At 42.5% G+C, this 144179-nt stretch overlaps 3 protein-coding genes across 7 annotated transcripts; all 3 read right to left on the bottom strand.

The window, feature by feature from the left end:
• Nucleotides 1-25333: 25333 nt before the first annotated feature.
• UTP25 (UTP25 small subunit processome component) lies at nucleotides 25334-40948 on the bottom strand. 4 transcript variants are annotated; one of them, XM_086629057.1, is made up of 13 exons: nucleotides 40848-40948; nucleotides 39394-39433; nucleotides 37949-38198; nucleotides 37227-37241; nucleotides 36970-37170; nucleotides 34732-34820; nucleotides 32967-33377; nucleotides 31680-31899; nucleotides 29409-29611; nucleotides 27979-28161; nucleotides 27230-27342; nucleotides 26581-26826; nucleotides 25334-25776 (listed from the first exon to the last, which is right to left on the bottom strand). In XM_086629057.1, exons 1-13 carry the CDS (start codon nucleotides 40946-40948, stop codon nucleotides 25530-25532), a joined length of 2319 nt encoding a protein of 772 aa, XP_086485183.1. In that variant the 3' UTR covers nucleotides 25334-25529. The 4 variants fall into 4 exon arrangements, with proteins under 4 accessions (XP_086485183.1, XP_086485173.1, XP_086485155.1 ...); XM_086629047.1 differs by lacking the exon at nucleotides 37227-37241 and having other exon boundaries at nucleotides 37946-38198; XM_086629029.1 differs by lacking the exon at nucleotides 37227-37241 and having other exon boundaries at nucleotides 36970-37176.
• An 11134-nt stretch (nucleotides 40949-52082) lies between these two features.
• On the bottom strand, nucleotides 52083-61760 carry MRPS10 (mitochondrial ribosomal protein S10). Of its 2 annotated transcripts, none has more exons than XM_086629018.1 (7): nucleotides 61574-61760; nucleotides 58465-58523; nucleotides 58289-58361; nucleotides 54234-54373; nucleotides 53674-53782; nucleotides 52452-52541; nucleotides 52083-52235 (listed from the first exon to the last, which is right to left on the bottom strand). In XM_086629018.1, the coding sequence occupies exons 1-7, from the start codon at nucleotides 61607-61609 to the stop codon at nucleotides 52149-52151; spliced, it is 594 nt and encodes a 197-aa protein (XP_086485144.1). In that variant the 5' UTR covers nucleotides 61610-61760; the 3' UTR covers nucleotides 52083-52148. The 2 variants fall into 2 exon arrangements, with proteins under 2 accessions (XP_086485144.1, XP_086485135.1); XM_086629009.1 differs by having other exon boundaries at nucleotides 61641-61679.
• A 3660-nt stretch (nucleotides 61761-65420) lies between these two features.
• Nucleotides 65421-138601, bottom strand: TRERF1 (transcriptional regulating factor 1). Its single transcript, XM_086629000.1, is given in 17 exon segments — nucleotides 65421-65885; nucleotides 66537-66745; nucleotides 67226-67414; nucleotides 68213-68326; nucleotides 69151-69239; nucleotides 74072-74147; nucleotides 75347-75450; nucleotides 76182-76321; nucleotides 78003-78063; nucleotides 78664-79033; nucleotides 81974-82222; nucleotides 83170-83320; nucleotides 85373-85419; nucleotides 86037-87346; nucleotides 87349-87682; nucleotides 95951-96048; nucleotides 138583-138601. Coding segments are annotated over 15 exon segments (3498 nt in total). The 5' UTR covers nucleotides 87416-87682; nucleotides 95951-96048; nucleotides 138583-138601; the 3' UTR covers nucleotides 65421-65563.
• Between the last annotated feature and the right edge of the window lie 5578 nt (nucleotides 138602-144179).

Below are 144179 nucleotides of genomic sequence, written 5' to 3'. Positions count from 1 at the left end.
TTCCTCAGCACAGGGTACAATTCTCTCAGTTAAGACAAATCTGCCTAAGTCTAGGCAGCCAGCATTGAATGGGAAGCTTCTTGCTTCCATGATAGCACAGCAAACAGAGATTAGAACTTACGTTCTGACAATGTTTTGGGTTATACACCACAAAATATTCTTGCTTGATGAAAAAAATAGGGCATAGCTAGGCTACCTGATGATTATGAAGCATAGGCAGTGGGGTTTTTTTGTCTTCCTATCCTTCCTCAGTTATAAAACATGCCCATTAGGATTATTTCTTCTCGTTGGTGATCAGCTTTATAAAACTACCCTGCTTTGTTTTATCAGCATACTAAAACTACAGCTCACTGATGTCAATGTTGTTGCACCAAATGAGAATTAGGAAACTAATTGCCTATTGAAATAGTGACACAATAGAGGACAACCGGTCACAAAAAAATCACGACGTACCCTCCTGCCACTCATAATTAACTTTTCCTTGGAATGAGAGGAACATGCTGTCCTCTTGCAAAAATAACAGTGTGCTTGGTTGTGAGCCAGAGTCAGTGATAAATACATTTCTTGTTACAGCCAGCAACTTAATTTACAAGCATCTGATTAAAAAAAAAAAAAAAAACAAACCAACCCTTCAGAAAATACAGTGATAAAAACAAGACAATGATGATCTAATGCACTGAGCACGAGACTGGAGTCATAAGACTTGGTATTCCCACTGCTGCCACTAACCTGCTGTATGACCATGAGCAAGTCGTTGGATGTCTCTCCCTCAGTTACTCAGCGTTGGTAATTAGCAGCCTTTGGACACAGACTAGAGAGCTAGGCTTCAGCTGTGATCTATGGATAAAGTGTTCTGTTTATATAGAAAAAGGTTCCATTATTTCAAGGAGAGATTTACAATTTCAACCACTGAAACTCTTGAACTGAACTATACTTTGTCTGCAGGTATTCATATGTGGGAATTTTAGCAGAATTATGTGCCCACTTGATATGATTAAGGCCAAAGGAGTAAAGATAATCCAACTCTATGCAAAATAAGATTCATGCTGTACAAGTCTCACTCACAGGTTTTGCCACAAAATATACTGGTCTTCTAAAATTCTGCATTTGCTTCGAGCCAGCATGTTACAACTGTATCAGACCAGTCAGATCAGCAAAATGAATATAATTTATCTTCTAAGTTAATGATCAGACATTTATTTTTAAAGATAATATACTGCTCCGTGTCCTAAATGGGCCAGCTATAAGTGATTGAACAGAAAGTATGCAATTACATGCTGATGTTCAGTAGGCAGAGAACAGTCCTGAATTACTCCAGTAACAAATGTATCGTTGTATAAAAAAAATGCACAGAGCCATAACATCAAAGTTGAATGCCAACTCCCCAAAACTTTCTGCTCCTGGAAAGGAAATAAGCAAACCTTCGCTGTCACTGCTTGTGAATGACCATAGAGCCTTTTTAGTAATGACTGTAATGGGGCGAGCCTTTTAGCACTCCATTATTTCAGTTGTCCAACTTTGCCTATGAGATCTTGTTTTCAAGTGCTTATAGAGTTGGCAAATTTAAAAACATTCGCCCAACGTTTTCAGTCATTAGTCTCAGCTTTAAGAGTAACATTTTGGAAAGTTTAGACAAACTTTTAGCTGTTTGTGAGAGTGTGCTTAGGAGAAAAGATTATTTCAATAACGTTGACCTATTAATGCTTACCTTTCCCCTTGACTATTGGCTTTACCACTTCCCTGGTTCAGTACAGGGATTTGTAACAAGTCGAAGCCTAAATCCAGGATATCTTTTGTGGTCCCCTGTGGAAGCCATGGTAAACTACCATTTCTACAGATGCAGCAGAATCTGGAAGTTTGCTCTGAAAATGTCAGTGCATTTCATTAAATGTGCCCACATTGTTCTGAAGCAACCGAAGGCACCAAAACACATGGGGAATGAATCTTAGCTTTCCTGGTGCGTGCTTGTTTCCATTGGAGCCTTCTCTGATTCAGAGCACAGACTGAACAGAGCTCTTAAATCAGAATCACTCTCATTTTGTTACGGAAAGTCTTCCCCGTAAAACTGGTATTCTTTATTTTAGAAACTCTAAGATGTGCACCGTAATAGATGAGAAGCCGTAGGGAGAGAAAGAATAGTATTCTCAATAAAGAATTGGGCAGGCATTGGAGAGCTGTGTTTTATTGCCAGCTCTACCACACGCTGCTCGTGCTATGCTAGACAAATCAACATTTTTTAGACAGATATTCCTTATACAGCTGATAAGGGAAGGAAAAAATAAAGCTCATGGTTTGCTTTAAAATTGTTTGTTGGAACAGTTTTTCATGGGTTATCTTTCCAAATTTTCTTGATTTCAAAAGCAATTTTTGAAACATTATTGGAAGAGATTGATTTTTTGGATGCTTAGGATAGGAAAGAGACAAGGAGAGAAAGAAAAAGGCCATGTTTCACTTTCATATGTGCATAAATTAAGACCATAAAGCAAAAAAAATCAAAGGATCTGACTTTCAATCTTTCAAATGCATTATCCCATCTGGCTTACATTTTGCCCAGAGAAATAGATTCTGCTGTCTGGGGACAGGGAGAGAACAGCACTTAGGAAGCGTGTTCAGCAGAGTCTAACCAGGCTTTGACCTGTGAAGCTGCGCTCCTACACTGATCCATGGTGACAGTACAAAAGAGTGCGTAGGAAGCGAGAGGAGGCGTATGGTTGATGAATCCATGCCAGTGTCATTCCACTGGCAAAATCCCCTCTCGGGGAAGGGAAGCTGTTGCAGAAGCTCCAGCACGCTGAAGGCTGCAGCTGTATGCATGGAGTACTTATGCTAATTTTGCCCAACCTGGGAAAGTACTGGGGGCGGCTTTATCACCAACACAGCATACCTCTGCTAAACACTCTCATTTTTGCTCAGGGCAGTGAAGAGAATTAAGTTCTGAGAACAGAATCTATTAATATGAATGGAGGGAAATAATCAGTTTATTTGCTACCACACAACATGGAGATATCAGAGTTTTTCCACTGCGTTTTAAGGCCCTGTTGCCATAGTAGGCATAGAGGTTCAGAACAGTGAACTGCTGTTACAGAAGGGACTGGCTCTGAGGAGTTACAGAAGAGCAGTTCAAAAAAGGACACAAAGGCAATTACAGAAGCTGCAGAGAAATGAAATAATTTTTCTTTTATCACAATGCCTTCAGTTTCTGTTTTGACACTGGCAGCACAAGAATAAATGCCAAGAAAAGGAATCTAATCTACATTCAAAGAAATGCGATTTTAAAAAGACAGATCAAACCATATTCTCGATACATGGTGACAGTGTTCTCGAAATCAAGGACCGCTTCATGTAAAAATAGACCTACCTTCTGAATTTTATCCTAGAATCAATACTTTACAGAACTACTAAAACTGATGTGTCTTTATTTTAAAAAGAAGAAAAGTTTCTGTTTACCTAATACTCAGTTCTTGTTGGTGCTAATTAATGCACATAACAAGACACTATGTCTTTAGATACTTATTTCTTTTGAATCATCTGTTACATAGCTTTATAGAGTTAATTTCAATGCATGGCAAGCCAAGAGAAATTGCTATTATGGGACCCTTTTACAGCTTGGAAAGATGAAGTTAACAAACTTAAAATTTCCCAGTACTTACACAGGGAGTCTATTTGCAAAAGAATTACATAATGCTACATTTGACTGCAGTTATTCGTAATAACATGTATTTTTTAGACAGTGGTGCACTTCTAGAGCCCAGGCCGAAAGATCTTGTTCATCCAATGCTCATTAAAATGTTGAATCTTTAATTGAAGCAGGATGGTATCATTACTATAAAACTATCTAAAAACATAAAGAGCTTTGATTCTGGTTATATTCCATTTTGCATCACTGAAGGTAAATCCATTTTGTAAATGTAGAATGAATATGTCTTTATACTTCTGCCAACACCCACCTTAGTTTACTGCTAACAGAGAGGCTATCGCAAATGCTGTGGTTTGTAAGAACAAAAACCTCCTGGGTCTCTGGGGTGGGGAACTACAGTAACAATTATCAGCTTCCAATCTGTGTTCTCATGAATTTATGTGGTGACGCATATTTGCATTTCTCTGGTAGCAAATGATAGGGCATGCTAATAACTATTTAATAGTTGAACAATTGTTTAAATTCAGGTTAACCCTAACTACTTTTTCTATTATATCCAAGGAGTGATTTCCCCTCCTCCAAAGGAAAGAATCATGTGATGAGGTTTACATGCAAAGAAGGGTCTCTGAGGCTTTTCTCATACCAGTTCCTTGGGGAGAAGATCTGGGGAAGCTGTGGCTTTTGAGTTCTTGCCTCTTTCCCCAGTCTTAGAAAGCTGAAGGATCAGAAAGCATCAGGATAGGAACTGTCCTAAAGCAACAATATTTAGCTTTGCTGATCCTCTTTGGCCTGATAGCCCACTGGATATATCCACTTGACCCAACAAATAAATATAACCCAGGGACCAAACTCAGCTGTAAAAGCTGGGTGCAGGGCAATTAGCAAGGCTGCAGGAGAGGGCACACCACTATCTTTCTTTGTGGACACTCATATGACTCTTCAGTGGTGGGCTGTCCAGGCAACACCACATCCCTGGGTGCAGAAGACATTTCTAGAAGTGTTATCTTCTAAATGGCATGAGGAAGCCAACAGACCCAGAGGACCTCTTTTGCTGAGCACAGGTGAGGGGGATTTGCTTTTCAGACTCCCTTGCTTATTTTTGGTCAGCTAAGAAGAAACAAAAGCATGTAAGTAGGAACAATTTCCCTCTGTGTCTCCAAGAGAGATTAAATGATTTCCTCACATCTTCTGGAATGTTAGCCCTGGTTCTTCTTTACCCTCCAATTAGTTTATTACTAATGGGTAGTTACTGAAACCCACACGTGGTCCATCTCTATTATGTAAGTGAAGGTTTTATTTTGGAAACCTTGAGACAGTGTAATCAGAAATGCGGCCATTGTTCCTTCTCACTGTTGACTAATTTCGTTCAGCCTTAAACATGTGATTAATTTTAATACTATGGGAAATTAATTATGTTTGTGTTCTAATCATAGAATCATAGAATGGTTTGGGTTGGAAGGGACCTCAAAGATCATCTAGTTCTAACCCCCCTGCCATGGGCAGGGAAACCCTCCACTACACCAGGTTGCTCAAAGCCCCATCCAACCTGGCCTTGAACACTGCCAGGGATGGGGCATCTACAACTTCTCTGGGCAACCTGTTCCAGTACCTCACCACCCTCTGAGTGAAAAATTTCTTCCTTATATCTAACCTAAATCTGCCCTCTTTCGTTTTAAAGCCATTGCCCCTTGTCCTATCACTACATGCCCTTGTAAAAAGTCCCTCTCCAGCTTTCCTGTAGGCCCCCTTTAGGTATTGGAAGGCTGCTATAAGATCACCCCGGAGCCTTCTCTTCTCTAGGCTGAACAGCCCCAACTCTCTCAGCCTGTCTTCATAGCAGAGGTGCTCCAGCCCTCAGATCATCTTCGTGGCCCTCCTCTGGACCCGCTCCAGCAGTTCCATGTCCTTCTTATGTTGGGGACTCCAGAGCTAATGATCAGTATTAACCTAATTAGCGACCAGGAAAATTCCCAAGCAAAGTACTTAATTATATTAGAATTAAGATTATAAATACTGAAAACTTTCAGTAAAACACTAATGCGCTCAAAGGCTACAACTACAAGAAAACACGCAGCATTTGTAAAACGACTTCCATAACGAGCTTCTCATTGCTAATTCTGCTACACAAAGTAACACTGTTTATAATATGATGTTAGAAACATAACCATACATCACAAGCTATGCAATACTTAAATCAATGCTTTTAAGTTTCAGTCCACCAGATACAGCTGTAACCCTTTTGGAGAATCTCTAATTCCCAGACAGAGCGGTACTCAGTCCCTACCCCCAAGGCCACTTAAAACTGTTTTTGGGACAGGAACAAGCCCTTATCTCAACATACTTGTCCTTCATGTGCAATCATTTTCTTGCTGATAACTCCTGTGTGCCTACTTCCAGCCCCTCTCCCGTTCACTTCTCTGGTTTCCACTCTTCATGTTTTCTGTAGCATTTTTGTGCATGGCGAGTAACTCAGAAAGGTGCTGCTGCACCCTGGAAAACACAGGCCAGAGATTATATTAGGTGGGTAGAATAAAGAATGTCACTGCCAAATCACATGACAGTTGTTCTTGCAAATAAAAGGACAATTTCAAAAAAAGCAGCATTGTCGTTTGTCTTTGGGAGACATATGGCCTTCCTAACATAAGCACGAGTCTATATGAAAGAATTTGAATATATGGTGCCCACGGAAAACGTCTTAAGTCCACTTTTTTGATAAAAATGTTATACTCTGCTATGTTATTCTACACAGTCCTTCTTGTAATTAAATGACACCAAATAACTGAAAGAATCATTACAGTTCCCATGGGATAATACAGTTATTCATACCTGAATCTGACCCTCCTTTCAGTTACTTTGTTATAAAAAGCTTGCTTTTACATTACTTGTTGCAAGCACTGTCCCAGATTTAAGCCACTTTGTATTACAGGGAACATATTGCTCAATATGATCCCTACAAGCTACCTGCCATTCACAGGTAATGGGATGATTGCAATTAAAATATTTATTTAAGAGAAAAGCTCAGTATTGAATTAGAAATCCATCTTCCCCTTGATCAGATAGTATTGTGTGTATTCACATACAGGTCTCTTGAATGCTCTTGCATCTGCCTGCTGCCCAGAGTGAGTGAGTGAACCCTCCCCAGACATGCAGAAATAATACTTGGAAATACAATTCCCAGCTTTTGTGGGCTCAGGGTGAATGAGGCAGGCACTAATTCTCTTGTCATCTCCCAGCTCTTGGTTAAACCATTTACCTCAGTTACCAACGATATGCAACGAGTGCCAGAAATGTAGCAAGTCAGTATTACAGCTTATCAATTATGTATTGTCTCCAAACACAATACAGTTCATCAAGTCTAAAACACAACCAGAAAAACAGAGAATGTGTTCTTCCAGAGCTCCATCATATCGTTTATGCACAAGATAAAGATTTTTACTCTGTGGTGATTTCCGCTCTTTTCTTGTGACTTTTCCCCCTTTTTATCTTATCCTATAGTTTCTAATCTAAGTTACATATTAAAAACATAGAGACAAGTAATTCATTAAAGAATTAGTGAAGATAACATCCCGAGGAGATGCTGGTGCCGGTAAACTGGTTTACCCTATGAAAGCATTTGTGAGAAAGATTTTTGGTTTCCTATTTCTGTACATCTACATTAGCTCTATTACACATGCATTTGTGCCTGAGCTCCCCTCTCCTGGGTAGTAAACACACCTGCATCTCCCAGTGTTATTGATGGTGTTTATACATGTGGATTCATTAATGGGTGGCCGTGTTCCACCATATGCCACGGGCTGTTTACTGTTTTGTCTTTTGCTCTACTAGCTTCAGTACCTTGTGACATCATATCATTGATGATAACCTTAACGATAGAGCTGCTGCAAGCTGAAAAGATCTCTAGTCAATGTTTTATGGAAAGCAAGAAATAAACAAGCCTTAAAACAATATTCCAGTGTTGATTTGGGGGCACTGATGTCTTAAAAATCCCCATCAGTTTTCCATACCCTAAACTGTCCTGCAAAATACATCTATTTCCAGAGACTTGTATCACACTAATCTCTACATACACCTTTAGGTGCTAATGGTTGAAATCCATGCTTTGGAAATCAATTTACCCTGACATGGAATGCCTAGGTTAGTTTTCTTCAAACATGCAGAGCACAAAAAGCTGCAGGTATTGTGTAGGCAATTAATTCATGCAATAAATGTGTTTGCTATCCTAGCTTTTTGAAAATCAACAAGTTAGGTCATTAATCATTTTTAAAACTCATTATCATGATGAGAAATAAAGCAAAGTCAACTTTTTTGATTGATGGAGAGTTATTAATGGAAAGCTTTTATTGCTATATACTTAGTTTTGGAGCTACTGACATGAAATGTTATAAGCATAACATATGACTGAATTAAAATTTCATTTTAGATAATGCCAATCCCTAAAACCTCAGTCTCTCTCCTTCAATCTCACTCTATAAGTTCAAACATCAGTCTGGCACCAGCACAGCGTTTATATCAAGCTCACATGCACAGGTGAAAAAAAAATCCTCTAAACTCATGTAAGAAAATGTTTTCATTTTTGCAGACACTAAACTTACACGGTGGATTAAGAATGCATTGAAGATACTAGTAATACACTCATAATTACACCTTTGGAAAGTAACTATAGTGTATCAGTTTTGATACTATTTATCATTATGAAACACCTCTCCCTTCATTTTCCACAACCACAAAAACCGTAATGTCTACGCTTTGACATTTTTAATTTAACTTATACGTCCAAAAATGTTTGAATACCACATGACTAATTATAAACACAAACAGAAACGGGAGGGCTAAAGGCATTATAGAGCAATGCAAACACAGATCAAGTACAACTATGATGTGGGGCCTGACCTACCATCTTTGTCCAAGCAAATTTTCCAGAGGGAAACAGAGTTAATACAATACAGGCAGTACAGCCTCAAAGGAGTGTATCCGTCCTCTGGACATCAATGTATCTACTCTGATACACTAAAACAAACCTCTGCTTGTTACTGAACATAAAATTGAGCACAAAAATGCAAAGGAAGCCTTGTGTTACCCGCTTCCTGGTAGCAGAGAGCAAATGAAGGGAGACACGTTCAGGGACACAGCTACGATATTTTTGAGCCCCATCAGACCAACTGCTTGTTTTCCTTTTGAAGGCCATTTGCAATGAGAGTAACTTAAAACATCTCTAAATTATTCAGGGACACTAGACCTGCACACAGCTGACAAACAACTAGGGAGCATCAAGTTTATTTTTGGAGGCTTTCCATAGCTATCCGGTGGGGTCTCTAGCAGGACTGGATCACTGAGACCATCGAGCTGCTCCTCTTTTCATGAAGTCCACAGGCAAATTCAGAGAGGAAGCCGAATACTTTCCTGCATAACAAGAGTTTCGAAAATAGTTTTGCACTGTGCAAATTAAAGCACTGGGAAGTTTTATATTTCTAACTAAAAAAAAAAACCCTAGTATTTGCCAATGGCAAAGAAAGGCAACAAGCTGAAGGTATTTTAAATGTTTTTGTTCTTTCATCCAGATAGAAAGAGCAGCTTTTTAAATTCATTCCACCATTATTTGGAACAAATCCAAACAAATATAATGGTATATATAAATTCACCTTTGAGTCAGCATCTCGTGTTTCAGCACTTCTAGTCACAGCATCTTTCAGAACAGTACATCATCCATATGCTTCATACACATCTTTTACCTTCTCAGTAAATCAGAAGATGGATGCTAAAATCCAGGATGAAACCTTAAAAATTCCCTTTGTTTTTTAGAAGTTTTTTTTTAATGCTGCTGGTAGAGCATATTTTGTAGTGGGAGATGGCAACCCCTCCTTTATAATTCAGACAATTAATTGGAAATAAGAAAGAAGTTATTAAGCAAGGAACATTTGCAGCAGCTAAACAGGAATATTCTAAACTAATAGTGAAAAACAAAATATATGCAGATTCAATAAAGAAGAACAAACTCCTTTTCATTATAATTTGTGTGAAATACAAGAGAGAGGCATAAAAGCACCATATGGATCCCAGTCCCACAGGAACCTCAAAATGATGCTTTTGTTTTAAGGAAAATTGGTAGGGTTGGATAGGGGATTTCTTCATGTTGGTTTGGTGGTGGGTTTTTTTTTTTTTTCTGTTTGTTGGGTTTTTTTTGTCAGGATTTTTGTCACTGGGAAATAATCTCAAGATCAGGTTTCCAATAAAACAGATTTACTTGATCAGTAGCTTGCAGTAAGTGGAGACCAGCCAGGAATCATAATAGATGTACATGATAACTGGTATCTTTGTGGGCTTTTTAATCAATCTCATCCTTTGAACTTTTCTTCAGATTAAAGGAGCATAACTGACAAAGTTTACTAAATGTCATATGGTGCCTGATCAAGACCCTTTACTTCTGTGATGCTCATATAGCAAACATTTATGTTTTTAAGGCCTGTTGGTGCCCTTTTATCTATGTGCAACTGACTATGACTGCGTTATTGCATGTCTCAGGGGTCCCTCAAACCAAATGATGCCATTCAGTCCAAAACCACCCTCATGCCCCACTAATATGATACCCCCCACCCCCTTATAACTTTGTTAAAAGAACATAGTTTAACTGATAAAGCAAAATTAAGAGAATGAGACCACAGAGTCATTTACATCTGGAGCTTGGTAAGAACATTGTGCTAGGTAATTCTGTATGTTTGTTTGGGATTTTGTTACAAAATTGAGATGAACATCACCAGCTGAGTTGGAGTGTACTAATCATGCCACCACTCCCACTGACTTTCAACTGAATCTGAGTATCCACAGTACTCCCAGGCCTTCAGAATCACAGCTTAATGCCATAAACATACTTTTCCAACTATATTCTTACTCAAAAATCATCTGCTTTGCACTCACTGAGCTTGTCCTCTTCACTGTCTGCATCTAAGCACAGTGGTATAAACCTAACCATTTCTGTTAATGTTTTGGGGATAGTGAATATTTTATACTTGGCATTTTCAAGCCTTCCAGAGGTCAAGAAGGAAGGAAGATTTGCTGTATTTCCAAACAATTCCTCTGATGACAGTTGTAAATGTTAATAACTAGATGAAAAGTTATACCTGTTCTTGCTGAGGATTCTGAATGTAATTTGATTTCCTCCTTCCATTAGGTTAGGGAGAAAATTAATCCTATAACTCATCTGGTGAATATGAACTTTAGGAGTCCTGTCAATTTGCAGCTTGTGACTGAGCTAAAGGAATGCCAATTTTGAAATGTTTGTTCTCATCCAGTCCAGTCCTCTTTATTTGACTTTGAGATTTTACATTAAGCAAACATATTTTTCAAGATGCATTTTATAAATTACACAAGTAAATGAATCTGAGGCATGTGATCTAAGTCAATTTATCTTACATTTTGAAATGTAGTTGTGGGTCTTGATACTCAAGTAAGACAGTTTCTTCATCATGTCATTCCTTCAGTTCATGAGCAGGGAGGGCATAAATTGGCAATGATTCTAACCTCCTGGCCTGGTTGTAGTAATAAGATAGATACTTTAAAAAAAAATAATAGTAGTAATTACCCAAAGACCCTAAAATTATGCACTTATTAAGTTATGTAATATTTTGTAAAAGATAAACAGGAGTATATTGGAATAGATTCTCCCAGCAGTGGAATTTAATCAGGAAAACAAAGCAACTGCTTAGCACAAGAAGCAAGTGCTTTACTAACAGTTTAGGACAGAAATCAAAGAAGGTAAATCAAACAAAGGTTCACCCAGAAATCTGGGAGGCAGAAGGTGTCTTCAGGAGTAGCACCTGGTCTTTACACCATATACCTGAGCAGCAAAAGGTTCTGCAGACTTTAGGAGGAGGCAAGTCAGTCTTTAGCTGAGCTGTAAGTTGCACAGTGGAAGGCTCCATCAATCCACTTGCATTAAAAGCAGTGTTTTCCTCCTTCCCAATACATATTTGTAAGAGCGTGATTTCTGTTTGTATCACTTTTTGTTGACACTCTATTTCCGCACAATACAAATATTTTGCGTTTGTTCATGGAAATAAAAATGGTTAACTATAGAATTTGTGATAAAATATCTTTCAGAGAACTTAATATAAATCCACTAGATTCTTTTAATATCACTTTTGAATATTTGTTCTCTAAAGTAGCAAAAGAACATCAAAAAAATTGGTTTCCAAGTGTAATCTCTGAGGGGACCCATTGACATAGCATTTGTTGTATAGTTTAGTTTTGCAGCACTTTGATGGAGAAATATTAAACTTTTGTTTTCAGGTAGATGCAGTAGTGAGAATGTACATCCTCTCAAGCAGCTCCAGGAGCAGTATTCCTTTCTTCCGTCACAATGTCAGATCACCTTAGCAGAGGTCATGAGCTGCCTCCTCTGGTCAATTTTACCATGATTGTTCTCAAACATGAAATTTTAGTCCTTGCCTTCAGAACTGACAGCAATGAGGAAAACATTAATTTCATAGCGAAACAAGAAACTGAGATCTACCAGCTTTGTGGGACTCTTCCTGAACATTACAAGACAACTAGAGCTGCAGCACTGGGGGCATCCAGAAGACTTCTCTGGAGACAGCACAGGGTAGCAGATAACTATTTTCATTTCTTTTGGTTTTATTCCTAGTGGAGGTACAACACCATGCAAAGACACCTGAACCTGCGAGGTACTACGGCAACTTCTCCCCTACACCCTGGCCAGTGATTACACAGCAGCCAAAGATACTGCTTTCTTTTTAGTCAGCACTAACGTTTTACGGGATAGTGATTTCTTAGTGGGACAACTTCTTTCGTTTTTATTCACAGAAATTCTCCAAAACCCCAGAATAGATGACAGGAATTAGAGAAGAGGATGAGTAATTCGGTGGGTTGTATTTAGTTAGTGAATAATGATATCCTTGCTGAGAGAAGCGTATTTTCTATGTTTACTCCTCAGTTGACAAAGAACTGCCTGTAGTTGTTGTTACTGTACAGTTACAGAGCAGGGGGACTGGAAAGCGTAGAGTTGATAAGATTAAATAATTAGACTTCTGGTGGACATGCAAACAAACCATGAGGGCAAAGAGCTATTCAGATGAACATGGTGACTAAAAACCAGCCTTCAGGCCTCCCAATAGTCCTCGTTGCCCTGGCTTCCCTGTGCCGCATATTAAGCCGTTTGTTCACAATACGCTCGAGTAGATCCCACACTGGGTATGACGGGTTGCCTGGCAACTTAAATTCATTTAGCAAAATTTAATTTCCTTTATATTATTATTTTTATTCCATAGCATGCAGGGCTGAGTAACAAATTCTTACATTTTGCTACCAAGAAAGGGTTTAATTTATATGTTAAAACTTGCCTTTGGAGTGAACATAAAAGCAAGCAGAAGAAAGAAAGAAAGGAGGGAGGGAGAAGGGAGGTGCAATATAGACCAACGTTTTGACCTAGCTTTAAGTTACTGCGAAGCAATAGAATGTCACAGTATGCTAATTATTTAATCAACCCACATCTCCTCTGCTGTTCATGTATTATTCTGACTATCAATTGAACACCATCTGCCCTCCCAGAAAAATGTTCCTGCAACATACAGAATATTTAGCTGGCAAGGAACTATCACCATGTTCGCACTAGAAAGTCATGAACCTGAGAAAGCTTGAGGAGCTTTGGGACATTCAAAACAGCTCCAGCTCTCTCTTGGCCTTCTTCCTCCTCTGGAGGAGGAGGGGGATAAATAAATCAAATAAATTATTTCAATTTAAATTCCAAATAATGGAATAGTCTCATTAATGGCTGTGAATGCAAATAGGAAGCTGAGCTTTGGAATGCGGCGTTCCTTTTAATGAAAAATTTCTGACACTTGGAGAAGCGTGGGAAGCAGCAGCGAGGAGAGGGAAAGGAGGGAGAAGAAGAGGGAGAAGGAGGGGAGAGAGAGAGAGAGAGAGGAAGAGGAGGCGGCTCTGCCTCCTCTTGTCCGCTGCGCTGGAGCGGCTCTTCCCCCCCGGGGGCTGCCGCACGTCGGGCCGGGCTCCGGCTGCCACCTAGTGCTCTCCTCCCCGGCCCCGGGCAGGGACCCTGAGGGGACCTGCCTCGTATATACCCTGGGAGAAGGAGCCTCTCGCCGTGTTAATGCTCCTCCCTCACCTGGACAGCGCGTCCTGGCAGGGTATGCATTTTATAAGGTAAAGAGGTAATAATCCCCGTCTCAAACAAGAGAACGATTGGCTTTGTCAGTGAGATACTTGGTAAAATACTCTAGGGAAAGGATTTTGGAAAGGTTGTTTAGTAAGCATAGATTATAAGGAGATGTTTACCCCAAATAGGCAAAATGAAGTATAGAACCTTGCAAAGTGCAATGAATAACATAAAACCTATGCCAAAGGAGGATAACATTCATTACTTATTACATTTTGCTTTAAACTACTAAAATAGATAGACAATTGTGAAATTTCATCTTAAATTGCTCAAGTTGGAAGTGCAGCACAGTTGGCCTCTTCATCATTTTCCAGTCAAGCACCACCTGTTATGGAATCCCGACCAGCTCTCCAAATAAAAGGTACAAGGATTGCATGTGCTATAAGAAATACCAAGTGCAAAGAAAGCCAAAATGTCTTTGGGTGCTGTTTAGAAACAGTTTTTGGAAAAAAGCCACTGTCTTTAGTTAATAGATCAGTTAGTAGGCTGGTTAGTAGATGTTGAGACTGTCTCCATGCCTGGCATGAAGCCCGCATGTCCACACCTTACCTGCTAGAACAGCCAACAGCTTTCCAGCAATGTCCCCTACACCGGTGGAGAGCTGTTGATAAGGCAGGGATGGATCCACCTACCAGAATAAAAACACTGGGACCTGACATCTCTGTTGTCCTTATCCTGGATTCCTTGGAGCAGGACCAGGGATTTCCAGTGGGACTGGAATTTGGCCCAGTGTGCCACAATCCCATAAAACACAACTGTCTATTGGTTAAACAATGCCAAGTGTGGCTCAGCCAGATGCCTGTTTACTGACTACTGAGAGAGAAAAAAAGCTCTCAGATGCTACTGCTTGGGTTTGCAGGATGTAGGACATATTAATTATGAACAAATGAAACAACCACAAGACAGAGATGAGCCACATAACTTGGTTTGGCTGCAATTCTTGGTATAAGAGAAAAACGACAGCACAGGGCTGGATGAACATAAATTCTTCATTAAAAATACATTATTTTGTTATCTAATATCTATTCTTTTAAGAAGGTAGTTCATTTTCTTCTGCTATATGGGATAATGGACCATAAAATTGGTTCAATTATTGTCCATTTAGCACAGTAAAGGAAGAATCCTGGTTCACTTGGTCAACAAAAAGCTGTTGTGCTAAAAATGTCTGTTCTTTCCTAGAAACAGAGAATTCCAACAATGTGAGGTGGTGTTCACTTGGGAAATATTGCTGAGGCAATTGCGGCAGGACAGCGGGTAGGTGAGCACTTGAAAAAATGGTCTTCCCTGGGACTTCATCCATTTGACTCAATTCAAAGACCAAAGCCAAGTTCTTCAGGTGCCTCTTGACGAACCACAGAGCAAACCCAGCTCCACACCAGGGCATCCTGAGACCTTGGGCACCTGGGTCTGTCTCTCTGGTCGGTCCCTGCCTCCCCTGGGGCCCTTTCAGCCCTGGGGCACCTGTGGAGGAGAGCAGCAGGATGGGGAGCTTAACCCTGGGGTGGGGCAGAGGCAGTAGAGCCTCCCAGTGCCCTGAAGGCCCTGAGCACTCTCCTATTTCAAAACACACACACCCCTCTTCCAATTTCTTCGACATCCTGGCACAGATGTGCAGTGTTTCTCCCTGGGGCAATGTGCACAGCAGCAGTTTTGCTTCCATGTATGCCAAGAAGGCAGAAATGTTCACACAAACACCACTTCCCTGAGCAATCCGTTCCCTGTGCTTTCGCACCATCTCCATTGAAATGTTTCTCCTAATTTTGAACTTTAATTTTCCTTGTTTATCCTATCCACCATAAAGAACAGATGTTCCTACTCTCTGCAATAGGACTTTATGTGTTTGAGAACCTAAGAGTTCCACCTTTCAGGCACTTCTTTTGTTTTCTAGTCTTCCCTGGACTAATTGGCCCATACTTGCTCTGAATGCAATTTCCCAAATTAGATGGATACTTCAAGCCAGACAAGGTTTGATGTTTTTGAATAGACAGGATGGATGACTTCAAAAGCCCTAAAAATTATACTCCTATAGAGGTAAAGAACTCTGAATTATATTTATTTTTCATCAGTATCATCATATTGTGGACTCCTGTTTAATCTGTGGTCCACCATACCACTTTGTTGTGTTTCTGCAGATCTTTTTGTTAGGCAGCACATTTTGTTACCTTGTATTGTGCATTTGATTATTCCAGCTTAAGACCATGATTAAGAGCTTGATTTTGTCCTGGTTGAATTTCTTTTTTTTTTTTTTTCGTTTCTCTTTCTTTCCCAGGCCATTTCTCCTATGTGTTGATAACATCTTGAATTCAACTCCTGCCCTTTAAAGACCTTGAAGCTTCTTATCATTCGAAAATGTAATAAACATAGGCCTTTGTCAGGCCACAGCTATTAACAAATCCATTAAAAGACTTGCTCTAGAACAGACTATAATGGAAAGCTTGTGACGTAATGTCTGTTGCCACAGCTGCCCTCCGGGAATGCTACCGGATCTTGCCATCAAACCCCTCTCTCAGGCCTTTCAGTGTTTTCCTGGCTTTTCTAATGGCAATGTTGTGCCACACTGCCATAGGCCTGCAAGTTACGATAGAGAGCATCTCTATGGCTTCTTCTCTGGCTACTCTTCCCTAGAAGGAAATGAGCTTGGTGTGATGTAGTTTGGTTTTGGTGGGGTTTTTTTAATTAGTCAATTTCTCTTGTAGGTGTTTTTAAACAGTTTTGGAAAATTTTCCTTAAAGTTTTGAGCTGATGCAAACTTCTTTATCATTCCCTAACTTTGCTCTACCCTTGCCCCCAGATATATCTCTTAAAGTCAGGCACTGTCTTAGCTTTTCCCAATCTGCTGGCATCTTGCCTGTCCACAACAAGTTTTCAGAAACCCTGCATCACATCTCCGTGTAATCAGGGATGCAGTCCACCAGGCCCCACTAATCTTAAAGCATTCTGCATAAGTCTTCTCTTAAGTCTTCCCTGGTTTAGGCTCACTTCATCCCTTTGCCTCTAGCATTAGCTGCACTAGCTGCCTGTTCCCTGTAACTCCCTTTCAGTGAGCACAAATGCAGAACAGGCATCAAACACTCAACTCCTCTGTGTCATCTGTAGATAGTGCCACTTCTCCATTGAGAAATAGCCTGAAGTTTTTCCTGGTATTCTTACTACTAATGAGATAATGACTTTCTTGTAGCAGGTATTTTTTAGTAATTGCAGGGGATGAAATATGACCTCCAAAAGACCTTTTGAAAAGCCTCTTGAGAGCCAGTTTCAAGGGAGACTATTTCTTGAAGCTCTCAGCTCAAGAAAGCAGCCTACAGAGATGGACAGAGCAAGGGAAGAGCAAAACTATCGTGTAAAACGCAGACTCTGTTGAGCATCAACCTCTCTCACCAAAAACATGCAAGAGGAGAGAGAAGGTGGTGCTCAGCATAACCACTTCCCTGCTTTCAGGATCCCAACTAGAAGCCAGAAAAGTCTCCAGGGCACATAGCCTGAGCCACAAGTAACTATGAAAGAATGAGTTTGTTTTAGAGATAGTAGAAGGGGAAGAAAAAAGAAAAACCCACAGCCCCCCTTTCTTGAACTTTCCTTAATGACAGGGAGATGTTTCTTTCCCGGCAAAAGCTAACTGCTACTCTTGACACGCCTGGTGTCAGCTGGAGGAACAGATGGCTCAATGGTTCATTTCAAACTGTTCGCTCAGCCAAACAGCACAAATTGCATTAATTGCCTCACAGTGCGAGCAGAGAACAGAGCACTTCCCGCGTCCTAGCCGTGAACCACTGAGAATTCTCATCATTATTTGCATTTGACAGGTCAGTCGGGAACTTATCCACCTGCTGGGAGGGGCGGGGGTAGAGTGAGCATAACACCGGAAAATACCTGAGCTGAGCAATCTGCAGGTAACAGAAGATCCCCAAGAGCTGATTTGGCCTTCGACTTTTGCCTTGGCATTAAAATGGTTTCCTCAGCACAGTGCCACTTTCTGAAGTAGAATTTCTTAACAAGAGAACATATGCGATATCACACCTACTGACAGGCTCCAAGGAGCAGGAGGAATAAGATCCGATTACTGACTACCTTCTCCATGTCCACACTGAGACCAGGAACACCTTAAATGCACTGGAGGCACTTATTTAGTCTACCCCTTGCTTTGCCCCTTCCTGTGGCAAAGGTAGCTTCACAACATTTGAGGTCTTAGCAGGCCACCTAAAAGAAAGCAGGTGTACCAGACCTCCCAGACAGAGTATCTGGGGAGGGAGACCAAAACAAGAGACTCTCTGTGCCTGCCTTCAACAAGACCACGTATACAGAAACAGAAAAAAAATGATGGGGCCAAATAAGTTATCCCAAATATCTCTCTTTTTTTTTTTTGTTTCTATAAGCTAGGAGCCTTGTATTTGTTTAATTTACTGGTACAAATGTGCACAAGCATCTGAGAAGTTCATGCAGACGGTGAGTCCAGGCCAAGAGCTCTCCTTTAGGTTTGACTGCTTTAAACCTTGCCTAATAAAATGATTTATTAGATGCTCTGTATCCTGTTGAAAAGTCCTGACACCTTGTTCATCACTTGCAAATGGAAGGTGTTACCATTTTGCCCGCTGAAGACATTTGGTATTGATTATGTTTCTTCTGACCAAGGAAAAAGATTTGGCAAGTTACTATGGAAGGCCAAAACTTTAAGGATACAGCTTTCTAGCTAATACGAGCACCGATATTTCTCTCTTACTATTGAATACATTTTTTTTAGTTCAACAACTTCAGTGAGTTATAACACTATGAAAAGACTAACCTTAATCTCCCACAGGCTGTTGAGGCTCCTGCTGCAAAACCTACAGGCAAGTCCTGATGCTCTGTCCTGCCCTCTGCTTTAGAGGGAGCAGAATCATTGTGGTTTTACCAGCCAGGGCAAAATTTCTGTATCACGTCTCTGTGCACTGCCAAATTCTGCTTGAGCCCCTCCTGCAGGAAATGAAAATGAAAAGCAATACATACAGAAAACCAGAAGCCCTGGCTGTGCTGTAGCACTCCATAAATCACAAGTTGAGAGTAGATCTGATTATTGTAAACAGGTGACAGCTGAGGGGTGGTTCTCGTGCTCTACCTCTGCTCAGTGGTGGCTCTGTCTGCACCCTCCTTTATAGCTCCTTCTGGGCTAACCTCAGATGCCACACGTTCCTAGAGGAGAGAGGACCTGTTTTCCTCTCTTAAGCACAAGTCAACATAAGGGAAAGGATACCTAATTGCATCTGACTGAGGAAAAAAAGAAGTATTTCAGAACTCTGCTCATGTGCAAGTTAACTTTATACCATTAATCACTTTGCCTTTCACAAAGCTGGGGAAAAAAAACAAACAAACAACAGGATCTAAGTTTGTTCCACTCCCTGTCTATTCGGTACCTCTAAAAGAGGTGCAGCAAAATCCTAAAGCCCAGTCTTCTCACACTGGGAAGCTTTGCTCTTGGTGCTCTGTACCTTGCTGCTTCAGTCAAGCTGTCTTGTTCACTCTTTGCTAGCCTTGATGGCTGCTCCCGCACCACCAGAAACATCTCATCCCCTGGTGCTCACAGCACTACCATTACTATGGGACCTCCTCCAGTAAGTAACAGAGACTTTCCCTAGTCTCCCTTTTGCCACTCAAAAGTAGCTTGTGTGGTGCACTTAGGTGCTCAAATTTTAAGCACTATCTTTCAGACCCCCTTCTTTGGAAGCAGGACCTTAATGTGTGGCTGACATCTACCTCAGTTCTTCTGTTCCATGTGGACAAGGTGGCCTCTTTCATGCCTGCAGGCTCCTCGTCTCCAATGGACAACTTCCGCCAAAGGTACACGTGCCTGGATTTCAGGTGAGCTGTCCCACAAAGCTTGTAAGCACTCCGAGAGCTTCTGCACCACAACACAATCTGAATGATCTTTCCTTCCTTTGGACTCAAGCAAGCAGTCTCTGAAGTTACTGGAAAGCTTCCAGCTTGTAACAGGAATTAACCCAGACACTAATTTATTCCTCTGGGGCTTCTCCCTGGTTTAGCTGCATTTTACCAGCATATAACTGCATTCCACTCAAGTCAGCTCACAATACCAACACGGGAGAAGGGGAGCAAGAACTGAAGTACAAAGAAGCCTGAAAGATCTAGTAATGGCAGGAGACAGTGTTCAGTACCATGGGCTCTACCTCTTACTCTGGGAGAGGATAACAGCCAAAAGCAGCAGTAAGTCAAGCTATAGACCTGCAACCTCAACTGCTGTTTTTCTGGTTATTTAATCATGTCCTTTGATGTAACAGGGAAAGAGTGAGGCCGTGCTTAGAAGCAGATGATTTTAAGTCATCATGGTGTGTTCAGTGATGTCTAAGAAACATGAATTGTCATAAAATTTGGCTTATTCTCCAGCTACTCAACTTTTCTGTCAGCACTAGCTGTGCCAGAGGAATCCACAAGGTCTCTTAGAAAAGGCACACTCCGATTGATCATCCGTTGCCTGATGCTCCAATAGTCCTTTCTGGACAGGTCTGCCATGTTGATCCCAGCACCACACAGCTGCAAGGCCAGGTATGCTCCCCACTCCTCCCTTCAAATTCTTCCCCAGGTTAAAGGAGTGTTAATGATGCGATTAAGCTAATAAATAAGGTGAAGTGTCCAGACCCACACACAGAATAATGTTTAAGAGGGAAATTCAATAGTTTGTGCTATAACGGTCAGTAGAGGAGATGGCACTGAAGTAACTTAGAGCTTTTGCTGCAATGATCCTTCCAGCCTCACCAAACACTTTATTTGAAAGCCCCTGATGAAGGAACTTCTCAAAGACCTTGCAAAAGCCCAAATAAATTGTATTAACTGGTTCCCGTTTATCCATTTTATGCCTATGCTCATGACTCGATACAAAACTGATTCAGTATTTCCTGCTTTGATTTTAAAAAAAATCATTATTAAAGCTAAATATTCATTCTTTACTAACCTATTAATTTAACGACAACAAGTGGTTTTGAAGCCTGACAGCCGGGGCAAGTAAATAACACAGAGATTGCTGCTTCTTACCCAGTAATAACAAGGTACTACACCAGTTTTTCAGTTACGGCCCCTGAAACCAAATTCCCTTTTGCGTAAGACTGTAAAGAAAGGGCTAATAACAGAGCTTATAGCATCCTCATAAACCTCTGTTTTAGCAATTCTGGCAATGCCTCTTTAGATTTACGCCCGTATCAATGGTAAGAGTTTGACCTGGGAAACGTAACGTCACATGCAGCACGTTAAGACTTTAGTGTGATTTTGCTGTTTTGTCTGAAAGACTAAGGCTGAATTTCTGCTTTCAGTTGCAGTGACATAATTATGTTGTCAACTGCTCCAGGGTTACCGTCCTATTTTTGTCCTCTGTGGTGTTGTTTCGCTGTACCTTACCTTGATCTCTCTCATTTTCTTTGCTGAAGATTCCTGCATCTCTCCTACACAATTAAATATTTATTTCTTAAGTACCACTCAATGTTATGACCATTTCAACATCTCCACTCCAGGTTAATTAATTCACAGTACTAGCTCATGCCTGTTAGCTGTTTAGCTATCTAAGAGTTGGTGGTCTCAGCCCAACTCACAGTACACCTGGTAAAACAAGCAACTCCCAAGCACAGCTGAAGCTAATGGTTAATTAAAATGTAACCAGCCCTGTGCTAATTAACTATCCTTTACTGTCAAGCTCAGCACAGAGGATGAAAATTAGAGCCACAGGGACTGAACTAAGTCTTGGATCTAGCATGGGCAAAAGCATCCTGTTGACCCGGATGAGAGTTGGTGACAGTAATATACATACATCATCAAGCCCATTCAGTGCCTTTGAGGTACAGTATATAGCACATCTTGCAGTCAGGCTTCGTGCCCTTCTAGTCCCGGGCTGCTGCGTGGCACAACTGAGCCAGTGTCAGTGCCAGCCTGCATAGCAGCAGCACCTTCACCTTCTCCACGGCATGAAGGGTCACCTGGCACCTCTGGGCAGGGGAAAAAGATGAAGCATCACCTTCCCCAGGGCACCTGCTTCCTTCCTGGTGGACGACCTGTGGGAGCTCCCTGAACAGACTGATATGGTGAAGAGAGTAACCCTTGCCATGCAGGTTGTTTCCCGGGCAAGACAGCAGCAGGTCGGCTGGGCAGGCTCTTGGATTGGAGGGACTGCTGTCCTCCACTTGCTCTCATCCCTCTCCCTCTTCACACAGCCCTCTCGTACATCCACCGCACGTGCTTTTGTGGAGGGGCTTTCTGAAAATCCCCTTGCAAAGCAAACTGTTTCACCAGACACGCTTGGCTACCATGTCCAAAGCAACCCCAAGCCCTGGAGAGAAACTGCTGGGACTGAGACCACAGGAGCATGATTAACACGGAGCTGAGAAATCCTGGCAGCCTGTGACAGCACAACTGTAAAGTAATTGTTAATTCTGCTGTTGTTAACAAGAATGCTCCAGTTTCTCTCTCACGTGATTCGTCCCGTGTCTCCCGAAGACTGCTGCAAAACTAACAACCTGGCAGCTCCCCAGTGCTGGAGACAGACTGTCCTGAAGTCACCTTTCCCTTCCTCCTCCACATTAATACAGTCACCAGCAGAAGGCTGGCTCCTAGCCTACAAACTCATTTTCAGAAAAAAAAATATAATAAAAATATATTGCCTTTTTGTCAACTTTGAAAGGAGCAACAAAACATAACAAACCTATTATCCTGATTAGGTTTTACTACTGAAAAAAGGAGCTGTTACAACATGAGCTCATTAGCTGGAAGAACAATCTTCCTATAGCAACAGGTACATCTTCCTCTTGGTCATCAGTTACCAGGGTTTCCTGAGAGATGGGAGGTGCTGAAAAGAAATTCTTGTTTTACATATTAATCTCAGTTTATTTTTACCCTTGGGTTTGAATTCCTAAAAGCTGGCTGCTAATGCTTCAGCACTACTGCCCATTAGCAGCCAGTGTCTGTAAAGCCACCTGCCCAATGCCAGGCAGTCAGCTCTCATGCTGCATTATGACGCCTTTCACAAATAAAAAGAATACAGGATTAGTTTTCAGTACTCTTGAGATTCTCTTGAAACATTGACAAAAAAGGATTCAGTTTCAAATTTGTTTCCTCAGGACAAGTAGTTACTCATCATTGGTGCATTCTTGCGAAAAAGTTGTAAAAAAATTGCCATGCCAAGATGGCATGCTGTCAAATAAAAAAAAAAAGTAAAATATTGTATTTACTAACATCTTTTCTTACTCCATTTGTGTCTGAATTTGAACTTTTTAAAAAAAGTTGCAAAATTAAATAAAAAAAAGACAAACCCCAGATGTACATATTCCATTTCCAAAATTGACCAGGAGTGTCCGCAAGAATGTATCAGGTTCAGCCACCTCTCTGAAAGCCGCATTGTCATCAGGAAAATGCATGACAAGACGGGCTCTTAAGTAACTTGTTTGGAGCCAGCAGTTGCCCCAGGAAGCGAAGCGTTGATATCCATGAACGCGCATCCAGGATCGGCTGAACTCTGCCCTCAGCGCTTGTCATCTCCCAGTAACTAACTCAGTCTTTGGAGCCACTCTTGGACAAACCACTTCCTAGGGCTACGAACTGCACCAGGGAATTGCTTAAAAGAAAATAAAAAGGGGGCAAAGGAAAGTTTTAAACAAGACCAAATCCTCTCCCCAGTTCACCACAGGTCCGCTATCAAGTGGGCCAATGCCTGAGGCATGGGACCATCACAGCACAGAGGTATGAGGGAGCACCTGGGAACAGAACCTCCTTCGCACCAGTAGAGACAGGCTCCCGTACCACCAAACCTGTCCCACCCACTAGTGCGGCCTCCTAGGCAGGATTTCCAGCATTGGCTTATGAGGGTCCCTGCTAAAGCAGGTAAGATTTTGCCAGGGCAGAAAAATCTCATGCACAAGCTCTCTAAGAGCAATCACACCAACTTTGTGCCTGCATCCTGGAGCAAGAACTGAAGGCAGCGAAGAGGCATTTACACACTACTTCGGAAATCAGTCAGCTATAATTAGTAACCAACTGGTGTATACATTCCAAATTTCCAAGTATGCTTGCCTTAGGAACAAACCCAGCTAGTTGATATAAAAATGACGAGGGTCGCAGACTACAATTCGGCCCTACTGCCAGCAAGGCACTTCACTATTAACTTCAGCAAGGGCAGAAAAACCCTTGCGTAGTTAAGGCTCCGACACAAAACTCTTGCTGCTTCTTTAAACAGCAGCTGCACTGCATCCTGTTATCTCCCTAAGTAGCTCTCCCACTTGAGCTTCCACAGAGGTCAGCTATTCATCTCTGCTAAGTCCATCCGGTATAGAAAGAAAATTCCTTAATCCTATTTTGTGGGCTTGTTTTCATGTGCACAGCCACAATTCTCCCACATCGAGCCCAGGCCACACAAGAAAAATCCTTGTTTGCCACTACTGCTGCCTCTGCTGTAGAGCAGACGGATGTTCCCAAGGGAACTTTGCTGTGGCTGGCTCTTCATTCTTGTGTGCTACGGCAGAGGTATATAAAATTAACAGAAATCATTGCCTAAAATGCAAAGCAAGAAACTGAATGTCTGCTAAACGATTTCAGGACTTCAATTACTACCTGAGAAATACAGGAATAAAGAATATGATTAAAAAATTGGCTGAAATTATGTGTCTGTGCATTTACTCGAGTTTATTTCACTTTTGTGTATATATACTTAAGCCTCCCAGACAGGAATTTCCTCAAAGCTTATCACAGGATGATGTTTCCTTCTTGCATTTGGGCTCACCTGCCCCTCCGCAGGACAGTCTTCCCAGAGTCCTAGCGCATGCTTACAAAAACTGATCTCTCTACTTTTAGCTCCTTTTAAATCAGGCTTAGCTTCCTGGAGGGAGAAGAAAAGAAAGAAGAGGCAGCACCACGACGCTTCCATGCTGTCCATAAGAAACCATTTAGAGGAAAGAAAAACCAAACCAACCAAACCCCATCCATGGTGTGAGATATGAGACCACAAGTATTCACAACTGCACCACCTGGTTTTGTGCTCCACAATACCGCTTTGGTGATCAGGGGGGTAGGCAGGCCTAGGCTCGTCTGCCTGCCAAGTTCAAATCTGTTTTCCTTTGGAAAACCTTACCCCTGGTAAAACGGACTGGCCAGAGAGGCTGCTGTAAATAGAGATATTTAGGTCACTCAGGAAAAAATGCAAAACCATAAGTCCTACCCCAGCACACTGACAGACTCTCACAACTGTCAAGCTGAAGCAAGTTCAACTCTCATTCAACAATACACTTGTGCTGAAGAGGCTTCATCTGCACCTCCCTTACACGGGCTTACAGAATAGTGACCACATTAATACTTGGCCATATTTTTGCCCTAGATCAAAGGAAAAAGTTGCCTTTGACAAAAGAAGGTGAGTTTGCTACACCTGAGAATGAAGTGAAGCAATCCAATCAAAAGTTATTTATCGCAGCATCAGTCTTTACTGACCAGTTTTTCAGTGTACAAGAATAGTCCTGGATTGATTGTTTCTATACAGAAGAAATCCCCAGGCACTGCTTTCTTGAATGACATTCTTCATCTCTTGCTGGACAGCGTACTGAAATATACAATTTAACACTCTATGAACAATTTCAACGTAATAGTTAGTAAAAGGGAGTAAAAAGTTTAATAGCTTTTTAAAAAGCAACACCACAAAGTGCATTAGGAGTAAAGTCCAGGTCCATCCAGGCATCTAATCTGCAATATCACTTATTCATTTTCTCCTGTAACAAAGAGGTGCACGTTTTTCTTGGACTGTAGCATTTGAGCTGTGCGATCTATGCCAACCACTGCAGCCAACTTCTGAGCATCATACTTGGAGTAGAGCACAGTACAGGTCCAAGTAGCATCCACTCCACTGTCTGTGGCCTTCATCATATTACAAATCTCACTGTAGAAGTGGGAGTAGGTTGGTAACTCATAGAAAATGAGGTTCCTAATGCCTTTTATGGTATACCTGTAGTAGGAAAAAAACAAAAAAGTAACTTTGTTGCCAATTTTTACAAAATGTGTGTTCAAACATCAATCCTGTATCAGTTTTTTCAATTTCCATCAACTTCAATGCACACCAGTTGTAGCTCAACTCTACAAACTCCATGTCATGGAAGACTAAAGTCAACACCGATGTGGAGTCGAGGGCTGCGAGTGTCTAACACCACCAGGCACCATGACTTCCTCTGAAGTACAGACCACCACCAAATTCTGCAGTATTCAGCCTCTTTGGCTTGGATTTTAAGACAGTGAAACCTGACCAGACTGAGCCTCATGAAACTTTTGTATATTGCCAAAACATCTCCTGCTAATAGAAAAAACTGTTCCACTAGGAACTTCTAAACAGCTTCAATCAGGACACAGCAAATTTTCCAGGTGGCCTCAGCTTGTTGTACTGCATTATTGAACCAATTACACATCCTTTTCCAGAACTTTATATGATTACTGTGGCACAGATGAACACAAATAAAAGGCACAATGAATCCCATTTTGCAGGCTACATCATCCTGTCCTGACATCAGCGGAATTTGGCAGCACTTACCTTCCTGAATAAAGGCCTGTGCATACCAAAGCATTAGACTCTCTGCTAGGGACCGGTGATAACACGCAAAAATCTTAAAGCAAACTGAAAAGCTCTTAATTCAGTCAAAGAAGTCCTCAGAGAGATCCAACAGATGCAGAAAGCAATACAGCCCATCTATGATTAAGGTCAGACTACCTCCAAAACAGGACACATGCAACTCAAAGGACAACTCAGTCCACAATTCACCTTTTGTAAAAGTGGAAGCGCTCAGTGAACAACAAAAACTGCTTCTCTCCCTTGAGAAAGAACCGTCTTGCTCTGCAGACGCCAGCCTTTTTGGTATATTCACAAATGTGAGTGAAATTCAGGTCCTCTTTCTTGAAGTAATTTCGAAGACGCACGTAGTCAAAGTATGACGGAACGTAAATGAGCGTGTGTGACATGATGGCATCGCGGTACTCAGGCAAAACTTTGTCAATGAAAAACTGAAACCTGAGTTAAGAAAACAAACACGTAGAGTTAACACTTGACTTTGCAATGCGGATATGACCTCAAACAGGAATATCAGACACAACAGACTACAGAAGACAACTACATTTTTCCTTCACAGGACCCCTACACATGTAGAAGATAAAAGGCAAAGGTTTTACCAGTACTGCACAGTTATGGTAGAGACCAGTATTCCTCTCCCAGACTTTTTACTCTCCTGTGCCTTTGGCAAGGGGAAGTTCAGTATTCCTCTCCACCTGTGCAGAGCCTAGCCTGCATCCAAACACCTACGAAGGTGTAGTCCTGTGGTGAAATCACACTGTACTCTGCAGGAAGCAGTACGCTGAACTAAATCCGAAATTGCAGTCATTAGGGCACAGTAAAAAAAGTCTGGAACACAGAGTACCTTGTATCTATTACAGAAGTTATTTTTTCAGCTTCTAGCCTCCGAAAAACATGAGGAAGCTGGACCACAACGTGGCTAATGGAGCCACTGAGCGGTACATTGCGGACGGCCACCTGCAAAAAGAAAGGAGAAGGTTTAGGGAAGCAGCATTTCAAAGGCAGCCACACTTCAGCCAGCTTTCTGCTCGTAACTCACATCTGCCAGCACTGCACAGGGCCGGTTTTAAGAAAGCTCCAATACAGAACTACATTCATGTATGCACATACCAGATCTGTTAAATCTGACTGCTGCTTATGCCCTGATTGTCATATATTTGAGATGGACAACTGAGCTTTTTACTTTTCCCCGTTTCTTTCAAAGTAATAGCAATTTGTGCTTTTTATACAGTAGGAGGAAAAAAAAACCTAAAAAAAAAAACCCCAAACCCAAACCAAGATAACTTGTGTTGCAAATTAAGAGAAAACAAAATCTGATTTCTGACATGAAACAGCTACCCATGAAAGAAAAGGATCAAATAAGCATCACTGCAAGAAGAGTAGCTCTTCATGCCTTCGGCACAGCATTAGAAGTTGTCATGCAGCGTCATGGAGATTCAGACTGAAATACTTGGGTACTGGAAACGACTGGCACACAGGCAGTCTTTGTGCAACTGAGTCACGGAATTTTTCCACATGTTGGGTTTTCTGTTCCTCTCCCCCTCCCTTACGCCATCATTTAAAAGAAGGCTTTCAGCTTCTACGTGAACTCACCTGCCCCACATAATTGAAGCAGTGTTTGTTGAAGACAGAGTTAATTTGGGGATCCTGAAGAGCACTAAACAGCAGCGTCTGGCGGTAGAACTTCGACCAGTTATTGAGATTCAGCATTCGCACTCGGGAAAAGTCTACCCCATGGGAATCCAGAGGCAGCAGGTTAATGTGCTTCATCAGGTGCTGCACAGAGAGATGGAAACACGTCGCTACAGACTGACATCTCTGCACCCAGACTGCAAGAGCCTTAACTGCAGCGAGAAAGTGGGCAGGGACGAGCAAGACAGCACAGAATATAAAACAGTAGTGATCTCCAAAGACATGACTGTCTGGAATTTATTGACCACAGCAAGAGTAATTTACTTGATTTCCCGCCACAGAACTGAACGCTACTGTCTCTTTAGTCACCAGTAACAGTAACCTTTGCTTCCAATCTTCTCCCACAGAGCAAGCCTAATGGATTTGTTTGTTTGCATTAAAGTCAATGGGGCCAAGGTTTCTGAGCTAAAAGAAACCCAAGTGCAGTTTCCCATTGCATTCAGGGAGAGTCTGGGTGCAAGCGAAGAAATTCGTTTTGGCCTCGCTGATCAATGCCTAGGACTGGCATTCCTGCTGCCGCATGGCAGGCAGTCACACTCAAAGGTAAAAATAGGAAACAGGCTCCAGGACTCACTCCTTGGATACCATGTAGGTTGATGTGCCCTTCCTGGGACTTTCCAGGAAACAAGACATTCTGGGTTCATTTAAAATATACAGTAACGCCATGCTGTCAAAATGCATGGCCCAGGAACCTCAAAGGTGTTTCTATGCAAAAAAAAACCCCAACCTTTCAAATTTGAAAACTTTCATTAACCAAAAGCCAAAAAGCATGGGTACTACTACATACTAGCCACAATCCCAGAGCTGTGTTTTCAGGACACATACAGGAAAATCTCCATACTGTTTAACTTTGGACATGACTAATGCTTAGTATCTCTACAGTCAGTGGACACAAGCACCAGCTCCTATGGCTTTCTGGATGAACCTGAGTTAGGCCATATGTCTTCCTCACATGGCTGCAATCTGACTGAGACACTGGGCAGTCACACAGCTGGCATATTTTCTCCCAGATGTGATTAAAGGAATCATCATTATCTCATCCTGCAAGATAATTAAAACTGTCCAAAAAAATCTCTGATGAAATATGCCACTGAAGCACTGAATACTGAGATTTACAGAGAACAGGTGCTGAATACTACCCAAAATCTGTAGAAAGACTATTCTCAGTATAAGGAAAAATATCAGGCTAGAGAGTGGAAAAGGAACAAGTACATGTGTCTGGAATCAAGTCAGTAAAAAATAACAGCAATTCTTTTTACTGCCAAAACTAAGTTATATCAGACTGACAAGACATAGTACAACACAAAAGTGAATACATACGGAAAACGCACCAGAACATGTTCCCAATTCTGCATCAGGTAGATATCTGCTTGATCAATTATGAGAATTTCTATTGATGACAGAAAATCAAAGTCTCTCTTCTTCTCCCCCTCTGTGCCAATAATAGTCCTCATACCCAGGGGAGAGGCGATGATGATATCCGATGAGTAAAACGGTGCATATAGTCTCATACTCTTCTGAAGAATCGCAACCCCTGTATGACAACAATCAACAGCATTTTCTTAGTTAAGGTCAATTATCAATTAATAATTGACCTTAATTAATCATATTCTTCCAGCAGGCTCTGTAAGAGTACCTCCCTACAGCTCCTCCCCCTTAACACATACTAATGATTACGGCTGGACAAAACTCATCTGCCTGAAACTCTTCTTTCCCTGAAAAGTGCTTACCCACCCCAGCACCGTTTGACAAGCATTTGGCAGATTTTCATGAAGTTCAGCAAACTCTTTCAGTAGTACTTTTTTTCATAGATTTTTCCAGATTTTTCATAGCCCGGACAACGTTTTTTAACTGAAACACATTTCTTGTGATTTCCTGCTAAAAAGAGGGATGAGGGGGCTGAAGAACTTAAGAAAAAACAGAAATGATCAACTATTCCCTTCTCTCTAAATCCTAGAGTTTGGTCTCCGCCTTTAGGTACTATAGTAACTGTGACCTTAATCTGTCATGAAAGATTCAGTGTGGACCTCTTGACTATAAACTGCCTTTATTCACAGGGCCACAAGAGTTGCTACTAGAACACAAAGGAAAAGTCATCATCACATGAAGACCTAACAGCATAATGAGCCTCGCAGCTTCCCTGGCATTGCTTCGCACAACACGAGTCGAGGTGCACATGTCGAACCAGCTTATGCATCACCTCTCAGGTTAAAGAAAGAAAAAGGAAGGAATCAAAGGCGTTTGTTACCTATGTCATAACTGCATGGCAACATTGCTAAGACCTACAGTTTTCCAATCTTAAAAATCCAGGTAGTCCAGACCATATTCGAACCACCTGCTACAGTCTGCCCAACAAAGGTGTCTCTTCAATTTCTCTCCCTCTCAGTGTGAATCCAGCTATCACGGGCACAGCTGAAGGCACTTGCAGGAATTTCACACGGTTATCAATAGGGACCCCTCCTGTTATCTGTTTTAACCCAGTGATAAAAATGGAAAGAAAAGAAAGACACAATTGGCTGAATTTCCAGGAAGAAGACATCACTTGTCACAGCACATACACAATTTAACAACATCAAGTCTCTTTTCTGTTTAAAAATGTGAAAGGGTGGTTTTAGTAAGGCATAACAAATGTGCTTTAAATTACATCTTTGTGCAGAAGTAACAGGGTGTGAGGCACGGTAAGAAAGAATAATTATTCTACTTCTATGATTTGCTTCTTTAAGTAACAGCATTGAAAGTTTCTTCGAGTATTTCTTCACACTTTGTAAGTGGATCAAGCAGACTGTGGTACAGGAGAGGACTGAAAGGAAAATTATTATGCTCCTGAAAGTAAGATGTTCTCAGCCAGAGAGATATTCACTGGGGAAGGAAGAAAGACTGAGTGAGACCTGCTTGTATCTTCCACTGCATCATTAAATCTCTCAGGATGCCAATTCGTCTTTCAAGGGGCAATAATTTCAAAAACCTCTGATCTGTCAAGTTAAGTTAGAAAAATTGTCTACTCATCATGGCAGCTCCAGGAACTAAGCCACCAGCTAATTCTCTGCATACTGCGTTACTACACCAGCATGAGATGACAACATTATGAAACAGTCTCAAATCTGCTGCTTGTCCTACTTGTTGGCTACCCCTTTGTTTTCATGAAAACCATAGGCAGTACAGTAGAAACTACTTTGTTCATTACTGAGCTTTAATTTTCTTCCAACCATTACTGATTACAAGAGACATTGTGAATAGGCTAATTAAACACAAAAGATTTTTTTTTTTTTAAATAACATGAAAGACTTGCTGCATAATCAAGGCTATCCTCTTTAAAATTAGGTGTGGGCAGTCCTGCTACAATAAAGCAATCATTGCATTACGTGATTCTGAACTTGATCTAAAAATCATTACTTTTGTATTTTCTCTTCCTTTTTAAGTTCTGGCAAGGCAAGAAAGGTTTTCAGAAAAATCCAAGTTGCCAGGGCAAAACTAGCATGAATATTACAGAGCCAAGAGTCTCACTAGAACTTCCAGCCTTGATAGCTCCTAGACATTTAGGAAGAACTTGTTACTTCTCAGTTCTTTACAAGCTAAAAATCATCTGTTCAGTAGGTCATTACCAATTCTGAAGTGGTCATCAATGTTGCCAGCAAAGACAGCTTCATAATCTTCAGGTCTTTTCAGGTTGGGGGGCTTCTCTTCTGGGTCAGAGCCAAACTCCCCTTTGAAGCGCTTTTTATTACTTACATCTATTTTTCTTTTGTCATTCACTTCCAGAAGACTGATGAAAATGTGCACAATTCGCAAAGCACATTCCCTGAAGGGCACTATCATCAGTACCTGCATAGATCAACAGTTACAACAGAATAACCCATCAAATACAAACACTCATCATTAACCGTAGGTTAAGTAATCTTTATTACTTAGGTAATTACTTAGGCATCCCAACAACCAAAACAAAACCATTCTGACATGCAGCAAGGAGGGAGGATGCGCTGAGAAGCAGTGGGCTCATGCACAGGTACTGGCCGGCAGCTCAGTTTGGTTTCCCATCTCACACCCAGGGTACTATTACAGGGGAACTGAAAACTGAGCACGTTCTCCTGTTCTCCCTACCCCTCAAGCAAGAGCTCCCAAAACAGACAGACAGGGTCAACAGGCGGCTCCTGGGTGGGTGGCAACAGCCTCTGCACAGCACTCTGGAACACAAATATCTAACTGGGGAGTCAACACAGGAACAAAAGGCATTTGCCAGGGGCACAGCAAACACTGAAACCCAACTTTCAAACTGTTCAACGGGTAGTTGGTACCACCCAGTGACCCCCAAGCCCCAGCTGAATCCACCTGGTTATCAACTAGAGGATGCTGCAAATCCAGGGAGCCTTGGTTTGAGGCTGGCTCCACCGACTATTACAGGCGGCCTTGACAACGGGACTGGGATTCCTTGAGGTCTCCTAGGTACAGAAATATCCTTCCATGCACGCAAGTCCTTACAAGTGCCTAAGGACAAAAAAATTTCTGGGATATCCCACACTGGCTGACAGCCTACGCTACCCACATCAACACTGAAGATGGATGTGGGGGCACCCTTCTGTACCAGTAGATTTGCAAACAGAAGCGGACAAGGTGACACGTCAGTGTGTAGTGATAGGGAGACGAAGGAAAAGAGAAGTCAAACTCATGGCTCAGCACAGAAACAGGCTGACTGGCAACCCTGCGTCCACTGCTTCTCACAGGGCACTTGCGCTGGCCATGGCAGGACAAAGGGGTGTGGAAAGGCACAGGCCCAGGAACATGTCACCTAAGAGCAGTAACAGATAAACTGGATGAACTACCAAGATGTTTATACAACGTGAGCAGACACCCAGGGTGGGGATGGGGGAATCACCTTAGCAAAGCTCTCTCACCTTAGGTCTCGTGAGCCCCTGATCCCTGTAGTCATCGTTGTCAGTCCCTGGCTTTTGGTCTCTTCGTTTGGCGTTGTTGCTGAGCACCTGGGCGTTCGCCTTCAGAACATGGTTCAAGGCATGCAAGCAGTAAGCATACCGGATTTCTTCTCCGTTTGTTAAAGCATTTCTTTCTGGATAGAACAAGTCCCGGTATGTATTCATGATACAGAAGAGCTCTCTTTGTAACGGGGTAAAAGAGGGATCACTTGGTTTGTTCATCGAGGACAGGAACTGCTTATTCACTTTTGGCCAAGTGGATTCTAAAGGCTTGTGAAGATAAAGCTGTTTCACATCAACTTCTTTGTCTGCTTTCAAAGGTTTATGTTTCTCCAAAGCAGAAGAAAAAGTTAGTTGGCCCAGCCTTGGCCACTGAAAAACACACAGAGGAGTGACATGTACCACAGCCGGCAGTTTAATCTTAAAGCTCATGAAATCTGAGAAATCATCTTTTCATAATACAAATTGAAACCCTTTTTTCCAATATGCAATTTCTTTCTTAGAGTCACCAGGGTAAATAACAACAAACTTGAGCTCAGTAGATCTGGATGTATTTTGCAGTGATGTGTCTATAACTATCCTCATTTTACAGATGAGAAAACCAAGGAAGAGGAAGGATGCCATTTCTGCCTAATCCATCCAGCAAATTGGTGACACAAACCAGGGACAAGACGAGAACCGTGGAGTCCAACTATGCTTATAGATCAGCCGCACTGAGGTATGTACTTTTTTAAAGATGAGAACAAAACCTCGTTAGGGACCAAACTCAAAAGCTGTGAAACAGTTGCCACATGCAATCTTGTTGGAGTCCATCTGATTTTGAGGGCGAAAGCTATCAGTGTAGTAGGGGAAAACTCTAAACTGTAAGCCTTCTGCTATGCAAGTTTTCCCTGTCTATCTTCGTAAAGTAGCTACACCAAGTTAAGCAAAGATATATCAGGCACTGCTTCAGGTGGCACTGGTTTGTTTGGCCACCGTATTCCAAAAAAGAAAAAAATAAAATAAAATTGAAAAATCACAGCTTTCTCTCTGACTGACTAACCATTGGATATCTTCCAATGAATGTCACCCAGCATATGGCTGACCAGAATGCAAGGCAACCCTCCAAAACAAAATCAGATGTGAAAAAGTTAGGAAGCAAAGGTTTGTCTGAAAATGAGTGTTTTGAAAACCAGTATTGTCTCTCAAGCAATGAGGCGGTTTTCTGGTACTGTAGCTCACCTATTGTTTCCAGTATTAACAATGTAAGTATTAAATTCCCCTTTACTGGCTTGCAGATGCGTACGGAGATACAGCCATCTTGAAGCAAGAACATGACGGTGCATCACAAGCACTTTTCAGACTGTACGTGGTCGCCTCACAAGTTCAGTTTCATATCCCTGGCATTGCGCTGTTACCACTCAGAAACCAGTCCTGTTTCTACCAGCTGTTGAGACTACTACACCTGTGGTTTTGGGACTAGAGATCAAACTCTAAAGCTATGTTTTTCAGATGTGTCACCATATGCCTACTTAACAGCAGACTTTAGATTTCAACTCTCGCTCAGCACTAAGCGAAGAAGAAAACACTTCAGCAACAACACAGTGACAAAATCTCGACAATTCCAGAACCAACACCTAATAATAACAATTATGAATCTACTTCACTTGTATAAAAAAAAAGAAAAGAGTTATTTTAATCCCAGCATCTTTAGGAACTCTGAACGGCTACAGAACACAACAGTTACCTTGCTTTGACTTGAAGTTTTAGGAAGTGTAGACATTTTTGCCACCTCTTTTTCTTCAAGTTCTTTGTCCATGTGCTGTTTAAATGGATCTAATTAGAACAACGACAAAAAAATACCTTAAGAACCATTGTAGCTAATACTGGAATCAAGTTTCAGAATGGATTTGCAAATGAGATGAACAGTTTCCATGCTGGCCAACACCACAGCTAAAACTAGTTATTTCAAAGCACTTGGAGATGAGAGAAAGGATGTCACATTCTCTCTGCAAGAACAGAGAGAACAGATTTGACAGATTGCTTTAAAAAAAGAAAAAGAAGCACTTATGGAAGTACTAGAACTTTCAATCACAAAACAAATGTTGGACAGGAAAGCAATATGTAGTAGAAAACACAGTGGCAATTTTGTGCCTTAAGCTCTGACACATCCACCCCTTGCAGGTGAAATAGGCTGTCAGTAATAAAGACCCGAGTAAACTTACTGCCCTTCTTAATTTATAAAGAGTTCTGCCCAGGGCTTTGCACCTTTGGCCAGTGACATGAATACAGTTTGCAATAAAAGCAGAGAAAGATGGGTGGGTTTTGGGGAAGGGAGGCAAAAATTGCCTGAAGCGAGCAAAAGTCTGATTTATCTAATCAGCCTTTCTTTTTGGAAAGGAAGGAGAGGCAAGGAACTGTAAAATCATATTATATTCAAAGCCACGGGCACGTGCAAGTCCTATGCAAAGCTTATTTTGAAAACCAAGCCCTGTACACTGCTTGCAGCACATCAGCCCTCACTGCATAAAGCGCACTAATTAGAGAACACCAGTGCTTGCCAAAGGATATCTAGCCCACATTCAAGTTATCCAGGCAAAAATCAAGACGTTTGCTAATTATGACACCGTTGAGAATATCTTCCCAGCAACACAAGTGAACAGGATATCATTTAACTGTAATACAGGTTCTCTCCCCAGTTGAGTTTTACTGATTCCAGCATTTGTCAGATAAAGCAGGGAGAATAACGTGAAGCATTTTCAGGAATTCTAGTGACTCCAGGACTGGAGTGGAAATCCATCCCCTTTCTGCTATCTTAGGTGACTCATTTTCTGCAATAGATTTTAAAGCCACCTTCAAGCTACAGGAACCCACTGGAAAGTAGTGCATCATTTATAGGCTGAACAAAGCTGTTGGGATACTTAGCGTGCAGTTGGAGAGCTACGCTTCTCATTAAAATGCAACGCCAACAGCCAAAGTAATATTCTCACGGTAACGAGAACGAGCTGTTTTTTCTATCACATGGCCCTTTGATGCTTCCACACATTTCACATATCAACTAGGCTGCCTCCCAGATCTAATGTCAGCTGCTGCTCCAAGATGACAAGCCAGCATCACTAGGGATGCTACAAACATCTCTCTCTCTCTCTCTCTCTCAAACTATGCCATCTGATATTAAACCCACAGAGCATGAAAAACGAACAGAAGCTCTGCAAGTGCCAGTGTGTGGCATATCGCTGAACGATCACACACCCGTGCACACAGTTGTTTGTATTACACATGGTGGGACGACTCCCAGCTCTGAAGCTCAGATTGCACCCATCAGCGCACTGCGGTGTTGAGATTCTGGGCTACACCCTTGAAAGACACCACACAGAAGCTCCACAGGTGCCTCATGCCTTCCTGCTCTTGGTGCAGCCGGACTCCTCTGCATAACCTTTAGAATCCAGAGAGCTCCGAGCATTTGTCTAAATTACTGTGGCTGCTCCAAGCTTCTCAGAATCTCACCTCTAACTCCACTGAGTTGTGAAGGATGCCCTCACAGGTCAGCTTTGTGATTATCTCCTGTGCTGTCTGCGCCAAGAATATCTTGCACAGTCGAGTGCAGGCTTGCAGGGTCCTTCACATTAGTGAATCCTTCACATTTCCTTCACTAGCTCTCTAAACTACCATTAAAGCAACAGAACAAGACAACCCGCTCCACGTACGTTTCTAGTTCCTGCTCTTTCAAGCTTTATCATCGTAACAGAAACGACGAACGAATCCCAGTTCACAGGGGCTGCAGAAAACAAATGTTCAGCTACACGTCTGCAATAGCATTAAGCATCCCTTATGCAACCAGCTCACATGTGGGCAATACAATGAATAATGTAGCAGAAGAGCTCAGAAGCTATATAGCGTATCATTAGGGTGTTTGATAATTTACACATGTTTACAGATGCTCCTCTAGAGGCAGATCACAAAACACAAACGTACTGGGTTTTACCTTCTGAAAAGGCTTGTGAAGAACTGCCGTCTCTCTTATCTGCATTGCAATCTCCACTCTCCTCTTCCATGAAATTGGTTTCCAAGCTAAATTCAGATTCGTGTTTCACATCAGTAAACTCCTCAATTACTCCATGACTTGGAACACAAGAGGTATCTGTGCCGTCAGCCTGCTCCTGGCCGAGCATCTGCTCTGCTGTGTCTGTAGCTGTGACAGGTCAGAGAGAGAAACGGGTTATATTCTCCTGGAAAAGCTACTATCTGTAGCTACCTCTTGCTGTCTAGGTTGTCCCCTTCGAGCTACCGTTTTGTTTTCTCCAATACTCTAGGCAAAAAGATAAAAGAAGGCTTTGTATTCTACAGTAAAGATGATTTCTGCCTAGCATGTCAAATATTACGTAACATACAACGTGTGTTTCCCCAGAGAAAAATCAAAGAAATAACCTATTTGGGAAAAAAAGTTTTAGTTTACAAAGTTCCCAACAATAATAAAAAGTTGACTCCTCTCCCAGAATTTCTTTGCAGACTTCATGAATGAGGATGCCTCATCATAAAGGAGGAGATTTCCTTCCAATTTACATATTCTTCCCTCTGCTATGAGGCAAACCCTCCCCTCCTCTCGGTGGCAGCAGCCAAGCCAGATGCTGTGTGAGAGAACAGCTTGCGTCTCCCACGAGTGGGTGAGAACCCCTGGTATGTTGCTCCATGTGGACTTCCTCTGTGCTGCCACACAAACAACATCTGAGGAAGCAGCAGCAGGCCGTCTGCCGGAAAATGAGCACAGCTACCCTCTCCCCTGCTAAATCCTTCAGCAGCTGCTGCTCCCACCCACACAGAGGCAATGGAGCAACAGAGTCTCCAAGCCAGAAGAGCACTCAGCCAACAAGCCAGTCTACACAGGATCCTGGCTAAAAAACATACAGTATTTGAACTTTCTATCTGAAACAACATTTACCAAAGCATGGGAAAAGACAAACCACCTTCTTTCTGCTCTGGTACATCACTCTTTTCTTCTTCACCTCCATCTGTTTCTCCGGCCTCCTGGGACCCTTCGCTGTCCATTTCAGTCTCACTTTCCCCAGCTTCTTCTGATTCACTTTCATCTTCTTCTTCCTCACTCTCAGACTCAGGAGATGTCCTCAGGGTAGCCAGGAGCTTACGATACACAGAGACCTGTTCCACTTCAGTCTCCGAATCACTTTCTGCGCTCGATTTATCAGAATTCTCAGACTGGAAGGGAAAACACGAGTGTAACAGCAGCAACAGTAACGCTCTATCAGGCAGCAAGCAAACACTCCGACCTCTACTTCCCATATTATGTTTTCCCTCTCCCATCCTACCCTTATGCAGACACAATGAATTTTCCAAAAATCACCATTTTATGCCAATAGTTACACTGGACACCTCCATTTAGATTTTGAAAGTGTCTTGGCAGATTTAGGTCGAAGTGCCTCGTTCTGCATCGATTTGACTTCAAGCATCAGAAAATTGGGTTCTTTCAGCCTCAGCTGACTGAGGACATTTAATCTCCGCAGACAAGGCGGTTACTGAACTGGCACTAGATTTTCTTAAGACCACCACACAGAGCAAAAATTGTAGAAAGGCGCACATACAAGGGACAGAGCTTGCTGAAAATGCTTCTGACTTTCAAGAAGATACGTGAAATAGTCGTGAGTTGATAACAGTCGTCTGGGATGTCGGTCAGGTTTGGCTCAGCTGTAAAGCTCTAAGCTTCAAACACGCCAGACTTGAAGCCAGTTCTGTCCTGGGCTCGCACGAACCAACAACAGTGTGCCTGGTTATAGCCGAAATTATAGTGAAACCAGGACTATAAGCCCAGCACCATCACTCCTTTCTTAGCTCCTCTCAGGCCAAAAGGAAAAATCAGTAAATACAGTATTAATGCACAAAATTGCTAAAGGAAATAAATGAACCAGAATAATTATTTTTTCCACGCTAAACTTTAAAGTCTTTTATTAATCTGATGATAAAGGAGGTTAGCAAATCCTGACTGAAGGCAAAATATAAAGCACTGGCAATCTGAAGAAGAGCAATGATCATTAACGTATTTCTTCATTCAATAGAGAACAAAATATCTCCTAACTTGTGTAACACTATGTTTATTAACGTTATTAAAACAACTTCAAGCACAATTTACTTTTTACTGTGACTAAGTAATACGCAAAAAAAAAAAAACCAAGAAGAGCTACGTTCTTTCCTGCTGCTTCTGCCCTCTTATGGTATTACAGTTTTGAGTTAGACACTGTAGAGAACAGTTCAGAGCCATTCAAAAATCACACTCGTTTTTATCTCCTAAACACAGGTTTTCTGAAGGGAACAACTTAGTCTGAATAACTTGGTAATGCGAGATGCTAAGTGTTTCACTTCACTGAACTAAGTAAGGAAAGAAATAAAAATATATTACCAGTTCACAGATTTGAGCTGCTTCTGGTCTTCCAGAAACCCTGAAAAGAAAGCACTGATATATCTTACTCTGTCAATGATGTTACACCAAGGATGAAAGACACCAGGAGGAGAAAGAAATGATGAGTTACACAAGTCTTAGAGAATTTAGAAGAAAGCTTAAAACCAAAGCAACCCACAATTTTCCCTAAGAAAACAGATGTGGCACTTACTCTGAGAGGTGACCCTCTCAGGTGATGCTACACTCCCTGCACGAAGCCTAAGTGCTCAAGCATTATAACTGATCAAGAAGCAAAATGTTCTAAAGCAGAATCTGGCTTTAATAAGAAGATGAGATGTTAAATGGAACCTAAGGAATCTAACTACAAGGGTAGTTTGCACAAAGTTAACCAGAGCAAGAGCCTCCCTCTAGCACTAAATATTCATCCATAAAGTGGGGACGAGACACGTACTCCAGGAAAACCAGCGTTAATTAACCAGTGTGGGGACTGCAGTTCTGCAAACCAGACACTGTACAAGCTGGGCTTAAACTCGCCCCGACTCCTTCAAAAAGCCGTGGAGCCTCGAGTGGGGCAGAGCACCACTGCACAGGGCGAGACACAGGCCACTGCTCCCCAGCACGCCAGGGCTCTGCCTTCCATCCCGAGCGACACGCACCGGGAAGGTCCCAGGACACACACCAATAACAGACCTTAACACTATTTGCCTGCTCCTAAAGGCACGGAACGTTAAACTGAGCAAGTGACCCGACAGTGTCTTCTGAGAGTTTTTACCACCACCAAATCACGCAGCATTTGGACGAGGCAGCTCCTTCCTCACCAGCTTACATGGAGGGCCACAAGTTTTTTGCCAGGCGGGCACCCCGCTGCAGCGGCCATGGCTCTGGTCACAGCAGCTCTTCAGGGCTGTGCTTCCGCAGCCTTTGCGCAGCCAGAAAGGGGCGTGGAACGAACAGCGGGAAAGCCGGAGCCCTGACAAGCCAAGGGACCGACCCGGTGTCCAAAGAGGAGCCCAGCTCACGCTCCTCCACTTTCCCGCTTCTCGCGGCAGCCTCTGGGCTGGACAAGAAGACTTTACATTTGCTGAGAGCAAGTCTGATCCCAGATTTTCTACCGTCCTTTCGTCTTTCGAGATTTGGAGCTCGCGGGCGGCAGTGTAAATCGCACGTGCAACTCCACTCCCTCCCTCAGGAACGCAGGGAAAGCGCAGGGGGGAGCCCCGCTGCCCGAGCTGCCCCCGGGCCGAGCGGGGTTGTTCGGGCCCAGAGCCCCAGCGCAGCCAGCCCCGCGGCTCCCACGGCCGCCCGGCGCTCCCAACGCAGCCCCCGCGGGAAAGGCGCGGCGCAGCACGGGGAAGCCCCGGCTGGCCGCGGGGATCGGGGCTCCCGCACGCTGCGCTGCGCCCCGCGGCTCCCGGCCGCCCTAAGCCAGCCCGGCCGCCCGCCCCGCCGCTCACTTGTCATAGAAAGGGTGCTCCTCCCCGAACTCCCGCAGGTGCTTCTTCTGCTTCTTGCTCAGGCTGCGCAGCAGCTCCCGCCCGGCCCGCCGCTTCCCCATGCCGGTCCCGGGACACCCGCCCACGTGGGGCGCTCTACGGCGCTTTACGGCACGCTCGCAGCGCCGCTGTCGCGCTGCCGTAAGGCGGGGACGGGCGGGGCTGCCGCGGCGGGAGCCGCGGACCGGCACCTCCCGGTGATGCCGGGAGAGAGAGTTGCGCCTTCGGCGGGTGGTTTAAGCCGCGTCTGGGGAAGGCGGGGCCGCGGGTGGGGGCGAGCTCCCCGCGCACAGGCCGGGACTCGCCCCGCCGCCGGCCGGCGTTGGGCAGCGGGGGCGCAGGCGTTCCGTGACGGGAGCGGGGTGGCGACGCCTGCGTGCCTCTGCAGGGAAGACAAAATCCGACGGGGATTATTTGTCTCAAGTATTTTTCAAAATCAACAACGTCCCGAAAACGCACACTGTAACCCAGAAGTTGGCGTCGGCTGCGGGGCGTTTCCGCCGCCGTCGTGTGGCGTCGACTGCGTGACGGCTGGAAGCTGCAGGTCGGGATGTTCCCGGCGAACCGCACTCCTTGCGTGCGCGGCCGGGCCGCCCTCCCTCTTCCGCAGGCTGCCGCCACTCCGGTTCCCGTGCGAGGCCCAGGAGCCACCCCGCCCGCGGCTCACGCTCCGCTGTCCATAAATCCCCGCAGGACAAGGGAGCGGAGATCGCGGTCCCGCGTTGTGGGTGCCCAGGAAGCACAGAGTGGCATTAGGGCGGGCGGAAGAGATTCCGAAGACCCGCTGCTTTTCTCTTTGCACTGCAACTCGAAGCTATTGCGTATTATTAGCGTGTTATTTTTCCCATATACATTCGGGGATATGGTCAGGCGAGCACGAGGCACCGGCACAAGCCAGGACTCAGCCCAAGGGCTCCCATTTCTCTCTGGAAACAGTCATTAAGGGGAAGCTCTGAGCTTTATTCATATGAAGATTTTTTTTTTTTAAATTCTCACAGCATTATAGATTAATGCAAGGTTACATCTGATGTCTGTTTAGATAGAGAAGCAGTAAGAATCCAGACACCATCTACCCTACCTAAGAGATTGATCCTCTGCACACGAAGGGGAACTCTGCAAGTAGCATACTGACGTAGGCAGCGCTTCCTAGGGCGTCTTCCTGAACTGACCTCTGATCTGCAGCGCTTTGCTACAAGCTACACGTTTACTGGGAAAACCTCTACAATAAGGCTAGAGGAGGAGGAAGAGGGCCAACAGAAGTCCTGAGCCCTGAGCAACCTGATCTAGTTGGAGATATCCCTGTTCCTTGCAGGGGGGTTGGACTAGATGGCCTTTGAAGGTCCCTTCCAGCCCTAACCATTCTATGATTCTATGATTCTAAGTCCTTCGTGTTCAGACTGCTTTAATCTAAAAGGTAAAATCAAAAGCTCCAGGTGAAATCCCACTAAATTCTGGATCTTCTAACATCTTACTGTTGAATCTTACTGAACACTGCTGTGAGGGTGAAGTCTAATGCTTTACTGCGTACAAAGATACACGATTCCCCAGAAACCACCTTACACTACGTCAGATAAGAAACTAAATTCAAACTCAGTTCTTTGCTTTAAAGCTCTTTATATTCCTATGTCCCCGTGTTTCTGTATGACCTAGCAGGAACTCCACTGATCTTTAGTAAGGAGGGGTTGTAACACAGGACTCTGCAGTCTACTGCTGCTTTCCCTCCCATAAAGTCTGCACAAAAAAATTTCAGTTTGTCTCCTGGAGAAAAGTGTACCAGAACTAAGTGAAAGCAAGATAATTCCAGATAGGATGGAGGCATGGAATATTTTGGGGAAAAACGTTCTAGCACCTGGTGAGTGTAGCTTCTAGGTAGTCTGTCTTGAGAGCATCCACAGATTTGACTGAAGCAATTGAGCACCTTAACTGCAGTTCAGTTACACAGAAGCCTCTGGGGGTTCCTCCTGCCTGGTGTTAATACCAGTCTGCCTGCTCAGTAGAACCAGTGAAGTTATCTGACTTTACAGATTAAACCCTTCTGGTGCAGAGGAAGTTGTCTTAATCCAGATCATTCTACTGGCCTGGTTTAGCCAGTGGCCCCTCAGCAGGTACACGTGAGCAGCAGTCAGCTGTGGCCCAGCAGTAGAAACTTCCTGCGTAGGCTCTGCCAAAACGAAGATGTGTAACAACACTGACTAAAATAAACTATTTCCAACTAGGAGGTTTTTCTGTAAGAGGAAAAATGTTGCTAATCAGTCCTACCTCTGTCCCAAGTGTGAAAAAGGCAGCTTATTTCTATGTTGCAATAATTGTTGCTTATTGACTCCTACGATGTGGTGTTTGGGAGACAGCAGGAAGAGCAGCAGTCTTTGTTCAGAGCTGAACCCCGAGGGCTCAGGAGCTTTTTGGGGATGGAACTTGGGCACAGCTGCTCAGGGAGTGAACGACTGGAAGCCTGTGCATCCATGTGTGTGTTAGAAACAAAAAGAGGAAATCACAGGAACTTGGCGGTAACAGCGGTAAGGATATAGCTTCAAGTGTTGTTTTTAGGCTCGTTCTAAAATTCTGGCTGTGATACTATTTCACACTACTCAGTCGAGTTTCGTTCTGCTTTTTAATGTTGCCTTATGAATTAAAAATGCATTAATCTTGTTCTTTTGTGACGATCTAAATGTCAGCACTTGCTTCTGTGATCCTTTACACCTCTGACAATAATGGGGATAGTCTTCTACCTGTAACATAATACCTACCGTCACACCATTTTCCTTCATCCTGACTTCAATTTCACCTGCAAAACCGATTATACTCCTGGGATGACTGCTGCCTCCTTTCTGCTTGACTCCTTTCTCCCTCCTCCCCCACACCTTGTGTGAGAATCCTGCTTGGGAAGGATTTGTTTAGGATTAAACTGTTTGTGAACTACGTAAAACATTGTGCTGCCATTCACAAATGCATCTCAGAAGACGCGTTCCCCAGGAAATTAACATCTCAGCTTCTCTGTGGTGAGGCACAGGCAGCAAAGCAGCACTGACCTTGATATCCCATGAAACTAGAGAGCATGTAGGTGCCCGGTATGGTACGATAATCCTTTTCTTAAATTAGAACTCTCTTCCTCAAGGAACACATAGCAGCAACAAAAAAAACCACTTACAGGCCAGACGCAACACATTTTTCTCAAAGCAGTCAAGAGGAGGAGGATGTAAAGGAAGTCCTTTCTGTCTGGTATCAGGGACCATGCGAGTAACTGCTACAGGTCAATCTCTGTGATCTGTGTTGAAGCGTTTCTTCTACATTAGGCAGCTGCAGGCACGCCAACACAGAGGGGTTCCAGTGCCATCCGAGGGGCACCGGCAAAGCCGCCTCTGATTAGCAGGCCCGTGCTCATAGCCATGACCCAGGTCCCTCTTGTCAGCAGTGAGTGCCCTACACTGGGCTGGCTGCCACCCACCAGCGCCTTGGCTCAGCAGGTGGGCATGGACATCGTTCCCGGGTCGGTTCCCTTTCCTTGCAGCGTGGGCTAGGGGGTGGGTGCACACAGAGCCCGCCTGGCCCTCCTGAAGTCACCTCCCATGAAGTCAGCCCCACAGGGGGCGTCATCACCTGTGCAGGTGATGGCGGGGGGAGGCGCTTAGGGGGTCTGGGGCTTTAGGGCCTGAGCAAGCAGTGGGGAAAGGAAAAGGCAGGGGGAGTGCCTGAAACTGGTTCCTGGAGGCTCTCTCCACACCTTTTCCACAACTCTGTTCTTAACGAAATGCAACTGCTAATCACTCCCTTGACTTACAAACTTTAAACCGAGTTGCCAGCTGAACTTGCATTTCTAAAATGAAATCACATACACTGGAGCTTCTAGTTGCTCGCGTGGTAACGTATCGCCAGCAATGTTCATTCTACAGATTTCCTATGCCAGCATCTTCGATTCCGGCAATACTGGAAAGAAAACCAGGGCAAAAAAGCTCAAATTATTTGTAATCTGTTCTGCTGACCTAATTCTGTCAGCAGCCACGGTTAAACCCCATCAGCAGAAGTCTGCTGCTGCTACCTCTGTATCTTCAGCACTTTCATCTGCATGACATGTTCCAGAGACACATGGTTTATAAAAGCCGCTTCCTTTATTTTAGAGAACTCTGCTAATCTAAACACAACGGATTCCTCGTTGCTAGCTTACTGCCTTCATTCTTTTGTCTCACTTTTATGCTTTTTCTTCATCCCTGGTTTTCTACTTCTACTTTTGCCCTTTCCCTTGTGAGATGCCATTTTTTCATTTTAGTGTATGTTTTTAACTGGAATAAATGTATTGATCACACTCTTTTCCTATCCAAATGCACAAAGGGAGAGCTAAACTTGAACACACTTTGTCCCAAGTTACTTAGGCAGTGGAAGTTACACCGTGGACTGTAGCATATAGCTTATAAAGTTGAAAGCTGTTTTATTTGCTATATGATGTTTTGGAGCAATAACAAAAAGAAAGATGCGCAACTCAAGATATTGGCTTGAACCAATACAAAGGGTAAGACAGGAGTTCACTTCTTCCTTCATCTCAGTCTATCCTTGCTTAATCTTCCCTGTTGCCTGTTTCTCTACATCACTCCTTTCCTGGTAACAGCTGGCACCTATGCAAAAGGCAAGTGCCTTGAGGTGCTATTTGCATAAATGTAGAGAATAACAAGAAAGTAAGAGCAGTGAAAATCAAAAGGCAGAGCCATGACAAATACAGTGTTTGATAGCTGCTGACTTAAAGTAGAAAATGAAATTTTTATCACAAGAAACCCTCAAAATTGCTACTTACTCACAGGCTACTTAACAAAACTGAAAGTTCCCTGCACAAGAACACAAGTACCTCTGGAGATGGCCATTTCAGCAGGCCGGTTCAGCTGCAGGACTTTCAGGATGTGGCACGACCTTTTTGGTGAAAGGATGATGCTGTTGGCTTCTAAAGGGTAACACAATCACCCTTTGAAGCTAATTGGAGGTGGTGTGCTGACCTACTGAAAGAGCAGAGCGTGGCATAATTAAGGCGACAGGTTTTTCGAACTCATTTATCCCTCTTTCCCTAGCGTTAAGGATCAACAAGTTATTCAGGCAAATATTTTTTACTTACTTATGCAAGTTCCTTGTTTGTTTATTCTTAAGCAAAACTAATTTAGCTAAGAAAAGAACTGCTAGGTGCTTTTGTATTAAACATCTGTTCTCAAATAGCCATATTTTGCCTAATATTCTTATTTCACTGATGGAAACTCAGTTTAGAAACTGCTTTGCCACTGGTTTGGTTGTTTGGGTTTTTTTTTTGCCAGTGTGAGCTGTATTTCAGGTTATGGTGTTGAAAACCAAGCTGCAATTCTTTTGACAAGAAAATGGCCGATAGGTTTACTGACACTGGAATTCCTTACACTGTGGTTACTATAATATATTGTTAATGTAAAAACCACTACAAAGAACTTAGAGTATTCTTTGAAGAACTACCAAGTTTACACACTGAAAAAATACAGAATATGGAGAATAAGACAGCACCTTAAATGTACTGCTGTTTAAAATTCTAGTCTGTTTTAAGGGGGGGATCATTTTAGAAAGATCCAAGGTACACTAACCACATAAGCTGCCTGAATCCACGTGTTGTCTATAGCAACATTAGCTTAAAAAAAACCCAAACCCACAAACATTTATGTAGAAGGATATATAATTGAGTAGATAGCTTAACTGGCAGTTTGGTAGCCGTGTGCATTCCATTTCTGGCATACAAGCTGGAGAACTGAGCATGAAAGAAGGGGATGAGGACAGCCCTGAACCTTCTGTAGACATCCAGAAAAACGGATACGCCCTTTTCAGTGTTTCAAACTAGTTCTGCAGTACCTCCATGCCCACGTTCGTTGAAAATAGTTTGGAGAGAGTATATATAAGGCCAGGTTTTACCAATCCTGGATACTCTGCATTGGGACAGTTTATTAAATGTTTGAGAGTAACACAGAGGTATAGATTGAATGAGATGCTAAAGAAAAGAGGAAAGAAATCTGCATTATGGCTTTCTCTGCTTTTGAGTGGGTGCTGATGTTAGGGAAGAATTGGTCAGTTGAAAATTGATTCTGTTTAAAATACTAGAATTTTTCTGCCAAGTAGTTACTGAACCAATCTATGTATAGAATGCTGGTTTTATTTTTATATTCCCTCTTGGATAATACAGAATGATTGTTTTGGTCTGAAAGTTTCACCACTTATATATGGGGAAACAGTGGAACACCCATTCCCTGGTGCACTGACATGCTGTCATGCACTCAGATCCCCTGAGGGCCTTAGTGATTTATCACGGCTGGCTTATGAATGGCTGTCAGAAACGTAACTTCCACTTCTCACCACACAAATGGACAAGGGTGAATACTCTTATTTTGGGGAAAAAAAAACCCCAACTGAATTCAAGACGACCACAGCGAACTAGTCAGAGGGAAACCTGAGAATGAAGTGTTTAAAAAGGAGCAAGAAATCTCCCCAACTCTTATGATAGGAAAGGTATTTTTAAAAGCCAGTTGTGCCATTTTTGTGGCTGCAAAAGCACGGAAACTAGAGGAAGGGTGGCATTTCCTATTGGTGCTTGCTAGGACAAGCCATGATCAGCATGTGAGGTTCTATTCCCAAATTCTAAATTGAAGGGACAAATACTAGACTCTGCCTGTTTTACTGCAGTTTGGTCTAAGACAAGAGCAGACTTGAAGCAGTTTCAATCACAGCTTTATATTACACAAAGAGCAAAACCTTTCTTGTGTCACAACTTCCTGGGTAAACGACTTTCCCTTGGGCATGCTTTATTTCCAGTGCTCCCTGGAATAACAAATAGATAGTAATTCATTTCCTGGCACATGAAATGCAGAGACTGGCAGGAAAAGCTTCTCAAGCAAGAAGCTTACTCTACAGTTGTAGTAAAACTAACAATTAAGTTACGGTGCTGATATGATTAAGACTAACTATAGAAACCAAAATTGAAATAACATTCCAGCCTGATGAGCCCTGGCATGTGTAAGAAAGGGAAATACATGCTCTAGAGCACTTTGATGAAATGCTGAGAATAAATTCAGACTGCATCTTTACATACCGTACTAAATGATATAGAAATAACTGTTCACAAGTTTGGGGTTTATTTGTACTGAAAGATACAGTCATATGGCAAATGAGCTCTGGGTATCCTGGAAATGCAGGGTAATTTAGGCCGTTATAAAATATCTTTAATCCATAAGTAATAAGATTCTGCCACAACTACCTTTGAGCAGAGCCTTCCTGACAATTTTTGAGCAGTTAAATGGCTCAGAGAAAAGTAACCTAAGTGAATGCTCTGGATTTAGTTTTAGATTATTCTACAAGCCTGAAAATTTTATAAACAGCTGTTAATATATTATTTACATAATATATCGGTCTGTTTATTTTTTGACACCTTAAGTAGGCTGGCAGATAGTCACGAAGTATTTGTGGAAGTAAATCCACCTCCGGCTTACTGGCAGTCAGCAAGGACTTTAAAGATTGAATGGACTCGAAAACTTGTCTATCTTCAGAGCCAATATTTGGCACAGTTCATATTTAGATTGAGACAGTCTAACCACTGATGGAATGAGGTAGTTCACTGTCATATCTGGTGACTGTTTTCATAATACTATTCTTAGTATTTGCTACCACTCTGTAGGTTTCTGTAACAAAATGTTTTACATGACATCTATTTCCTATGACCCTTCGGAAAGTATATTCTCATACTGGCAGATAATGCTGGACATCTACCCCTAGAAGCTTGAGGACGGCCATTAAGCGGTCTCCTAACTGTGAGCAACTGTACTCAGAAAAGCACCATTTTCCTTCTGTTAATGCAAACAGTTTGGGTTGTCTGCCTTAGCCTTTAAATAAGGGAAAACTGTATCAAGTATTTGCTCATTGGTCTGTCTGTGTTCTTGAGTTCTAAAGTGCTCAGTGAGAGTGTACCAGTAGGTTAGAAGTGAATACAGCTACGTGCAAAGGGGGAGGAGGAACTTGATTGGATTTCGGACTAGAGGTGTCTATCCTTAAATGCCACACACAGATTACCAGGAAACCTGAACTGGGGGGAGGGAAAGCAAAGGCAATTAGGCTGAAGGTTTATTGTTGCCTAAGTTCATATGTAGTAAAACTCCACCTAGAAAGACAGAGCATTAGCTTAACCAAACTGAATGACTGACTTGGGTTAAACTTGTTTGCTAGATGAGACTAATGAAGTATCAGCCAGGGGTGAGAGAGCAGCAGGATTAAGAAATCTGTGTCCTGATTATAGGATTAGACTGCAGGCTACTGGGTATAGAAAGTCAAGCTTTCCTACTGAATGCTGTCAAATCTTTTCATCTCGTCTTTCCTTTATAAAAAAGGCAGTGATATTGAACTGATCCTAAGGATTTAGTTCAATTCCGTGTCTGAAAACCTCTCCCTCTCTCCTTAGGGGGGAAGCACTAGTTTAAACATATAGTGATACTGACAGCTGTTTGACTCTTTCAGAGTTCTAGGAAGGCAGGAATGCTTTGCCGTGATGCACAGAACATCCCATGTGGCATATGTTGCCTTTATTTCAGGGCATAAAACTGGTGATTCTAGTAATTTTGCTGCATGAATGCAGAAGTGGGCACTTCAGACAGATTACAAGTCTGTCTAGGTATCATTTAAGCTTTGGATAGCTTACTCATAAGAACACAATACAGCACGCTCAAATACTGGTGTTTATAAATAGTATGAAACATGGCATTCTTATTAACTTCCTCTAAAATTCAACTAAAAATTTTCTGATTGAAGATCAGATGAGATGGTCAGTAGGTAGAAAGATGACTTGAGACAAGAACTAAAGCAAGGATTGGAGTGTTGCTGTTGGCACTTGTTAAGAAACGTGGCAGAAAGCAAAACTGGAGAAACGAAGTAAAAGAATGGGAAAAGAAGTAAAGAATGGAAATAGTTTATCCAACAAAATAGTTTATCTCAAGTTTTGTAAGTGAGGATCAGGAACATGCTGTGAAAGTCATAAGCCACGTTAGTAGATGAAAAAAGATGATCAGAGTGTATTGCACAGCTACTGTATTATGCAAATGTGTAACTAGAGATAAAGATGTTGTAATGCCTTAGGAAACCCCTAAACATGAAGGGGAGGATAGAGAAAGCAGGAACAGATCACAATCTTAAAAGGGAGGAAGTTTCATACGAGTTAAAATAAGGATGAGAAGTGTGGCCTACTGAGGTTAGTAGATGGCAGTGCTAGTAAATTTTGGTCTGTTAACAGTCAGAGTCTGCATAGGTTATTCTGCTTTTTCAGAGTGGAGATGATCTGTGATGGCAGTTAGCTATGGCTCTGTCAACACGGTTAAGGTCTAGAGATTATATTAAATGTACTTTAACTTTCCCAAACATATGATGAGTCTGGAAGCAAGAAATTCTCTAACAATAACACCTTTCCCAAGATAAGTATCCCTTCTGCCAGGGGGTTGTTTACATGGGTTAATACTTTCTGCAGCTGTTTCCCAAGTCCATTCCTGTTTAGGTCTGATTACTAAAACTCTGAGCCAACTGAAAAGCCATGCTGACTGGCCATTTAGCCAAAAACTGCAGGCTGGGAGTAGAACACCAAAGACAATAAGAGACAACCCCTTAATCTTACCATGCATCAAAGGAAGATGTGGAAAGACTGAGTATTGAGCACAGTCGCACTTCCATACTACATACAGCTTGAACTTGGCAGGTGGCTTATGCAAAACTAAACTAAAGAATGGAAGCATGGCAAATTTGAAGAGAATATAATACAGACTTGAAAGAGGCTGTTCCTCTGAAGCATCAGCTTTACTTAACCTGGTCAGCTCACAGTTTCTTCCTTCGCGTTATATAGTGTCTGACATGACTTTAAGAAATGCTATTAGGACTGAATACTAGGAATGAGAGAAAGGAAGAATAGCTTGAAAGTGAGGAAAGCAAAACACCTTGAAGGGGGAACTAGGCAACGTATCTTTCCATTAAGACTTTGATTAGCTTCCTTTTTTTTTTTTTCAAGGCATATTGTAGAAGGTGCACAGGCAGCTTGCTTTCTATCACAAGTGATACCCTCTATATTGACTGTCTTGAAATATCCATCCTAAAACAGCTTTGGGCCTCTCTACAGCTAGAAAATGCACACAAGCTTCAAGCACGAGCTTGGTTTCTTGTTTCAGCTACGTCCCATTAAGATTGTCCATTTCTGTCTGATAACAACACTGTTATTATAGCAGTCAAATCAAAGCCACTTTTTTAATACTGAAGCAGATTCCTGCAGCTGTGTCCTTCCTGTTAACCTAGTAAAGGTAAAAGTGCTTAATGCAATCTGAAGGTAAAGTCAATGATGACTTTGCACCTAGTATTATCTCCTTTGATTCATGGTGAACTAACCTTCAAAGCAGTTGAGCACTCTTTTGCTACTTGTACTGGTTTTCCCCTCTAAGCATTAGTAGTGTCCATCTAGACTGGTTTTACACAGTAACCAGGCCAGTCAATTCAGAAAAAGGCTATGCTTTTCCCTGTAGCGAACTAAAACACCTAGTGCACTGTTGGTCCTATCCACAATGATACTTTCTAGTATCCGTTTGCTTTCCAACATGGTTCTACAAGCACTTCATTTAAGTTAGAGGTGTAAGCCTATGGAAGTCTCAGATTTGTACTCTGATCACTGTGTTCTTCTGTTAACAAGCAGTTACTAAGACTGGAAATGAGGCTATTGGGACTGCAGGAGCCTAAGAAAGTCTCAATACGCCCAGTGTCTTCTAAGAGTGTGGTTTTTGACTTACTACAAGTTAACATGCAAGCTGTATGTACACCTGGAATTCAGTTACTTCCAAGGAGCTATAGCAAAAAAATGTGGCGCAATCTGGCATCCATAACATTAAACATTATACAAACGTGAAGTAGATTTTGCAAGTATTTCAGAATTCAGAAGCCATTTAGTATCAAAAGGAGATAGAGAATTTTTATATATATATTTATATATATATACACACACACATTAATAAAAATAAATTTTACCTTTCTACAAACATATTATAGATGACCATAGTTCCTGATCACAGAGTACAGACAAACTTCTTCACTTTATAGCTGTTCAGTCTACAGGTACTGGAGTTATGATCAAGAATAACTCAATGAAACAAGAGTTTATGTAATTACTTTATAAGAGAACTTTTATTTAACAGTAGATTGTCTCACTAAATTAGGTTGATAGGAGCAACTAATTTCAGCAGTAATGGAGCCAAGTACCCGGTGAGCTCATGACTTGACTTCAGTTTCTTCTACTTGAGGTAATGTATCCCAAACTGGTTTCTGAATGTGTTCAGGTATTTTCTCTATCTTAGTCTAAAAGGAAAGCAAAGCAACCATTTATTATACCAACTAGCTAACATCTAACTTCTTTATTTATGCTAGTTTGAGATATTTATCAGATTAAAAATGCCATCTAGTGGCATTTTCAAGCAATACAGCCTCTTTACCGTTTAATGCTTCAGAATGTTCCTTGGTGCTCCCATCAGGAATTTGTCTCGTAACAGTAAATAATGTGAGATGGAAACCTACCTTTTTTACTTCCATGGCAACCCCTTCAGGTAAGTTTCGTTGAACGTACTCCAAGTAAACGGCAGCAGTACTGCTTGTTAGGTATTTTAACTAAAACAGAAGTAATGTTTTTTAATGAACTACTATTGTTAATACTTCAAACAGAAGAGAGAAAAAAAAAGTTTGCCTTAACTTCTCTAGTTCTTGCTATGGGGCCAAACATCTTACAAGAAGGCAGTATTATTGTATCTTACAAGTATTCTGTAATACTGAACACAGAGGCAGTTGAGCTGTACACAATTCTCGTACACGAGTATAAAGTAGTTATTTAATTCCACAGAACTGCACATACTGCCTGTGACCACATGGATTGATGATGACAGAAGTGGTGGATCTTAACACTGCAGGTATCAGATGAAATCAATTACAGGTTAAGCAAGAACTACCAGCTTTTGTATACTCTCAAAGTTCAAGGTTGTTGTAAATCGTGCAACTCCAGAATTCCACTGAGTTACTGATTTTCCAGTTTCTCCTGGATAGCAAAAATTGTGCTTATGGTCTGTGGGCAGCTGTTTTTACCGCACTAATGTCTGAGGACTTAAAGCCAAGTCCCATTTTGATAAGCACTGCGCAAATATACAGTAAGACACCCAGGAACAAAATGCTGGCAGTAAATTTTCTTCTAAGTCAACCACAGCTGCACTCTAAACCATACAGAAGTCTGTGTCATCAGCCACAGAGCTAGCGGTTTGTGTACACTTCCTTTCTTGTATTTCCCCACACAGTTTTAGTTTGCCATATGACGTTGCATAGGGCATAAGTACGTGCGTTCAAAAGCATCAAACTCACGAAGAACAGAACCCTTAGTGACTGGTAATGACAATGATTTAGCTGCATCTTCTTCCCTTCCTGAGAAAGCTCCTATTCCACTGATTCTCGGAAACTAAGAACATAAAACATACAAACGTATGTATTGTTCTCAATTCTACCTTATTTTTTAGTAATTCTTTCAGCTGTCAAGGTGATGGTCAAAATCAGCCTTTTAATCCAAAAATTATGTAGGCTGTACACTCAGAGTAACTAGTGTTACATTAGATGTACTTAGGTAGCTGTTTTCCGCTATTTCCTGCATTGTCCTCCCCAACCCAAGTAAAAAAGAAGTTTGTTTTCACTCCTGAGCTAACATCTATTAAGACTTTTGAATTGTGCACCTAGAACATTTTTTTTTCCACATCTTTCTTACCTCCAAACACATATAATGTGTTCTCATTTCATACTGAACTCTGTGCTTCTTGTAAATGTGTACAGACTTTAAAAGCGTGAATCGTTCTATCTTCTTGGGCGGTTTATGTCTGAACAAAGCACAAGAGAAAATTTAATTTTATTCAAAGGATGCTAATATAAGTTATCTTTCTTATTTGACATTTAGAAGATCTATAAGGAAATACTAAACACTGGTACAGTTTAGTATTAACCCACATGGGCATGGTTAATACTCAGGTATTAACCAGCATTAGTTTAGGGAAGCTAGAGCACTGACAACTGTACTCGGAGTACAGTCAACATCCTTCATGTATTTAAAATGCACTTTGACTATGGAAGTACTGAGTATAGAACTGCTGCTGCTTTCTCATCATTGTGCTGCCATCTAAGAAGTGTATGATTTATAATCTGAGAAAAAACGTTGGATCACATCCGTGTCTTCCGAAAAAGAGAAATTACTTCTAAGCACAGAAGCTGAATTACAGTAGGTGACGTAAAGAAGCATCTGACACCACATCACTCTAGAGATCAGTTACTTACACTTTTTCAACTGAGATGCCAAGTTCTTTAGCTGCAAGCACTGCAAAATATTCATAGCTGTCCAACACAGCTTTATCGTGGCCTTTAACTAAAAGGGACAACCTCTTGTACAGTGTTTCTGGCTCATCTGAAACAGACACCTGCGTTTTTAAAGAAAGGACAAGAGTTACCACTCCATGTTCTCCTGAATGCATGCACTGCACATTTTCTTAGCCTATGTGCCCCATTTGTAAGAGAGGAAAAAAAACTCGCACACTGTTAGCTGCTTATTTTATCTGCAAGAGGCTGACAGTATTACTTTGACTGACGGTTCTCACTCTTATCAGGGAATCATAGAATCATAGAATCATAGAATGGTTAGGGCTGGAAGGGACCTTCGAAGGTCATCTAGTCCAACCCCCCTGCAAGGAACAGGGATATCTCCAACTAGATCAGGTTGCTCAGGGCCTTGTCCAACCTGGCCTTGAACGTCTCCAGGGATGGAGCATCCACCACCTCTCTAGGCAACCTGTTCCAGTGTTCTACCACTCTCATAGTAAAAAATTTTTTCCTAATATCCAACCTGAACCTACCTCCCTCTATTTTAAAACCATTACCCCTTGTCCTATCATAACTGGCCCTCCTGAACAGCCTCTCCCCATCTTTCCTGTAGGCCCCCTTGAGGTACTGGAAGACCGCTATAAGGTCACCCCGGAGCCTCCTCTTCTCCAGGCTGAACAGCCCCAACTCTTTCAGCCTGTCCTCATAGGAAAGGTGCTCCAGCCCTCTTATCATCTTCGTGGCCCTCCTCTGGACCCTCTCCAACTGGTCCATGTCCTTCTTATGTTGGGGGCTCCAGAACTGGACGCAGTACTCCAAGTGAGGTCTCACAAGGACAGAGTAGAGGGGGAGAATCACCTCCCTCGACCTGCTGGCCACACTCCTCTTGATGCAGCCCAGGACGCGGTTGGCCTTCTGGGCCGCAAGAGCACATTGCCGGCTCATATTGAGCTTCTCGTCCACCAGTACTCCCAAGTCCTTCTCCTCAGGGCTGCTCTCGATCCAATCACCACCCAGTCTGTATTTATGCCTGGGATTGCCACGACCCAGATGTAGGACCTTGCATTTGGCCTGGTTAAACTTCATGAGGTTGGTACGGGCCCACCTCTCCAGCCTGTCAAGGTCCCTCTGGATGGCATCCCTCCCTTCCAGTGTGTCGACGGCACCACACAGCTTGGTGTCATCGGCGAACTTGCTGAGGGTGCACTCCATGCCACTGTCCACGTCACCGACAAAGATGTTGAAGAGGGCCAGGCCCAACACGGACCCCTGAGGGACGCCACTCGTGACCGGTCTCCACTTGGACATTGAGCCGTTGACCACTACTCTCTGAGTGCGGCCATTGAGCCAATTCCTTATCCACCGAGTGGTCCATCCATCAAACCCATGCCTCTCTAGTTTAGAGAGAAGAATGTCGTGCGGGACAGTGTCAAAAGCTTTGCACAAGTCCAGGTAGATGACATCCATTGGTCGACCCTTGTCCACCGATGCTGTCACCCCATCGTAAAAGGCCACCAAGTTGGTCAGGCACGATCTGCCTTTGGTGAAGCCATGTTGGCTGTCACCCACCACCTCCTTGCTCTCCATGTGCCTTAGCATGGTTCCCAGGAGAATCTGCTCCATGACCTTGCCAGGCACAGAGGTGAGGCTGACCGGTCTGTAGTTGCCCGGGTCCTCCTTGTTCCCCTTTTTAAAAATGGGGGTTATGTTCCCTCTCTTCCAGTCATCGGGGACCTCGCCAGACCGCCACGACTTCTCGAATACAATAGCCAGTGGCTTGGCAACTTCATCCGCCAGTTCCTTCAGGACCCGCGGATGGATCTCATCAGGTCCCATGGACTTGTGCACCTTCAAGTTCCTCAGATGTTCTCGAACCTGGTCTTCAAGTACAGTGGGCGGTGGTTCATCCTCACAGTCCCTGCTAGTTCTTTCCACAGCTTGGGTGGTAAGACAAGAGGCTTTACCATTGAAGACTGAGGCAAAAAATTCATTAAGTACCTCAGCCTTCTCTATGTCCCGGGTAACTAGAGCACCAGTATCCTTCCGGAGGGGGCCTACATTCTCTTTGGACTTCCTTTTGTCCCCTACATACCTATAGAAGCATTTCTTGTTGCTTTTTATATCCCTTGCCAAATTCAATTGCTTCAGGGCTTTAGCCTTCCTCACTTGATCCCTGGTCACTCTTACAGCTTCTCTGTATTCCTCCCAGGCTATCTGTCTCCGCTTCCACCCTCTGTAGGCTAACCTCTTCATTTTCAGTTGGTCCAGGAGCTCCTTGCTCATCCACGCCGGCCTCCTGGTCTTTTTGCCCGACTTGTTCTTCGTCGGGATGCACCTCTGCTGAGCTTGGAGAAGGTGCTCCTTGAATGTGGACCAACTTTCCTGGGCCCCTTGTCCCTCCAGGGCCACCTCCCACGGCACTTTGCCCATCAGGTGCTTCAAGAGGCCGAAGTCCGCCTTCTTGAAGTCTAGGGTACAGAGCTTGCTGAATGGTTTCCTTGCTGCCCCATGGATCTTGAACTCCACTGTGTCGTGGTCACTGCAGCCAAGGCTGTCCTTAAGTTTCACCTCACCCACCAGTCCCTCCCTGTTGGTGAGCACAAGGTCGAGCATGGCACCCCTCCTTGTCGGCTCCTCTATCATCTGCAGGAGGAAGTTGTCATCCACGCATTCCAGGAACCTCCTGGACTGCCTGTGCCCTGCTGTATTGTCTCTCCAACAGATGTCAGGGTGGTTGAAGTCCCCCATGAGGACCAGGGCTTGTGACCGCGAGGCTGCTCCTATCTGGCTATAAAGCGCCTCATCTGCTCTGTCCTCCTGGCCAGGTGGCCTGTAACAGACCCCTACCGTAACATCCCCTATCCGTCTCCGTCCTCTAATCTTGACCCATAAGCTCTCTGTCAGCTCCTCCTCCGACCCCAGGCGAAGCTCCACGCATTCCAGCCGGTTGCTGACATAGAGAGCAACACCCCCTCCTCGTCTCCCCTTCCTGTCCTTTCTAAAAAGCTTATACCCCTCCATGTTGACACTCCAAAGGCAAAAGTGTGAAGAGGTACCTAACTTCGGAACGTTTAGGTAAAATTTCGTAATCAGAAAAGGAAAGGGAACGCCAGATAAACGTAAGGACAACTCTAGCAAAGGCAAGAACAAAACTCATTGTTAACGCAAGTCTGGAGCAGCGATATTTGTATTTTAAACAGCAGTGTGAGAATACCTGAAATTCTCAGCCTTCGCTTGGGTATGGACAGTAACTGGAGCCTTATGAACAGTAATCAGAATTCTAACTTTAAATAAAGTTAGTTATAAGGCTACTTTAAACATAGTAGGCTTACGCAGCAATATTATCCCTTCTGTTTGTCCAGCTACAAGTTTATGACCCTCAGTTACAAATTTATGACTTTCAGTTAGAGTGTCAATTTCCAATGGCCTGGGCTCACTGATCATCTGAAAAGCCTTGATGTGTCCAGGAAGCACTGACTTTCCCACAGGTTTACTCCCAGTGTAATAAATCCAGTTTGTACCAGATGTGGCAGGAAGGCCGGGTATGTGCTGTGGATTTAATACTACCTATAAGATTTTGGCTTGCCTGTACGTATTATACAGATTCAACACGTTTCTGAATCAAGGCATTCGGATTCTAAAGGCAAGATACCCACCACCTGCCTTCATGAACTTCCCACCTCATCGACCCTGGTCTCTCAGCTTCCAAGCCAGAGACAAAGGCCTTAGGCTGGCTAAGACGCTGCAGGCTCTGAACTGAATGTGGCCAAAAAAACAGTATTTCATAGAGTTACAGCTGCACAGAGGAGGACGAAAGTGACTGAGGCAACTGTGAGCTCTAGAAATCTCGCTGAAAAAAGATTTCAAATACCAATAATCTAAATTGTTTCTTTCTCTATGGCAAAGTTGACATCACTGAGATAGAACTTTAAAAAGCTGCAATAAAGGAATTCAAGTTTTTCTGTACACTCTGTTCCTAAGACAATATACAAAATACCATTCTGTGAAACATTTACCAAAGGATTAGTCTTAGGCTCCTGTGTATCAGCATGGGATGTCGCCAGCCGTACTCCCATCAAGTCGGAGTATCTAGAAAGGTGGTAATGAGGAAAGCATAGAACAAGTTGTTAAAGCTGGATTTCTTAGGAATCATGGAGGAGGCGTGGAAAAAAGGAGGGCCTTTTATACTTACGGAAGAAAACACTGCTTTTGCATAATTCTGTTTGCATAATGGACAGGAAAAGCTGATCCCTGTATAAAACAAATAGGTCATGAGTTTTTTTTCCACAAACCAGAAAGTAGTCAGTTAATACAGTTTTATTAAAGGTTACTTTTTTGCACACTAGAGCATAGCACGTTCCTAGGCACTGATCTGCCAGACTAGAAAGTTTGCTCTATCGGAAGATGCAGGAAAACAGGAACATGGAAACAGATTTTTAGTATACAATAGCACCTAAAAAAAAGACAACATTAAGGGAACAATATAACAATATGCACTTACTATTAATGAGGCACCTGAAGAGCAATCACAAAGGGTTTGGTTTTTTTTAGCAGAAAAAATTTATTTTGTGTGGCATCAGACACCATTTCTGTATCTGATAAGATTTTCTCTTTTCATAGTATAATATCTATTAGTTTTGTTAAGTGACAAGCCTAAGTAGGACTTGCTGTTGTGAAAGCAATTGAAAACAGTATCCTGTAAAAGCAAAAATTCAACCTCTGAATTTAACTGGAAATTTCCCATTTTTTCAGCAAAAAGTTCCTTGTGATTTTCAACGCTTGTTCTTTTGAGGAGAACATTTACATATAATACTTCTAACAAGTAAATGAACCATATTTAAAAGATAACATGATTTTTCTGTGTTAAAAAGGGAATACAACTGTTGAAATCAGGATGTAACATTACCGTCTTTCGTACTACCTTCTAAACATTATGTGGCTTCTGGCTTCCTTCTACTAATTCTCAATTTGGCAAAGTTATAGACTACTTGAGAGGGGGAAAAAAAGGAACCAGAACTCTTACTTGCTTAACAGAAACTCAGGGCTGCAGCAAAATTAGCTATTTATCCAGCCCCTTGATATTCTTAGTGAACAGGTGCTGACGTCATAGCTTTAAGAGAGAAGACAGATACCCCACACATCAGTTATGTAGGTGACTGTATAATCAAAACATCAGAAAACAGCCAGAATTGACACTTTTCCAGGTTATCTTAATTTAGTCGCTCATGGATATGCATAACTAACTATACGATGCTATTAGGTTCCTTCCTAACCCTCCAGTACACAGTATATCTTAATTATAGATCAGCAGTGAATGAAGCTGTTTTCTGAAGTAATTCTGCCTCATTCGCTATTTATCCTACAAATTCTGCATCCAATGAAGATGATGACTGCAGGAAGAGGCAGGAGAGTTTCCTATTTACAAAGCTGACTGTTATTTGGAGAGTACAGCTGAATGTCTCCCCTTAGGCAAGCTTTTCAAATCCATATGTTCACAGACGGGCATTGGTGTTAGGTTCTTAAGTGCATGACACCATAAGCAACTGTAGGAGCACTGAATATTTGCCACTATAGTTGATAACCATGCAGAAGGTTTCAAAGTTCATGTTGGGAACTACTTGTGCCTTAATACCCCAAATTCAAAAAATATATCTGATGAAATTAGCTTGATCTTTGCGCCTCAGTTCTTTCTCTCTGAAGTCAGAATACTGCCCCTCTCATTCAATGCTAATATGAAGTATGCTGACATCATCACCTGGCATCACTTCAGAGAGCAGACAGGCCCATGAGCATAAAAGCTTGTATTCAGTGCAGGGCTTAAACTGTGTGGGCAAATACATAGCACAGAACCTGACCCCAGATGACAAATGTAAGACTACTGACTGGGCAGTCATCAGGCAAGTAAAATGCTGTTGCGATACAAAGGCAGAAAAATTGCAACTAAGAGTCGTGTCTGGATTTGGTTTCTTTGTGTGTATGCAGTCTCTGCTATGTATTCTTTTGCTTCTAACTGCTTGTAATATGGATTTATTATTTGCATGCAAAGATATGTACACTCATAGCATATTGTGTTTTGTATTTTTAGATACAAAAAATTTCAGTCTTTGTGTAATAAAGATGAATAAACCAAAACATGATGAAACACAAGAGTTCTATCCCACATACTAAGCTCTGCATCCTTTAGAATATTCTGTGATTATGCGTATTATTCCCACCACATGCGTCTCCTTTTATTACTAATTATGCAGGTATGCATCGAGTCAAATGATTTTGTAAAATAAATGTGCTCTGTGCAAATTTTGAGAAAATGATATGTTGAGTACCCCAAGTAGCAAAGATGACATTCAGCAGGCAGTAAAGTGTATTTTAAAAGCTTCCTTCATTCTCTGATTGAAATATACTTGATGTGCTCTCCACAATGGCCATGGTACAAGGTGGAAAAGACACTCAGACTGCAACATAGAATCATAGAATGGTTTGGGTTGGAAGGGACCTCAAACATCATCTAGTTCCAACCCCCCTGCCAAGGGCAGGGACAACCTCCACTACAGCAGGTTGCTCAAAGCCCCATCCAACCTGGCCTTGAACACTTCCAGGGATGGGGCATCCTCAATTTCTCTGGGCAACCTGTTCCAGTGCCTCACCACCCTCTGAGTGAAGAATTTCTTCCTTAGATCTAATCTAAATCTACCCTCTTTCAGTTTAAAGCCATTACCCCTTGTTCTATCACTACATGCCCTTGTAAAAAGTCCCTCTCCAGCTTTCCTGTAGGCCCCCTTTAAGTACTGGGAGGCTGCAATAAGATCACCCCGGAGCCTTCTCTTCTCTTCTCTTCTCCAGGAACATTACAGAATTCAGTTTCGTGGGTGAACCAAGGCCTTGCACAAAACAAAATTACCCCTGTCTTAATGCAAAAGAGCCTTCATTTTGTTTGGCTGAGAGATCCTGAAGTACTCAGGAGACGGCTGATGCCTGGAAGGTGAGCAAGTCCAGAACACAGCACGCAGAAGAGAGGAGAGTTTGGAGCTTCAGAAAATAAACAGGACACCCCCAACATCAAATTTTCTCAACTTGAGAAAAACCAATCACTCTCTAGAAGTCAAAACCAGCAGAAAACATCGGCATTGCTAAAATATAAGAAAACAGGAAGACTATTTACGTCAAGATTTGAAACTTTAAGACTAGAAACGCGCTTAGCAAACGACCTGCCAATACAAGTCATCTCCTCTTCAACACCCCTTACACCCACAGTGACCGCCGCAACGGGGCTCGCCCGCCCCTCCTCCCGCCACACACCCCACCTGACAGAGCCTCCGCCACAGCCACCCCGCCGCCATCTTGTCTCCGCCCCTCAACCCGCCGACCCACCGCAGGAGGCCCGGAAGGAAAAGAGCGCCTTCATCCGCCACCTCCCCCGAAGGCTCCGGCGAGCGAAGAGCGTCCCCCGCCGCCGTGGCGGAGCAAACACTCCCGCTGAGGTGAAGGCGCTGCGGCACCGCGCTCGCGGGTGGGGAGACGAGTTGGGAGCTCGTATGGCGCCTGGCGCCATACGAGCTCCCAACTCGTCTCCCCACCCCCGTCCCCGCCTCCCCTGAGCGTCGCCTCAGTGAAGGGACCCGCGCTGTAACACCGTTCCTCACCTCCGCCCGCGCCTGAAGCGTTTCCCGCCAACCGTCGCCCCCGTTCTCCTCACACACGCTCTCCGTCCTCTTTTTTTCCAAGAGAAAAACGTTTCTCTCAGGGATGACAGCGGGAATTGCTCCTTTCTCCGACCCCGAGGCAGGGCAGGTGACGTTTTTATTTTTTTTTTTTTTTTTTTTCGCTAAAGGTGGTTTCTTCAGCTTTCTCCCCCTCTCCAAGAACGCTTTTTTACCTCAACTCGTTCTTACCAAAGAACCTTCATGTCCACCCAACGGTATAGAGATGAATATATGAAATTAGTATATTTTTTTTTTTGTCTGGAACGATTCAGGAATCCTTTGAAAAAGAATTACACATGAACTTACTTTTCAACCTTGCCCCCGCCACCCCCTTAAACAATGCTTTAAAAATATATATATTTTTTAAAAAAGGTATACAGCCTGTTAGCAAAACCCAGCCAACTATATTTTACCGAAGTACAAAAATGACCGCAAATGCCATATAAACCCCTTTCTTTTTACACATATAAATAGCTGTTAATAATATTACACAAGTTCTGATCAGTACCAAATATTTACAGGCCAGAGGGAATAAACAAGTACTAATTCATGCCACTAAGCCATCCTAATACACACATCCAGGTAGGCAGTAACCTGAAATTAAGCTGTGTGCAAGTCAAATGCTAACAGCAGGAACCTGAAACCAGCATAGATCACAAATGTATATTTTTTTATTTTGTTACTTCCTCTGCCATCTAAAATTACAGTCTGCTTTTTACACTAAAGCACCTAAAATATTTACAACCATCTTCTAATAAAATAACAGTTAAATACTGAAAATAAGATTTTTCTCATAAAATATGTCTTCTGTATGTACAGGTTTTATCAAAGAGGACTAAGTTCAATAATGAACAGTTTTCCATCATCAACCATCAACAAGAAAACAACTTTTCTGAAATAAAACTATGTCCGACTTACGTACAAATAGGCAGAACAGCATCTGTTTAACATCAGCCAATGCAACACTTAATAATAATGAAGTCAATATTTGAGGCCTAAATTCTGTACTGCTTAAGAAATGTGCATTTTTTTTTTCTTTTATGAATAACTTCTTTGGTTATCGCTGTTCTATTATCTTCTTGGCTGTACAATAAAACCGTACCCAATTAATATTACAGAATCAGGCATGTATATATGTGTATTTATATTTATATATACTAGGTTTAGCACAGATACCTGTCCAATTGTTACTAGAAAAGTTCCACTGTAGATACTTTAATATAGAGCTGCACTTCAGCGTCAAGCCCACAAGTTTCTACTAGATTTCATGCTCTTCTTTAAGCAGAACTCTCACTGACTTCAACAATCACTTTGTTTAAACGCTCTATGTTTCCCAGCCATTAACGGGGGAATCTGAAAATGTGTTTCCATTTTCCAGTGTAGCAGCCTTTCTCAGAAAGGTCCTTAAAAGTTGAAAACAACACAAGTTTGGAAGAGAAGTAGATTATGCTGAGTTGTTCCTAACACAGGCTCCTAAAAGTCATCACAAAGTTACCACAAACCACTAAGACCTGCACAACCTACAGAATTTATTATCAGTGGATCTCCTTGGCAATTTATTATCAAGTGGATCTTCTTGGCAGCGTAGAGCTGAACACCCAGTCTGCTGAACTTGGGTTGCATGGCCCCTGTAGAAGTAACATGTCACAGCATGGAGAGGAACTGCCAGGAAGCAGGACTGCCTGGCAGTTCAGTAAAGAAAGGCAGGCTGCTGCCTCATCTCCTGAAACTCACAGGTACAGTAATTGAGAACATCGTCCCTTATGCAGCAGAGGGAGTGAAATTCCACCCGCTGCTCAAAACCAACTAAAAAAACCCTTCTGGAACAACTCCCAGAATACTAAAACAAACCATGTACGCAGGAACATCACTAACCGGAAACTGAGAGGTGATTTCCATTCTCCTGAAGGATTGTTCTTTAGTATCAGAACACTCGACTTTGAAGTAGAAACTTCAGGTCATTCAGCTTCACATATTTGGCTTTGACAGAGAAGGCACCTCTCTGCCCATGAGTCCCACTGGTTTTGAACTTGTGTGGTCCGGTACCCCTATACAAAAGGGCTGTGATTTACCCTCATTTTGCATAGTTATACAAGAAAAAAAGACAGTAGAAAGTAAGATCCACCATCTCCAAATTCTGCTCAAGATGTTAGGAATGTGGCAAAAAAAAACCCAACAAAACAAAACCCAACCCATAAAAAAAAACTTCAAATAACCATCAAATCTGGAAGATCTGAAATTTGCCTTATAAAATATTTTATAAACTTCCACTGTGCAAAATTCACAAGAAAATCAGTGCTGCTACCTGTGAAAGCTCTAAAATCAGTATTCATTTTCTGTACTTAAAGGTCCACTCAACCTAACTCCAATTCGTCCTTAATTCTTTAATTCTGGAAGGTACAAATCTTTTGAGATCCTATTACTCAGAGAACCAAATCTAAATTTATATAAATGGTGTTAGACATCCAGCACGTAGATCTGAACCTAAGGGAAGAGAAACAGTAATTAAACAGCAACGTCAACTCACCTTTGGAGTATCTTTTACTAAATAAACAACATTTGAATTTGATGTAATGAGGAGAACTGAAAATGGCACAACATTTTATGCCTACAAGTAATAATTAGCACGTGCTGAAGGCATAGCCTCTATCAATCCCTGTTCCACAGGCAAGAATGTCTCCCTGTATTTGCCTGGAGAGAGAGCAAGCTCCTGCACTGCTCGAGCACAGGCTCTCCTAAAACCACCGAGATGGCTATTCAACAGTGTGATTTATTGTCACAGCAAAATATATTTCCAGTGCAATCTGATTACCAAGGCGGTGTTCCTGATTCAGCATTGCCATCAGACGATGCGAACCATGGAACAATCATCTTCTTTCTTCAACCCTTGAATTAGGTCATTTAAAAAATGAGCAGATCGAAACCTTGCTAAAATGGAAGCTCTAAGATGTACAGTGTAACCAATGCTTTTACAAACTGTCTAACATGTACACGTTAAGGCAAGACAGAACTGAAAAAGTACTGCGTTACTACAGATGATACAGTCACCCCTGTAATTATTTCACAGTTTTTCCCTCCACCTCCCTTAAAACGACAGAGCAAAGACAAAGAATGTAATCATCTCCTTAACAGAGATGACATTTAGTCTATAGAAGATGCTGGAAGTGATCCAGTATAGGCAAAAAAAAAAAAGTTCCATCAGAAGTGTGTGAATTACCATTCTTGTAACTGGTCTAAAATGAAACTTGGAAGAGTTAAAGACTAAAGATCCTACCGGGATCATCTGGAGGGAAGTGCTAGCAGAACCATGAACTTCTGTAATTAGTGGCCCTGGAAGTTATCAACAAAATGAGCTCAGATAAAAACACCTTATAAGAATATTTGTACCAATTATTTATTTTTTTTCCCCAAAACACAAATTAATAAAAAAAAGGGAAAAAAAAGCAGATTTCTTTTTTTCTAGACCTGGATAGAAGAATTATCATTTTCAACAGGTAGTTTACAATCAGTGGGGAATAAACAAGCAGTCCAGATTTCCCGATTGATCCATTCAGGGTGTGCTCAGTAGCTGTCTTTATCAAACAACTTTATTTACAACTCAGCATCATCCTGCAGTAGATCTGCATCTTCATCATCCAATAAAAGGTCAGCATCCATGACTTCATTCTCTTCCATGACATCACCCAGCTCCTGAACAACATCGTCGTCAATGTCACCGACATTCTCAACATGTTTAACCAAACTCATGTGATCCAGTGGGATCAAACTATGCCCAACTGGCCCAGTAGTTCTCGCGATAGTGGCTGCCATTTCTGCTGCCACTGCAGCTTTCTGAGCCTTCTGCCTTTGCTGTTCTTCTTGTTGTCGGTGAGTCTTCATATGAGCATTGCGGCTTTTAATTTTGAAAAACACCCTAGAATTTAAAGGGGAGGGGGAAACAGATGAAAATGCATTGCTTTTGATGAAGTGAGCCAAAAAAGATTCAACAACCTATCAGTACATTTGCTTCCCTGTCCTGAAATAGCAGTCAGTGAAGTCTGCAATGCCATGGTGAGAATTTCAGGGACAGACTACCAGATTTACACATCCTGACAGTATCAAAATGGCCTACTCAGGCTCTGCCAGAGGTATTTTGTAGCTCCTACAGTTGCTCTAGTATCTATGCACATCCTAATTCTCCCTGTACCTAGTTTCACTACAATCTTGCACAACACAGAAAAAGTGAAGGAATCTCATGTTAGGATGGACAAACTCAAGCACAGAAATACAGTGAAAGTTGCCCGCTGTCACATGCAAGCCTGTGATGAAGCAGGAAGCTGGACTGTCACATGTAGAAATTGTAGCAGGTAAATGGATTCAGGAAAATCAGAGTAAGTACTGCAGGGGAAGTATCCGAAACGTCCTGCAAACCAACCTCTAAAGGTTTTGGAAACGGACATGTAATAAGGGGAAACTCTTCTTTTGAGACCATCAGAGCAAAATAAATAGTTTGTGGCAACACTATTCATCTGGAATATAAATAGGCAAACATGATGTGATACTGCAGACAGTCACGTTCACTTACTTGCCACACTCCTTGCAAGGAAAAATTGTTGTTGGGTCCGTCTCACCGCTGGTTGTGCTGTGGGCAGGTGAACTCTTGATGGAGCAGTATCCACTCTGCGTACCAGATTTCTGCTTAGTGCCTGGAATGGTGCATCGTGGTTTCGTCACCTGATTCGTACCTCCGTGAATGCGAGCGTGGCCATTTAGCGCTTGTCGGGAACTGAACACCTGGCGGGGAGTAGGGTGGAGGGAAGCAAAAACAAAAATTAAAAAAATCAAGAAATACTGCACTGCAACAGGAACTGCAGGAAGAAGTACACTGACTGCATATTACAACACAACAACTGTATACGTCTAATACGCACAACCTACTTGGCCAAACGCTGCGTGCTTTCAGTGATATCCCACTAGAGTTAAAGAAACTTAGTCATAAACCAAGCCAGTGAGCTATCCTATTATTACAGTTGCGGAACAGAAAGGTAATCAGAGCTGCTACCATATAGAATTTCTAATCGATACATCATCTCAGGATACAATTCTATGTACAAGTCAACATATTGCCTGTATTTTGTGATGTGGGAATTAAAAGCAGGCAAAACGACTTATACAAAGATATTCAGGAGGTATGACCAGCCAGGAATAGTCTAAAACTCTCACAATTCACTAACATACAACCCCCCTGCTATTAAAGATACCAAACACACGTACAGCGCCACAGTTTGGCATTTCACAGATGAAGGAGGACGACGAAAGTGAAAGACTCTGAAGGGCAGGCAGATCTATAGGTCCAACAAGAGGGATAGCTGGTGGGTCAGGAGACTTCTGCATTTCCCTTTCTTCCTTTCTGTCTTCTTCAATGTCCTCATCTTCCTCTAGCACTTCCTCTTCTCCACTTGTCTGAAATAGTGCATTAAAGAAATAATAAGAAATACGGTCAAAGACAGACAGTACTGGATAGCAGTACATAGACAGTACTAGAACAGCATGTTGCTTTGGTCAAGTCTGCTTCCAAGTTTCACTATTTTTTTCCCATCCTGAATGAACTACTTAGTCTTGCTAGAACTACCACTCCTTAATGGACACAAGCTACAGCTCATGAAGCTTCACTGCAGTGCTCAAAACACCTTTCGTCTGTATGACAAGAGCTGTGGCTCCAAGAATCCACAGATGCCAAGGCGCAATACTCTCCCCTGTTAGATGCCAAGGCGCAATACTCTCCCCTGTTAGAATGGCAATGTATACATTATATTCATAGTTAAATGATTTAAGAAAAAAACAAACCCACATCTCTTCAGACTACTCAGACTACCTATACTACAGGCTTGCTCACAAAGAAATGCATTGCCAGTCTGTGTAAATGGTATTTGTACTAGAGTATTAGAGCAGCCTTTAAGAGCACACACACAGGCACAGGGATAATTTAAAGAGGTTTACCTGCTTTATTAGTAGCAAAAGCCATCATTGCTGGACTAGAGTTAGATAATGCACTAGTCAAAACATTTATCCAATTACAGTCCAGGAACACAATCTCGGTGTAGCCGAGGTCACAGAACAGTCATACAGAACATAATTTAGAATTACGGAATAGTTGTGGTTGGAAGAGACCTATGTCATTTAGCTCAACCTCCTCCTCAAAACAGGACGAACCATATGAATTCTGAAATATTAAACTTTCTCATCTTCTTTTAGACTTACCAGGCATTCCTCTCTTTTCTTCTCTAAACGCGTTCTGTGTTTCCGTCCCAAACGTAAAATTTTCTTCCAGGTATAGTAGTATTCCACACATTGTGCAACCGTCTTAGACTTAACCTGTAGTTAAGCATGGCAGCAATAATCCAGCCTCATTTTTTTTGCTTTCATTCAACACAATTTTAGTACAATCCAAGAGGCAGGCTTTATTTCTCAAATACTCAAACAGACAAAAGAAGGCAGCTTGACTACAACAGCAATACTCTTGTAGAATGATTTTTTCTTTTCAGTTATTGTTTTTCAGTCAAATTTGTGTTGACTATCAGAGTACATTTCTCTGTGATTCTCTAGACTCTAGATAGAAAATGACCAAGAATATACTGTTGTAGCTCAAGCGTACCATGCCACCAAAAAAATCTAGGAATTAAGACTTGGTTCTCATAAACCCACAGGTTTTTCAACGTTTGAGCCAACAAGTAAGGTACTCTGCCCTGAGTCGCATGCACCTTGTCTTCTCTGCTTTGTGGCAGACATGAAAGTTAAGCCCAAACACGTTCTCTTTGTTAACAGGTTCCAACCCTTTTCTGGCACAAGGCTCAATGCCAGTGACTCAAATATCTTGAACAAACTGCCAGAGAACACCAAGATGATAGCAGAGCACCACACTTGTCCCACACATGGAATGCCATGACTTGGATTCCAGGTGTGAAAACTTTTACATACAATAACAAGAGGTACAGATTCTATTTATTTTAAACTGTTTTTTACTGGCGCTACAGTTGCATGCATAGTACACCAAATGGAATATACCACTTCTAACAGCGTTCTCGTAACCACTGCTGGCCCTACGCCTGCAATAAGCTGGTCTGGCACTGGAGGGAAAATGAAGGTGAACAGAAGGCAGCAAATGGAAAAAACAATTGACAGAACAAAAATAACTTTACCATTTTCTGTACAAATATGAAATCTTTGCTGTAGGTGGACAATGCCTCTTTGAACAGCCTCCTTTCTTGATGCGTCCATTTGTCAGAGCCTTAAAAAAAAACCAACAAGGAGTGAATTCATTACAAACGACAAAAACCCACCACCTTTACGTTGAGGTAGCAGCCGAAACAAAAACTGGGAAACCTCAAGCATGTGCTTGTGATTGCTGCTACCCAAATACAAGTATGGCTGTACTGACTCAGACCTTGAGTCCATCTAACCAGTATTCAGTCTCCAGCAGAGATCACAGGCAGTTTCCTAGGAAACAGTAAGATCAGGGCAAGCAAATACAATGCCTCTCCCTAATTTTTGCTAACCTCTGACCACTTCCAGCACAGGGGATTTCCTGAGTCCGTTGCAATTTGCTTATTTAGTTACTGTCCTTGCAAGTGCCGACCTACTCTTCCTTTCAACCAATTAAACTTCTTGCACCCAAAACATCCTTAGCCAAGGAGTTTCACAGATGAGTAGAAGAGTTCTCCACATGAAGAACCTCCTCCTTTTCTTTGTCTCCCGGCTCCCAGTAGCTTCACTGGCTGACTCTTCATTCGAGTGGAAGAGAAAGGGAACCCAATCTCAACCATCTTCTCCATGCTATTCAGGACTGCATGCCCTGTGTCACACTCACACCTTTGGTCATTACTGCTGTCCCTCTCTGAACCTTTTTCAGCACTAAAACATTCCTATAGAGATGAAGGGATCCGAAAGAGACATAATAGCTAACATATAAGCAATCTATAGACTTGCACAGTGGTATCACCATGTTCCCTATCCTCTTAACATTTGACTTGGGTGGTTTTTTTTTAGCTGTTCTAAACTACAGAGCTGATGCTTTCATAGAACTAGCAGTATAATCCCAAGGTCTCATTTTAATTGAGAAGTATCACCACAGAGCTCATAATTGTATACATAAAGCTTGATTTGCTTATTCCCCTATATGCCACTTTACATTCGCCTACACAGAAGTTCATCTTTCATTTTGTTCTCCAGATGGTAACTCTTCTAAGGTCTTTTTGCAGCTCTTCACTTGCATGGCTTGAGGTAAGACACTTAAATCCTCTGCAATAGAGGTCACAAGTTGATAGAGATTGTAGCGATGTGCAATATGCACAAAGTGTTTCTGATCATTTAATGGAAGCTGTATATAAAACTTGAAAATATTGTCATTCTGTGTTTGCTTCATCAAGCCTAACTGCCCATGAAAATGTGAAATCAACATTTAAATTGAAATGAATTTGTGCCTCCTCCGTATTAGTCAAACAGCAGGAACACAGGATTGCTCTACTGCATCAAAGCAGTGTCCTGTTTGTAAGAGTGGGCAGCATTACATACATTAAAGGAAGGATATGCAAGAAGCCATAAAGTGTATGCCTTTGAAATTACTTACAGGATAAGAGGATTCTACTTCAGTCTAAGAGTTTCTGAAACATCGAAAACTTGTATCAAAAGAAATCCCTAATATTCCTGCTAATGTTACCATTCTCCACAGAAATGCTTGCTGCTGCACTGAATTCAATTAACTTGGGCTTGGCACCAAGCATGACATTGAACTCTATAGGTTACTTACATCTATTAAAAAAAATAAAAGGTTTTTGCATTAACTGCAAATGTTTTGCTTTTCAGTGTCAACTCCCAGGCTCACAAGATTAAAGCAGGTATCTCACCGCTGCATCGTATGCTGAAAGCTACAAAATTAACTTTTCTGCAACCTGTTTTCTGCAAGCTTTTCCAGTATTGGATACAAGCATGCATTAGTTATTTCCACAGAGATTTACACTAAAGCTCTCTTAAGCATCAGAGAAAGGCACTGGCATCAAGCCACGAGTTTTATTTATTCTGTGATCACCCAAAGATCTTTTGCTGACACACTGCCTTGCTACCTTTCCCACCCTGAACCAGCGTTGTTCCCTTCTTACACAAATTGCCAGTCATTTGCATTTACCCTCCCTTTGGGCAGGGGTAAATGCATTGATTCAGTCCAAGGCCTTGCTCTACTATGCCAAAATACAACTTTAAAAAGCATGGCAACACCAAAGGAGAGATTTTAGTTTTCAGCAAACCTCTCTAGTTATGCTCTCCTGCCTCTACCCACCCTTCTGGAAAAAAAGAAAAAAAAAAAAGAATAAAAAAAAAGAATCACTTCCATGAACTAATTTTATGGTACACCTATAGAGGACTCAGGCCTTACGGAGGTTCCCCAATAGCTGTCGTATTAGCAGAGACCCTTATAAGATTATGCGGGTTAATTGGAAGTAACTTAATTAATAGAATAAATCTTGTGTAGGAAAAGAAACAGAAGAAAAGCTGTTTTTAACTCTGGTTGCTGGGAAACCGTTTTTGCTCTTGTTAGCTTGAGGGAGATCTAGAGAATGTGTAGAGAGAGAGATCTGCAATGCAGCAAGAAACAATTTTGGACTTGGGAACACAGATCAAATTTTAAAGCTGATCTTTATGTTTAGACATTTATTCTACATTTTGCTTTATTTGCCATATTGTTTTTGCACAGATTAACTGATAATAAGTATCTTCTACAAATGTGGGGGCTTTGGGCCCAATCTGTGGGTTTCAAGGGGGCTACACCTATACCCAGGGAGCCCCCGACAGGTGGCTCAAATCCATTATGTACAGCATGTGCTGGGTCTGATCCACACCCTATCACAGCACGTACAAGAAGTTTTCAGACTGCCTGAAGCACCTTCTCTCCTGCAATCCTCACTGCAGGAGGACTTCAGACCTGAGAAATCCCACTGTTCAAATGAAAACAATTCAAGCATTTGCAACAGCGTTCCTCTTGTATTAGATATGTGTTCCCTCTCTTCCCTAAAACACCACCCTGACAGATGGCAAAGCATTAGGACAGAGACATGAGGGTGTTCTTCCAAGCAGCCCTCAGTCAGCACACCCAGCTCTCTTGGCACACAACAGAAAAACCTCCAGTTTTACAACTTGCTTCCCTCACAAGCCAACAGGTTTCAAAGGTGAGCTGTTGGCTTGTACCCTCATTCGATGGCAACGCTAAGGATGAGTTTGGAAATTTATTGTTTGTGGTATCAGTTAATTCTCATGAGTCAGTGTCATGCTCTGTTTCAGTTTGTTCCATCTTCAAATGTGACAGTGCCTGAGAGCTGTGATTTCTGAGAATGGAGCAGAAAGCCCTAAGAGTTAACCCAAACAAACACCACTTGAAGTTATATTAAGCTATTCATGCGCTAGGTTGTGAGAAATTCCTATATGCCTCGAGTGGCTGATTATCAACCAAAAATAAACTATTATTCAAGAGCTGCTGCACGGTGCTAGAGCGTGGCTGTCAATAGAAGTTGCAATCACATGTTGCATTCAAGAGCATTAGTAAGTAATACTTTGTCTTGTTCTTTTATGGTACCTAAATCCAGACTGGCCAGATTTTGTTTCATGCTGTGATAAGCAGAATCAAACTTCCTTTCCTGCTTAAGAAATAGGAATACACTGATGTCCACAGGTCTCAGTGCTCGTTAACAAGGATTAGTGTCATCTCATAGGAAAGATTAAACCAAACAGTCTCTCCTGGCTCCTCCCTGCATCACAATAAAACACTTTTTGAAACTACTGTGAAGTGGCTTCAGTAAAGACTGTTCCTCCTCCTCTGCCACAAAGGCAGAAATTTCTTATCTGCTCTGCTAATTAGATCGCTCACTAAGGATGAGGCTGGTGGGATACGTCCTCATCTTCCTGCTCTCATCCTCCAGACTGTCTCTCACGTACGACTTGGTGTCATCTCTTCAGACAAAAGACCCTGGTCAAAGTTTCTGGCTGATGTCCTCCTCCTCCATCTCCACCCTTTGGACTGCAAGACTCAAAACCTGATCTTCACATTTATTCACTCTCGTTATCAGCTGCCATCAAACATGTTTCTGTTCTTGTTCTCAGGCCAAGGGGTTAAGGAGTCGCTTTACAAAAGAGTCCTTGTTACTTGGGAATCTTTCCAGTGAGCTGCTACAGCCAGGAAGTAGCTTGCTTCTATACTTGTGTCACACAATAACTATCACTGGAAATGAGTATACGACCCTGGACATTGTGACTGACTGACCACCAGAAGATTCTTGGCTTGCTTCCTAATGAACCTAAACTGGAGATAAATTCTTAAGTCTATTATGTAAAACCCTACTCTATGTATCCAAGCAGTTGTTAGCTACTACGAAGCACTAACAGGGAGGGCTGCAGAGAAGAGACATTTGCCACCTACGCATAGGTGACGTAACTTAAGTCCGATGGCTTAACACCACCTTGTGCATTTCACAGGGCACTTCTGCCAAAATGCGGTTTCTTGCTGTGTTTGTTAAAGAAGTCGACATCCCAGACCTGTCTATTTTTTCGGCTAGAACCATGCAAAGAGAGGCTCTGTATTCAGTGCTCAGACACTAGTGAGAGCTACGGCACTGCGTCTTTGGAAGGAGGCTGGTGATTATCATACTCATTTATCATGCACCACCACCTCAGAAAAGAAAGGCATGATGGCAGACATTTACGTAACAGAAAATGAAGACCTTACTCCCAGTAAGTTATATCCATGAAAAGTAACAATATTAAAAGGAGATCAACGAATTAAATTTTAGTTTAGGAGAGGAAAAAAAAAATTACTCAAGGCAGTTTTAAATCTGTAGAACCCCAAACAACAACACGGCCCCAAAGTTTCTGTACATGGTCGGCCAGATAAAAAACTGACAAACTTATAGCAAAAGGCTCTGGAAGCACCACTCGGCACGGCCCGTATCACCTCTCTACTAGAGGCTGCCATCCCTGGAGCAGACAGCAGGGAGTGCAGCATCATCCCGTGCTCCACCCTGGGATACCAGCCTTGGACTTTTATGTACCAGCAGCTACAGAGATCACCGGGAAACCTACCGGCGTAGTGGTAATTTGCCAAAGGATGACACCTCAATCTCACTGGCTTTCTCAACAGCAGCTTCTCCAGAGCAACCTAAATGAAAAAGCAGGAAAACACAGAATTAGCAAATGCAGTCAGCTGCTGCACACAACTGCATTTAGAAGACCATTTGGTACGAGGATATGAATTAATTTTCTCCTTTTTTTATTTTCTGTCATATGAAATCACATCAAATTACTCCAAGGCCCATTAACACTGTACCTCACAGAAGAGCATCTAATGCACACCTGTCCTGCCTTAATTAGCACAAATGTGGCTATTACTTCGCAACTTCCAGCTCTTCCCTCCCTGCTGCTTGCCACATACAAATATGTTTACAGTGTTTGATTTGATAGGGTTAATTAATACTAATTTTTAACGGTTGGTTTGACAGCATTAATATTTATAGCATGAGGTCTTTTAGAATATCTGTTTAGGTCAACATCTGTCAGGAACGACAGCAATTATAGTTAATCATCCTTTGGATCAGGGAGACAGACAATTTGTGGATCCCTAAAACTTTCCCCTGACAATGCAGACCGCCCTTGTATAGCAAACGTCACATCCTGACTGTAAGTTCAGTCACCAGTCTCAGATACAGCTGACAGAGCCTAAAGAAACTGGGACACAAGCTAAAAAACACTGTATTAGACAATCCTGCAAGATTCACTCCAGCCCTATGTTCTGTTGCATTTTGTTTTAAATTGGCATTCCAGGAAATGGTGCAGGGCCTTGTCTTTCCCTGACGCTGGGCAAAATGGATGTTTTGCCCTAGTTAATAACATTCCCATCACTAAACTAATGCAAATATTTGAAATGCATTATTTATATAAGAACTGTGTGCAATTACCTCACAGTTCTGAACAAGTAAGTGGATGTGATTGGTGATACAAAAAGGGTTTTTATAAGGGCTAGAAGAGGACTAAGCTCTTTGTGACCAAATATAAAGCTTGTGAAATATCAGGGCTGGAACAAGCACTGGGAGACATTCAAAGCCCCAAGGCTATAAACTAAGTAATCTTATCTATATGAAATATACAGTAAGCCTTCAGAGAAGCACTGCTTTGAAATTTAAATTTATTAAAGAATGAAAGGGAAAAGTCATTCCTCAAAAATGTTACAGGATGTTTAAAGCATCGCTGTGAATCAATCAGAAATCTTTTTTATATAACCGTATCTAAATCCATTTAATAAAGCATGCTAATTTATCTGCAGAAGAGGATCATATCTCCCCTTCCAGCTTCTTATCTTACCATAATATCTCCTTTCGCTTCAAAGAGAGAGTGCAAAGCGTATTCTGAGTTAGTTCCTCCACCAGGTAACACACTGGAACAGCTCATATTTAAAAGGTCTTCCACTGTCAGAAACAAGTCAACATTTTACTGCTAATACAGTAGCCTGTCAGTCAAACATCCAGAGCCAAGGATTCTGTAATGCCACTCAAAGACAATGTCGTTCAGGGCAGCAGCCTTCATACTCTCTCTCTCCAGCACCTCATCTCCTGGTTTTAGGATCACTTACTGAGGAGGGGATGTGATGGGGTTTGCAGAGCACATCCTGGGGATGGGTCAGGCTACTGCAGAGGCAGAGATCTGGCTGTGAGGCTGCGGCTTGGCACAGGCCAGTGATGTTGCTGTGCTAAGGAGGCTCCACCCAGGATAAACAGAAATGAAACATGCTGGAAGCAGGAACAGACTCTGCTAAGGACTCACAGAAGCCACTGAGCCCATCGCATTTCCTTTCAGTTACCGTCACAGGACAGGCCCAGGAGCCAGCAGTTGCCTCTCATCTGTGACCTCACCAGGCAGTTCAGTACTCAAAAAAAAAACCCCAAAACAAACCACTTCCAAGTAATAATCTTTCTCCCTTATATGCCAGAAAGCAGATCATCCAGACTTCACTTTAAGTGTCACTATAGAATATTGTTAGTCTGAACCTCTAACATGCAGTTCTGGTCTCTTGCTCCACATTCACAGTAATTAATACTTTCTTGAATGTTTTGTACAGTACACACATAAGAAATCAATGTGAGTTTCTTCAACAGGCACAGGTTGACATGTGAATTTCTAAAACAGCAAGTCATTGTACCTCTCTGTTGGAAGACTTTGTTCTCCAGTTCTGGCCAAGGTTTCCAAACCAAAGTAGCCTTGTGCACATCCTTCTCCATTAGCAATCTGTCCTGCAGCTCAGGAATATCAGCCTGGAACCTGGACCCAATATTGATTCGTCTATAAAGACAAATAAATAAGTATTCAGCAACACAACATGCAGAAAAAACACCAAAACCAAACAATAAAACACAGAAGTCACATTAGTGTTCACTTCGTTTCCAACACAACTTCTATTACACTGGAGTGGCAGGAAATTGTGTCAGATAGCTTTATGCAATGCTTTGCTCTCAGTAAGATAAGTATTTTGTATGTTAGAGAGAACTGATCTCTCCGGAAGAAACCAAAATTTCAATACACAATTTAAACCATACCAAGAAACCGTACCTTACGAACAACCCAAGCTAGCCTATGCACACGCTGACTAGCAAAGAGGCTAGATCCCAGAAACAGTAACTTTCTGCTCCATAGAGAACAGCGCTCCTCAGCAGAGAGCAGACATATCACTGCTGAGAGACAATCTTGTTTGCAGTCTGCCCTGGAGAACCTTCCAGGTAACACCTCTCCAAAGCTACACAGTTAATGTATAAAAGCAAGAGTACTGGGTCATAGAATCATAGAATCATAGAATGGTTAGGGCTGGAAGGGACCTTCAAAGGTCATCTAGTCCAACCCCCCTGCAAGGAACAGGGATATCTCCAACTAGATCAGATTGCTCAGGGCCTTGTCCAACCTGGCCTTGAACGTCTCCAGGGATGGAGCATCCACCACCTCTCTGGGCAACCTGTTCCAGTGTTCTACCACTCTCATAGTAAAAAATTTTTTCCTAATATCCAACCTGAACCTACCTCCCTCTATTTTAAAACCATTACCCCTTGTCCTATCATAACTGGCCCTCCTGAACAGCCTCTCCCCATCTTTCCTGTAGGCCCCCTTGAGGTACTGGAAGACCGCTATAAGGTCACCCCGGAGCCTCCTCTTCTCCAGGCTGAACAGCCCCAACTCTTTCAGCCTGTCCTCATAGGAAAGGTGCTCCAGCCCTCTTATCATCTTCGTGGCCCTCCTCTGGACCCTCTCCAACTGGTCCATGTCCTTCTTATGTTGGGGGCTCCAGAACTGGACGCAGTACTCCAAGTGAGGTCTCACAAGGGCAGAGTAGAGGGGGAGAATCACCTCCCTCGACCTGCTGGCCACACTCCTCTTGATGCAGCCCAGGACGCGGTTGGCCTTCTGGGCCGCAAGAGCACATTGCCGGCTCATATTGAGCTTCTCGTCCACCAGTACTCCCAAGTCCTTCTCCTCAGGGCTGCTCTCGATCCAATCACCACCCAGTCTGTATTTATGCCTGGGATTGCCACGACCCAGATGTAGGACCTTGCATTTGGCCTGGTTAAACTTCATGAGGTTGGTACGGGCCCACCTCTCCAGCCTGTCAAGGTCCCTCTGGATGGCATCCCTCCCTTCCAGCGTGTCAACGGCACCACACAGCTTGGTGTCATCACCTGGGTCAGCATGTGTTTGCCTCACAGCCCTCTTCCCAGCCATCACTGACCGTTGTTTCACCTTCAGTGGCTCCTATCAAAGCTCTGCTAGCATTTCTGAGCCATGACATCTACATCTCCCTCAGCCACTTTGCTCCCAATGTCCTCAGCCACCATCCAGAGCAACCTAAAACACATGCAGCCCAGCATGATTTCAGGCAGTGAACACTACCTGCCCAGTTCAAAACACTTCAGGCTACATGCTCTAGTCTGCAACTAGTCTGTAAAAGCAGTGACAAAAACAATATTGTTTTTCTTACGGTTCAACAGTCTGTTCTCCGGGCCCAGGTGTCACTGGAATGACGCTTCCATCAATACTATCTGAAACAGAGATTGGAGTTTGAGTTTAAAAGGATATTTTAGTAACAACTTTATCGCTGCTGATGCTCAATCTCCCAGGCTGCATCGTCATCTCCCTACTAACATCAACATTACTCCAGTCTACTATGGAAAAATTACCCTTTATCAATATTTAGATATAACAATTTAGACTGTTTCTAGGTAACGGAAATGTCCTAACATGCAGAGGTTCTGCTGCCCCGATCATGTACGATTAGACACCTTTTCTTGTGAAGCACTGAACAACAAATACTTAAAATGAACCCCAGGTCTCAAACGAAGTCTTTTCCCTCCGCTTCAGAAGGCCTTGATGCAACGAGAGGCATGGCAGAACTTTCTTGGGGCAGGCCACAGTGACAGACCACAGCCTTGCTTGCTGGTTAGGCTCCTCTATTCACTTTATGCTCTAACACCACCTCTGCAAAATCCAAGGCAAAAACCCTGATAAAGATGGACTTTTCCTCTAAAGTAGCAGAACCAGCCATGCGCATGAGCACACATAAAAATCATCAATACGATTACACTAGAAGACAGAACAGTGGTATTTACCACCTACTGCCACTTTGTGAGTGCAACACTTACTAGACCGACACAGGAGCACCCGTGGAGTAGGTGTCAGTGGAGTAAGTGGCAGCTGAGTATGCGAGGTGCTGTGAGATGACGTGATAACACTGCTGAATAGCCCAGACCCTTGGCGAACTGGACTAAGCATCGGTGGCGGAGTGTAGGGGGGAAGCTCATGCGTTCGGTCTAGCAGATGATCTCCAAGGATGCGGGGAGAGCGAAGCTGACTCTGGTACAGTGTGGCACCGGAGTGGGACATGCTGAAGTTGAAGGAAGGAGGAGGTATGAAGAGAGGTTCGGGTCTGTGCCGATACTTCTTCTTGTCCTGCAATGGTTTGAAGTTTTCTTCCAATTTGGCAGCACTTTGGTGAGGTTTTTTGCTAATTTCCTAAATGCAAACACACATAACTTTAGTATTCAGGCATGCTTAAATGTGGTTTGCACACAATCCCCTACAGCTTAGGGCAACAGCCACAGAAAAGCTGTTACCACCAGGCAGTTATTTAGGTACCACCATAATAAGCCTGGTCAGTACAGCATATGGTTCTACGCAGAAACCTCAGGGGAGAGAGAAAAACCAGGGCAAATAACCCTCACCTCCATCAGCAATCCCACTGGGTCAAGGTAGGGCTGAGCTACAGGCACAGACATGGAGTGGCTGCTGCCAGCTTTTGAAGGTGCAGAGAACGGCTCTCCCAGGCCGTGAGTCTCCTACACCCTTCTTCAGCTCCACCCGAACACCCTGGGCACTTCTATTTGCACTGAACACACGCTGGCTGGTACGAGTTCCTTCATTATCCAGTCACAGTTTATTAGAAACTTTATATGAGATGTTTTCCAATGCATTTATTTTGTTTGACTAGGAAGGATACATGAGCTCAGTGAAATTACTGCAGCACTCAGCAGCAGGAAAGGAAAAAAAATGTAATAAATTAAAATTCTTTGCCTCTTATCACTACATTCCCATCAGCTTGAGTACAGTCCAGCTGCAACAAATCTTGAACTTAACTCTCTCCTCTTTCCTTGGAGGAAAAAGGGTAGTAGATGACCATTTGGGAAATTCAGACACTACCACACCTAGAATTCCAGAATTTGAATGTTACAAATAATTTAACAATAAATCTCTAGAGTCAACAGAAGCAGAAGGCACAAAATTTGTGGAAACCTCAAATGTAGATTTCTAGGGGACGGAGAGGGGATAAACAGGTTCTCCAGCTGTGCTTTAAGAACACACAGAAGCTGGTAGATGAACACTATATTAAATACACTACTCTCAGGTGTTCCGATTGCGGGGCTTCTTTAGGATAAACTTGGAAAGCAGAAGAACATTTTGACAGATAGGGTTACTTCAGAACGTCTGCATCATCCAGCAAATACTACTACATAAAAGTAAATTACTACAATATCTGTTTAGACAACATACATCTTTACACCATGGGTGGTTCTTGAGAATCACATTCACCCAATAAAAATCATGTTAAAGGAGCATTAGCACTGTCACCATTTATCCCTCATGTTAATACATTCCAGCTTGTGGAAATGTTTTTGGTTACAAAGGTCCTGTCCTCTCTGTTAGATCATGGCTGTATCCTCTCCAACAGCTGTTGACATTTTTTCTCTCTCTCTCAAAAAAAAAGTAGTTTTGGAAGAGTTTTGTAGGAGAAAATACCAGCTTTGAAGAGAATTCTGTTGATAATGGACCTCGCCTGACTGTTAGGTTCACCTCATCATCCTGCAGCCGTGCTGAATATTCAGTTTCATTCTGCTGTTTGATTTTACTGAATCCATGAGCTTGTGGGAGCTTTTCTGGACAGCTCAAAGCACAGTATACATAAATGCAACACAGCTCCAATTCTTTGGTACTAGAAAAAAAAAAAATCTCAAATGGCACAATCTCTTTACAGAAGAGGAGGGAACTGTAGATCTTTTGATTTTTGAATGTTTCCAATGCTACAGCTTATATAAAAGATAGGATCCAGAGAGGAAACTGTGTGAGTTTAGTTTGCTTGGGCAATAATAAAGACTGCAAACAAACATAATTTTGAGTGAATGAATGCGCATTTAGCCGAACACAGGCAGATTTAATCACAGCCACTTTACATACGTTGCAGAAACACGCAAGCCCAAGCCACCTACTCTGATGTCTCTAGAGAAGATCTCCCACTCAGAGCTCAAGGATTCAGAAAAGACTGTCCCTTTTCTCTCCAGAAGCTAGAAATAGAAAAGAAAAATTGTACTGCTGAGTTACAAGCTAGGTATTGTGAGATGCTGGCTTCCACAATAAAGTATAAGTTTATGTGTAAAACCTCTGTCTGAAAGGAAAAGAGAAAAGATTTTATGTGTATTTAAAACTAGTGTGTATGTCTCAGTGAAAGGGAGGGGGATGATAAATACACAAATATTATAAGGAGTCATCCATGATGGTATATGCTGTCCCCTCATTTGGCCACCAGACTCATGACGAGAAGGAAAAAAAAAAAAATTAAAAAACCCACAAGAGTATTTTTCTGCATTATACAGATAATACCATACAGTACTCATACTCCGCAGTAACCCCTTATCATGGCATAGTCTGCAAGCATGGATTTGAAGGAATAAAGCAGCATCTATTCCTGCACTGGAATATGAAATAAATAACACCGCTGGCTCCAGGACTCTTTCAGGAAAACAATAAAGAGCACTCTCACATCTCATTCAAGTGCTCATCAATTCCCCGTGCAGCCTGACAATTTTAGTTTTATAAGTGAAACGAAAGCATTGAGCATTTTTCCTATATCAGAATTCCCAGTGATTAACCCTTAAATCTGATGCATGTAGAGAGAAAGGGAAAAAGGATTTCATTGCAAAACTCTTGAGTCGGCAAGCTTCATATTGGCTCAGAGCACACACCGTAAGCACTGCACAGTGCCCTCCTATCTACGGCTGAAACGAGAAGCACACATATCTGACTTTAAAAGAAAACAGGAAGAAATAAAACTGCTGAATTTAAGCAATAACACAAAAACAAAGCAGCCTGAAAAGGAAAAAACAAAACAGTAAAAAGATAATAAATCCCTTTGTTCTAGTGGGATAAAAGAATATCACATTCCAATTTCAAATGATTTAATTTCAACTGAGGTCTTGATTCCCTAGCAAAGGGAAAAATTTAATATTTTTCAAAGGCCTGAGGAAGCAATGCGATGATGCTACAGGCCTTTTCTGTTTATTAGGCAACATTAAGATTTCAGAAAATATTCTAAAAATATGGATGTTTTCGCAAGTAGCAGCACTATAAGCAAAGGGATTTAACAAGCACAGCACAGTTAGTGGCAAGAAACGCAGCACTCACAGAGGATGAGCAGGGGTTGGCCACTTTTGGACTGCACGGTGGAGAGTAAGTCATCTTCACGAGAACGGGCATCTCATCATCTGACACAGAGCTGGCAGGCTTGTCTTTGACTGTGGCAGCGCTGGCAGAGGGCTGCGTGCTGGGCTCAGGTGACAGAAGCTTTACAGGGACAGACACTGGCATGACGATGGGCGCGAGGCTATCCACCTCTTTAGGCAGCGGCTGCTGGGGTGGTTTCTCTCCTTCATCCTGCACAGACAATTAAAGGCTTTCAGCCCGAGCGAGGGAGGGCTACTTCTGGATCGATACGCTACGCAACGTATGCACCGTGGCTGAAAAGAAGTGGCCGGGGTTACAGAACGCGCAACAGCGCTGCTCCTCCGACTCCGTGTCTGCCTTGAACAAAGCTGGCAGGTTACTTGTGACTCCTGCATGGGATTCAGCCTCGGTGATAAAGAGCCACATTAAGATCTTCACAAGATAACTTACAGGAGGGGAGATAAAAACGTGTCCTTTTTATCACTATAAAGGCAGAATTCCACATCACCCACCTAAAAACAGAGACAGAGATGGCGTAACTCTGGTGTCTCTTCGCCTTCCTGTGGTATTCTCTGTTAGGACAGAAATTCTAAAATACCAGGACAGAGAAAGACTGGCTGACGGGGCAAGTTATTTTTATGCAAAACAATTCAAACCCACATTTTTTGGTTTGGTATTTGTTAATACCTATAGAACTAAACCACTTGGGAAGAGAGCTGTCAAAGATTCAACAATCCTGCTCCTTCAATTAAAGCCTGGGAAGGCTTCCAATAAACATCCCTTAGTCATGCAAGCAGTCCAAATGAAAATAAGGAAGAATTGATGTTCCTGATATTTCTAATATAATAAACAAACACGAAGGGTAAAAAACAGAGATGCTCCTGACATGACGTTGTAGGTTGTTTTTGTAACGTGCAGAGAAATGGAGAGGGACAAACGCTGCTCTGTCCTTCCCCACTGTCTCTGACTTTAAGGCAATACTTCCAGCCTACAAACCAGCAGAATTACTTGTGCTTCTACTTGCACACGCTAAGGGTGTGACATAACAAAACAGCGCTGAGAAGAACAGGTTTTGACAGCAAAGCAAGCATGGCAAAGCAAGCAAACATCAACATGGAAAGGAGAGCGCCAAACACTGAAATCAACCAAACTGCTACCTGTTTGAAGTTAGGAGATGCTCTTACTCCTCCATGTGACCTCATGTGACCATTCAGAGCAGGCAAACTCTTAAACTCCTTCAAGCATATTGAACACATTAGCTTGTTCTTCGCATCAGCTCTCTCAGGAAGTGCTTCTCTGTTCTGGCCACTATTTTTATTTTCATTTTTTTTAGCATGGAACAGAAGAAGAAACATTAGTTTGGCATGTTCCCTTTGTTACAGAGGAAGCTTTTTAGTCAAGGAAGTCCATAAAATTTTACAGCTAGGTGGTTATGAAGCCACAAGCAAGCATGGGGTGAGTGCTGTGGAATACGTGGTCAATAACCTAGTGTGCTGGGTTTATGTGGTGGGATTTTGGTAGTGCGGGAGGGGCTACAGGGCCAGTCCCTGTAAGGAGCTGTGAGAAGTTTCCCTGCCTCCAAAACCCATCAGACCAGTCTCTGGCCAGGTTGGACCCTCCTCTGACCTGGGCTGAGCCAATTAGCGTCTCTGTGAATGCCACATTTAAGAAGGGGACAAAGGAACCTGCACCATGCCAGACCTGCAGTGAAGAGAAGGGGGAGGCAGGGGGCTGGCCCCTCCACCAGCTTCCCATATGGGAAGATGACCACACTGGGCCACTGCCACTTGACTGGTGATGGCCACAGCAGCGCAGCTTGGAGAGCTCCAAAGCACCCTGCTCCGGGGGCACCTGCTGGGTGGAGTTTGCTCCTGCTAGGACCATCAAGGTTTGTCGGGCTGGTTGGGCGCGGTGCAGCTGTAGCAGACAGAGGACTGAGATCTGAGAAATGGCTACGCAGACACCAAGGTCAGCGAAGATGGAGCAGGAGGAAGTGTGCCGGAGCCGAGATTCCCCTGCAGCCCGTGATGAGATGGCAGGTGGACCCCCTGCAGCCCATGGAGATTAACAATGGAGCAGAGATCCACCTGCAGCCCGTGGGAGAGGACCCCATGGAGGAGCAGCGGCGGCTGCACCTAGAGGAGTTCATAGAGGACTGTCTCCTGTGGGAAGGACTCCACACTGCTGGAGATTGACAGTGGAGCACAGATGTATCTGCTGTCCGTGGGAAGGGATCCCACACCAGAGCGGGTGGCTGCGCCCTAAAAAGCTGTGACTCCATGGGAAAAGCCTGCGCTGGAGCAATCTGATGGGTAAAGATTGCATCCTGTGGGAAGGACTCACATTGGAGAAGTCCACTGAGGACTGTCTCCCGTGAGGATGGGCTCCACATTGGAGCCGGGGAAGAATGTAAGGAGTCCTCTCCCTTACAGAAGGAGTGGCGGAAACAGCCTGTGACTAACTGACCTGCAATCCCAATCCTCTGTTCCCCTGCACTGCTGCGGGGGAGGAGGCAGAGCCGGGAAGAAGGGAGGGGTGGAAGGAAGGTGTTTTTAAAATCTGGCTTTGTTTCTGGCTTGTTTTATCCTGTCTGAAGTAACTCATTGAATCGATTTGGCCCTGGGGCCTTTTTGCCTGGGGCCATGGTTGGTGGGTGATCCCTCCCTGCTCTTATCTTGACCCTCAAGCCTTTTGTTACATTTTTCCCCTCCTCCACCCCACCAAGGGGAAGGAGTGAGAGAGCAGCTGTGGTAGCTTAGCTGCCAGCTGGGCTAAACCATGATACTTAGATCAGCTGATCACAAGATGGGGAGAAGGGAATTTTTTTGAGTAGGACACGCTCATCAAAACATGGCCCTTGGTATGGAAAACTGTATCTATCTACCATGACAGATGTACATACTTGGACACAATGCCCCTACTTATGGTAGATAACCCTGCTGGAGGAAACCTCAGCCCTTCAGAGGTGAGACCTTACGAAAAACAGAAGATTCCTGCTGCCAGATACAAATCCAAACCACAAATTGTCCCTTCTCTTACACATACAACACCAAACAAATTTCTCCCGTGATTTTGCTTTTTCTTTGGTTCATTTTTTTCCCCCTCTTTCTTTTTTTGAGAGGCAGCATTTACTTGGTTCTACTGCTGGGGGTGAGGGTGGAAATCACACAAATTTAAATTCACAAAGCAAAAAACTGAAGATGTTTCTAAAAGATGTCTTCAAAAATCTGAAGATGTTCCTAAAGAGGATCATCTATTACCTACCCAGAGTGCATTCCCCTCCCTCTAAACTGCACCATCCCTTTGTATTTCTCATATTTAAATTAGAAAACAACGACAAAAAAAATCTTTTAAAAATACCTTTGTTCTGGGGACAGTGGCTGCAGTCTGCCGTCCGACAGTTGCACCTGCTATCAAAAGGAAGAGAGGGGAAAAGACAGGAAAAAAGAAAATCATTTTTCAGGAAATATTAATGCATAAACAAAGGTCCTCGCAGCACTATGCCTACATTTTGCATATGATTTTACTAATATTAAAAGCCTCCGAGTTGAGAGCCTTACATTTCTCTACCAAATCAGTACCTCCGTGAGCGTGGCTGGAGCGTCTCCTTACACTCACCTGCTGTTTGAAGCCTTCGCTCTGACCCAGAAGTACTACTTTGGAAACAGGGAGTTGACTAACTCCTCCCACGCAATCAAGCCCTCAGGCCTTGAAAAATTAGCAAGAGCACTTTGTTGTAACCGAGTCCCTCCTCCCCCCAGAAACCAAGGCAGAACTTCCCAAAGCCAAGATCTTGCAAGGGAAGCAGCAGCCCTGCAGCAGCTCTGTGCTGCCACCAGCCTGGCCCAAAGCCAACTCGGCCATGTAGACAGAAGTCTGTTAATGCCATTCCCCAAAACATCCCAGTGACACCCACTGCTCACATCCTAACCTTCCAGCTCTCCTGCAACCGTTTTGTTTCCACACCTCACCACTCTACAACGAAGCAAGTTTAGCTGAGCAGGGAGTCTAAAATATTACCTACCTGAGGCCACGCGGCACTGGGAGAGTCTTGCTGAGAGCTTTTGTTGTTCAGATGAACTCCCGAGGGTGGCAAAAGAGTTCGATGAGGGACAGCGTTTCCTACAGAATTAACCTCTTGCCGTGCGGGATCCTCTGTGGTCTCCGGTGGAGTGAGGCCAACGTGGGAGTTCAGAGATGGGGCTCTGCTCTCGCTCGGATATTGCTTCTGCTGATCTTGCTGCTGCTGCTGCAGTAAACTCTGCGGGTACAAGTGTCTGTACTGTTCGTGGGGATCTTGGTAGCAATACTGAGACACTGCTCCCAACTGGATAAGCTGCACAGGATGACCTGGATCCTGAGTGTACTGGTGTGGCTCATGCATAGTCTTTGGATCGGGTTCCCTGTGATACGGAGGAAGTGGCAATTGCATCTGTTGCTGCTGTTGCTGTAACTGCTGCATGACAGGCTGCGCTTGGTAATACTGAGCTATTTGCATCGGACACTGCCGCTGCTGCTGCTGCCGAGTTGGCTGCTGCTGCTGGATCTCCTGGATCGAGAGCCGCTGATGCCCCTGCTGCGGCTGAGCGTAGTACTGAGCCTGCTGCAAGTGCTGCATCTGTTGCGGCAAGAGCTGCTGGGACTGCATTTGCTGGACGTGCGTCTGTCCTTGCTGAAACGCAGAATGCATCTGCACCTGCGACAAGTGCTGCTGGTAGTCGTAGTACAACTGTTGGTGCTGCATAACTTGCATTTGTTGCTTTTGCTGTGCGCTTGCAAAATTCTGGGGTGTTTGCTGTGGCACTGGTTGGTATCTTTGAACGCTGGGAGTCACGGGCTGTTGCTCAACCGCCGGCTTCTGGGACAGCAGCTGCCTGAGCGCGCTGTCACCAGCATTATCCACCATCAAAGACTCGGTGTGCAAAACCTGAGCCATGTTGTTGACTTGAATTCTCAGATTTTGGTTAGCAAATACTTGTGTAAAGGAGTCCAATTTATGCAGGACACCACTGGTAATTTTTTGCGATCGATTTTCGCTGGACTGAGAGTAAGAATATTGGTATCCGTCGTGGGATTCCCCCTGCCCGAGGGGGCTCCACATTGCGCTTTGATTATTCAGATTGTTCCTCACTGGGACATGGTTTCCTGAGCCAGAATGTGTCCAACTGGTTTGTCTAGATGTGTCCATTGACCCAAGGCTTTTTGAACCTACAGGCAAAGCTATACTGTCTCTTGAATCTTGGGGAAACTGGGGAGAGAGAGGGGACGCCTGGGGATCATCCATAACAGATGTCCCATAGCTATGGTTTAGAGATGGAATGGAGTTCATTGGTGTTGTTGGTAGTACAAGTTCTCATTGCTGTTGGCAGTATGGTTAGTTTTATACAATTGCTGGTCCCCCATTTTTGGTCACTTCTGTTCCAAACTTACAGGCACACGAACCATTGAAATCTCTATGAACCCTGAGATAGCTGAGTGAGGGGAAGGGAGGGGAGGGGAAAAGAAGCTAGAATTACTTATAATTCAGCATGTCCATGTGCGTCACAAGGACTAAGATATCCTCCAGTCTGTCAGTAATTCCAATCTCAGACTCGACGTTGCTTCACATCTTCAATACATGGACCACAGCACAAATCCTACACAGATCAATAGGTTCAGTGTGCCAGGCACCTGTAGAGTAAGAGGAAGACAAGGTAAGTGCCGGCTCTCTGCATAAACTGTTATTGTTACTGCCTCAAATGAAACTGTAAAATCTTCTACTTTGAAATACATAATCAGATGCAAAATTGTAGCAGCTGGGCTATTTCAGAGGAGTTAGATTACTTCATCTCATCCCATTATCCTGCCTCTCCTCTACTGCTCTGATAAAATCATTCTGCCAAACCAATAAAGACTCACTCTTCAAAACTGTTTTGGTTCGGGGTTTTTTTTCCCCTAAAGTATACGAACATTCAAGCAGTTTTAGCTGGCCACAGATTGGTCTCCCATGACTAGTTTTAGCCAGACAGTTAACTAGCAAGCCACGTCACCTTCCTAGTGTTACAGCTTATTGTCAGAAGCAACATGCCATTTTATAACACAAAAATCAAGTACTGAGGACACTGAGGGTGCCTACAAAAAGGCCTGAAAGGCAGGTAAAAGTCAACCATGGCTTTGAACAAAGCTGACCATACTCAGATATCAGCACCCAAAAGGACATACAGAAAAGTTAATTGCAATCTGGAATTTGCACAGCGTCTTCCACAGCTTCTCACAGCTTCCAGGGTATCTACAGGAGGTGTCTGCTGGTGGTATGAAAATAGAGCGCCACTGAAGAATAAGATGCAACACTAATGCTCATTGCTGTGACAACCAAAAAAAAAAATACAAAAAAACAAACCACACCTTGAGCACAGTTACCCAACTGCATCTGTGCACGTAGATTTGCTTGCTCCATCTATGTGAAATCTGATTGATGCTAAGACCAAACCAGTCCACGGAAATCTTTTCTGATCACTCACCTTACACTGAGAGCACCAAACTCCAACTTCTGTTCCACCCTCTCACCCCTCCTCCTTTAGTTTGCATTATTTTAACAGACTAATTTATACAGAATGCAACCTTTTACAATTTTTACTGTATAAACTACAATTCGAAGTAATACTTTACAGATGTCTGCACGGTTTTCGATGAATAAAACAAAATACATAGGCACATTATAGTAGTTTTACTATTCCACAGTATGAAGCAATCACTGTGTCTACCATCACACACAGGCACAGACGTATAATATACCTATGCACACATGAACACGTTTTAACATAAAAGTTGATTCTGAACTTTTATGAGTGCACAAAAATCTTAGACCACAACCTTAACTCTGCCTCCTTCACATCTGCCATTCTAAACATAATGCTTTCCACCAAAGACTCCTGCATACTGATGTCCTTACCTTGTCAAACTTAGGAGAATCCTTGATCTAGATAGATAAATGTGACGTCACTGATGGAGAAAATTTTAACCATTGCCAGATGCATATTAACAAGTTCCGGGCTAGCAACAGCAAATAAGGGTAACACATAGCTGCAGGCAGAAAAAACCTTTTCCGCTCTAGCATAATGTACGACGGAAAACCATAGCTCCCAATGAAGAGGGCTTTCAGCGTGTGTACACAGTTTTTGTGTAAACCATCTGCAGCCATTACCACGTAACATTTTCATGTGACAAATAATGGCTAAGAATAATTGCAAGCTTGTTTCCCCTTTCCAGAAATATACATTGCTTCATATTTTCTCTGAACACACTCCCTTCCAGATTTTTATAGATGCACAATTAAAAGAAGATAGAGGAGTCAACAATAAATGGTCAGGCTGCCAAGAAGATTCTTCAGCCCCAACCCAACTTCAAAGACTTCCTATTAAAAATGATGAAGGGAAACTAAACAAAGCCTCCACAAAACATTCAAAGGGCATAAAAATAAACACTGTGTGGTATTTCACACTGAAAGGCCATCAAATTTGAGAGTAAGATAAGGATCCTACAGGAACCTACAGGAACACGCATCTCCTCTTCTACCTGCTCTGAACACATCTTCCCACGAAAACAGGGCACTACTGGACCTGTCAATGTACCTTTTCTGTATGTGGTATGTCCCATTTCACCTATTAACAGTGTCACAGTTTACACCAAGTTCCTTGATATTGGCCCTTCTTTTTAAAGTTTGAAGTGACAACTATTAGTCAAAGGACAAGATGTAACAGTGGTACAAAACTAACGAATGAGAATAAATGTCTCCAGCTGACAATCAAAAGGCCGGAAGAATTTCAGGAGTAAGGACAGTAAAAGCACTTATTCTTTAGGCGGCAAACAACATGATTTCGGTATCAAAATGAATCAGGCAGCCAGTCAAGCCTCCGACCTCCTACTCTTCTCATAGGCAGGAGCATCACAGTGGCAGATGCCACCACCTCTACCAGCAGCCACAGCTAGTTTTGTTGTCACCAGAGAAAGTGTCAGCCCTTAGGCAGGTGCCGGACTCCACTTACTGCACTTTTTCACCTGGAGTTTACCTGTCAGCGTTCTTATTGTACTGGAAAACAGTCAAGGTTTTATACCTGAGGCATTAGCACAAGACTGCCTCTTCTTCTCTCTCAGAAGAAATAAAAAATAATTAAAAAAAAAAGCTCATGGAAACTTCATCCTCAGCAGCTCCACCTCACCTCCAGCTTGGAAGGTGGGAAACACTGCTGTCTGTTAGGTACAGTACAGAGTTACGACAGTTACACAGATAACATTTGTAAAATCTGAAAAAAAAAAATAATGGAATATTATATTGAAATACCAACCAAGTCACAAAAGGACTGGAAAGTTCAGTCACTATGAGAACCACATTTGAAAAAATTTGCATTGTTTTCAAACACCCATTCCCCCCACCCACCCCCAGAATAAAAAAAAAAAAAAAAGAAAGAAAAAAAGAGATGAAAACATTCCTTTCAAACCCATCACTGACCTGGAGGGAGAAAAGTGAAAATGTTTAAAAGGCATTGTTATTCTACCTTCATGTAACATAGAAAAAAACCAGATAGGCACATGGATACAAGCATAATCAGTAACAAACCAGCCCCTTAGATACTAGATTTTTTTTTTTAGTATTTGAATAGGCTGAAATTCAAGGGCTTGTGCCGTATACACCGAGCATTTGCGACCGGCTTTAACGAAATGCTAACGGCACACATTTCTTGTTGGATTAAAATCTAACAGAGTACTCCAGTGCTCTACACATCACCATGAAGGCTTTAGGGGCACCAAAGTTAGTCTCTGGCCAACTAAGAAGCCATTGGCAGGGTACTGAATGATTTATATTTCTTTCAAATATAAAGGAAGAAAAGGGTGGGTTTGGGTTTTCTCCTTTTTTTTAGCACTCACGACTAAACACCCATCACTGCGATTTATCACAGCAACGATTCTAACTCCTAAATGGTTAAATCAAACAACTAAAAGCAGCAGGAGTTTTAAAGCAACAATGGCTCTGCAGTTCTGTGTTTCTTCTCTTCCCAGCAGTCATCTGTGCTACTCAATCTCTTACATCTCTGACATTACAGATATATCCCAATTATGCAATCATTACAAAGAAACATGAAAACAAATGCAAAAGGACAGAAACATTTCTGTAGACTGCCTAGAAAGAGAAATACCCTACTTAAGTTTATGGATGGAATCTGGGCTCAAACTAATGGGAGTTTAATTGATTTCAACAGAGACAAGGTTTCGCTCCAACTCTTTTCTCATCATTTCAGTGTGGTCCTCTGCAACTTGCACAGCTCCATTCTCCAGACTGAAAGCCAGGGACATGCCAAACTCACTGAAATGCCTTTACACACTCCAACTGTGTCTCTCTTCAAACACAAACAACTGTAAGGCAATACAAGTAATAGCCTCTCCTGGAAGCGTGCCATAACTTAATTCTGGTAAACGTGAAATGGAAGAATATTCCAATGTTATCAATCTTCAATAAAGGAGATCTGATTTTCCTCCTTCATCACCTATATCACTAGAGAGTGAGAAGAACTTTGAGAAGACTGGCAGTGAAATATCAGAGAGATGGCAGTTATAACATATGAAAACCCACTCCCAACTCCCTCACACACCACAGGAGCTGAAACCTGCAGAATTTTTCAGCTCTAGTAAACAAAAGATCAAGCCACAGCCACACTATCAAACTGCCTGACTCCACATGAATTTCAGAGCAAGACCTCCACTCCAAATAAGTCAGTGCATGAAACTTAGGCTGAGTGTGGGCTGCAAAACCAGAACTGAATGCCAGCTGGTTCCAGTTTCGGAACTGAGTTAATGGAGAGGGATGACAAAAGATTGTAGGAGAGCACATCCTGAAGGAAGCAGACTCATCAACAGACCGTAAAGTAGGCTGCATGGCTGCATATCAAAAGGCAATTGGATCCTACGGTTTGTCCAAATTTCAAGTTTTTCAGCTGTCACTTTAAGCAAAAATCTATATGCTTTTATAGATTAACTATTAGTTAGCCTGAAAAAAAGAAGACTGGATAAGGTGGCAGATGCAAAAAAGACCTCCATGTTCACAAGCAACCGTACCAGCAGATGCTCATTTTCTGAGGCACCATCCCTTCTTCATGTCCCTCCCTCAGGGATGGTAACATGTCAATTAAAGCAAGTTTAACCCCCACTTTTAGCAGTCCAAACTGTTGTGTTATTTTTTAACACTTAACTCAAGGCATGCCTGCTCACAGAACTGTGTCATTGCTATGTGTCTCCCAACACTGGAGACATGTTTTAATCGTGCCTTACTGCCCTCCAGTAGCACATGCTGACACAGGGTTTTCTCAAGTGGCTGTCCTTTTGCTATTAGAATATAAGCTTCATTTTTAATCCTGGATATGATGAAATCCAGAACCAGTTGTTCTCTGCTCTCTTCCTTTCTTTCAATTTTTTCCTCCCACTTAGCTTGAATAGAAACAAACCAGGATTTACCTTATTCAATTTTTAGCCTTTTTTTATGAGAATGTTTTTATTGGCCTGTTTTGTTATTCAGAGCTGTGAGGTTTTCTGCTAAGCTTTTCCTAAATGAAGGCAACTATCATTCACATCAACTTGCTCTTTCCTTTAGGAAAGCCACAGGAACACACAGCAGTTCCGTCCCTGAACTTGCTCCATCCCTGGAAGTGTTCAAGGCCAGGTTGGATGAGGCTTTGGGCAACCTGCTGTAGTGGAGGGTGTCCCTGCCCATGGCAGGGGGGTTGGAACTAGATGATCTTTGAGGTCCCTTCCAACTCTAACCATTCTATGATTCTATGACAGCCTCCCTTCCAACACTGATGCTACCAGCAGCCTCTGCCACACGGCCTGACTATAATCCAGTCTTTAAGGAATAGCACAGACAGGCACAGTTTTTGGCTGGGCACTACTGATGTACAACCACCACTAAGAACCCACCGAGAAGAGTGGTTTCAAAAGAGAGTAGTACCTGAGAACAGACGCACCTGCATTACTCAAACCCAGCCCTCAAGAGTGAGGCTGGCACTACCCCTCCATCTTCAGATGTGACAACCGCAGTAATGCTGGATGGCTGAGAAACACAGCACCAGGAGAGGAAGAGTAGCGTATTTCAGAGACCCCTGTGCTCTTGGCAGGCTGTTCAGACACCAGGTTTGCTTCTGTAACTCTTTGTGTAGCCACAGTTCAAGCCCCAGCTCCAGCTTTTTGGCACAGGAAATAAGCACGTGAAAAAAAAAACAACACAGTACTGAAATAGAATGAATAATTTCGAATGCCAAGAGAGGTGGCTGGGTGAACTAGCAGAGAGAGACAGGGAGAGCTGAGAAGATAACAACTCAAAGATCTAGTTTGCTTTTTTTTTTTTAAATTATCTATAGAAACTCTCAAGACATCTGATATAGCAATAAAGAGAAGCAGAAACTAAAAACAAAAGTGAAAAGCTATGAGGATCATGGTTATTTTGGTTACAACAGACACCAAAACAGCAATATGGATTTCAAGGATCAACAATAATTTTATACAGGATATTTTATATCTCAAGGAGAAATGCTTATAGGGCTGAAAACCTTTTCATCCCAATCTTGGATAAAATTGATCATATGTTTTCTACTGCACTTCAATTTTGGCTTTCTCAGAATGGCAGAGGTCTCAAAACCATGGCCACATCTGCATACAAACCCAAATGTTGGAGGAGTTGGGCAAAACCAACAGCAACAAACAACCCACTTCAGTATATGAGAATGCAAGCAAACAAAATAATTGCAAAAGTGAAGAGAGGATGGAAAGGAAGCAAAATATTTAGTACACTGATTTTATAGCAAGCATAGTAAGAAAGCTACACATTCTTAAAAAGGAAGGGGAAAAACAGATTAGCTGCTTTTTAATATTAATGCTGGTAATTCTTAAACAGTTGCGCAAATCCTTCAAAAATTATCATTCCCTTTGCAGCTGAGCTCCTTCTGCAGTGCACTTGGAAAGGCTGCTGAGTCTCATGTGGCTGCTCATTTAAGCTGTTCCCATTTTCACTCTTAAGAGAGACTAGAATGTCCTAATTCAGTTTAATAAAGAACACATTGGACTTGGGGGAGGGGAGAGGAACGTCGGCACTGGGAGGGGAACTGAGCAATTTCTCTATTGCAATGAAGTTAAAAAAAAAGCAACAAAAAAACAACAGCAAAAACAACAGTTGATCATCTCAGGAAAGTCTCTAGAAAAGGGGGAGGAGAAAGGAAGACAAACAAGCAGAAACATTTTCCTCTCCTTTTGATCTAAGTTTAAGTAGAAAATGCATTCTGAGGCACTGGTAATTTAATGAAAACTTTTTTTCCCCAAAACTAACAGAATTCCGGTTATTCAAGAAGAGGATGCTGATTTCTAAATAAAGCCCTTAATTCAATTTAGTTTAAGGGAGATACAGTTCCACGAGTCTCGCAGAAACGAAGAAGGTTGTTTCAACAAATCTGATTATCTTTGCTGTCAGTGAAGTGGCATTACAGTTTCGAGGCACTTTGATGGGTTTGGAGAACTGCGACTGAAGCAGGCACCACATTACTTCATAAAAATGGCAAATATGAAATGATGTGATCTTCTCACAATACTGATAAAAATAAAAACAAAATAAAATACAAACCTTGACTAAGACCAGAAGAGCACTTGAATTGCATGTTCCATGACTAAGTGACTAAAAAGCTTATAGAAGACAGCATTAATTAAAGGGGCTGATCACCTGTGATAAACACAATGATTTTTTTTTTTTTTTAATATTCACCAATACTTGATTTGAAAACTTGATTTGAAATCTCTCCAGTCAATCTGGGTTTACTGATTGCTTAGATGAAATAAACTGTAGTAACTTCTGCTGAGTCCCACATCAAGCACAACACTCAAATGCTTTCTGGATAATAAACACGTCCTAGTACCAAAATGGCCCTCAACTTCATATTTTAGTTTACTTCTATTGCTGAACTGAGTGAATTGTTTTTCCCCAGTAAGGTTCTAGTCCTGCAGACGTGAAAAGACCCCAGCATGAAGATCTTTGGACAGAGAGGTTAGACCTTGCCCCCTCATTGTATGTGGCTACTTGATAACCTCTGGTCACTGCTGTTGATTTGGGGGAGGAGGGGAAACTTTTATGTTTTTCCACTCAAACATCAATCCATCGGCTACTGTTGTGACCACAGCCGTGATGAGCACACAACTTTAGCATAAGGTGAGCATCCTCATAATGCACTTAACCAGTTTTTCCCTGACCTCTACAGTGTTTACACTCTGAGCTTGTAATGTGCTTGCCTTTTTCTGTAACTGTAAATGCTGCGAAACAGTCAGAGAACATATGCTAGGATTTGCAAAAACAGGCAAGAAGGAAACATCCTGAGACAGATAAACAATTAAAAAACCAGGCAGAAGTAGTAGTATGTGGAAAATAGCATATGGCTAAGCTTTCAGTAGGGAGGGAACAGATATTTTGAGCCCAGTGTCTCCTCCAAAGGAGACTGAATCTTCAGAAATGCAGCTGCAGGACCCTCTGGAGAGTCAATCTCTCTAAAGTACATCATGTTGGTACCTGGCAATGGAGCCAAGTAAAATCCAATGGCTGTGCAGAGCTGACCACCATGGCTGCTGCTTGCTTTTTTTTTTTTTTTTTAAATGAAGGTAACATCCGTTTTGCTTGTATGAGCAATATAGCCAAGGCAGACCTTTAAGAAAGATTTATACACGTGGGGATCTCCTGCCATCACACACACTATGGTACATAAAACAATGTTTTCCAGGACACAGTGCCAACACACAACTAGTCATATTTGAGAAATCCATCAATAAAGCCACAGAGACCCAGAAGCCCAACTTTTGGAAAACAGTCAAGAAGTATTGAGCCTCATTAAACAAGCCAGCTTCATAGAAAGTGAACATATGATGCTGCAACTTTACCTGATTTTTGAGTATTTCTGAGACTTCTGTATCTTGCTGCGCTGTCTTTGCCATAACATTTCATGCTGCTTTCATTTTGTGATCCCAAAGTGATGTATCTAAATACAAAGTAAAAGAAGGGAGATTAATTTTCCCCCCACGTCACTACCTTATAAAATATCCCTAGCTTGCCCCAAACCGTGACCAGACCTACAAGAACAAGCTTCCTGTTGTAACACAATCAGACAGTGACTTCTATCCAATACAGCATCTCCATGCTACTCTGTTCTTCAAGTCACTATTGCAGAGGACATCTATCAGCACCGCAACTCCCTTAAAGAACAACAAAGAATCTCTTTGCCACATCAATAGTGAGAGACTGCTTTATTGTCAAATCTCTGGGCTTGATAAATTCACAATCCTTCAAATTACAGATTGAAATATGAGTAATTTCATCTTTTCTTCTTACACAGCTTGGCACCTACTGCAAAACTGAGGAATGGGTTATGCTGATGCAATAAATAAGACAACATTGTGGCTCTATGGCAGAGACCATAAAGATTTCACAGCATCTTGCACTGCTTTGGCAGAATCCAAAGACAGGAGGTTTGCTGGCCCAGAGCTTGCAACCTACATGACAAGCATCACACAAACAAGAGAAGGTACAGCAATCAGGAAGGGAGAGATTAATGAAAGTCAAAGGCACGGGAGATACAATCAGGTTGCCATCCAGTGCAGAAGAGATATCTAGACAAGGCATCTTAAATTATTCAAATAAAAATAACACATTTGTTTTTGTAGGTGCTGTTGCCAAGACGGCTTTTAGGGAAGGACCCAAACGAAACAAGTCTGGAAACTTAAGGTGCAATTCACAGCCCACTGATGTCAATGGGAAACTCTCCATTCGCATTGAGCCCTGCCAGGTTTTGGAAAATCATTCCAGCCGTATGAAGAAATTGTATAAAAAAACTGCTTGTAGGAGATGGGCACAGATAACATCAGCGACCTCGGTAGGCATTTTCCTCTTCTCACCTTCACACTAGATTCACTTGTTTAAATTATTCTTTAAAAATCCCTGATAATAGGTCCCAAGCACTGTGACGCCACTACATACAGCCGTAAGAAACCCCCCAAATCCAGTCATTCCTTGCACAGATCAACTGCCCTCCCTCAGCCCACCAGCAAGGTGGGGGAAACAAATCCCAAGCAGCTTCCTCACCCTGTCCAACACCAGCCTCTGCTCCCCCCTTCACCTTCCCCCAAGTCCACGGGAAACAGACAGGTCCGCAGCACAATCCAGACACCAACCTGCTCCATCAAAACACGAGCCACGGCAGACAAAGCCTAACCTGCCCAAAACATCTTTTTTTGATGGAACATCTCAGCTGATGGTAAACGGTGGTAGCATCGCACAGGGACACATGGATTTTCTTGGATTCAAGTCGGTTTTTGCTTATAACATTATAGTGTTGAGTCCAAGTAACTAAAACTTGTGCATGTCCACGTCTTGCTACAAACGTCCCTGAAAGCAAACTGCTCGTTACCTACCTGCTGATGGTTCTTCTCGGCAAATCCCATGAATTTGCCTCTTCATTGAAATGTTACAGGTTTTAATAAAGACCACATGTACTTAATGCTTTATCTAACTTCGTTTTTAACATTGGTATTTAACACCTTTAGGCCTGTGACAGGCATATTGAATTTTCTAGATGACTTACAGGTATACACCATTGCTTTGCGTTTCTAATAGGAAATATTCAGAGACACAGGGAAAACAAGGTTAACATCAGTGGAGGCAAAAGAAAAAAACATTTTTTTACCCTAGTTTAATGCAGCTGTTTAGAACCTGCCAAGATGTTTAAATTCCATTAAAAAAAAACCAACCTGCTATATCACAAGCAGTGACCAAAGTCATAGTACATAGTTTTGCTTTCTTTTTCATTTATCCATCTGCTCTGGAACAACAAACGATAGGATTAAACCTAAAAACGCCGAAGTATTCCGCAGACAAATCATCCCTGGCAGATTCCTACAGAGGCCAGGCCAATGGACACCGGAAAAAGCAACAACAGGAATGCTCAGGAAAATCCTTTCCTGTTTCTCTTATTTGTTTTTGCTGCTTTTCCCACTCTACCACGTTCACCATCAGAGCTACAACATCACCTATATGCAGTTGTATGTAAATTAGTAGATACATTCAAAGCTCTCAATACCACAGTTAAAGAATAAAACTTTGGATGTTCTAGATCGAGGGGTAGTGAACTAATGGCTGATAAATACTGAAAACAGTCCCAATGCAATGAATGCAGGGCCAAACACTGCAAAATTCACAAATGAGGTTTTAATTCCTTTCATTAAATCTTAATCAGCATCTCATTTTTTGAGGTTTAGATTAAAAAGCCATCTAACCTTATATTCCTTTGCCATATTCTTCAGCTTTGCTCCCATCCCAGTCCCTAGATTTTGCATATAACCTAAGCACAGCAAGGAGAAGCTGAGAAGGGAAGCCTACAGCGAAATTTACAAATTAAGAGCTAAGTCAGAGATCAGCTCTCCCATAATATAAATTTTCATTCTTCTCTCTTCATTAGGATTGATGACACTGCTGGAAAATAAGGAGCACATAATACCTTTTATGGGAATGTAAAGCACAGATGAATTAGTGGAGAGAGAATGCAGCTAAATCAATTTCTCATCTCAAGATAGTAATGGAGGCAATTTCTTGAACTTTACTATGCTTGTAACGTATTGATCAGCAAAGCTTCACACTGAAAGTTAAACTAGGTATTTTTCCAGGGATAAAATGGAGGATGGCAGTGAAACTCCAGGCAACACACCAAATAACAGGGATTTTCTCCAGCCATGTTACAGTTCAGAAACTCACAAGTTTCCACCTACCTGCAAGTTACTGCAACACATGAGAGAAAGATTTCTAGATGAAGGCTGAATTAGTCCTGCAGGAGCCTTCACAGAGCAGATTTGAGGAGAAGGAGAAAGACACAGTGCTGCTCTAGGACCGATGGCACAAACACCAGCATTGGTTACACTACCTGCAGCATGAGGCTGTGGCAGCAGCTTGGGGGCAGCATTTTTTTCCCCAACACTTCAGCTCTCCTTGGCCGCAGGTCACCATAAAGAACCACTTCTTGGAGGTCTTTCAGCCTCTGTTGTGACTACATCGTGTTTCGAGATGCTGATCCCCTTCCTGAACCTCTGCTCCTGCTCTGAGACCTAACCGCAGGTTAGGATGTGGAGAACCTTTGTCTGGCCAATGAAGATGCCCCACTCAATCACCATGAAAAGCAGTGACAACAAGGAAGGCCACGCACACACTCCATGGGCTTGGTCAAGTGTGCCTGGCACAGGCCATGTGCTTCCAAGGACAACGCTACAGCTGCACAGTGAATTTTAGCTATGAAAAGAAAATACAGATCAAAGACAAGGATACACATATCCTCTACCAAAGTAAAGTGAAATGTTAGACATACACCCTTCTAGAATACCTATATTTACTTTAATGGGATGGACTTTTGTATCATTTGACATTAAGAGCTTAACTGAAGTGTTAATATTGTGAACTGTGACTTTCTATAGCTCAGAGCATCCCAACTGTGACTCAGAATACAAAAAAAAAAGAAAACACCATGGTCATTTCGGATTCCTCTTCTCCCACCCAGTGGCCACCTGTCTATCTAACCATACACAAACACCAGCTGATAGCCTTCCCATGAAACAAATAAACCTCATCTACTTTAAATGACAAAACTTTTTTTTACTGTATTTGTCGCTATTTCTATTACAACAAGGGTGACTGAGAGCATCCTGTTATCTAAACTGGTTGATCATGATTAAACAGTATTTAATTATTTCTGAAGCAGAAAAGGGGAAAGTAAGCCACCTTAAGATAAGAAACATAAGAACAACAACAGAGTGCATGTATTAAACAAGCAATACGAACAAAGACTGTCAACTGGCAAAACCAGCAACAAAAAAGTTGAAAGTACCAGAACTATCACCACCAATCATGTACCATTAATTTGGTTCAGTTTACACAACTACATCAGAGCACAGTCTCTCCCCACACGCTCAAAGGCCTCTCTTAAACACCAACTTCATAATTTGTTGCCCTTCTCTGGTCCCTGTTTAGCTTTCTGGTTGCACCTTATTTCTTAGAGAAACTCAAAATTCAAATTCTCTTCTCAGGACAGGATTCTTCATGCACACAAGATTATTTTTACATGCTCATTTCTACATCTTTGAAACGCTTCAGAAATACTGTACTACATTTATTCCCACAGCAAATCTCTTGGACAAACGACACATCTTACAGATGAGATGCTATGGCACAGATAGATTATGAGTTCCAAAAATCTATCAGTTTTTCACATATAGGATCCAGCACTTCAGATAACAGATACTGTACAACACTAGATTATGTTTAAAGTGAGTTTGACTCGAGGTCAGATGCCTACCAGTCACACGAAGCAAGCAGGTGCTCACACTAGAAGAGACCACCATAGGCATAACTGGTGACTACGCAGGAGATGCCTGCCTTGAGTAACTGCAGCATGCGGCTGCTCTGTGGCACTGGCCAGAATATTATCCAGTTCTCTCAGGCAGGGCTCAGCTTGTCCCATCCAGGAGAAGATTCTTTTTCTTGCAACAAGGAATTGCATGGATGGAAGGACCATCTTTCATTACATAACTTCAAACAACTGCAGCAAATTAATCAGGGATTCAACACAGCCTCCCTCTACAGGAGTTTAATTTATCTTCACAGCAAATCCATCATATACACCAAGCTGGACAGGAGTTTTGTTGGAGGGGAGAAAAAAAAAAAATGCAGTTTACAGTTTTCTCATAAAGTGAATTTATGTAAAACAAGGGTAAAATTGAAGTTATAAAAGCATACTTTCATTCCGGCATTTAATCTGAAAGAGGCCGTCTTAACATCATCTGTGTGTGGTCATTTAAAAAGGATATTCCATTACACAGTATTGTCTAAAATCTGGAATAGTTCTTCTATCAGTCTAACACGGCCTCTACACAGACCAGACAAGCTGAATAAAGTAAAATTATGGCAGAGACAGGCTGTCACCTGCCAGAGGAAGGCGTGCTAGCAAAACGCTCATCTCAGATGGAGAGGTATTTGCCAACAGCAGAACCTCAGATTCCCTCTGACAATCCTGTCTCCGTCCCTACCTTGTAGGTAAGTGTGTTTGGGTAAGCAGAGGTTTGCTTGCCCATGCCTGGACCTCCTGGGCTCGTCTGCTTCTCTTTCTCTTCTTTCCCTAAGCCAGTCCCTTCTCCAGAACTGAGTCCCTTTTGAAGATGCATTTTGTTCTCCTCCGCCATGTCAGGCGTCACCTGTCCAGTACCGAGCCAGTCTCCTCTACTCAGCTCTCTTCCCTAAGGTCCATCCATGACCTATACCTTCTGCCACACAACCGGTTCTTGTCCTCTCCTTATTGAATCTGGATAGTATCCTGGCCAGCAGCACAAGCTTGACAGTCCCAGAGCTGCTTGAGAAACCATCATCTTTCCCTTCACAGTTCTCACATGCTCGTTCCACACTCATCTCCTGAGAAGGACGATGGACACTCACTCCCCATCTCCTTCTTCATGACATTAATAATTTTTGCAAGTCTCTTCCATGTCAGCTGCTCTCCAGACTGAGGACTCCTGGTGACACTTTGTCCTTCTTTACAACATTTTGTGGACTGGGGTGATGAGATGGAAGACAGGGTGGACCTGAGCTGCACATGGTATTGAAGACAAGGGAGCACCACACATTTACGGAGTGGCAAGTTTATGCTTTCTGTTTTGTTTTCTGTTCCTTCACTAATGAGTACTAACACTCGTTTTACCAATCGTTACGCTGCCATTTTTACAGGACGACCACAAAGTCTCCTTCCAGAGCAGTAACACCTGGTTGCAGCAGTCATCAGGGAACACAACGCATTGTGACCCCCTCCTCCTCCTCCCACATGCACTGCTTTCGTTTATCTACAAGCAATTTCCTCTGGCACTTTATCATCCAGTCATTCAGTACAAGGAGTTCTCCTGCAACACATTTCAGCCAGCCATTCTTTTCATTATTCTTAATAGCATAAGCCTACACTCTTGCAAAATTTCAGCTCCTTACTTTAAACTAGGAGGTGACTGAAACTGTTCAAACAAAATCATTGCCAAAAGTGATGTCAATAAACAACCCTGCTTCCTTGAAAAACCCTCAAACTATTCTTTCCCTTTGCAAAATTACAGAAAATAGCCACACTCTTAAATGAAATTCCTTGATCGCTAAAAAAAAAAAAAAATTAAATCAAGCAGGCACTCCACATAACAAGCTTTAGCCCTAATTGTTCCAGTTTAGCTGAGTTGAGAACACTTCACATTGATATCTTCCGTGGAGATCCCAAAGACCTAGCACTTGGACCTCTCGTGCCATGCTAACATGCCATCGCTGCCCCGAGAAGATGGAGCAGGAGCTCCACAGCTCAGGAAACAGCACTGTCAGGCCAAAAAAAAAACCCACAATCCCACCCCAAACAAATAAGCAGACAAACCTAAAAGTCTAACAGCTACTGCTTGGCTCCAGATCCTCTGTGCAGAAGGTAGGAGGGAAAAAAAAAAACCACCACCCACCCATCCCACCCCTGTGCAGACAGACTCCTATGTGGTGCCAAGAATATTTGAAAGACGCAAGATGTATAATAACTTTTCAACTGAATATTCATTTCTGAATTGAAGGGAAACATCTTAAGGGCGAGTGGGCGTAAGGAACGATTCCTCCTCGGCACCGCCGTGCTATTTATTAAAGGCTGTGAATACCCACAAAAATTCAGCTCTGGCCTTCACGCTGTACACTAACGAGCTTAGTTTACTGACATTCACAGAGCATATGGAGCTCTGCTTCCAATGATCCCTTTGAAAGGGACAATTAAATCAGACAACTGGAGATTGAACGACCAACAGAGCTAATTAAATTCTTAAGTCTTGTTTGTATATTTATCCAAATCTTTCTCACTGTTCTTGCTGAGAAGGGGAATGGGTTGGATTGGGAGGTTGAGGGAACAAATACAGCTTTTTTTCGCCCCTTCCCTCCACAGTTACAGATCTGTTTGGAACAAAACTTGAGACACGAAATCAATGCAGCCAGTGGTGGAATTCATCTTATTGTGACAGAAATATTCCATTTTCCCTAGCTTATATTTTAAATTGCTTTCTGATATACTAGGTTATTATTTTTTTAGCCCCTTTGGTTCCTTACATAATTAAATGCCACGCCATTCAGCTCTTACAATTACTTTTACCATTTTCAGAGGAACATTGACACTCAGCAGCTTTCTCAGCCTTCTGTGTAGAATTTATTCCCCACAAGTATCAGCTCCGCTGAGTATTTTCTTCATTACATTCAAAGCCTTTAGCCATTCCTATAGAAATCTTTCTTTTCTTGTACAGACTTTTCCGTAGAGTAGGTAGTATTTGTGGATCCTCCGTTTCCTTTCCTAGTATTCCATGTAATCAGAAGTAGCATAGAAAAGGGGAAAGGATGATGCTTTTCAATACCATGGTGACTTCAGGGAGAACAGCTAAGCACAACTTATGGACACATTTTTGTAACAAATTCACATTTTGCATTTAAGACTTCCAAAACCAACAACAGTGCTCCCAAAAGGTCTCCTAGCTAAGCTATGACCACTTTGCCCAGTTACCCTACAAGTACAGACACAGTCTCTGAGGCTTTGAGAACCGGCTTCTATGATTTCTCTTAGAAGACCACCTAAATTTCCAAGCATGCATGTTCCCAGTGCCTCTAACTTTGCTTTCAAAGTATTGCCCACACTAAACAGGTCCAGCAGCACAACAGTCTCTCCAATTTTGCCAACTTGTGACGAAACACACAGGACACCTTACAAGAGTATTTTTTTGATATAGAAGTGACAAACTAAATACATATCATTCTGCAATGAGCAAGCTCGTCCTGCTTAACACTTACCTGAGAAAAACATAAACAGAGAAACACAGTTTAGAGTAACCTCTCCCTTCCCAGGTATGCTAAGAAGAATTATTTGGCCAGTGGGTTTATTTATTTCGTGGACAACGGCAAGGGGACAAAAGAGTGCCTTAAATAAAGAGGTTTTTGAATAAATTAATGGCTAAAGCTTTATTTCTGACAAAATTGCCAGCTTGTTTCTTAGCAAAATAACGGGAAGGAGTTTCCAGAGAGCACCTAACAAGCACCAGGGAGGATGCCTTCTCTATAGCAGGCACAGCACACCACCATAGGATCTTCTCCTAGGAATTAATCATAAGTAGGAAACACTTTGAAAACGGTAATAAACTTGCTTGTCATCTATGGCTCTGCCTTAGGTACCAGTTGACTAAGCCATCCTTCGGAATTACTGGAACGTTAACCGAGCATCACACTTCCAACTGAAAGCAATGTATGACTGAACGCTTCTTGCCATTTTCAGCTCTATCACAGATAGACCTTGAAGTATTGTCATAGACAATTCAAGAACCAAAACATTCTGCCCACGTTTTCCCATGACCCAACTGGCGTCCTGGCATGGTGCTTTGCACAAAGGTGAAGGAACTGGGGGCTCTGCAACAGGGAGCCCAAGAATTATCTCTCCTTTCAAGTTCCAATTTTGTTCGAGGTCACAGTGACCTGAATCTAGCATGAATTATGCATAATCACCCTCCAAGCAAGTGGATTTGCGCCAACTGAACCTCATAAAAGTTTTGGTTGCTAGGAGGTAGCAGTGGACATATTCAAAAGTTCTGTTTATTTGAGCTGTTGAGATTCCCCTCTGGAATAACCTTCCATAGTCTGCTCACCGGTTTCTCTTTCTCTTCTTGAGACATCAGACTTTTGCTAAAATCTACAATTTCCCATCTGCTGTCATCTAGAGAAACGTCTATGAATTATCACTCTGAACAGTCTGCAAAAGACCTCCAACATCTTCAATACAAGCTCGTATCTTTAAACAAACTAGATAACACACCTAGCACAAATCCTGAGCAGGATTTTAAGTCTCGCATTTGTTGTTCAGATGCCCACGTATCAAGTTCTGAGTCTCAAACTCTGCAAGCCAGTACAGCAGACAGAACCTCAGTACCACTTTATACAGTTTGCCTTAGCTTTTCAGCCTGCTCTCTGTCTCTCTAAAAGACTTATCTCAAATGGATACATGATATTTTTACATCAGCATTTTTCATCAATTGTTTTATGTGGATATCAAGTTTCAGAGTGTGCTATCTGGAAATCTAGACTGCTCCAGATCATGCTTTTAAAGACTTACTCTGTAATTCTCCTGCCAGTTTACAGGAGATGCATTTTGATCCTCTGATTTAGAAAATGCATAAAAGGATTCTCCATGGTTATCTTAGCTAAGGTTGGACTTATCAGAGTATTTATTTATTGCATTGTTTACATGTACTGTGAGCCACCCGATGAGGAAACAGAGAAATAAAAATAAAAACAACCTCCTCCTTTAGACCACATCATTTCTGACACCATTTCTACTTAGAGATCAGCTCAGTTTTGTTTTTATGGAGGAAGAGAATAAGCAAACACAGACTTGAGTTTTTCATTTACTGAACCTATGGCATACAAGGCTCATTTATCATCAAGCCCTAGACTCAAGCTAAAATGCTAATTAGAGACACAAAGAAAAGGTAATGTTATTTCAATAATTAGTAAGCAAGCAGTTCTCAGAACAGTGTTATCTGATTTATCACAGGATTCTGGAAAGAAGATGGTGCTGACACACTCGTGGTTTCCCTTCTGTTCACTTTTCACTTACAGCAGATTCAAACCTCTCTGGAGTATCTGCCCGAGAGATCTGACTGTAAAAGTAATTTTTAACCCGGAGCAGGATGGATGCTAACCGCCCCATTGATGCATCTTTGGGAGCTGCCCAAGCAGCAGTGGCTACAAGCACTGTGGCCAGAAGATTGAGAAGTAATGCCACGAACCTCAGGTATTTTTAGTTCTGACTGTGGACTCCATGACTGAAATATGCAACCAATCATGTCGTTTCTAACAGCCCTCACCACCGCAAACACCAGCAAACATAACTCAGGGCTGTAGAAGGAGAGTGAGGAAGGATTCTGAATTGATTTTAAAAAACACAATTAAAACAGGATGTAAAACCAACTGCAACAGAAATTAAAGGTGGGAGACATGACAAATGTACTGAGCAAGTCAGAATCAAAAGCAGTTCATGCAATATCAGCCAAACTGAGCAGGCAGTGCTTCAGCCTCTCTTACCCAGAGTCAACAGCTAAAGCTTCGACATAGCCAGACACAAGGGAAGGTATAGAGCGTGCAGCCTAGCAGGGGCACAAGCCTCCCAAAACCCCTCCCATGACAAAAAATATTCCCACTCAGAAAGAATAGCGGCACGTGCTTCTACGTGAAGGCTGGTGCCACCACTGTGTGGCCTGAAGAGATCTAAGCCTTGCACTTGTTTCCCCACGCTTCGCTCCTATGGCACAACACTAGCGTTTGCGTTAAGGAAACGCCATTATTTCTCTTGGTCAAACCTCATGGTCCTTAACTTAAGGCTGCAAAACTTTCTCTTTAGAGTGATGGGGTGGGTGTTTCTTGTTTGTGGTTTGGTTGAGGCTTTTTTAGCAAGATGCACAAGAAAGGCATCTCTTACAAATCAGTTGAATAATGAGTTGAACAGTTGTACGAAATGGGATACAGTGTTACTGAAAAAAAAAGAAAAATAAAAGACAGAATTCTCTTTAAAAAAGTACACAGGTGGCACGCACTGCACTGTCTGGGAGTCAGGCCTCTCCCTTACCAACAGCAAGGCTGACAGTATACAACGGTGACCGAACCCAGCACAGTGCTGGGACATTCCAAAACAGCCTTCCACCAAGACTACATCCAAAGAAGGAAAGCATCAACCTGCGCAAGGTAAGTGTTCAAACAGCAGTCTCATCTGACAAATATCTCAAGCAGAGACCCCGAGAGGAGGGCTATGATATCATTAAAGGATTTTCTCCAGTGTATGTACAACCTTGCATTTGATCCTTTATCTTGCAATGGAGAATTCTTATTACCATGCTTCAGTTAAAAGACGATAAGAAGGACGGATAATACATAATGAAGGTACTGCATATATGATTTAAAGTTGCCTCCAAATACCCAACATACAAACATTTGTTTTCCTTCAGATGCCAAGAATCAGGCCAAAACAACAGTAATGTGATTTTGGCTTGTGCAGAACAATGCTTTCTTCTTTAATAAGCAATAGACCTACCTAAAAAAGTTGTGTGGTTGTTTCGTTTGTTTGGTTTTTTTAATTAAATTGTCCTTATGCAAGATGCAGAGACAAGCCTTCTGGATATGAAGTAACTGCATGAGACAAAAGATAATCGAAAGAATACTGTTGTCTGCCATGTTCTTAGCTTTCCTGGACTGCAAATTCAAGCTACAGAAAAATATCTGTGCACCAGACGCTGTACCAGACAATATAACAACATGAACATCTAAAGATTATCTTTGAAAACTGAAGAGTTGCAGTAAGCCTATTTTTTTTAATTTTAATTTTTTAAATATTGAGATAACTGTTACAAGATTTGGTTGTCATTTTAGTTTTCCTACCAGGCATTGGTCTGGAGAAAGTCCATCTCACAGAAAAACTTTAAGGCATTTTTTACCTCATCTTCCCCTGCACTAACATCTCTGGGTAATGCAGGACTCAAGATAAATCTATGTGGTGCCATACTGTCCTGCTGACATATTTTCCAGTAATCCCCAGCCACCTCAAAAGCTGCATCTCTCTGTTTTGTCTTCTGCATATGAGTTTTACCCAGGTCTAGATTCAATAGTGGACTGAAATTCCTTTGCATGTCGTGAAAGTTTCAGCTGTAATCTCATTAACTCCAAGCACCAAGTTCTGCAAGGCTGAAACGATCTGAATGGATCATCCATAACACCCTGCTCTTTTCAGGCCTCCTGCCCTTGCCAGAAAGGGGGACGGTATAAAGTCGTCTTCCATCACAGGGAGACCTATGATTGGATTATCAAACTTTTTGACGCTTTCTGAAGCCTTTCAAGTCTGAGTGCTCATTCCCCAGAGACCTTCTCTTGAGCCAGCCCACTGACACCCAGATAAAATAACAGAACACTGGAACCGGCTGCCCAAAGAGGTTGTGGAGTCTCCTTCTCTGGAGATGTTCAAAACCCGCCTGGACACGTTCTTGTGTGATCTGATCTAGGTGGTCCTGCTCCAGCAGAGGGATTGGACTAGATGATCCTTTGAGGTCCCTTCCAATCCCTAACATTCTGTGATTCTGTGATAAAAAAACAGTCTTTTCTCAAATACTATTACAGCATTTTTGCATGATGCAAACAACTGTTGAAACCAGAGGAGTGCCAGTCTGGTGCTCCTTACTTCTAGCCAGCTCCAGCTTTCTCTTTTTGTCCCTGGTGTACCAGCAGAACCTACAATCTAGAGGCTGCTGTTCCATTCAGAGGCCTTTTGGAGTGCTCTCCTTCCAGACGTAGCCTATTGCAGGCCACAAATACATTGGGAGATGATGATGAATGGAAACAATCATTCTGCGTTTGTGTAAGAGGAAAAAATCTCTCTCTGGTACTCTTTGTGCACAACTAAATGCAGGCAGCGCTGAAGCAGCTGGTGATGCCTCTCTGCATTCACCAGCAAACGTCCCCAACATAAGAAGGACATGGACCCGTTGGAGAGGGTCCAGAGGAGGGCCACGAAGATGATAAGAGGGCTGGAGCACCTTTCCTATGAGGACAGGCTGAAAGAGTTGGGGCTGTTCAGCCTGGAGAAGAGGAGGCTCCGGGGTGACCTTATAGCGGTCTTCCAGTACCTCAAGGGGGTCTACAAGAAAGATGGGGAGAGGCTGTTCAGGAGGGTCAGTTGTGACAGGACAAGGGGTAATGGTTTTAAAATAGAGGGAGGTAGATTCAGGTTGGATATTAGGAAAAATATTTTTACCATAAGAGTTGTAGAACACTTGAACAGGTTGCCCAGAGAGGTGGTGGATGCTCCATCCCTGGAGCCGTTCAAGGCCAGGTTGGATGAGGCCCTGAGCAACCTGATCTAGTTGGAGATATCCCTGTTCCTTGCAGGGGGGTTGGACTAGATGACCTTCGAAGGTCCCTTCCAGCCCTAACCATTCTATGATTCTATGAATTACAGACCGTGGTCCTGGAGAGCTGTATCTGATAAAGTATTACGTCCTTATTTCCAATAGATACGCCTGTTCCTGTCAGAAGAACCTGAAGATGAGATTCTGATGATTTATTGACTAGTCTGAACCATGAAGTCCAGAACTGACAACTATTTTATTATAGTAAAACATACATTATTAGTAAGTTTCTCTAGACAACATAGGACTACTTCAGAGATGAAATCCTGAGATGATAAAACCTTAGATCTATCTAATTTGAGGCTTCTGATGAGTTTGTTGAGGAAGATGAGATTTGGGAGTGCTGGTAGGTCTTCACCCTTTTCAAAGCACACAGAACAGCAAGTGCAGTCTGCAAAACTTCTCCTCTGGTAACAGACATACAGCTTCACTCTACAATCTGTGGCTCATCACTATTTTTACTTTTTTTAGGGGGTTACACAGTCCATTTAACCTGGGGAAAAAATGGTAGCATAACTCTGTGGACATGACTTTACCGGTCTGCTGTCCAAGGTATACATCTTTCACACAAGCAAGTGACTGGCACATTTTATATGTCCCCAAGCATAGGACACCAAGAAGTTTCTGGTTCTTATTATCTGAACGTTTTCAGATACTTTAAATCACCACCTCCTACTTCTTACAGACCTCACATCTATTTCTCAGCTTCTTATAGGCACTTAACAACAAGATGATGCTCAATAAAAATAAAATCTTTAGCAATACAATAGACTCATTTCTATTTCCATTTTAACCATATCCTCAAACAGACAAACCGTCTCCTGAGTATCAGGCTAATATCAGAAGGAACTTGCTCTGGACTTGAGAATATCACAACTTCCAGTGGGTTCATATCTTTTGAAAAGTCTTAAACTGAAAGACTTTTGGTAAGATGGAAAATCCTGATACAATTCAGGCTTTTGACTCCATTCTCATGTCTAAAGATTCACCACAGATGGCCAGTTCTGGCCCTATAGGGCTGTTAGCACCTGCTTTGTTTCTAATAAGCAGGAGGAATGAAAGATCCTCATGGCTCCTACTCCTAAATCTGGCAAAGTACTAAGAAAAGAGTTCTGCCCCTCCTCGTGGGTGCTTTAAAAAAAAAAAAAGAAAAATCATCCATGTGAATCAAATAACTTGCCGAATGATTCATGACTGTCATATATGAACAAAAAAGTATCATGTCAATAAACAGAATCAAAAAATTAAAAATTTTAACTACAGATGATTAACACAAAGCACATGAGTATTAGGAATTCTGAACCTTAAGAATGGATTACATACTTGCTACATTTCCTTAATATTGAGAGAAAAAAAAATAAGTCTATTTAGTGGCATAGCACCAGCCTTTGCAAAAAGGGTAAAAATAACATTCACCACAAGAGGCAGGAATCCAAGACACTAGGTAGTCTGTGATGAGAACTCTAGGAACAAAGCAGATAATATCAAATTAGTTAACTAAAGAACCAACAAAACAGCTGTTTACAGATAGAAATAATAGTTGCCTATGTGTTTCCAAATTAACAACCAACTGGAATTAAACATATTTGCTGCTTTAAAATAAGCAAATAACCAGATACACAAGAAGATTTGGATTTGTCCACCCTCTCAGATATATTGGGTTCTAACATTTACAGAGTACTAAAGAAAACGATACCCAAAAAAACCACCCCACCTCTTTTCTCTTGATTTCATGTTACATTTGGCACAAAACTTCCATGTTCAGAAAGAGATTTGGCTAGACAGCAGATGGAGTATTCCATTAAAACACAAGAGGCAAAATGTGCCCACCCTCCAAGTCAAAAACAGCAAACCACTTTCTCAGTAACATCTGCCTGCAGATCACAAGATGCTCACACGAATGCTTTCCCATAAAATACCTTTCTTTAGTCCTATCTAAAAGTGTTCTTCTCCATAAGTGAATTCTGTAATTAAAAAAGGCAAAAGAGCAGCCTCAGGTATTCTTCCTAGCACAGTTCACTTATCCAGAAAAGCATACAGACACACTAACAGCATCAGAGGTAGGCACACCTGCAGAAGGCTATAAATGTCAGAGGTCTGCAGCACTTGGTTCGGCAAGAAGAGACTATTCCAAGTTAAGCATAACTAGGAGAAAAAGAAACTTGGTTCACTTGATAAAAAGAAAAAGATGTATGGTAATATTTTAAAAAAAAAAAGAACGAAAAAACAGAGGGTACATTAATCATAATGGTTCTGTAGTTCTCCTGTATTTCAATTAGAAACCACTTTATTTACAGCTTTTGGCTTAGCAGCAGGCAACCCAATGAGAACATTTTTCATGGTGCAATTTCTAATGCATATTAAAGTAAAGGTAATCCTAGAGTGGTTTGCTAACTTATATAATGAAACAGGAAACAAATGGTACAAGTGAAAAACGATCATGTCAAACACATTCAGAAAGACCACAGGACTCAAATTCCTTGACAAGTACATTTACCTCAAAAAAGCTCATCTAAAATAGCTCTTTTTTTTATAAATACAGAAACATTTTTCCTAAGATATCATTTTAATAGTAATTGAAATATACATTCCATCAAAATATAAAGTTAAAACCATTCTCTCTGCCCTCAAAATGAAGAAGTGCCACTAGAGATAGAAATCTGTCTTTTCTGCTCAGCAACTCCACATTTAGTGATTTCAAACAGACTGAAGAAGAACCCTAAGAGGCAACACTGGGGTCTGCCCAGGCACCCTCCTTTGCAGCTAGAGTAGCATACGGGAGGTGAACAGGAGGAGCAGAGAAGACAAATGGAAAAATACAAGTGTGGGAGAAACTACAGAAGCAGGCGACATGCAATTAAGGTCTCCCAACAATGGCTGAAACATCTCCCTAAAAACAGGGCAGGTTCAAGCAGCAAAGCCCTCAAATTTGCCACTAAATTGGGTTTGGTGACAGGATTAAGGTGCAGCCCCTCGCAGACAGCACCATGCCCTCCTCAGATGACAAAAGCACAGGTCGGAATTACACCACCCGCATCTTTCTCCTCCTCAGTTTATAGTTTACAGCCATGAGCGACCAACTCCAGTAACAAACAGCAGATCTGCTTGTTCAGTAAAAGGGGTCACACAGATTCGCACATTATTTCTCCCAACCTTTCCCTAGGAAGATGGCCTTGTACAGATGAAGTTTGCACCAGCCAGCTACTAACCCTGTCCAAGTTGTTACGCTTTTACTCAAAAATGCATCATCATAAGGGAAAAACTCCTACAGCAATTTTTCATTTCATTTTTAAAATGGAAACAAAATAAATTTTGTCTGGTTTAACAGCACTTTTCCAAATCGTGCCAGATAGAAAAGATGGAAAATTTTGTAATTCACAAGGTTGCCTCGCACACTCGCACACTCTCTCAAAGGCTCTCCTCCTCTCTGGCTTGTCAGTTCACCTAGGAAAGAAATACCTACAGGAACATTTTGGGCTTCCGTGGGGCAGAATGTTTTGAAGCAGTTTCTAGTATCACAGAAACTGCCTATCAACAGCTGTTAGCGGCACAGGAGGGATCTGTCTGTATACAGATGCTCATAAGCTGGCAAGTACTTCACTGAAAGGAGTAAGTGATGCGTGTTACTTTCTGCAATCCATTTGACTACGGGTAGTTTCAATTTGTATTTTGCTCCTAACAGAGAGGAGATTCAGGAGCTGATCTTTTATCTCTATCAATTCAAAGGCCTACTGCATTTAGAAAAGCAAGAAACGCAGGTATATATATTTCTTTAAGATGTAAGCATTCCTTCAAGGCTGTGAAAAGAATTTTGCACTGGGCAAACTATTTAAACAGGACTTCTGACCAATGCCTTTATTATCGCCCTCCAAAGACGCCCTCCTTGACAACTGTGGGTGCAACTGATACCACCACCAACTTAGCTGGCTCATCTCTCCAGGTTTTCTACACAGTCAGTTAAAAAAGAAAGAAAGAAAAAAAAAAAAAGGTTTCCAGAAAAGGAGATCCAGAGCACTGAAATTCAGTTCCTGCTGAGTTGCCCTGAAGAAAAGGCCCTCTGTCTCTACTGCAAAGGAGCCTAATGAAGTCAGGAGCCTGATGAAATTAGCTGATTGAGTCAGAAGCCTTAACTTAGGACAACTCAGAACATCACATTATTGATACTGCTCACTTTTGCAGTTTGCATCAAACTGTAACAGCAGTAAGTTCAGTTAAACCTTTCGTACAACTAACCAGTATCAGCTTTCTAGGGACCAGACGTCATTTTGTTTGTAGACAGGCAACGACGCATTGCTAATGAAGACAACGTTACAAGAAAGCAGGCTGGGATGAGGCAGGTGCAACAGTACAAGACACAGAGAAGGGAAAACTGTCTTCAAGGCAAACATCAAAGATCCAATATTTTTCTGTTGTTATACTGGAGAACCACGAAAGAGCCACCTCTGGACTTGTATTCAACACTAAACCACACCAAACCCACCCACCCAGCTGAAACCGCCCCCCGCCCCGAACCATGTAGAACTGCCCACCCACACCAAACCACCTCTAAGAACCACCTCAATCGGAACGTACCCGTGCTATTAGACCACCGTGGGAGCAGAAGTCAGACAGCACGTAGCAAAGCCCGAGCTGCGCCTCCCGCACCATGCATAAGCCACGGAGCAGCCAGCTTTTTCCACTGGACGGCACCATAAGAAAGAAATTTTGCGAGAATCTCAGCAGCCCTTAAAACTGCTGTCGTGTGTCTGAGGAAAAAAAAAAAAAAAATCTTAACGCACAGTACCACTCCCACAAAAAAGGGATAGAGCTTGTTCTTATATAAGTATGTATATTATTTAACACTCAAAAACAACAGTTCCCTCACATCTATGCAAAAAATCAGAAGTGGTGAGGAGCTGAGGGAGGAAAAAAAAAATACAAAATTTCTACTCTATTGTATCTATTCCTTTTGTTTATTTGCCTCGCGGCAAGTTGAGGGCCCTCAACACATTGCAGAACAAGGACCGCTATCCATTCTCCTTCTCTTCCTTTGTTGTAGCACAAGGTGACTGATGCCAGTGTAATTCACACAGTATTTGCATCTATTAACTGCTATCTCCTAGGAAATTATCTTTTGGATCTGAGAAAAAAAAACAATCACAAAACACTTTAAAGGTGAAATAAACAAATGCACGCCAGCCTCTTCTCAGGTAAACAATTGTTCCTGCTTTTGCACTCGTCTGAACGAGTTTTGCTCTTCCTGAGATTAAACAAACACATGCGGCCGAGATGCACGCATTGCTGCTGAGGTAGATGTGAAGGAGAAGGCCTAGGTGACAAAAATAACTTTCAAATAGATGTTAGTATATTCACATTGCGAAGAACATAAAAGGAGGCAGGAAGCAGGGGAGGGAAGTGTGTCTCATATCATATTTAAGTGACAGTACAAGTAGCAGTGACTTTTTTCCCCCCTGAACTGCTCACAGATATGGGACCGTTGCATAATCTTGCAATAATCTTGTAAATTCTATTCACATTTTTTCTGAACGTTACAGGAATTCACAGAATTAAGAGCAAAAATCATGATATTTTTTTTTTTCACTCATCACTCAAAAGAAACAGATGCAAAATAGAGCAAGTTTTCCTGCAAAAACAGTTTCGTCCTACTTTATGGACTAGTTATTCCTAACTGTAACCACCTCCCCTCGCACAGAATATTATGTAGTGCTAAGAAGCTCCTCCAGTCTCCACAAACCAGCCATGATAAACAAGCTTGTTTATGGCAAACAGAAATCCACACACACACATAGGAGTGTAACAGCTGGCTGATGGGAGCAGATGTGCTTGCATATCCCAAGCCGAAACTCATCTGGGCAAGTAGCACTAGGAAAGGACACCCAAGGGAAGGGAGAAGAGGCACAACTTGGCGTAGAACTAGAAACAAAGAGGGTGAAGGGAAAGAATGCATGCATTTTTGAGATTTCACCTTGGTAAAATCTTGGACTAAGATAAATTTCACTGACATTTCTGCAGATACGGGGATAAAAATCTCAAGAGATTCAATGTGAAAAGTTATTTAAAACATGCACAAATTTAATTTGATAGTCAGCCTTTCAGTCAACCTATTTTCTGCACTTCAGTGAGGGCAGCAGGGAAAAAACAGATTTAAATTCTATAAATTAATATGGAGAAATGCATTTTCCATTCCAGAAAGCATTATTTTTAGGACCACATGGAAAATATCCTTCAAGGATACCATCCCTTAGCGGCAACTTAGATAGCCTGCATGAGAAGCATGTATCCAATAAGCAGGTAACTCAATGTCAACAATATAAAGACAAAAGCAAGTCAAATTGAATTTTACTTGAAGATGTGGCTTTCTAAAATACCACAGAGGAAAAAAGGCATTTCTGCAGTAAAAAGACAGTTGAGGCTTTGCATGGCTTACTTCAAGAGCAGCAACATACGGCCTTTGTTATACCGAAAATGAAAAGCATTTTGCTTGAACCTTATCCAGACCATCCTTATTCTCTGACAGTTTTTCTCTACTTGATGTCTTTTCTAGTTTTTCATTCGCATTCCCGACAGTTCTTGACAGTTTCACAACATCATTCTGGAGGACGACTTAACAATAAATCCAGAATTCAAATCAACGTACTCCTTAGTCCACCTCCAGGCCCCTTTGCTATTTGTCATATCAGTACTGCCTCGTCCCAAGCACCCCGTGCAGCACATGCAACCTGCTTCTCCATTATTCAGTCTGCACTCCTATAAGGGTCCACTCCAAGAAAAATAATGATTTTCACTTTAATTTAACTTCCTCTGAAACTCCTAATGTGTTTTTCATAATTGGTTTGTCTTACTTGGCCTATGCTAATCTACTGTACAAATTTCTGAACACACCTTTAAGAAACCTGCGAGGCCATGAAACGCGCTGATCGCAGCAATCTGTTTTCCTGATTCAAGACAACACACAGGATCAAAATGCCCAGAACTGCTCTAGTTAACCATTCCGTAGAGTTTGGAATAAACTTTCTTGTAATTTTGTAGAAAAGCATGCTGTATCTTTCCTGTGTGAGAGGTCTGTAATTCAGAAATAGTATGCACTGGAAAAAGTATCTTTTTAATGTGTCTGAGCATGCTTTTGAACACATGAAATAAATACATCACAAAAGCATGGTTCTTCATGATTTCTGAAGTTAATACATAGTGTTAGTCTCCAAACAGAGCAGCGTGGTGTCTCTCCTCCACATCCTTACCCGCTCATCACCCCAGGCTTTCAAAGTTGAACTCAGTGCTGTTTGGGTGCGGGCACACGTGTGCCTGCATCCCTGCATGTCTGCATGGCATCATCTTCAAAGTGCCTCTGAGGAGGCATATTCACTTTTTCTCAGGGAAAGCTATGGACTGGAAAGAATAAGCTCTTGCAGTATTAAGTTATTTAATACCTCAGTAACGTAACAGATTAAACAACAAACAAATCTTGTACAAAGACCTTTTCCCACAGTTGGTTTTAAAGGCAGAACCAAAATTGGTTTACATCAATGAAGCCCTCTACATAACTGGGTTAGAAATTGTGTCTTGGGAAGAAAAGTTGCTACTAAACTCCTAAGCTTCAAAGAAACTTCAGAAAGTTTTTTTTGTAACGTTTCCTTCAACAGGTTTCAAATCACCCTCAGCTACTGCTGTCTTACACTAATGCAAACAGAACAGGCGAAGGGGAATCAGACCCCTCCTAAGAACCACAGTCGTTGGGAGATCACTGATGTGAGTTACAAAGGCTCCTCACTACTTGCCTTTGTAGTATTTACTTGAAAAAGACAAAGTGGTGTTACTCAGTAAACTTAGTTCTAGTCAAGGGCCTGGTAAACCCCGCTTTACAGGCAGGAGAGAAACATGCATTTACAAGCTCGAGCAAAACAGTATCCACGTTAAACATCAGAAGGGTTGGAGTCTCTATCTTGGCAACAGAGTAACAGCACTCTGGGCTGACAGCAAGATCATAGAATCATAGAATGGCATAGGCTGGAAGGGACCTCAGAGATCATCTAATCCAACCTCCCTGTCATGGGCAGGGACGCCTCTCAACTAGATCAGGCTACTCAAGGCTCCGTCCAACCTGCCCTTGAACACCTCCAGGGAGGGGGCATCCACAACTTACCTGGGCAATTTATGCCAAAGTCTCACCACCCTTGTACTGAAGAATTTCTTCCTAAAATTTAATCTAAATCTGTTCTCCTTCAACTTAAACCCGTTTCCCCTTGTCCTGTCAGTGGACACTCTTGTAAAAAGTCCCTTCCCAGCCTTCCTGTAGGTTCCCTTCAGGTATTGCAAGGCAGCTATTAGGTCTCCCCAAAGTCTTCTCTTTTCAAGGCTGAACAATCCCAGCTCCGGCAACCTGTCCTCGTAGCAGAGGTGCTCCAGCCCCTGGATCATCTTTGTGGCCCTCCTCTGAACACGCTCCAACAGATCTATGTCTCTCTTATGGTGGGGACACCAGAACTGGACGCAGTATTCGAGGTGGGTTCACACAAGAGCAGAGTAAAGGGGAAGAATCACCTCTCTTGACCTGCTGACCACGCTTCTCTTGATACATCCCAGGATGCGGTTGGCCTTCTGGGCCGCATGAGCGCACTGCCGGCTCATGTTGAGCTTCTCATCTATAAACACCCCCAAATCCTTCTCTTCACGGCTACTCTCACCCCACTCTGTGCCCAGTTTGTATTTGTGCCTAGGATTGGCCCGACCCAGGTGAAGGACCTTGCATTTTGACTTGTTGAAGCTCATGCAGTTTGCACTGGCCCATTTCTCAAGCCTATCAAGGTCCCTCTGGAATGAGGGAAGAATGAGATGGAAGAAGTATGGAAGAAGATGGAAGAAGTATGGCATTTCTTCTAGGGCTCCAATATTTTCTTAAGTGGTCTAAAAAAAAAATAACCCATATAGATGTTCCGGCTTCAAGTGACATGTACAGGAAGGGAATCTTTCCAGCAGAAGGTATGAGTGGAAAAGCTGAGAGACCTGGTACTAGAATCAAACCTCCTCCCCAATAAACCCAAACCACAACTCTCCTTCAGGTAGACAAATAGTAAGGCATGACAATTACTGTCACTGGAAATAGTTTGAAAGACAGAAAAACAGTTCTCCACATTCAAAACAGACTGATGGTAAATGAAGGATTAGGATACAACAACGAGCAACGCAAACAAGGCTCGAGCAAGTGTCCTGAATGTGGAAGAGCTATAGACTTGGTGGGCATAACTCAAACCAGATACAGTTTTCCAAGCCTAGTTTCTCCAACAGATACACACTTCCATACTTTTCACTTTGCTGTTCATGAATATTTTTGGCTTGTCAACGTAAGTATGGATTTAAAAAGGCTGGGAATTGGACTTGCAAACAACATTTGACAAAATTCTTTTACGCTACTAAGAAAATTGAGGCTTATTAAGGAGAGTATTTATGCAGATTAGAAAGCAGCAGAGAGACACAGAAAATACCTGAGAACAAAAGAAATCAAGAAACCACTTTCAGTATGGGGTGGGGGGGGAGGGGGGATCAAAGGAGGAATGCCCTCAGCCCTATACCATGATAGCAATGTTCCATATATCCTTGAAGAAACTGGAAAGACATGAAGGCAACACCTCCTCTCCCTTCCCCCCCAAAAACCTGAATAGCTAAAATCCACAGATGACAAAATTATTTACAGTTAGTCAAAACCAGAGGAGACTGGAAAGAATTCCAGATGAACCATGCAAGGCCAGGCCAAGGGGTAAATTAAATCCACTGCAGATCAATAAAAAGCAACGTGCATTTAAATGAAAAATGTAAAGCACTCAAAACTGATTGTTGGGCTTAACGGTTCTGGAGTAACTCAATATTTGAATCAAGTCTTCAGCAAATAAATGAAAAACACTGCTAGAGATGCAAAGATATAACTTCGAAATATGGGTTTTTTTTCCATTTTAAAGACGAAAGCATTCACATGATTATCTGAAGGATAAGACCGACAACACTGTTGTGCCACGGCATAAATCAGAAGTGTGTTCTCCATCAGAGTGCTGTGTGTGTTCAGCTCTTATCATCTGATCTCTTCTTGAGATAGCAGATATAGTAAAAGGTTCAGAAAATGGGGACAAGAATAATTCGGGACAAAGACAGATTTCTGTACAGTAAGAGACAGAAGTCTGAAGCAACCACACTAATGGGGGATGGATAAATTATCAAGGATATAAAAAAAGAATTGTGGAAAAAGACTACAGTGCTCCTATACACTCTCCTCATGCAGAAGCAAGAGCATCTTTGAAACAGCAATACACTCTAAAGCTGCTAAAAGGAAACGTGTGTTTGTTTAGTTGGTTTGGTTCTGTGGCAGTGCTCTGTTGTTCTCTCATTTTATTTTTATCCAGTGCTCAGTTCACACAATATTTTGCCACAAGCTATGACGAAGACCTCGGAAAGATTCAGAGAAAGACTACAGTTTATATAGCTCATGACAACAAGTAATTTACTTTAGGTAGGGGAAAGATCAGAAACTCTTGCCTGTCCTCTACTCACAGGGTGTAAGATTTTCTTGGTACAGGACCAAACTAATAGGAAAGGTTCAGAACATCCCTTCGGGACTTCAACGTTACTGTCCACCTTACAACAAAGAACATGTTAAAGTATCAGGTACAGCCTACTGCAAACAGGAGGCAAAGGACACACACACACAGAGGTTGCAGAACAGGTCCATTAAGAAAACCAATCCTCTGCAGAAGTGCGGAGTGGTATGTCCACACAGTACGGCAGAGGAAGCCGGGAACAAGGGAACATACAAAGCTTTGTTACAAGGCTTCAGCCTAAGGACGCTAGATCCAGGGTAGTTGTGCTCTCTGCTCAGAAGGGGTCTGTGCAACGTTTGGAATAAGAAACTGCACTGATTTCTCACAAGAGGGCTGACACACTGAAGAAGCTGCTGGGTTGCATCAGGGCAGTGCCATCGCAACGGTCCGGCAGAAACCACATCCTTCAGACACCATCCCTTCGAAGTGTTGACAAAAAGGCTCATGCAACAAGGTATTTACACCAGGAGTAAGGTCTTTTTGCCATTAGTACTACAGTCTGCACTCATCACCAACTTATTCCTGCGTGTACCAGCTCTGTGTTATGCATGACAGCATAAGAGATTTTTTGTGTCTAGAAACCACCCCAGAACTAGGTTAGCCTGGCAGGCTCGCAGCGCTTCATTTACATATGAGTCAATCCTTCTGCAATGCAAACATTAGTGATGCATTCCCCACTGTCCTTCTATTTATACTCACTATTTAACCTGCAGGCATCCCAAGTTAATTAAACAAATCAATCCCATTGAGATAATTGTGTCTCAAGCAAATTAACACAATTAGCCTTTTAAAAAGAAAATCCAAGCACTACCCACTGTATTTCTTCATATAAATCATGTGCTCATTCCTCCGACTCTGGGTTCATGGCTATCTAGGAATCTGCCTTAAAATGAAAAGTATAATGACACATGAAACTGGCTGATGAGCCACTGTTAGAGCCAGCGCCTTCTCCGTTTGCATCGTTCACTTCCACTGAAATCAGAAGAGCCCATCAGAAATAAGTGTCCTCAGAGGAAAAAGAAGCAAGGAAGGATCCCACCGCACTGGACACTTCAGAGCTCTTATCACTTTGAGGATGGCCCCTGCTTCAAAACAACACATCACACTGGCACTTAACAACCAGGACAAGATAAGCAGTGAGCTACTTTATTGGATATACCAGGAGTTAGAGGCATTTTTAATTCTTTCTTCTCCAGCTCAAGTTTACAGAAACCCTTTTGGAACAAAGCTGAAGTTCTACAAATGACACCTTGGTACCCATCCTCTTTTAGAGGCCCACGCATTCATCGCTCCTGCACACTGAAGCTGCTGTGGCAGTTTAACAGACACCATCATCCTTGGACACCCACTGTGTTTTTGGGGTGGTTTTGTATCCTGGAGCAGCCTCGGAGTAACCTAACTCACCTCAGCCTTCCCAGTCACAGCCTACTCTCCATCCAAGTTCTCAATCACCCTGCACCAACATGGCCATGACAGGGGCAGGCATCCTTTTCTACCAGTTCTGGTAATTTGGCTGAAAGCTGGAGACATCTCCAGCTACCGTAGGAAGGTTGAGCAGAGCTACTCTGTCAGAGCCTGCAAGGAAAAGCAGTGAGAAGAGCAGAGAACCCTGCAACTAAAAATGGAAAACTTCAGTAAAAGGCCAACACGAAAAACCACGACATCGTCAGCTGAACTATCTAACCAACCCCTCTCTTCCAAGAGACGGTGAAACATCTATGCAGAACATTTGCGACGCTGCAGACTAAGACCTCACAGTCACCCGCAACGGTTACTGCATTATTTCGCATGAGGCTGCGGAGCAGCCAGGGTTGCTTGAATGCAGGAGACTCCATTTCACAGCTCGTGAGAAACTGCTGAGCAGGGGCAGGTAAGTGTGTGTGTGTGTATGTGCGTGCAGTAGAGAGAGAAAAAAAGATGTTAACGAACCTAACTAGTAATAACTGTCTTCTCGTTTCTCTCAGCAGATGATTCAAGGAGGGGTGAGCCGCTCCTCCCAGTGCCTCCCGCCGGCTGCTAGGCAACTGCAGCAGCTGCGCAGGGGCAGGCGGGCACCCAGCATTAACTTCTTTCTCTTTTTGAGGGAATCAAAAAGGCTTACTAGTACATTAGCTACAAAACTGGTAACTGGTACTAAGTTCCTGAGAGTAGTTAAGGGCAGGGAGGGGGAAGGGGAAGAGAAGTTATGGCGAGGAGAGGGGAGGATGGCAGAGGACCAGGCTGGCCCATTCCTGCCCGGGCACTATGCACCAATGAGGGAGAGTATGCAGGAGGTAATTTAATGGAAGACTTGCCATCCTCTTTGCAAAAGGAAAATACAGTGTTTCTTTGGGGTTTTTTTAGCATACCAAAACTAAAGCATTTTTCCCTCTTGGCCCATCTCATCCATGTGGCACTGTAACCAATGTATCACATCGGCTCAGCAAACATGGCTGATGGTGATTGTGCTGCTCCTGCCACATTCCCTCCAAACATGCCTCCAGACCATGCTGGCCAGCAACCAGACCAGTTCACCTCCCACCTTGCCTGGGACTCCACTGCTGATCAGCCCCACAGAGCTCCCAGCCTTGACCCCAGCCAGCTGCCCCCTCACTGAGCTAGCAGGATCCAGCTGAGGACCACGCGGAAAACAGGTTACTGAAACAAGCTAGGTGACAAACTAGACTTTTCCTCGTGGAAAATAATTTTTCTGACTTGGATCTTTCCAGTGGCTTGGTTCACCAGACAGATGTGCAAGTGGGTCAGTCAGCACAGGACAGGTTGACCCATTCAGCCACTCATGGGTAGGCCACGAATCTGCAGTCCCCCAAGGTGGCAGCTCCTCCTGCACCTCCAAAACACTCCCCATGCTCATGCAGGAGATCACAGGCAGGAGCAGGTAAAACAGCCTCTTCCACAGCTCTGTGGCAAGATGTAACTAGGAGGGATGCTTAAAGGGTGGTATTAACATTTTGCAGAGGGTACACAGGTTACACTCAGCGTTGCCACTGACTATCCTGAAGAGCCAGAAAAGTTTTGTTAGTGTCCTGTTAGGGAACGTGCTGTGGGAGGGTCCTACACAAATCAAGCGTTCAGGCGAGTCCTACTCAAACTGGACAGACAAGTAAGGGAAAAGGTTAGCCTCAAAGTCACGTGCTGGGCCAAACAGGCAATCATCTCTCATCTCTTGTATGACCATTCCCAATTGCACACTGCACTTTGCATTTTCATTAACTCCACAAACCAGTGGCATAACCAGAAACAAGTTCTTACTAATTTAAAGAAAAAAACTAAGTACTACCTTACAAAAATCCTTTTCAGGAAAGTTAGAAGATGCAAACTTAATTTATATGGCATATAAGTCTTTGACTAATCTGGTTTTACAGAGTGCAGAAATCAGAATGCTTATGTATAAAGATATCTATTTCTTTTTATAAGATGAACTTAACATCACATCAATTCACAACAAGCAGCATAAACCTTTACATATGTATCTATCTATATATTATCTACAAGTCAGAGTCAAAATGGGTAACAGATATAGCAGGAATACAAAAGCACTTTATTACAGGGCAGCCTGGGAAAAGGGATAGGTATCTTATGATAAGATGTATTTAGAAAACCTGTCCTGTGACACAGGATCCACAGACACAGACGTCCTGTCATGAAGAATTCATTATTTACAAATATACTACAGAACACTCCATTTGCAATGAAGTACCATAAATAATTCACGCCCAATACGTGTCAGAATTGAAGGCAATGGTATTTTCTCTGCCATCCTCACAGAGCTCCCCATGCTCAGTGAAACAGAGCTCTGCCATAACACCACAAACACAACAAATACACTGAATTTTCATTAAAACACAACACTTAATTCTCCACAAAAGGTCTCCCCACCAATAGAATTTAGATAGAGACTTCTACACAAGCATTGCCACTGTGGGGACAAGAAGAGCGATTCATTTGTTTTTAAGATGTTAAATTGCGCATACAAATTTTATTTTCACTCCTGTAAATAATATGGAATTGCCAACTTGGGTCCACTGCCCAGGTGCAGCATTGTTGCAAAGCTCTACCATGTGTCCTCTGCTCTGACCCAAAGAGACAAATCCAGAGGCAGGCAAGAAACTCAACCAGTGTAACTCCTGTCTCTCCGTGGAAACGCAGGTCAACACTTACTGCAAAAAGCATGCCAGAAGTTTGACACTGCGATGGAAACATGCCTCTTTATTAAATTAGATTAAGACAAACTTTATTTTATACGGGTAAACAAACAGTCACCAGAAAAAAAAAGTCCAGTTGCTACTGATATAGAATCAATCTGGAAAAGCTACCTAACAGTAGAGGGTCCCTAGTGCAGTAGCTTTTCATTTTCCATGACCCATGCAAACCCACCTATTTCCCAAAAGATCAAGCAAAAATTGCATAAAACCCTTGATCATAAGTTCATTTTCCTCTCTATTCTACTTGTACTCCAGCAGGATACCTGCACGGATGCAAAACTTCATTTGTCTGACTCCTTTCATCTTCCTAAAAAATACAAACAAGAAACCAAACAAAAACCCCAATCCCAACTACTAAAAAAAACTCAAACAAAAGCCCCTCAGAACTCTCCCTGCTCTAAGTAGAGATGCTCCCTCTGTCACGTGGATGGGTAGGCAGGACTTAAATTCTGTTTTCTCCCTTTTGAGTCATGAATCAAAAACCATCAGATTCGTCAAAGAGAGAAAAGAAACAACAGAACAGAAAACCTCACCAGCCTACCAGAGATGGTACTGGGAATAAATACAAGCACAAACACCAGATTTGGCTGGTACAGCATTTCACAGCATCATGTGGTCTCTATACATCTCCCACAGACACGGAAAGCAGAACAGACCATTGCGATCACCCCTCTAACCTTCCACCCAAGGTGTGCCACAGACCTACGTGCAGATCTATTACTTGTTAAAGTCCAGAACACATGTATAGCAGCAGTCATCTCCCTTGCTAAAAACATGTAATTCTAACTCACAAGCAAGTGATCAAGAATCCAGCACATTTAAAGGGAGTTGTTCCAGTGAGTAATTTATCCTATTTAATAATTTGTGTTACAACTAGCCCAATTCATCTGGTTTTGATTTTTACCTATTCAATCTCATTACATCTCCTCCTACTAAACTGAAGAGCTTTGTACTTTCTTTCCTCTATAGATATTTGCAAAATACAACTCAGCCACTACACTTAAAGTAAGCATGCTAGGCTTTTTATTTAAAAACAAAACAAAAAAAATCTAACAGTAAAACAGGTTTTCCAACTGTAATCGATCTCTCAGCTCTCTAAAGCATTTTTTTCTTTTTAAAGTATTTTTTTCTAAAGCACGCATACAAGAACTGGACTCTAAATTCCAGTAATGATCCTGTGCCATCATACACTGGTAAAAATACTACCTAGTCCTACAAGACACGTTTGGCTTTTGCATCCAAAGACCACATCCATTCTTTTAGTAGCACTGCAAGGACTCTATTTTGTTAGCTTTTTACCATCAGCCCAGCTCCCTTCTGATGTAAACTGCTCTCCAGAATGTAGCAAGCCCTTCCCTCTGCATAATGTATAGAGGTGGACCAGTCTGTGCTAACATTCGTACTACTCGAATGCGTCCATACCAAAAGGAAATTAATCCCCTGTGTGACAAAGGACATGCCATTATTTGCCATACCCCTGATTTTTGGTGGTATTTTCACATTTAAGAAGAAGTAACTCTGTTCAGTATACTTTTATTTCAAGATCACTGATAGCTATCTCAGTTCTACCAACTAAAGGCTTGTAGTCACTTCTCTCTTCTCTTTCCAAAAAAATCATGTTGCCTCATCACCTGTTTATACTCACTGCCGTTATTTCTCTATTTTCTTCATACATGTAGATGTACAAAAATGTGATAGAAGTCCCGGTATAAAATGTGTTCCTCTTCGCAGAAAAGTGCTGAAGAGCATTGGGTGTACATTTGATGTCCTCACAAGCAACAGTATGGCATACCGTCGTATATTGGTCCATTTTGGGGACTGGATACAGTATTTTTAAATGTAACCTTCACTTTCCTCTCACAGAAAAGTTTCATGACTTATAACATATTCTGGTTAAATGAACGCAGGATTGTGGATTGTTGTTTGTTTTTTTTTTTTAATGTAGTATCTAATAAAGCATCAGCGACATTAACATTATGGTTATTAGTTTACTTAATATGATGATGTTCCATTAGAAAAAAGATAATACAATTGTAGGCTGGAAATTAACTATGGAAACATGTTGATATGGTTATATGGAGTCATGAAACTTTTTCAAATGCAGGAGCACTGTGTTTACAATACAGTTTAAACAAGTTAACTTATTTCAACTGTATATGCATAATAAACTTTTGCTCTATGCTGTCATATCAGAAACTCCTTCCTCCAATGAAAAATGTGTTTGTTTTTTTTTTTTTTTTTACAGACAATAAAGCATTTAATGACTATTAAAAAATTACAGTCAAAAATGAGCCAGAACAACTTGCCAGAACATAGTGCTTCTTGTGCTTTCAGCTCAAAAAGGAGAGTTTCTATTATTAAATAGCAGCCATATTTATAGACAAAAGTACCCAATTAGTATCAATTTAGCTGTACTACTTTTGCTTTTCTAGAGTAAGAGAACTTTATCATTTAGACAAACAGTACCAGCATTGCAACGGCGTGCTGGAAAAGTAGCATGCACAAAGAAGAGCAGAGGCAGAAGAGTCCGAATTCATTGCCACAACAGAGCTGGATGTCCCTTCACGCTACAGCCTGTATGAGAGGATTCCCTTGAAAAGCAGGGATCTGGACACCAGACTCAAGTACCCAGTGCTGCTTTGCCCACATGGATTTATTCAGGGGATGGAAACACCATAAAGTAGACCTAAAGGTGTTCTTTTCCTAGGCTAAAGTTTAATAGAGCTTTAACTTTTTAACAAAGGTCAAAGAGGTTTCAACACATCTCCTTGTGTTAGCATTGCTTCAGTAAAACCAGTGCAGCCATTTGTTGAGCCCTAGTTCAACAGCAGAATTAATTACCAGAATTAATTACTAGCCACAAAGCCTTCCCTAGGACATTTAACTGATTAGCTAAGAACGTATCTACCAGAGCTCATTTAAAAATAACATGTTTCACTGGTCAAAACTAACAAAGGACGGCCAGCTTGCCCTTCAGAAGGTGGCTCCGATCATCCCGTAGCTGTTCCTAAATAGCCAAGCTAAGGACTCGCTTCTCTGAATAAGAAGAGTTCGGGGTTTTTTGTGTTCTGACCTCCATCACAATGTTAAAGGGTAGCAGTTTCCTCATTTCTGAACGTGCTAGTATCCCAAGCAAGGGAGAGGCAGGGCTTTCACTTCTCACCTGCTCACAGGAAGTTCACATCTCACCGTTACCAACTAAAATAACTGAAATACAGCAAGGAGCTCCAGCCATCCGAGACAACGTGAATCTTTCCCATTCTCTGTGAGCTGGCTTCAAGTGAACCAAGTGATTTTTGTAAGCCCACATCAAGCCTATGGCAGAGGAGAAGCAGAGCCTGGGCAAGACAGAGACACTCCAAAGCTGGGGACAGCTCGGACAGGACAGCAAAGATCTCTACCCACCACTATGAAGAGTGCTGGCATCTCAGTGACATCAAGCAGAGCAAGTAAAGGCATCACTTGGAAGGACAACTCTACTGTGGACTTGCAGCTTAAAATGCTGCTAATTGTTATTCTGCTGGCAAGTTGCATATTGGCTTTTTTTTTTTTCCAGTTTTTGAAGCATGATCCAAATGGCAAAGTAGGCCAAGAGACTGTTTCTTGTCATTTCAGATTTCTAATATAGGTTCCAGCCAGTCACTTAGCTCTCCGCTTGTCTTTTGTGGTTGCATGTATTTCCTATTTAAGAAAAGGACTGTAGCAGTTCCTGGTTTGTCACGTTTTCTTCAAATAAAGAGTCTGAGCAGCAGCTTCCTCTGCTGTGTATTACTCGGCATTGGTGAACGCTCTCTTCCCTCTTGCCCTTCTAACAAACACTCAGCCACCTGCAAAGCTGATATACAGACACAAGATGAAGGATTTCAAAAACGCATCCATGATGACAGTCCACGGGATTTTTTTCCTCCATACCTAGATCTCAGTCCTCCCTTCTCCATCTGTACTTTCCAATTCTTTCAAAATAACAAGCAAACGTTCCTCCAGCTCCACAAATCTGGTACATTTCATTTTCCTTGTCATTTAAGAGATACGGACAAACTATTTGGTATTAATAGTAAGAACACTGTGCACTTTTTAAAGCTTTATTCAAAGCATCCTGTGATCCTCCACTGAAAGCATTAATTTAGCACCTTCACAGTACTTCTAAAGCACATATTATAATTCATCTCACACAGGTGGAAACTCAGAGGCGCATTCAGGCTGAAGTGACTTGCTGTTGGTCTAACCACCAGAAGAACTCGTGTCCTGCCTCCCCACATTAATTCTGTATTTCAGCATTTCTGGCCAACACTCTCTCCAGCACTTCCTGCCCCATATCTAACTTCAGAAGTCTTCCCTACTCTATTACCACACCTACATAAGTCTCTGGCAGAACTTCCCAGACATCTTTCTTCCCCAAGGATTTCCTGAGATTAAGTAATTAAATCATTAAGGAAGAAGTTCACCACCTGCTAAGGAAACTACTTAGACAAACAACATTCTCAACAACAGCAACCTGTATGGCTGTGTCTCTAACATCCCAGACACCAGCCATGCTGGCTGAACATAAAAAGTTGATGTTAACCCCTTCCAAATGAAAAGAATACTCTCAGGGTCTGATCTTTAATTTCCCTGGATAAGAGAGAGACTGTTAGTGAAATATCACTTAAGTCTCAATTCATTTTAAACAGGAGAAAAAGAACATAGAAGGTCAGTTTCCCCTCTCTCTTTCCACTATTCTTCAGACACGCTTTTATGTAATTGCATAATAGTATTTCTTTAATAAGAAGTAAATATAAACATATATGAAAGGGGACAAGCAACCAGAAAAAGATTAACACTTCAATATTACAGCAAGATCTGAAAACATAAGGAAATGATTTCAAATTTAATGAGTAATGAAAACCGAAATCATGTATGAAAAGAAGGCAGGCTAAGCAAATGTAAACTTGTCTTGCATGACAGGCAGCACAGGAGCCATTAACTGTGTGTGACTCACTAGCGCGTAAAGAACATTACCTGTTTTGATTCTCACACTAAGATCCATCAACATGACATCTGGACACACAGTCCTCTTTCTTTTTTCATAAAAAGTACTTTAATAATGCAAGAGAATACCTTGCCATTAACCACTGCCAGCTATGGTTTTGTGGAACAGTGGCCATTGCTACTTTTACTCAAACCTCATGCAATAACAGGTCTCACCAGAAACCAGTGACAGAACTTCCAATTATCCTACAGGTGACCCTTAAGTACCTGCTGAAATCTAAATTACACAACAGTTTTCACCTCCTTTTGTGTCACAAGTAGTCAAGAGCCACAAAGCATCTCAAGACTCCACTCTTCACTAGGGTATTCAGAGCATGTTATCTCATCCCTTTTGTTCCCTCACACCTTCCCTGGAAACTGAAGAAACAAAAACACACCCTCATCTGGCTCCAACCCCCAAATCAGAACTGAGGAACAACAGCTTCTCCCTCTGAGTTAAGTGACACATGGAGTATGCATTTATCAATTGCTAGAGAGAGAATACAGGCACCCCTCAAGGGTTCGCCAACAACCTCTCTTGGTAGAAATGGCAAGTTTTCTAGGCAGCATGGTCCATCCAGAAGACCGAAGGAAAAAGTTACACGGCAAGCTGCACAGGTACATCCCAAGCATGTTTTTCACTTTTTTTGAATATCCTCCTAGTATTATGCCAAAAAGCTCTCTTCAATTGAGTTTTGTTAGTGGGATCAATGGTGTAACTTGTTCAACTTCAGAGAACGCTTCTAGAGAAGACTTCATCATCGTTCCTTCTTAAGGCTACAAAAGGCGGTGATATTTTAAGCTGCAAGCCAGCAGAAGAAAGCAGAGAGGAAGAGGACAGGAGATAATTTGTTCTTCTAAGACGTCTATTCAAGAAATCCAGACGGAGTTTAAGTGGGATGCAGTCAAGTCTACTCATTTGCCTGTCTGTTTTTAATAGCACAGACTAGGATGAGGGCCAGAGAGTGTACACTTTTCCCTTGTATAAGAACAAGCACGCAATCGTTAGAATAACACTCAAGTTTTCAAACTAGCAATGCACAGGATCAAAGTGATACTACTAGTATCTGTTAGGGGTAAAATTCATCCAGGCCTACGACAGACAGACCAAATGTAGAGTATTTCCTGACCATCAGAAGATGGCTTGGTGGGAGGGTACCATTACCCCAGTCCCCACAGGCTTCCCACACTGCCCTAAGCGGATTAATTCGGTCACTTCAGAAATGGGCAGAGTGAGATGCATAAAATGAGGCTATGTACAACATCGCTATGGAAGTAAAGGCTTTGAACTTCTTCATCTTTAAAAGGTGTGTTCAAATACTATATTCACAGACAACTGTTATAATAAATCATGAACGCAGTATACTGTTAAGGCTCAGCATTTGAAAGCAAAAGGCTAAGGAAGTACTAAAGCGACAAGCTTTCTCCCTCCTGATAAAGTGGAAGAGGAAAAACAGACCCAACCCTGTTGGCACACTTTGTAGACAAATTCCTTTTGACAATTTATGAACTTTTTTCTTCCTCCTTTTCAACAAAATTACTTCAACAGTATAAAAGCTGGCAACATAGCTATCTCAGAAGAGAAAAGTTGCTCTGTTCCTTATTGGTAAGCAGTGTGCACACACACAAAAAGAAAAAAAAAAAAACAACCACCCACAGGAAATTGAAAGCTATTCATTTAGTTTTAGCCAAGTTTTTGCAAGATTGTACCTTTTGACTATTAGTTGATGGTAAATGTGCAACTGTCTGGTACCTAATCTCATATAAGAACTAGACCAAAAAAAGTATCAACATTGAATTTTACCTTCAGAAAAGAACATAAGTGGTATGAATACAATTCTCTAGAAAAACGCTACTTAGCAAAAACAAAACGACTACTCCCCCACATACATGCAATCTTTTAAAAGAAAGAATTCAAAACTGTAACTATATTCACAGAAATCCAAACTGCAAAGTACAAGAAGTTCAATTTAGGGATTCAAAAATCCTGTGTTATCTCTAATGACACCATGTATTCCACTTGCTCTCACATTTTTTCGTTGCTGTTTCGGAGGCCTGATGGGATGCTGTCCATTGCCATTACCAGAGATCGGAAAGAAAATACGAAATCACTTCTTGTAATCTGCACAGAACATGAAACCTGGAGCAATCGCAAGCAAAAAACGAATCAAGTTACTTTCTGGTAAAGTATGTTTTTGCTAGGTATAGTTTATCTGAACACCAGCTAGTTTTAAAGCAGCAATAACAAAGTTACAAACTCCTAGGAATAAAAAGAGAACAGTGAGAGTTACCCTTTGGGAATTGCATTTGGAAAGGTAACGATCCTATAAAAAGACTGGGGGGGCCACAGCAGACACAATCTAGACGCTAAACTTCCTGCACAAAACTGCAGCTAAGCAAGGAAACATAGCCTCTGGACGGATAAGAACATTATTTTGTATAAGGCAAGGCAGGGAGGATTTGAGTATTATCTAAAGAACAATAACAGCAAGGGCAACATGCGTTTCTGGTCCGTTCGCTTCAGAAAGAAAACACCACAAGAACAGCTAAAGATTCAGAAAATACATCTTATATTGAGAGCTTAAAAAGTCTGCATATTTGGCTTACCAAAGAGGATAATAGTTAACAGTGACTCAGTGACAAAAAGGCTAAACACCTCTACCAAAATTTACTCAGAAGAATACATTAGTCAAAACTAGCCCCCATAAAGATGTTGTTGGGCAGAGGAAAACATTTTGAAGAGTCCAGGATTAATCTCCTCTCCCTGACTGTACATAATTACAGTTGATGAATATGATGTGTAGTATGCTCAGAAACTTATCGACAGCAAGCCTGCAAAACACAGTAGCCACAAGAAACACTTTGTACCTTACTCAGTTGACTAAAACTGTAGAATTCCTCTGGCGTTTACATCTTCCCCGCTTTGCAGCAATGCTATCCATTCAGAAATGCAGACCTCTGAATTTAGGTAACTTCAACAAGTATGGCTCTTGGAGCACATCTCCTCAGAAGCACCGTCTGCTCCCTACACACCATCAATATTAAAATCAAAATTCGTTCATCTTCCAAGTTCTCCACAGCCTCAGTTCAGGGTATTCAAGGCTTTTCCCAGAGCTCCAGGACAGGCTGTGATCCGCCATCCTCCTGCTCTAGCTAATGTTAATTCGTGCTGGAATTTTTGTGTAGCTGAACAAGGGACATGAAGCAAACTCCAAGAAGAATCACTCATGGCAAATCTGAGCACTAAAGCTTACAATATCCAGATCCTCCTCTTCCCACTTTTTAACTCATGGCAACCTGTATTATACAAGAATATGTGGGCAACGCCCTATACCACATCCCTCCATGGACAGAGAGACAAAGTTTGCCATACTGCTGCACTCTTGGCAGAACACTCTACACTACAATCGTGAACAAAACACGTAAGAATTTACATAGCACAAAACAGAGTTGTCTAGAGTTCTTCCAGACGGAAATTATTTTAATTTACAACCAGAACATGTCTCCTTCTGTCATATATAGTCAGGAGTGAGCATCTCTGACAAGTAACAACAGAAGTTATGGACTCACTGTAGAAGTTTCTGAGTGAGAGTTCACGATCTGCGCTAGTACGACAGAATGAACTGATACCAGAGGCTCATTCTGAGGACAGAAGTCTATGAATGTATTTCACATAACATGTTTTCTAAAGCTAAAGCGCATTCCTTGGAGTCTATGAAGTCCACAAGTCACGAGTAGCCCCTGTAATTTCAAGGCACATTGACTGAGCATCAAGAGGGTAACCAGAGAGAAAACAAGAGTCACAGTTGGCTTCGCATCTTGGGCTGCAGATAGACACCCACCCAGCAGGAACACTGACAGCTGCCTGCCCCACACAACTCCACCACCCAAATGAGTGGAATAGATAGAGTCCTCAACACATCAGCTCTTTCAATAGGAGCAGGAGGCTACCACCTGCAGCTGGGGTCAACCATGAACCAAGAGTGCAAATTTTTTGTGGGAAATTAACAGCAAACAAGCTTCTGCTGTTCTGTCTGGGTACCTTAACTAATACTTTCCTTTAATTTAAATATCTAGAGGTTTGAAATTAAGTTTAATCTCCTATGTTAATTTTGCAACTTTTCACTGACTGGGCTCCCCCCAACACTAATTTTAGATTTTTTTTTTTATTTTTTTTTTTTTTAACCAGCAAGTTACTAGCATATCTCAGGTTGGCAACCAAACTAGAGTCTGGAAACTGCACAGCCTCCACACAGAACAGGTTTCAAAGAAAAAAGAACATTTCTGTCTCACTACACCAGTGACAAACCCTTAGCCTCACTGCTAGGGTTTCACCTTCAGCCTCAACTAAAATCTCCCTTTTAACTCCATCTGGCACCCTGTCTTTAATTCATTTATAAAAGGTTTGATATGAAGAGTGGACAGTCAAGAAAGGAGTTGCAGAGAGGAAGGAAAACGGGAGGAGAACGGGACAAGATTCAGATGGTCGGTAGTGGTGGTTAGCACTTCGGTACCAAGAGTCAATCTGATTGGTTTCGTAAATCAACAGGGGAAAAAACCAGAACAGTCCCCACAAGCTGTTGTCTTCTTGGAGCCACAGTTTCTTAACAAAAGCTGAGAGGCCTCTCCATACCAATGGTAACAATACATGGCAGGACCTTGACATCCGAAGCACAATAATTAATCATTTCAGCACTAAGTTACAAAGGAGTATCATCCCCTTTTTACTGACAGGGGAGCTGACTCAAAGACAACCAAGGGAGTTGCCCAAAACCACAACACCAGTCATTAGCAGAGCTGCAGTTAGAAGTTCCTGGCTGCCAGCGCTATTTTCAAGCACTGAAATTGGCAGCCACCCCGCAGCCGCAGAGCTGGTACCCTGCGCGCTCACCAGGTAGAGGGTCACCCGCTCCCTACACACTCCCTCCAAGCTCCAGTCACACCATCTCATCAGAGAAGGAAGAAAGAAAGGTGCGTCCAGCCAGAGCGGTGGGCTCAGTGATGGGCCATGTCACCCTGCAGACCTGCTCTGACAGGTGCCCACTCCGAAGGGGCAGCTGCAACTCTCATGGTCTGCCCTGATGCTCCGCTCCCCTTGTGTCTCTATGCCCACCGGAGTCCAGGGAACCTGGGCCAGAAAAATAACCCCACAGAGGAGTCAGAGCTAGTAGTTTTGTCAGATTTAGTACTCTGCATTGGCTCACTGAGTGGGGTGGGGTAAAAGACAAGCGACACGCATCCTGGAGACCGCAATGCTAAACTACAGCCCATCTTGTTTGTGCTTTACATACTCCGAGGGGAACTTCAGAGCAGTTCACTTCTCAAACAAAAGCTGAAATGGCTCTTTCCATCTTAGCACTGTAGCTTTAATGTCTATTTTACAGTGCTGAGTTCAGTTTCTCTTAATTGCTTGGTCAAGAGCGCAAAGTTACTGACATCTTACAGAACCAACCAGCTCACAATGAGGATATTCTACAACAAAAGGTGGTCTTCCAGTCTGAAAAGTATTGAATAGGTTAATTTTCCAACTCAATTTTTTATAGAAGCAGCACAATTCTTAAAACAAGCAGCTTGGGAAGCCCAGTGTGACAGAAATGGGGAGAGGGAAGTGAGTATTCCACTTCTACATTAAAAGCAGAACCACAGAAATTCGCTTTTCGTTAACACGATTAGTCTTAATTTATATATAAACTTACATCTAGGCCTCAGTTATATTAGTTGAATGTATTCCCCGGCTTTCTATATTCCAACCTGGTATCCACCTATACTGAGTTCTCCAGACATTTCTTCCAGCTCAGTTGATCCTTTGAAGCTGACAGTTACCTACACATGCAGGCACTGAAGTAATTTATTCTTTTAGAAGTGCTAAGCATTTACAACTTGCAACATCAGATTAGGCAAATATTAAAATTTTCTGGAAGAAAAAGAAAAGGAAAAAGCATTTACCTTTATGTCTACATTTACGTAGGTATTCTCTCCTCCTCCGCCCCAAAATTTTGTTATCTAGAGGCTTTTCCTTACGTGTGAGAGATTTCCCACTTTTCTCCCTGTGCTTTCCAGGTACTTTCCACATACTGTGACAAAACAGCTAAACAGCACAGGAAAAAGAACTCAAATTACCTGTTACTGTTTTATTCAAATTAGCTTTCTTATTTTGAAAGATTTTCCAAGATGGCTTCTGTGGAGTCAAAAATATTCATAGGTAAGGAAGTCAAAGGAAGTTATTAAAACTCATGTAGCAGTGACGCAAGAGTTTTATGCTGACGTGCACTAACACAGGAAGCAACCACAATGCATCAGGTTAGACAGAAACCATTCTCTGACTTTGTCTCGATTCGGTCTCAAAATCAAGCGTTACTCCCAAGAAAAAAAAAAAACAACAAAAACATACTTGAGATGCAAAATTTGGAACTGTTAAGGCAAGTGACCTTGGAGCTGCAATTTATCAGGTCTAAGCTAACGGCAGGTGAAAGCAGGCCCGATAACAGTGACTTCCTTGTCATTTCCTTCCAAAAGTGACACAACGCTGTTTCAGCGATCAAAGTAATTTTCATCTCATAAAAGTACCTCTGAAAATAGACTGGGCCTCATAGAACGATTCTATATTTATGATCCGAGCTATCGCGCAGACGCCATGTGAAACTCAACTTGCAGTTCACGAGGGCCCCAGGTTCCTTGGACAGAAGTAAGATAAAGGCACAGGGAAATACGAGAGAAGGAAAAGAAAATATTGGGTGAGAGGTCTGGCACCTCTCAACATTGCTGCAAGCTTGCCAAGTCTCATAATTTCATCATTAGGCTTCAGGCATATTAAAAGAGCTATTATTCATTTTTTTCACTCGATCCCATCACGTAATCAATAGGATGGATGCCAAAAGCCAGCCATTACAAGAAAGTCACCATGGCCAGGATTAAAACAAGATTACTCCCTGCACAGACTGAACCATCTCTTCTTGCTTGAAATGGGACTAAAAGATAGCAACCCCTTTAATTGTAACAGCAGCAAAAAACACGTGAGTGCTTCAGAAGTACACTCCCTCAGAAGAAAAAACAGCAGGGAATGGGTCAGGAAATACCCATGAAAACTGTAAGCAACTAAGGAAAAACAGGGAGAGAAGGCACAGACAGGACCTGAGGGCATGTTTGGGCCAGGATCCAGACGCCTTTCTGGAAGGATGGAAATCCAGGTGTAAACGGGAAGAGGGAACACAAAAAAGGGAGCAGAAGGCAAATAAATAAATAAATGAAGTAACGCTGATGCCACGGTAGCAAGGGATACTCGTAAGAACAAGGGACACCTGACAACTGCAGCCTTGAGAAGGAGCACGACCAGGACAGCTGCTTCTTGCCACACAGTAGGACAGACAGGGGGGCAGTGGCACTTCTCTAGCCCAGGCTGCCGGGGAAGGCAACAAACAAAGAGAAAGGAGAATGAGACACACATGTTCATAGCTCAGGACTAGTTTCATTCCTGAGAAGGTATCACACAAAACGAGGGCAGAATATTTTCTTCTAGAGACAAAAGACAAAGAGCCAGTGGAAAGTGCTACTTCTTCCTTCCAGAATCTCATTTTAAAGCCAGTCTTGCAATTGCTAGGGATCCAGCTCACGGTTTGTACGTGCCTGGGGCTGGCAATAAAGACGTGGTGAGAGAAGGTGTCATGGCCTCAAGCTGCAAAACTCGCTAGAGACAGAGCCTCCTTGGTGGTTGTTTTATGAGGAAAGGGGAGAGCGAGCTTAACTCAGGAGAGAAGGTACAACAGCAGTCAGCTGCTGTGCCACAAGAGCTGTCCATGATACAATTCACAGATTTATCAATATGCACTTTGCAGAAAAAAAAAAACCAAACAGTACTTAAAATTAAACTATATAATATAAATTATAAACTTCACATATAACACATGAGGAGTAACATCTTAGGAAAACACTAGCAGCTGTGTGAATACAACTAAGGTGCTGTCCCACACACACGCCAAAGAAGTCCCCAGCATTGTACTGACACCAGACAAGTAAACTTCTCAGTTGACTGAATCCACTAGACCAAACCAGCCTGAATGCCAGCATTTCTCTCTATCCCATCCTGGCCATGCTGCTTTTCCATGAGAGTATATGCACGCCAACAGCGACGCCGTGCTGGGCACCATGCAGCATCCAGCTGCAGTGATGCTTGGTGGTGGGCACGAAATGGGACCGGGGCTGAACCGCCTATGCATGGAGGGGTGCTGGCACAGGTTGGGCTGAATACCTCTAAGAAGTCCTGAAAGCAATTTTAATTACCTGTTCTTGGAGCATAGGTAGACCAGTTTGAACAAGTGCAAGTGAAGAAGCTCGTTTACATAACAAGCGCGGTATGCATGCGAGGTGCTTTGTGTAACAGCACCGAAGACTGGAAGACCTCTCACCCGAAGAGCTGTATCTTGTCAGCTACACACATGCAAGAGCACCTTCGGGTAGAGAGTAAGCCATTAAATGAAATATTCATAACATGATTCAACAATGGCATGAAAGAGGGTAGACTGAATGGACAGAAAACCTAATACTTGCAAAAAACCCTAAGCAGCAAGCAAGTCTTTGATTCTTGCATACTACACACAGTGCCAAGAGCCATCCAAAGTTTTTGGTTCTTGCTTGGGCAGGCACCAAAGGGTAACTCTACTTAGCAAACAAAACTTAAACGGGAAAAAAAAAAGCCACCAAACTCAAGAGTGTCTACAAGAGCTAAAACTCTGAATCCAAGAAAAAAGTCATTTAGTCCTGGTCCTCATACAGTGACATCATGCCTTTAGCTGTTTCTGCATTTTCCAACCAATGGCCAAAAAGAACAATGGGGATTTTTGAGGCCTGTAAATGGCACAGAGCTAACAAAGACAGAGGAGACAAAACAAAATAGAAGTGATAGAGCCGGACAGCAGGGTGGTTTGTAGGTTGAAAGGCAGTGATAATGCCTATGTAATACTACTACTGTGTTCAGCTGTTTGTTGTTTATGGCTATCCCAGCACTTAAGAGTTGTAAAGTAGATGTCTTTAAAGACATCTACTCCTCCTCTCTGCCAGTGGAAGCCTCTGAACCAGAAACTGAAAGGAAAAAAAAAATTATATCTGAACACCGCCTTTTAAAAACACTGCTATAAATAAAAAATAAAAAAAAAAAATCAGCAAACCTATGGTCTTCTTCAGCACATGTCAGCAAACACCCATTTCAAACACAAGCCTAGAGGTTTTCTACTCATACACATTCTGTCCTAATAAAACCAGTCCAAATGTGAAAATACTGCAACAGTATTTAAAAACAAGCTTTAGAGTGCAGAAATTAAAACAGCTCAAAGATTTTTCTACCTTTCAAATGTCAGGGGGGTGGGCAATATCTCAAAACTGAACAAAACCTTTTCTATCTTATCTGTTAATTTATAAAAAAAACTCTGCAACAGTAGGGTAAGTATGACCTATCTGGCTAAAGCCCCATGCCTGGCAAAGCATGCATTTTTGTCTCCTAGACTTTGTACATCAGTTCCCCAGGAGAAGGGACTGGGACAGAAGCTGTACAGAACAGAGACGGTCTCAGCTTGGAGGGTCAGAGGCAGATGTACTTCGATTATGTAACTCAATTATTTGCAGGGTTCTACCAGGGAAAGAAACAGTTGTCTTCAACCCGAACTAGAAACCAGTGAGACTGATTTGTGCTGGAACACGTTTATCTTACCCTTTCTCTTACCTTATCAGACACATCTCCTTGCCCTATTCAGTATCCAGCAAGTCATAAAATTCCATCTGTAACATAAAGAAAAGTCCATTAATATCTCCTGATAACCTTACAATAAAAGGCTAATACGCAGTTCAAGGGAAAAAAAAAAAAAGTTAAACTTCTGCTGCCATTCCAGTATAATCTATGCTCCAGGCAAGTCACCCTCCCGTCTGTGGCAATCTGGGGAACCTGGATATGAAGATATTATAGATGTTGTAACATGTTCTGTAAGAAACACGCTCTTCCTCCTTCGGCAAGGATAACGGAGGTGGCCAAAGCATACAGGTTGCCCTGCCGAGTCATAAATAAGTCTGCAGCATCCTCTCATTAAATTAAATGAGCATCAAATTACATAATGTAAATGGCTGTAAAATGAGACCAGTGGTAATGGCTAGAAATAATCACAGCGGCGTTATACATCGTGGAGACAATTTTCCATAAGCGTATCAAACCTGGGTATGCAGCACCTTTTATCTCCAGGCCAAGAAACCATCAGCATGCAGCCTTTCTTAAATACAGTAAAGGATGCAAGAAACGGATGGAACAAAGGTCTCATGCACTAATTTGTAAGTACAAATTAGTAATTTGTAAGTAATAAGTACATTTGTACTTATTCAGGGTAGGTGTCATTTAATTTTTTTAACACCTTTACAAACCAACCTTTCAATGCAACAAAGACGTTTTTATAATATAGGTAAACAGGACACAGTCTGGCATACCTGGGATCAGAGGAAAGAGTACTGCGCACCTAACCAACAAAACCGCAACCCTGGAATTGTCAATAAAATTTACAGTCACGATAGACTCGGGCTTGAACAAACACTTTTCCGCAGCACTACTAAGAAAAGGAGACATGACCTGCAATCCAACCAGTCCACGAATAGCTAGGGCAGAAGAGAGGTCTCCCGTCTGGCAACTCTGAAGAGCATAAGAGTCTGCCCAGAGTGAGAAACGTGAACCAAGGATCTAAAAAGCCAAACAAACCAACCCCTCCACACACCCTTTCAGCCTTTTCAGCGTCCTGCCCACAAGCCCTGGAAGCCTGTAAGTCCAGTGCCAGGCTGGAAAAGGTCAGAAATGTGTAACGGCACCCTGTGTGAGAGAACACTATTTTAAAAAAACCCAACAAACCAACACATAAAACCTGACAAGCCTTGATTTTTCAATCCACTTATCTGGGAGGAGATATGGCAGGAACGGAAGGATTTGAAGCAAACAGTTTTCTTGTTTGCTTACTTTTCCTGTAGTGATACTACTAAGAGCATCCCTGTGCCTAAAGTACAAAACTTGATGCAAATTGTGTTTTAGTGGTCTGACGTCCCCGATTCGCACCCACGCTTTGCCTTCCTTGGACACAGAGAAGCCGTGATACCAACAGAGCCCTGCAGGAACCACGGGTGCCCAGCATCAGGAAAAGGTGATGTCCGTCACTGCACTGCCATTTCCCTGCCAGCAAAACAGGGATGGCAGCACACAGGTTCCCAGCCAGGAGGGCTGCCTGGGAGCGAAGGTCCAAACTGCCTGCTCTGGGGTGCTTCTCTTTTTCCCCTTTCTTTAAGTCTACATTACTGTACACTAAGTTTTAAAAGTAAACCTTTCATCCAGTGAATATTATTTTCTCATCTTTCACCAGAATAATATGACAATATACTTCCATCACTCTGGATTTTTTTATGCTTTTTGTTTTTTCTATGACGACATCTTTTGTCCATGTGACACAAAGACTTGAACAAAAGAGAGCTACTGACCAAGAGCCCACTTGAGAATCCCTACCCTCCTATTCCCCTGCCAATCCAGTAAAATTCCTCAGAGCACAACCTCTTCCTGGCTATTTTCAGAGAAACTGCAGCAATCATACAAGAACAATGGGGAAGTTTGTTTTACTCAGAGAGTAAATGTTTTGCAGCTTCCAATGTAAATATTTTAATTAATGGATTATTCTGTTTTTAACTCTCTACTGCTTTACTTGTGTTCACATTCACACAAAGCTATAAGGACAGAAGCAGCACTCAATTTCTATAATAGAGAGGAAAAGAGAAATACAACATAGAAAAATGACATGTTGACTTCAGAAAAAACACCTTCATAAGCAAATCAAAACTCACTGAGCATTTGCTGAAGGAGATCAGGGATTTAAAGAATTAGAAGAAAAATGAGTTTGCTCATTTCCTGTGTTAGTTCCCATCGAGATAGTGGGCCTATTTTAATAGCCAACTTTTAGAAAACCACAACCTAATCTGGTTCCAAAACAACATTACACCCAATGACCAGGCTAAAAGGAAAAAGCAATGATGACCTTTTGCCTCAACCATAAAAACGGTGGCTCCTAACTGCCCCATCACTCTGCATCCATGTCACGGAAACACTCAAATCTCCTCTTAATGATCCATAAACCAAGCACTGTGGACTCTGTCAGCAGGATGGGACTTAGATTCACCCTCTCCGGGCAGGACCATTTTGGTACCACAGAAAGTGGCAGGACAGAGATGCCAAGCCATCCTGCACATGCTCCTCTGGTAGATTCTAGAACCAGCATCACCCCCAGGTGCAGGCAGCTCTTCCACTCCGACCAGTGCCTCTCTCTGCAGAAACCATCTCCCTTCTCTGCCCCTAGATACAGAGACAGAGTTTGGATGCGACATCAGCAGATGGCTGGCATTCAAGATTTTTTTAAATTTTCTTTTCCAAATGAAATGGGACACAGATGGTGCTGTTCCTGCTTTCCCAAAGCCTGACTGGAACGTGAAGGTAGACCTGCCTGAGCTGGGAAGCTCAACCCCATAGTATGTTTCTGAAGAGCTGCAGAAACTACTGCACGGACCAGTTTAGCCTGAACCAGTCCCACATGTGGCAGCATTTCCTTCCCTTCCCCCTGCTTTTATCTGAATGAGAGGTTTTCTTCCTCTTGTACTGACCTCATCACGTTTGATGCCTGTTAGCAACATCATTGCACAAGTTCAACAAGCAGCTCCATAGAAATTCCCTACCACTGTCAGCAACACACATGCTACCCTCAGTTAAAATCCTCACTGTATCTTTCCAAAAATACTGCATTTGTATTCTACCACTGCCTTATGCAAGACGTGGGTTGCACATTCGTAAGACTTCCTCGATTCTGCGATTCTTGCAACCACCATTGACACCATCATCTCCAGGCCACCGTGGCGGTGGCACTTGGCTTGTCACATCCTGCTAGGCAGTGGCTAGTCCTGGAAAGGATGGGAAGAGGCCCACTGCCCTCCTTCCTGCAGGGGCTACTGACCAAAGGAGGAACAAGACCTCCTGATTGCAGTTCATCAAGAAAAAGCCTTCCACAGTCCTGAATTAGTAAATGGTATCGACCACTCCCCATTAGGACGGAGAGCAGTGGGGAGAAAGAATGCCTGTCAGTTAATTGAGAGAGATCCTCTAATTTGGTAGCAGCAGGAGACACTGGGGACAGCAAAGTGATTGCTGTTTCTGCATGGGCAGTTTGAGGCTGGTGCTCGTGCAGAAGGAAGTGGATGCGAGCAGATACATCACTCCTTCATGGTGTCCACCCACTTCGCTACCTGTCTCCTGGGAAGGGTAAACGGATACCAAAGGGCAACGCCAGCTGAAAGTTCTCTTTGCGACAGGGTGATTCGGAAACACATGTTTGCAAGACCTTTCCTGTCCCTGCCAATGCCACAAAGTGAAACTAAATCTCCTGGTCCTGCATTTGAGCATTATCAACCACTGCTATGAGTTTCAGCTTTAGCTTCCACATCAAAGACTTCTTTATTTTTAAAAAAAAAAACTAAACATTTGTTTCCCTATATTCCCCATCAGATCTCCTGGCTATACACACATCATTAAAACACAGAGTAAGAATCAAAGTAGTAAATATCTTTGCTCAACAGCAAACAGAGCTCTTGCAAAATAAACTCATGCAACTTTTTCCTGAAGGACCCAAGTGAGGAGGCAGACTTTGCACTAAGTCCTCAGTGCACATGAACTCCAGACGAGGCGATCTCTCAGAAAGCGAGAGACCTAAGGCTTATGCTGGTCCTTCCATCTTCCTCTCTGACCTCTTCTAGGGAGCCATTGCACTTGACCTTTTCACATGCCTATTTAATAAGAATGCGAAACTCACACAACCTTACCGGTGTCTCTGCGGTCTTCTCATCAGGGCAATGAGTAGAAACGCTCCCCAAAGGAGCGGCACATTCGTAAGTCTCTCATGCCCACAGGATGGAAAAGAGAGCGAGGAGAGAACAGATGAATGCTAATCTCTCCTCCTTGCCTCCAGCAGCAGTCTGTACTCTCCCACGCAGAGAAAAGGGAGGCTGTACAACTTGTGGAGGCCAAACTGTCTGGAAAAATGCAGAGAACTGATGGCAAATTCTATTCTCTTTTCTATCGATTCTCTTACTGTAAGGAAAGTGAAAGTCAGTCATTGAGTTGCTGATGGAAGATGAGACCACAGGGTCTTCAAGGGGCTGCTTTTATGCAAAACCGCAGAGCTGGACAACTCGGGATTGTATCAGTTCAACATATTCGCTACCTCATATATTCTGCTCACACACTGCTTGCACTGTATGACTTCTTATGGGGATTACTTTTATTGGCAGATTATATCTTTTGTCTGATCATAGGAATACACAAAAAGGACTCCAGACTATTCCCTTATGGAGGTTAATTCACAAATGCAGGACTCCTCCAGCCTACATGACTCCAAACACCTACTTCCTAACCACAGGTACGTAGCCAATAAGCACATGAAATACTGAGGTTGGAGCAGTCACCACCACACGCTTTTTTAACTCATTTGTGCCTCAAAGGTGCCTGTCAGCATGTAGCACTGTATGCCAAACAAGAACATGGGAGAGAAGCTTTAAGCAGGAAATAGAAGCTTGTCTTAGCTTAGCACAGCTCACTCAAGTGTAGTGCTATGCTCAGATTTGGTTTTGATTTGTGAACCTTGCTGTCATCTAAGAGGATGCTTGAAGTTTTGTTAAAAAAGTAAAAAAAAAAACCACCAAACACAAAGCCAGAAAGCTAAAATAAATTCACAAATGAAGTTGCCCTGGCAGTAGCTGGTACCTTTGAAACCTATGGAAGATGCACCTTTCTCAGTCCCTATTTCACAGCATCCTGATTCTTGCTTTCTCATCTCCTCCTCTAGCTGAAGGCAACCGCTCAGATGGGCACCTCCCAGGTCTCCAGCAAAAAGATGCAGCAAGAGCGTCTCCCTGCTGCAGAGGCCTGAGGCAACACCAGCCTCCTCTGATCCTGAGAGTCCCTCCCCACCACCCCCAAATTCCTGCTGCAAGAGAAGCACTTGGTTGAGATGTCTTACAAACAAGCGTCAAAGTCCAACTCCAACTTAGCTCCAAGGAGATTTTAAATGGCACCCTGGTGGGCTGGTAGCAGGCTTCCAGCTCTCACCATTAATTCCAAAATTAACAGACCTAGAGTCATCATATTGCCTGAAAATGGCAGATCCTACACTCAAATGCACACGCCAGCAATAGCAGCCATGGTTTCGATTACGCTAATACCTGCCCAGTTGGAACCGCTCTGAAAGCGTTCACTCACTCACCCAA

This window comes from Tauraco erythrolophus, chromosome 2 (genome assembly GCF_009769465.1).
Source record: "Tauraco erythrolophus isolate bTauEry1 chromosome 2, bTauEry1.pri, whole genome shotgun sequence".
In the NCBI taxonomy this organism is placed as follows: domain Eukaryota; kingdom Metazoa; phylum Chordata; class Aves; order Musophagiformes; family Musophagidae; genus Tauraco; species Tauraco erythrolophus.
Note: the sequence above shows the minus strand (reverse complement) of the source record. Positions and strands in the feature narration are given on the sequence as shown.

Excerpts from the sequence above, each read along its gene's own strand:
- UTP25 (XM_086629057.1), bottom strand. The coding sequence starts at position 40,948 with ATGGGGAAGCGGCGGGCCGGGCGGGAGCTGCTGCGCAGCCTGAGCAAG. Across the intron at positions 29,612-31,679 it reads TGATGACCACTTCAGAATTG|GGGTTGCGATTCTTCAGAAG; the intron begins GTAATGACCTAC and ends GTTGTCATACAG. Across the intron at positions 28,162-29,408 it reads AGAATTGGGAACATGTTCTG|CACCTGATGAAGCACATTAA; the intron begins GTGCGTTTTCCG and ends CTCTCTGTGCAG.
- MRPS10 (XM_086629018.1), bottom strand. The coding sequence starts at position 61,609 with ATGGCGGCGGGGTGGCTGTGGCGGAGGCTCTGTCAG. Across the intron at positions 58,524-61,573 it reads TGTGGCGGAGGCTCTGTCAG|GGATCAGCTTTTCCTGTCCA; the intron begins GTGGGGTGTGTG and ends TGTTTTATACAG. Across the intron at positions 52,542-53,673 it reads CACATTATATGTGTTTGGAG|TTAAAATACCTAACAAGCAG; the intron begins GTAAGAAAGATG and ends CTTCTGTTTTAG.